The following is a 144,179-nucleotide window of genomic DNA, read 5'->3' on the forward strand; positions in this document are numbered from 1 at the left end:
TAGGTGATTCTTGGTTTCAATCCCAGTTCTTTTGACTTCTGAAATATCCCACTTCAAGCCCTTTGATCCCTTAATGTTGGAGCTGTCAGATCCTGTGTTATCCTGATTGTATTTCCACAGTATTCAAATTGTCTCTTTCTAGCTGCTTGCAGTATTTTCTCCTTGATCTGGGAACTCTGAAATTTGCCTACAATATTCCTAGGAGTTTCTCTGTTTGGGTTTCTTTCAGGAGGTGATTGATGAATTCTTTCAATATCCATTTTACCCTCTGATTCTATAACATCAGGGCAGTTTTCCTTGATAATTTCATGGAAGATAATGTCTGGGCTCTTTTTTTGATCATGGCTTTCAGGTAGTCCAATAATTTTTAAATTATTTCTCCTGGATCTTTTTCCAGGTCAGTTGCTTTTCCAGTGAGTTGTTTCACCTTATCCTCTATTTTTTTCAAATTTTTGGTTTTGTTTACTAACTTCTTGGTTTAACTCATAGTCATTCATTTCCCTGGACTCAATTCTCTCTTTCAAGGAATTATTTTGTTCAGTGAGCTTTTGAACCTTCTCCTCCATTTGGCTAATTCTGCTTCTTAAAACCTCCTTCTCATTGGCTTTTTGCACCTCTTTTTCCAGTTTAGTTAGCCTCTTTTTAAAGCTGTTATTTTCCTCAACATTTTTTTGGTTCTCCTTTAGTAAGCTGCTAACTTGTTTTTTAAGGTCTTCTATTGCCTGAGCCCATTTTAAGTTCCCTTTGGAGGCAGAGGCCTTGAATTCCTCTGACAGTATGCCTTGTTCTTCCTCATCTGAAAGGATAGGGGAGACACCTGTTCCCCAAGAAAGTAACCTTCTATGATCTTATTTCCCCCCCCCCCCCTTTTTCGGCATTTTCCCAGCTTTTTCTTGACTTCTGAGTTTCCTCTCCACAACCACCTGGCCTCCAGTTCCGCCCTGACAGCACTTGGAGGCTGAGATTCAAAAGAGCTTTTCCCAAGCCTCTGGGGCTTTAGGCGGGGGTGGGGCTGCTATTCAGTATAAGATTAAGATCAGCTGCTCAGGTGGGGGCAAGTCTGCCACACAGGGTTCAGTTCCCTCAGGGGGTTTACCAGGAGACCTTCAACAATGGATCCGAGCTCCTGCCTGCTTTGGGAGCCTCTGTCTGCTGCTGCCTCCACTGCTGCCTGTCAAGGTAGCCTGAGTCATGGCAACACCTTACTCCTTTCTTGGCCAGCTGAAAAGACCCTCTCACTGACCTTTGGCACCTGTGGGTTGAGGGACCTGCGCTGCCGCTGGAGATTCCCTCCCTGAAGCCTACTCAGTGCCAAGTGACCAAGGCAGGGCTGAGCTCTGCTCCACTTCTGGTGCACGACTGACCTTTCCTATAGGTTTTTCAGGTCTCTCTGGAACAGAAATCTCCTCCACTCTGTTGTTCTGTGGCTTCTGCTGCTCTAGAATTTGTTGAGAGTTCTTCTTTACAGGTATTTTATGGGCTGTGGGGTAAGAGCTAAGTGTGTGTGTATCTTTCTACTCCACCATCTTGGCTCCTCCCCAATTTCAGTTTTATTAATCTCTCCTTTGATTTTCAGTATTTCTAACTTGGTATTTAATTGGGGATTTTCAATTTGTCCCGTCTCTAGCTATTTCAGTTGCATGTCCAATTCCTTAAACTCCTTTTTCTCTATTTTATTCATGTAAGCATTCGGAGATATAAAACTTCCCCTAAGAACTACTTTCACTTCATCCCATAAGTTTTGGTAGATTATCTTATTATTGTCATTCTCCTCAATGAAATTATTGTTTCTATGATTTGTTGTTTTACCCATTCATTCTTTAGGATTAGATTATTTAGTTTCCAATTAATCTTTGGTGTATCTTTCCATGATCCTTTATTACATGTAATTTTTATTGCATCATGATCTGAAAAGAATGCATTGACTACTTCTGCCTTTCTGCTCTGGATTGTGAGGATTTTATGCCCTAGTACATGGTCAATTTTTGTGTGTGGGTGCCATGTACCACTGAGACAAAGGTATATTCCTTTCTATCCCCATTCAGTTTTCTCCAGAGGTCTATCATAACTACCTTTTCCAGAATTCTATTCACCTCCTTAACTTCTTTCCTGCTTATTTTGAGGTTAAATTTATCAATTTCAGAGAGGAGGAGGTTGAGGCCCTCCACTAGTATAGTTTTGCTGTCTACTTCATCCTATAACTCCCTTAACTTCTCCTCTAAGAATTTAGATGTTGTACCACTTGTTGCATATATGTTAAGTAATCATATTACTTCATTGTCTGTGGTGCCTTTTAGCAAGACATAATTTCCTTCTTTATCTCTTTTGATTAGATCTATTCTTACTTTAGCTGTGTCTGAGATTAGGATTGCTACCCCTGCTTTTTTTCAGCTAAAGTATAATACATTCTACTCCAGCCTTTTACCTTTACCCTGTGTATAAATCCCTGTTTAAAATGCATTTCTTGTAAACAACATATTGTAGGATCATGGTTTTTAATTCATTCTGCTATCTGCCTACATTTTATGGGAGAGTTCATCCCATTCACATTCACAGTTATGATTATTATTTGTATCTTTCTCTCCATTCTATTTCCTCCCTTCCCTCCATTTGTGCTTTTATTTCTCTCTTCTCCCTTCTCCTCCTCAAATGAGTCTTACTTTTGATCTACACCTCCCTCAATCATCCCTCCCTTCTATCAGTCTCTCTCTCTTTTCTTTCCCTTTCCCCTTACTACTTCTTTCCTCCCTTCGAACCACCCTCTCCCTTTTTTGTCCATTCCCTTCTGACTGCCTGTAAGGCAAGTTAGATTTCTATATATAACTGAGTATGTTATTCCCTCCTTGAACCAAATTCAATGAGAACAAATCTCAAACAATGCTCATCTCCCTCTCTTCCTTCCCTCTACTATAATATTTTTGTAACTCTTAATGTGATGCAATTTACTCTTTTCTGCCTCCTGCTTTCCTCTTCTCCCTTCACACCCCTTAATTAGGTGTTTTTATTAGCACATCAATTAATTGATATCCACACCCTCTGTTTATGTATATCCTTTATAAATGTCATAATAAATATATAATTCTCAAGATTAACAAATATTCTCCCACATAAGGATGTAAATAGTTTGCCCATATTAAATAACAAGTTTTTTTTCTTCTTTTTCCTGTTTACCATCTTATGCCTCTCTTGCGTCTTGTATTTGAAAATCTAATTTTCTATTGAGCTCTGGCCTTTTCATCAGAAAGGTCTAGAAATCCCTTATTTCATTGAATGTCCATTGCCTTGCCTGAAAGATTATGCTCAATTTTGCTGGGTAATTGATCCTTGGTTGTAGTCTAAGCTCATTTGTCTTGCAGAATATCTTATTCTAATTGCTCCAGTCTTTTAATGTAGAAGCTACAAGGGTCTGTGTGAGCCTGACTGTAATTCCTCAATATTTGAATTATTTCTTTCTGGCTGCTTGCAGTATTTTCTCCTTAACCTGATAATTCAGGAATTTGGCAAACATGTTCATTGACATTTTCAATTTGGGATCTCTTTCAGGAGGTGATTGGTAGATTCTTTCAATGACTATGTTGCCCCCTGGATGTAAGATCTCAGGGCAGTTTTCCTTGTTGTTTTTTGGAAGATACTGACCAGGGATTTTTTTCATCATACCTTTCTGGTGGACAAATAATTCTTAGATTTTCTCTCCTGGATTTGTTTTCTAGGTCAGTTGTTTTTCCAATGAGATGTTTTATGTTTTCTTCTAATTTTTCATTCTTTAGATTTTGTTTGAATGATTCTTGATGCTTCATAGAGTCATTAGCTTCTACTTGCCCAATTGTTCCTTTTAAGGAGTTGTTTTCTCCACTTAGGTGTTGTACCTTCTCCATTTGATCAATTTTAATTTTTAAGGAGCTATACTCTTCAGTGAATTATTTTTTTTCATTTTGTCAATTGTATTTTTAAAATCATTGTTCAGTTTTTCTTCTGTCTCTCTAATTTGACTTTTAAAATCCTTCTTGAGTTCTTCTAAGTATACTTTTTGGGCTTAAGATCAGTTCATATTCCCTTTTGAAGTTTCAGATGTGGATATAGTGTCAATCTTGTTGTCTTCTGAATTCATATTTTGATCTTCCCTGTTCCCACAATAAGACTCTATAGTCTTTGCTTTTCAGATTTACTTCTTGTTCATGGTGATTGCCTTTTCCTGACTTTTAAAGTGAATCTGTTTCTGGGGCACAGGGGGCCCTGTCCCTTGTTTCTTGTACTGGAAGCTAGAGGCCTGGTAACTGGCTTTGTGTGCTGTGGCCTTTGGTTCTTTCAGCTAGAAGCTATAAAATGCTGCAGCTTACCTGGTGCTGAGCTGGCTGGTGTGTGCCAAAGCCAAGGCCAGGTGAAGAGTATCTGAGTTTCTCCTAGGCTACCCTGAAGCTCACAGCATGAGTTGTGGGAGATAAGTGGTCTTGTTGCTGGAGGTCTCTTTCTCCCTTAGGGCCACACCAGAACATGGGCAGGCTCAGCAACTGGTGCACCCTCATCTGTACTGATGTCTTCCCAATTTCCCTGACTGTGTTAAGGCACACTTGGGCTCCTGGCATTGGAATTAACCAACTCCACTCCCCTGTGGCTCACAATCTCCTGCTGGTCCACTGAGGTGGAGTTTGCTAGGACACCTCTGCTTCTGCATTGGTCCCCTTCAGCCATAGCGAAAGGGACCCTTCCCTTCAATTTCACTAACCTCCCAAGCTAAACGACTGCTGTACACCTTCTGTTGACCCCACTATTCCTGAATTTTTCCTGGGGAAATATTTTCTGGGTTCTTCAAGATCAACAAGGAGAGGATGAGAGTACTTACAGTTTATTCCATGATATTGGCTCCCAGAAGTTCAAGTAGGTGACTTCCAAATATCCAGTCTGTGGGCTGATAACCCCAGGAGCAGCATGTGTTATTGCCACAGACCCACGTTTCTCTCTCACCCAACTCTGCCTGACTCCTGTCCTGTGCTGAGAGGTTTGGGAATCACAGCTGGTGACTCAGAACACCCAGGACTGTTCCCACTTTGCTATAATTTTTACAAAAAAAAATATGTCTGGAGGGTAATTTGGAACTATGTCCAAAGAGCTATAAAACTGTGCATACCCTTTGATCCAGTATTACCATTAACAGGTCTGTATCCCAAAGAGATCACAAAAAAGGAGAAAAGACCCACATGCACAAAAATATTTATAGCAGTTCTTTTTATGCTGGCAAAGAACTGGAACTCAAGTGGATGCCCATCAGCTGGAGAATGGTTGAACAAGTTGCAGTATATAAAGGTATTGTGCTATAAGAAGTGATGAGCTGGTGAATTTCAGAAAAGCCTTAAAAGATTTACATGAACTGATGCTGAGTGAAGTGAGTAGAGCCAGGAGAACATTGTGCACAGTAACAGCCACATTGTGTGATAGACTTAGCTCTTCTCAGCAATACAATGATCCATGACAATTCCAAAAGACTCATGATGGAAAATGCTATCCACATTCAGAGAAAAAACTATGGAGTCTGGATGTAAATCAAAGCATACTATTGTCACTGTTTTTGTTTTTTTCTTTCTCATGATTTTTTCCTTTTGTTCTGATTCTTCTTTCACAACATAATGAATGTGGAAATGTTATTAATATGATTATACATAGGAGGAAAAAGTTTGGAACTCAGAAATCTTATAGAAGTGAATGTTGAAAATTATCTTTACAAGTAACTGGAAAAATAAAATGTTATTAAGTAGGGAAAAAAACTAGCCTTGTGACTCTGGACAAGTTATTTCACTTCTCAGTTTCCTTGTCTTTAAAAAAAGGAGGTTGGGGTTGATGTCCTCCAAGGTCTTGATGGTGTTCCCAATGCTAAGTTTGTGAAAATATAGAAAAACACATTGTGTAACACATAATGATAGAACTTGTTAATTTTCAAGGATTGCTTGAGTCAAATTAGAAGCATCACTTTCTCCTTTCCAGTAAAGAACTATGAAGAAATCACATCTATTATCTCATTCTTACAAAATGTTTAATTTAAAAGCTAGCTGGGTTCATATTAAAAATCCCAAATCGTCTGGTTCAAAAAAAGCCTACTAGCAAAAGAATAAAAAACTTTAAGTGGAGAACTCTTTCATCAGAGCATTGAATGGATGATATTTCTTACAAAAGCTTTACTTAGAAAACATCCCAAGTCTTTAGATAGACACAATAGGAGAAAGGCTTAGTGAATAATGAAACAGCCAGATCCATGTGACTAAAACACTTTTTAAAAATAAAGAAATAATAGAAGTTGGTTGTGTCATGCATGCTAAAGAGAGACTTTTATTTTTTCTTAAGATCTAGTCTCAGATTTGTTTTTCATCTGCTATATATTGTGCCTACAATAGATACATCTAACTTGTATCCTGGTGATAGGGGAGCTTGAGCTTTCTCTTTTGAAAATAATCTTGGTCCTAGCCAATATGTAAAATTACAATTTGAACCATTTGCTGATTGCTCATGCAGCTCCATCTCTGAAGCTACATCCAGATGTAAAAGAAAATGGACTCAAACCTGTATCATTAGACAAATTACCCCCCTCCAACAGGAAATGTAGTTTGTGACCTCTTTCATGATGACTATAGTCATGGTGACCCAGAAGCTGAAAGTTTGTATTTTGGATGCAAAGTTAGAATAATATCATCATGATTTTTTTGGAGTAGGTGTTGATATACTAGTTCTAAGAGTACTTTTAGAGATGCAAAGAAAGAGAATTAAGAATAAGGCAGCTAAATTTATGGGCCAGAACATGCAGAGCTGCCAATCAGAAATTTGAATGCCTATAACAGGGGAGTGGATGCCAAGAGTATCTTCATCATGGAGTCTTTCCACTCTCTGCAAGTAAAAGACTTTGGTGGAAATAATAGGGAAAGTAGACTCTTGTTCTCCATCTTTCCTGCTTTTTAAACTGTAGATGGCAGAGAAGAGAAAGACATGAATATACAGGATTTTTAAACTGAGAACACATTGAATCTGTTTCAAATTCTTATACATTCAGAACCAAATTCCAGTTTCAGTGAAATGGCACTGTCATGTGTCAAGGATTACAACACATTCCCAAGAGTCATGATATAATCATGGAATTTTTATAAGTAAAACTGAAAATATGAGCCTTGGCACACAAATGTCTCCTCTCTTAAGTTGAGGAATCCTAATAGGAAATTTACTGAGGTTTCAAATACTTTATGATCTTTTCAGTGTTGAGGTCAAGAAAATAAGGCTGAGAATCATTGTTCAAAATTTTTTTTTAACAAGGCTATCAACTCTAACCCTAACCCTAAATGCCTTAAGCCTAACCCTGACTCTAACCCAGAGCACATTTAGGGTTAGTCACATTACGTTCATTGATTCACAAAAGACATGTTAAAAAATGACCAGTTCTCCATTGACGAATGCTCCTTTGAGAGATGCAATAAACCTTGAATGTACAGTTAAAAATGAAAATTATTCATTTTATTTATGGATGTACCATGGGAGCACAAATTATTCATGCGTCAATCCATGGTAAGGAACTAACTACCACAAAAATGAAAATATAAGAGCAACTCATCTCTGCTTTTCCATCATTGGAGAAACAAGAACGATATTATTCCCATATGATCAAAGAAAAAAGGACAAGCAAAAATGTCAAAAATCTTCAACAACAAATAAAGTTATGTGGAGGGGGAATCATTTTGCAGGCAAAGAGAAAAAATCTATTCCTCACTTTCAATTGAGCTGGAAATTTGCAGGTTTCTTTGCAATGCTAACTCTTTGAAATAACTTTTCTTTGTTCATTTGTTTCAGTTATGTCTAACTCTGTGACCCCATTTGGGGTTTTCTTGGCAAAGATGCTGGAGTGGTTTGCCATTTCCTTCTCCAGCTCATTTTATAGATAAAGAAACTGAGATAAACAGGGTTAAGTGACTTGCTCAGGGTCACAAAGTACATAAATATCTGACGTTAGATTTGAACTCACAAAGATGAGTCTCCCTGACTCCAGCCAGGCCTTTCTCCCTCAGTGGGGCATTATTTTCTACTGTCAAACAAATTGCAAGCACAAGACTGTATTATTAATCCCTCTGCTGTCAAAATTATGTATATTTTCTAAGATATGGCCTGTAATTTCCTTTTTCAATTCCTGCCCAACTGAGGCAGCTAGGTGAGGCAGTGGGTAGATCTTGAGACTTAGAGTCAGGAAGATCTGGGTTCAAGTTCTTCTCAAACACTAGCTGTTTGACTCTGAATAAGTCACTTAACTTCTCTGTGCCTTAGTTTCCTCATTTCTGTAATGGAGATGAAAATAGTCCCTACCTCAGAGTTGTTGAGAGGATCAAATGTGTGTATATGTGTGTGTGTGTATGTGTGTATGTGTGTGTGTGTGTGTGTAGTGTTTTACAAACCTTAAAGCTTCAAATAAATGCTAGTTATAAAATGTCCATATCTTTTGACTCTGATATTCTAAAACCAGGCATATACTTGAATGAATGAGGATATTAATATACTTTTAAGAAATTATGAATATGAGTAATAGAGAAACATTGGAAGACATATGAAGCTTGGACCCAAAGAAGAGATATGAGAAAGTACTTCTCTCCTTCATTTGCAGATAGAGTATTATGAGCATGAAATATTGCATTTAATGTTATATTAAATACATTGATTAAGACTTTTTCCCCCTTGTTATTCTTTTTTATAAGGGACAACCCTCAGGAAAACATAGGAGGAGGGATACACTGGGAAATGCAAGTGATTTATAAACAAAAGATAGAATAAGAGAGAGGCTCTAGGAATATGGTGACACCTATCATGGTGAGACTTGAATGTTGTTGTTGTAAGTACAAAGGACTGGGTAGGAGAATAAGGAGAGGAAAAAATGGGATAAAAAGAAAAAGGCTATCTTTATGAATATTTAAGTTGTGCACATATACCAAATTCAAGGAATAATTTTAAAAGACTCTTGTAGTTTTAAACTTACAAGGTTATCTTCATTCAGAAAGGCACGGATAAAAAAATATATATGTGAAGATGAAATAAGAAAAGGACAAGGTATAGAGGAATTCTGTGTCACCAAACCAAAGTACCCTTAGACATTCTCTGCGTTAGCAAACATTTGAGCTCATGACATCCATGATAGGCAGTATTTTTTTTTTAAATATTTTATTACAAATCAGAATTTAGTTAAAAGACAACAATGTGAAGTAGCCTGGTTTTATTCACATTCTCATTTTCACACAGGAAAAAAAGCGAGGGTACTAAAAGTTATTGGCACTTGCCTATGCACTCATGGGCTACCAACCCCTCTATTTGAATTAGGAACAAGCTTTTCTCATTTCTGGGTCACATTTTGCAGAAGTGAAAACCTTAGAGACTTAAATTCTAAAAGTCCTTCTTGTAGCAAAGCATAGTAATTTTAAAAAACAAAATTAGGTCTCTTAGCAAGGTTCAAGTCTGTATCAGAAAAAAATCAATTTTGAAATTCAAAAATATTTTCTCTGTAAGCAAAGAATCTATATGTACTATAGTTGGCCAAACTGCTGAGATAAAATATGATATTTTGGCATCCTCTTTTACTGGTAGGCAAAGCTTTTGCTTTAACCATCAACAGTCTTACAAAAGAGCATTCAGACAAATTATTTCTAAAGTCACTCTCTCCATTTAAAAATATACATGATTATGGTTGTCATAAAACTGTCACAGAGATTGATTCACATTTCAAGAAAACTGTAGGCATGCATTACATGCCCATAAAAACAAAAGTTTATAAGAACAATTCCACAGTTAGAAAAATAAAAAACATGTAAGGATAAAAGTTCACAAACACTGAACAAGACTTTGAGCAAATTATATTTATCAAATTGCTATCAGGTTTTGGTTGATGTAAACCGGGTGTCTGTTGAAAGGAAGAGTAAGGCATACCATTTTCAGTGTCAGGGGTATCTTGAGCAGAAAAGTTCATATTAAAAATATATTTGATAGCAGTGGTCTCTGTACTATCACTGTCATTGTTTGAACTATCACCACTACCTATGCCATATTCATCAGATGCTACAGTAGAAACCAGCTGATCTTCTAAGCCAGTAGAGTCCAAGGAAAGAAAATTCTGAAGAGTAAAAGCAAACTGTTGTCTCCAGTTTGTGAGCTTGGATGTATGACCAATCCGTTTTGAATCTAAATAGGCTTCGATACAAATATCTTCTGAAATGCACACCTTGATGTCACAAACATTTTCTACAGTGACTTTTGTTTTACATCTGGAGCCTGCATAGCAGTTGCAATAAAATTTATCTGAGAATTCCTGTAGATCTTGAAGGTTGGGCTTTCCATAAATCACATATCTTCTGTCCTTCTGAGCTTGAATGATGAATCTCTTTGGGTTCAGATGAAGGTAGTCACTAGAATTCCAGTGTTTTCTAATGCAAACTCCTTGCTCCTGGCAAAGGACCTGGCTGCACATTTTGGCTGCAAGAGTGACATTGACAATGTAAGGGTTCAGTGTGGTCGTTATGTAATTGTCTAAGACTGTGCATGTTTTCTGTGAAGAAAAGAAATTAAGATCAAAAAAGTCAAAATGTGATAGGACAATTAATTTCAGGAATACTTTGGTTAGAGATCAAAAATAAACTTCTAAAGCAATATCAGAAAACTTAAAATGTCTTGCTTTATCAGAAATAAAGAGGATTGAAAACACTTGGAATAATTTTAACTATACTGGAACTTCTCAATCACTCCATATCAATGAGAAATATCAATATCCTGCAAGACTAAATCAGCCTTGGTCCTCACATGTCATCAGTCCCCCTTCCCCTCTGATTAAACCCTCTGACTTACAGAGTAGGATGATGCATTCTAAAACCTCCATTTAAGGAGAAGGCCCAGGACAGTCTTCTCCCCATTTCCCATTAACTGCAGTACTTTGGACTTCTTTGGACTTTTCCATCAGGCCTTCATTCTGGATACCTTCTTCTCCGCCCCCGCCCATCTTCCACACCACCTTTTACTTCCTTTTTCATATTGTTTTGTCCCATTAGATTGTAAGCTCCTGGAGGTCAGGTACTGTCTTTTTATATCCCTTTTTGTATCCCTGGCACTTAGCACAGAGGTGGCACATAGTAGGTACTTAAAAAGTATTTACTGACTGGTTGATTCTTACAAGCAAGTTTACTAAATTATTTCTAATACTCAAATGTGCACTTTTTGTGCAATTTCCTGAATCTCTGAACCATTAGCCACATTGAAGCCTAAACCAAATCTCTGCAAATGTCTCAGTGAAATGTTATAAGTAGAGAAATGTTATAAGAACAAGTTCAAGCAACTTTGGAGGGACTAGACAGTGCTCTAGATGGCCAACAAAGTGGGACAATGAGTACAGTTTACATGTGAGAGGTACCTAGTCCTAGATGGTAGAATATGAATGACAATCCAAGTGATTTATCTCAAAATTGGAAACAGATGCTCCCCAAACTTATTGATATAGCTTGAGTGACAGAAGCCTTTTCTCTGCATGATCAATAACTACTGATGAATTATCAAGCCATCCTGTTCTAATAGCAGACATAGAAGAGAGCACAGTGCTGAACTTTGAGTCATAAAACCTGAGTCTGAAGCCCCTTTCTGATACTTATCAACTGTATGACTTCAGACAAGTGACTGAACCTCTCTGGACCTCAGTTTCTCAACTGTTCCTCAACTAAAATCAAGCAGGTAAAGTAGAAAACTTCTCCAATCCCTCTAGCTCTACATCTATTAGTCTATGATCTGGCTATCATGATATAGCAAAAGGGAAAAGACCTCCTAAAATACTCACTTTAAGTCTAGATTTCAACTTCCTTTCTTCTCAAATTTCTCTAGTCAATGGAAATAACTCTCTCCTTGTACTTTGGCTTCCACTGAGAAGTTGGGATGGGCTAGGGTGCTCACAAAAGCAGGAAGAGCAAGGCTCTTGGCAAATTGGCAATCTTCTCTATAACAATACAGTACTTTCCTCCTTAATATCAACTAATTTCTCTTAACTAAATTCTCTAATTTCTCTCTTCTTGCCTGAAGAGAGACTATATAATTCCCAAAAGTATCCTTCCTATTATAAAGGTGTCAGTTAAGCATCATCTAATCATCTTCCTAAAGTTTCTGTTCTAATTGAACTGGTCTTCTTTCTGTCTCTAAAAGACACTCTATGCATTTTCACCTCCAAACATTTTGTTACGCCACTACTCTGTCTGAAACTCTCATATTGTTCTCTTTAGTTATTCATGTCCTACCTAATCTTTTAAGGCACAGTTCAAACCCATACTTTTTCATTAAAACTTGTCTGATTATACTTGCCTACTATGATATCTTAGAAGTTTATTAGTATTACCTGTTCTAAGTTTTCTGACATTGTGTAAGGTATTGAGCTGGGATTTTTTTGCATTGTTATTTAATTTTTCATATTTTTTTCCTCTACTGGATTTCAGTTTCCTAAAGAATGTGGATTATATTCTATTTCTCTCTGGCCATCCCAACACTTAAGCTCAGTGCTGTATATAGTTGGCATTCAATAAAATTTGTTGGTTAATTGCTTCTAATTACAATCAAAAGATTTAAAGAAGAGACTTTATGATTAAGCTACCTTTTTTTAAAAAAATGCACACACTTCCTTTGTTCAAAGAAAGATCAAAAGGAGTCATAGACAAATAGAACATGTTTGTAAGTTTGAAACCTATGTTGAATTTATTTGGTAAATATAAACAAAATAATTCCTTCTATGCACAATCCTAGTTTTCTATTCTACTATGTATATGGAAATGCTCAATTTAATATTTAAGCTGGAAATAGAAATAAATAACATTTTTAAAAGAAGAGACCTTAGAGTTTAGCCACAAAACTACTGAATTTTACAAAAGCACAAAATACTGAAGATTGACAGCACCTCAGAAGTCAAGTCCAACTCATAACTGAGCAAAAATCTATTCCTCAGCATCATTGATAAATGTTCACCTACCTTCTGTTAAAATAATTCCAGGAGGCAGAAAACCACTACTTTCCAAGGCAGCACAATAAAAGTTTAAATAGCTCTAATTGTTAGTATCTCCTTAAAACAACCCTAAAGCCATCTCTCTGCAACTTCTACCCAACCCTAGTTCTGCCTTTGGGAACCAAACATACCCAGTTTGTTCACTCTTCAGTTTGTGGTTCATAGATTGATTGATTGACTGTTTGGGTAGCCAAATGAGACACATGATAAAGGGCATATCTGGTCCATCTAATTCCCTGGAGAGCATCTATATGGTAACAAGTGCTTCTATGTCCCTACTATCCCTTTTGGTCTCATGATCAATGAGTAAAAATCAGTATTTCACCTACCTCTTTTCTAGCTGCCTACATATAACTCCTTTGTGCTTATCACTGGGGCGGTTAAGTCCCTTTATCCCATTAAGAAATCCTGGCCTATCAGTGTAACTTAGATAAGTTCACTCACACATTAACACTTACATGGTGTAATAATATAACTAATACTTTTAAATGACAGAATTATAGAATAAAGACCAGCGAAGAGATGGGGAAAAGAATAAAAGGATGATCTGGCAAAGGATAAAAGTACAGGTACTGTGACAGCATACAAAGACATTTGGGAGAAGCCTTGTGATACTTGGAAATCAGTTAGAAATATATAGAACTTATGCTACTGAGGAAAAGTAGAAAATGTTCTTTCTACAAAAAAATTGCAACTTTAATTCTCAGGATAAAAATTCTCCTCAATCATTATGTAAGTGAGCGAAATAGCTCCTTGAAAAATGTTTTACTTTTCTTATAACCTCTTTGCATTATAGACTCCTTTGTCCACGTGGTGAACACTATTGACTCTTGCTCAGAGTAAGGCTTTTAAATGTACAAAATTAAATACATAGGATTATGAGGAAAACCATTTATATTGAAATAGTTATCAAGAAAAACTTAGATGTAGTAACACCAAGGTTAAGAATCTCTGACATGAAGATAAAGAACTTAGCATATATTCAAAGAGTTCTGTGATGTGCCCTTTGCAATAATGATTAATACCTCTTGAGAATATTTCTCACCAATTCAATTTACCTTGCTTCGTGTTAAATTGAGACTTCCCCACATAATTATTCCAGAGACACCCAAAGCAACAGATTCTCCAATGGTATTTACAAGGTCACCCTAAAAACATTAATACAGGAATAAGTTGAGTATAGACAAAGAGAAAATACTGTACATAGATAGAACAGTGAAACAGACCTAAGTAGATTGACATCATAATTATAAGTACTTTTTCATTATCTGTTATATCCACCAATAGAACGTAAGCTTCTTGAGGACAATAATTGTTTTTCTTTAGACCATAAGATATTAAATTTATATCTGGACATCACCTTTCTGGTCTTTTAATCCAACACCTTAATTTTATACATGAAGAAATTTGGCTCCAAGATATTAGTGACTTAGCCCTGGTCCTACACCTAAAGTAGGCGAGCCAGGATTCAAATTCAGGTCCTATCCATCTCCCTTTCCACTAGTCAACATCACCTTGAACCATGCCTTGAACTTAGTAGGCATTTAATAAACGTTTGTTAAATAAATGTAGTATTTTCTACCACTTCCACCAAAAGACCATAGGATAGTCATGAGCAAATTGTGATTTTGTTATAATCATTATTGATAACAATCTTTTGCGATAGATAATTTCTCATATATCAGTTTTTGCAAAAAATAAGCTTTTACAAATTCATACTTCATCCAATTACTTCTTGGAGGGCTGCCTTGTATATTTATACATGCATATGTATTGGCATCTTTTTCCATAATTGTTTACTTAACAAAGTTACAAAGATCTCTCTGAGGACATTAAACAAAATTTTTAAAACATATTTTTTCCCCTCCATGCCAAATAATGCCACTAAAAAACCTACACACATCCTCAAAGTCTATAAATTCCTAAACTGTTTTTCTAAGGTTCATTTCAAATGCTGAGTTTAGCTGTTTTCTAAAATAGATTTTAAGCACCATCACCGCCAGTTTGGCAGACTTCATCACGGTTTACTCACCTCAGAAAGATATTGAGATGTGGCATCATTAAAAACTGGACGTACGTATACAAAAATTGGAAGAGGTTTCTTGAAACGGACTACTTGAGAAACTCGAATAGCTTCCTTAATACGATTACGCACAAAGAATTTAGTCTTATATGAATGCTTTAGCTTCTTGGATATATAGATAGATGGGAAAAGTGCAGTGCTCTCTTTCCACAACCAATACAGCTCATTGTTTCTTGCTATTTCTACATCAAAGCAACTTCCATTGTAATGGGGACTTTTAAAGTTATAGTTATAGCAATCAGGGAAAAGGTAATAGCCCCATAAGTGATTTGGTCGCAGGGATTTCCCCAATTTTAAAGTCTCTTGCATAAAAATCCTTGCTGCCTTTTCAAAATCTTTTTGGGCAGCCTGCCAGGCCTCAGTGTTATTTAATTTGATATTTTGTTGATGAATCAGTTCAACAGACCGGAGCTGGTAAATGCTTTTTGGTTTCCAGTTCCTTACCCAATTAGGCCGCCAGTTTTCCCAGTCAATAATCGCCAAACCAACTGTATCTTCTTCTGGAATATAGTAGACAATGTCTTCCTTTGCTTTGGCTAAATGCTTTTTTAAAGAAGCCATCTGGGGGATTCCCTCATTCAAAGCTTTACCTGTTTTTTCATTTATATAAGGATAGTAGCCAAGCCTGTCCGTGTAAAACATGGTGATACGCTGATTTGTAGCTTTCTTTAAAGTGCTTCCAACAAAGGAAAAGAGGCTGAGATCCAATGGTAACTTAAACTTCTCAGCACAGATTTCAGTGGGAGCATTCCAACCCATGATAAAAGGAAGGTCTGGGACAATAGGGGGTGCTCGAAAAGTCAGCACCCTATAGAAAGGAAGCAGAAGAATGATAATCACTAGGTAGTATGTTTTGCTGCAGATCATATAACTCCCAATGAAAATGTGGGTCATTTTTGGTATTCCCATTGCAGAATCACCACCAAATTGAATTCACCGTGTTTCTATTCCCTTTGTCTTAGCTGATATCTCGGACAAAATCTAAAAGGGAAGAGAATAGAAAGGTTAATGCCAACCACTAGAAGTGGTGGGTTGGTATGATGTTCATACTATGCTCTGAAATTCAGCTGCTTTCCTCAAGGACATTATTTGCAATTTCTTTCACACATTATCCAAAAGAAAAATGTGATTAGCCATATTTCAGTATCAATGAATAAATGCTTTGCTAACCAGTCCCTCAGATTTAAGAACAAGATCTTTTTAAGATACTAGAAGGCAGAAGAAACAAATTCTTAGCCAGCAGTAGGAATAATTCTTTTTTTTCCAGCTGTATATAGGGATTTTGTCCAATGTTCTAAATAAGAATGTAAAATCCTTGAAAACAGAGCCTCCATCTCCTTCCTTTGTGATTTTCTTATTCCTGAAGTTGCCTGACAAATTGCTGGACACTAAATGAGCCCTGAAGAAAAGGGTTTAGTCAGGGGAACTCCCCTCAACAACTAGACGGGTTTACAAGACCTATTCATTATCTGGGGTAAGAAAAGCACCTCCCCAGTAAACACTGTGAACATACTTATTGGTACCTACTTAAGTCAGTGGCTAGAGCGGCCCATCGGAATTCAAGTGCTTGCTCCCATTGAAAAAAATTAACCTGAACTCAAAAGCATAATTTGAAAACTACAGTGATCATACTCTCTACAATCTCTCTTTTAACCCCTTAAATAATCAATGTCCCAAAAAAACTGAAAGTTAGAGGCATTTGCTGACATCCCTAATTCTAGACAGCTTTCTGAAAACATGAATAAGTTCTTAACAGTTGGTTCCCCTTATTTATCTCTTTGGTTCCTGAGGCGGAGTTCTTCAATGCTCACCAAAAAAGCGTCTATTGGAGTAGGTACCACTTCCAAAAACAAAGTTTAACAAAGGTTTGTTTGAATAAACAAAAGTTTATCTAGCTTTGTGGACTGTTTCTAGTTTACCTTAGCGCTTGCAAGCCTCACTCTAGACTACTAAACACAAAGGGAGAGAAAAAGCTTATAAAAGTCAAACAAATAACTAATAGCCAATTAAAAAGATAAATGGGGAAAAGGAGGAAGCAAGCTTTACTTCCAAAGAAGGAAAGTATTCCTGACAAGCCACCAAGATATAATTTGTGGCCCAAGCTTCTCTGCTCCCCTAGACCTCCAAAAAGGGAAAGTATTACAGACAAACCACGATACAATCTGTGGGGCAGGGCTCTCTGCTCACATGAATCACAATAGCTAGCCTTGGGATAGTACTTTAAGATCTGCAAAGTATTTACATATATAATTCCACTTTATCTTCCCAACAATCCTGTGAGGTAGATATAATTCTTATCTTCACTTTACAAATGAAGAAACTAAGGGTTTGGAGAAGGCAGGACTTGCCCAGGGTCACACAACTAGCAAGTGTGTGAGATAGGATTTGAATTTGGATCTTCCCATCTTAAGGTCGGTCCAATGCATTGTCCACTTTGTTTTACTAAGTATTACATTCCCTTTGGCTACTTGCTCCCATCCTGAGGTGACTCTAGTAAATCTCCAAATATAGCTTCCATAAAAATGGATAACAGGGTTTCTATCTCCCATAAAAGCACTCATGTTAATAAATACATATCAGGTAGATGACAGCCTTTCTTTCTTAGGGTCATAAGTTTAGTGCTAGAAGGGAACTTATAGGCCATTCAGATCTCACCTAATGAGTTAGACTAAGTGGCCTTCAAGCACTAAATCTATAATCCCTCTATTTTCAAAAATAAAAAAATCTAATTTACAGATATGGAAACTGAGGCCCAAAAAAGTTAAATACCCTCTTAAGAGGCAGTAAGTGACAAAGGTAGGATCTGAACCCAGCTCTTCCTAACCCCAGTTCTCTTTCCTTTCCACTACTTGCAGAAGGCAAAGAGGATGTACAGGGTGCCTAAAAACAAATAAAGCCCTCACAATAACCCTTGAATTCTCCCTTGAAAGGGGACTGTATTAACACAAATCACAGAGTGCACTATTAAGTCTCTGAAGGTGTGAGTCGGACACTGAGAAAAAGGGCTTTATATTAGCCTAGGACACACAATTCATCACTGCTGGGTTTTATCAGACCTGAATTTTCCAAATAACTCCTGGTATTAAGAGCAGTTGCACCCAGCCAGCAATGGAGATCTCCATGTCTGAGACTCCTTCACTTTTAGCCTCTCCTTGCTGCTGCACCTGTATAGATCCAGGGTACAAGAGGGTGACTCTACTTCTCTCTTTAATGGTCAGTGCTTCAGCCACATGGTCAGAGCCACTTTGCATCTTCCCTCTACACTCACTGTCCAAGCCAAAAGAGTTAACACAGTGCCTGGCACTTGTAGTTCAGTCACATCTGACTCTCTGTGATCCCATTATGGGATTTTCTTGGCAAAGATACTGAAGTGGTTTGCCATTTCCTTCTCCAGGTCATTTTACAGATGAGAAATCTGAGGCAAACAGGGTTAAGTGACTTGCCCAGGGTCACACAGTTAGTAAGTATCTGAGGGCAGATTCGAACTCATGAAGAGGAGGCTTGCTCAGTCCAGGCCCATGCTCTATCCACTGTACCACCCAGCTGCCCACCCTGCACTTTGTTAGAGTTTAATAAATATTTCTGAAGATGAAAATCAATCAGAAGTTAGTTGTTTTTGTACCTCTGTATTCACCTTCGTCTCTTGCAGTCTCTGGTTTCCTTAAAAACTCAACCCTTCTGTGTGTTTGTGATTTTATCAATAGAGGTAGTAAAAGTACTCAATTCCTGAGAAAATTTACAAAATTTCTACCAAAAAATTAATTACCCCATAGAGCCAGCCTAAGTGGTAAACTTTCCTAACTTAGTGAAATTAGTCTTCAGATAAATTTGACATTTTGGGTTATACTTAGAGAAACAGGAAACAAACCAAAAATAACATTTTCTAGAATTCTCTCACCTTGATTAAGAGGTGAAATAAGTTAGAAGATATAGAAATCCTCTTACAATATCCAAATGTTCTGACAAAAGAAATTTAATGACTTTGGATGACTTCATTCCCTTAAATCTTGTAGCAATGTACTCTCTTATGCTAAACATTAAAAATAGTTTTACAGCTTCAAGGTTCTTGTTAAAGAACCAATGAAGGGGATAATAAATGTTCCACTTTTCTCCTTTTGTTCATAAATTTAAGTAAAATACCCTTCTGATGGTCAAAAAGTCAATGACTTTAAAATATAGTAATGTTAATTGGTCTAGGATTATCTAGACATATTATGATAAATTGAAAGGCCTTGAGTCCAAGAACAAAGAATTAGATATCTATCTTTCACAGTTGATATTTGCAACGGTTTCTTATAAGAAGACTGTTGAAATGGTCTTAGTTTCCAGTGGAAAAATACAAGTATTAGATAAAATTAGGTTGCTAATACATTGATCTAGGATTGTACAATTCCAGTTAGAAGAGTTTTTTCCTCTCAAGATAGGGTAATTTTTCCCTAAGGAAGAGGTGGCCTTCACCCTGTACTATAGCACTGGGGTAGAGAGGCTGGGGCTCAGAATTCAAAGGATGTTGACAACCTTATTTCCCTGTAATTCCCCAAGCTCTCTAGTGGTAACCTTGCACTAGCGTCCCAGGATCTGGCTCTTAGGAGTAGCATAGTACTCATACCTCAACTGAAGGTATGTTTTCTATTGCTTTCCCCAAAAGCAAAAATTCCTAACTTGTCTTCAACCAAGTTCAGTCCTCAGCTGTCCTGGTGTGACAGGAGAAGTCCCAGTCCATTCCCATCATTTTCCCACAGCAAAGATTAATTTTTCCCTAAAGAGCAACACAATACACCCAGAACTTGACTGGTCTACTTGTCTTTTCCAAATTCCCCCTTAATGCCAATCCCTTTCCCTCTAATGATTATCTCTGAGATATATACATACATACATATGTACATATGTGTATATACATATACACATATATACTTGTATATGTACATATTTTTTACATAGTTGTTTTCATGTTCTTTCCCTCAATAGTGTGAACATCTTAAGCACTATCTTTTATCTTTCTTTGTATCCCAGCATTTAGTACAGAATAAGCATTTAATAAATGCTTGTTTTATGACTAGCCAATTATGTATGAGGAGAGCTCTCCACAGAGTAGGGTGTATGAGCCAGAGTGTGAGCAGGTACCTGCTCATACAGAATAATTCAGTGGGTGGAGGAGAAGACTTCCCAGTAGAGTAAAAGAGTTGACAAATCCAACATTCCCTGGTTATTTGACTGCCCGTAGAAGATGGACTCGCAGCATAATATAGATGAAAGTAAACTGGTCCATTCCATTCAGCAGCCAGATAAGCTCTCAGCTTTTGAGAGTTGTGCAAAGGAAGTATAGAGGCAACTAATGGAGCCGGTGGCCACAGATGTGATGAGATCTTTCCTGATGGGGATAGAGAGTGACTGACCACACCCAGGAACGCACCTAAGGATCTCCAGTCCAGAGACTGGATAAGGTTCCTGCTGCCATCAGAGACATGAGATAGGAAAATGAGAACAGAAGTAATGGAGAGACTTGGGAACACCCACCACTGGTTACAAAAATAAAAATCTTAATTGTTCCATTACTGCTCTCAGAAGGAATGTGATTCCCTGCCCTGACAGAACAGGGGGTGGACAGGTCTTCTCCAACTAGGAGATGGGGTATTTGCATGAAAAATTCAAACAGCAACCTAATGAGTCACTGTAGAAATAGCTCCAGGGCATATGATCAAATTGAACCTATGCTGAGCATAGTCTGCAGCTGAGTGCTATAGGCTAGGGAAGCTTTCAGAGGACTTAAAGTTAACTGCCTTTATTAATGCCTCCAGGCAGGGACCACCCCCCAAAGATTTGTATCATCTGACGGGGGCGGGGGGGGGGGGGGGGGGGGGGGGGGGGAGTCAAAATTTCAATAAAGAATACACAACAATTATTTGGATCCAGCTTTTAATCATTAAGGCATTTCAACACAACAAATATTTATTGACAAGGTATCCCAGAGTCTCAGAACAAAATCTTTAATGGAATGTGCTACAGTGAGAGATAGAAGACCTTATTCCATACATTTTTTTAAAAATGATTCTTTTCTAAGCTATTTAGAGTTGTGTCAGTACTATGATTTTATGTATTAAAATGGACATGGTAATGGTGTGGCAGGGGTTTATCTTCATGCTCTGTACTGAATAGTTCCTGCACTTTCTGTATTGTCTCTTGGTGATCTCATCAATTCCTGTGGATACAACTAGCATTCCCACGCAGATGACTCCCATATCTACCTATCCATCCCTCAAAACTTTCTGGAAATTTAGTCTCACATCTCCAACTATCTGCTGGATATTTTTTTCATGGAAGAAATGGATCATGACATATTAGTTGAATACTAAGATGTGAAAAATTAGCCATGATCTCAGTCCTGCTACTACTGTACATTGTATATGCTAAGATTCTTCTCCTCAATTCCCTAACCACAGAGAAGATTAAAGGAAAGGCTACCAGAAATATTGGGTGCATTGCTGGGAAGCAAACCAGATCTAGCAGAAAAAGAAGTAACCCAAGAGTGATGAAACTTCAGCTCTAACCCTGGTTATGTACATTTCTTAGGACCAAGGTTATGCTTCAGTTGTCTCATCTAATGCAAAGAAGCAATAAGATATGGTGGAAAGATCATTGATCTTGAAGTCAAAGGACCTGGATGGAAATTTCAACTCCAATATGGACTAGTTATAGAGCCACCTCCTATCTATATGATACTGGCCAACTCGATACTCTCAGTTTCCTCGCTTGTAATATGGAGATAATAATATATTTACTGTATACCTAAGTGGAGTATTTAGTTCATTTCAAGAAGCACTTATTAAATGATTTGAATTGTTTTGTTTTTATTGATTTTTTAAAAAAAAAAACATTACCAGTTTCCTTCAATATCTCTCTCCTGACCCCTCCCAGAGAGTTATTCTACATAACAAAAGTTTTCTAAAGACAAAAACAGAAAAAGAGGAAAAAATCAGCATAACTGATCAATACATAAAAAAAACTCTTGAAAATATATGCAATGTTGGAGCAGCTAGATAGTACAGTGGATACAGCACTGGCCCTGGAATCAGACAGAGCTGAGTTCAAATCCAGTTTCACACCCTTACTAGTGTGTGACTCTAGGAAGTCACTGAACCTGGATTATCTATGCATGCTCACGCTTGCATACACACACACACACACACACACACACACACACACACACACACACACCATATTGCTTTCCTTCTCAATGAGGGGGGAGGGGAGGGAGGAAGAGAATTTGGAACTCAAAATTAAAAAAAAAAACAAATATTAATTGTTTTTACCTGTAATTGGGGGAAAATAAAATATCAAATAATTTTAAAATAAAAATATATTTAAGGTACAACATTTATACACCTCTTTATTAAGTGTTTTTCTTGTGCAGAGCACTGTGCTAGTCTCTAGAATATATAAAATTCAGGAGGTCTCAGACTTAATGAAGCTGGATGAGTAGATCTACTAACTTCTATTTTCATGAGCAGACAACTAGGCAGCACTTGGAGCCTCAGTGCCTTGGAGCACATCATCAGAAAGCAGAGACTGAGGTCTAGGCCACTCTAGAGCAGTACTGATGAGTCCATCAGGAAAGGACGTCTAACCCTGAGAAATTCCACTTCCCAGAATCTACTCTGTTATTTTTTCAGTCTACCTCCACTTGTTCTTGCCCATCTGAATTCCTTTCCCAGTATGTTCTCCTGGGTGTTATGCAGAAGGGATAATGGATTGCCTCAGATCCTAATGAACTGATTATCACTCAGTGGAGGTCCACAAAAAGAGACTGGATGACTGCATGTCAAGCATGTAATAGAAAGAATTCCTGCTTAGGTCAAAATGGGATTAGATGATTTCAGAGGACTTTTCCAATTCTGTGATCTGTGCCTCTTTTTTCTGAGTTCTAAATCCTAAGGATAATAACATTACATTTATTAAATACTTTAAAGTTTATAAAGTGTCTTACAGTTGTTATCATTTTTGACTTTTGAAACCATTTCAGATTTCTGCCCAGATCAAGAGATTCCCCCTCCCCGGAGTAAATATTGTACGGAGGGAGATAGGGACTCAGTCACCACAAGTAGTGCCAACAAGTCTCTAGTTTCCAAAGAAGGCATTTTTATCCAAAGAAAGAAAACAATAAAATATGTACTCTATAATCACCAGCATGATATTTTTAAAAACAATAAGTTAATAATATCATTACTAGTTAATCAACAAATATTTATTAGATACCAACTATGTGCCAGACAGGAACTGTGCTAGACACTACAGATAGGGATAAGGATAGGGATCATCATAGAGACAGAGACAGAGATAGAGATGGAATAGGGATAAGGACAGAGAGAAATAGAGATGGGGATATAGGACTCCTGAATAACTCCCTCCATCAATGACGGGCTGGCACACTTCTCCACAATGTGTATGTAGTCTTGGAATTTTAGAGAGTTGCCTAGAGCAATGGGAGGGTAAGTGATTTACCTCTGATCATGCAGTCACTATATGTCACAGAATTAGTCTTCCTGGCTTTGAGGCCAGCCTCCTATCCACTATTAACACTGTCCCTTTAGTTACTTGGAGATCAAAGAAAAAAACAAAATAAAGTAGCTCCTGTCCTCAAAGAGCTTCCATTCTATTGGGGCAAACAGCACATGCGTATGAACACATAAAAATATATAAAATGTAAATACAAGGTCACTTGAAAGTCATTAGATGCTGGGGTAATAGGATGACACTTGAACAGAGCTTTGAGGGAAACTAGAGCTATAAAGAGTACAGATCAAGGCAGGAGGGTAACTTTCATAAGAAGAACTCATCCTCCATGTTAGACTTGGGAGATCCAGAGCTCACTCACTTGCCCCACAGAGAGCCACGAGATAATTACTAGACTAGCTCAACACCTCCACCATTATTATATCTGTAGGATTAATGGCTATGTTTCTTGGACATGTTATGCAAATCATCTTCTCTCGGCAACAGGCAAAGTACATTGTCTGATATGGTTGTGTGATGGTAATTGGAATCCTATTACTTACTTTTATGTAAATGAATTCCAGCTACATCAAAAATATGGCAGACTTGGAGGAATTCAGTTTAGAATTAGCACTTGCCAATGGGTCCCATTACCCACATGCAAAGATTTTTCACATTTTAAAAATGTAAATTTTTGTCAATTTGTTTTGACAATTGTTTTAATTTTCTTCAGTATGAATTTTAAACTTTAAAACTGTCTATTTTAATAAATGTGTTTACCCCCCCCAAAAAAGCTAGAAACCAGAGGAACAGCAAAGAGGCCTGTTGGACTGAATTTCAGAGTCTGTATAATGGGTTAATATATATTAGCCCTAGAAAGGTAGGTTCCACAAACTATTAGCATACTGTCAAACAAAGTAGTAGTAGAGGTGTAAATATGGACATAGCAGTTCAACAAAATATCACTGTCTGTATAACCATAATCCCCATCTGTTACTGAATAAAAATATATAAAACCATCTGCTGCATGTAAACAAATTAAAAAGTTAATAAATATTATATTGGGTTCTCTCTATAAATCATAACAATTATCTTCTATTTTTAACAAGAGTTGGATAGAATTTTGCAATTAGGATATCCTCTGAAGCCTTTAAAACAGTATTGCACCTGTCCTACTGAAAAATCCTCCAAACAGGTCCACCTTTCCAGGGATGGCATGAAGATATTGCAGCTGTCAGAAATAATGTTTTTCTCCTAATTGTTTGAGGACAATCCAGGTGCCATAGTAGCGAGATATCGCTTATCTACTTTTTTAAACAGAAAGTTTAAAAGTTCATCAGCTTCAACCTCCTATTAATAAGCCAAGCTGCTCATCTCAAACATGTGAGCAATATGGTTTCAGAAAAAATATAGTTCCCAACGCAAACTTGGAACAAACTCCAAATGCAATCAGAAATAGTACAAGAAGAAGAAAGTCTGGTAAGGTTGGTGGAGGGTTTGATTAAGAATTTTTTTTTCCAAGTGAAAATTTGAACTGGTTTAAAGTTGCTTCACTATATATTATAATAACTGGTCTCTATCCAGAAGACATAACAGAATGCACCTCCTTCCCCTTCTTTTTTAGAGATGGATAGAGCATTATGATTATACAACGCTACTTGTTAGTTATTAAACTGCAAGCCTTCTGATGTCCACTTCCACAAGCAAACTTCATGTCTTTTACAAGATTAAGTGCCTTTTTTTATTGTCTATCTTTTGATACAGTAGAAGCTATGGGTGGAGGTAGGAGGGCTGGTCCCATACACGCCAGTCTTTCCCCCATCCCCACCAAGTTTCATCCTGCGGTTTTGCCCTACCCAGGTGTCCCTCTCACCCTCAGCCGTTGACTTTGCCAACCCACCAGTGGGAACCAGGGTGCAGGCCAGGGTCATAGATTTATTTTAGCATTTGTGTATTCTTTAACCATTTAACATATATAAAATTATGCTACCATTTTTATTAGATTCATCTTTTTTGTGTGTCACTGATGAATTTTTTTAGCATCTGGCCATCGATTCCATTTTTCTCATAAGCCATGTGGTTTTCACTGTGATTTTTTTTGTTTTTTATTTATTTTATTTTTTAATTATTTATTTTATTTTTTTATTTTGCATAGCTAAGTGATTTTGAAGAATGTTGAAGAATGCGTATGACACGTTATAGCAACACTGATGCTCTCTCTAACAAGAATTCTGTAACAATGAAAAGGTCACAATTGCAAATTATTGTGAAATCTCTACACTAACATTTTAACACTGTATCACATCACATCTCATTTCCTAAAGTCCTTAAAAATCCTGTTTCAGGAACTGGACTAGAAAATACAGCATAACTTTTTGTAGGAGCAAAGAACTGGAGACAAAGTGGATGTCCATCAACTGGAAAATGCTAAGGAAGTTGTGGAGCATAAACATATTGGAATATTACAGCACTGTAAAAAATTACAAAGGATGGATACAAAGAAGTTAAGAACCAGAATAAGAATAACAATACATGCAATGGAAAGGCAAAGAACAATCAAAACTGAATTCTCTGAAATTACAAAGACCAAGGTTACCCTAAAAGAAGATACATAACAAGATATCTTCCTTGACTTCTTTATGGGGGTGAGTGATAGTAAGGTATGGAATGCTAGAAATAACATCAAACTCTTTTGAAGCATTGGCTAATTTTACATTACTTTTTTTCCTTTTTGCTAATATCAGAATTTGGGGAAGAAATGGTTGGGAAATTTAGGTAATGCAAAAGATATCAATAAAAATTATTTTAATAAAAAGAAAATGTATCAGAACTCAGTACCTAAAAGTAATCCAGACCCATAATATCCAGGACTATAATTCACCTACTGGCAACTGGGTCAAGCAAGCATCGTGAAAGACAAACTCAACTCTACTTTTTAAGACAAATAAACAGATACCTTAAACCTCACCCAAACAGTGAGAGACAGAGACTCCAAAAGTCTTATAAGGTGAACCAAGCTCTAGGACACCACAAGGCCCCTGCTGAGGAAGGTGCAGGGTCTGCCTGATCAGGTAAGAACTCATTAAAATGTCACCCTCCAGTCACTTCTTGTTTTAACTAGGTGCTAAACTTAGTAGATCCTACCTATAAAGAGTTTAAATGTTACTCTCAATTTGGGTGTCCCAGGCCACAGCCTCCCAAGACTTTGATACTTTCTTCAAAGTTGAGTAGATAGAGAATAGTACAAGGTTTGATGAAAAATAGCAAGAGACAAGACCTATTGGTTATGGTCAAGAAAGAAATCTAATTTTTCAATGTTCCCAATGGACACAGGATCAAGGCACCATATAGCTATATGTCTGTATGTATATGTACATTTGTATTTTATTATATATTGTATATTGTATTGTTTTATTGTATATTTATACACATATGTACATGTATATTACCAATCACTGATAAACATTTAGAAAGTTTTTTCTAATTCTCTAATAATCAGCCACTCTTTACGTATTAGCAGAAAAAATGGGAACACCTTATATTACTAACAGTTGGAGAATAACAATAAATTGTAGTTCATCAGTTTAACAGGATATAATTGGTGCCTTGCATTTAATAGGTGCTTACTAGTATTTTTAACTGAACCCAATTTTCAAAAGGGCAAATGTGAAGGAAACAAAGAACTTCTATTACTTTCTAAGTAATAGAAAGTGAAGATGGCAAATTACAACATGCACACTATTAAAGTGTCAGGTGCAGATCAAAACATACTTTTTTTACTTCATGTTTCTTGGGGAGGGGATTGTCTGTTTTCTTTTGCAACATGGGCCAATATGGAAATGTGCTTTGTAAAACTACACATGTATAATCTGTATCAAAGTGCATGCCTTCTCAAAGAGGAGGATGAGAAGGGTGAAACAGAGGGAATTTGGAAGTCAAAAATTAGAAAAAATGTTAAAAATTGTTTTTACATACAATTAAGAAAAAAATCAAATGAAACCATTCTTAGAATTTTTTTGAATGTTAGAAAAAAGATGAAAATGAATGAGAAAGGACAGATTAAATACTTATTATTTGGTTCAAGTTTATGATGTTATTTTTAAAAAATCAAAATGGGAATACTCCAGATTTGGTGAATGGGGGCTCAATTTCACGTTTACTTCTATTTCTTGAGATCATGGTCAAGTTTATAATTAAAAATAAAATAAAGACACTGGCAAACCATTTTATCTCACTGATGTTTATTAGTATAGGACATCATTTGGAACTATGTGTGACTTTTAAAATGCAGATTAAATTAGTCTCCAGGATTGCGGGGTGAAAGTTTGGGAGTCTAATTAGCATCTCCAGGACCTCTTCCTTTGACTATATCACTTCAGCTTCCTAAACCTCAGTTTCCTCAAGTATAAAATAAGAAGCTGGAACCAGAGGATCTTAAAATTCCTTTCCACTTCAAAGACTATAATTCTGTTATTTCATTTCCCTAAATTAGAAGCATTAGTAGCAAAACTAAAGTCTGCCAGGAAACTTTCCTTGAATAGCTACCATGAGTCTCATTAGTCCTTTAGTTTGTATCCTTCCAAGATCAGTTCCAATCTCTGGATCTGTTTCCTCATCTATAAAATGAGTATGTTGAACTAGATGATCTCTCAAGTTCCTTCAAGCTTACATATTCTATTTGTGTTTAATTTGCGCTTGTTATTTTTGTTTCAAATGTTCTTTATTCTCATTTCTTTTTTTTAATTTTTCATTTAATAGATTTTAAATGATTTTTATTTTTTACATCACTTAGATTTCCCCTGCTAACCTCGCTCCAGGTTCCCAGAGAGTCATCTCAGATTGTAAAACAGGCTTTTTTTAAGAAAAAGAAACCAGTAAATCCAATTTTAAAAAACACCTGACATTATACACAATGTTCCACACCTGTAAAAACTCCTTCACAACAAAATTTTGATTTGCTTGTAAATTCCTAGAGGGCAGCAAAGGCCATTCCTGTATCCCTGCTCTACCCACAATGCCAAATGCTGCTTGACTTAAATCCAATTCCTCCGCAAGTCAATATGTCGCCCATGATGTCACTGGTTCTCTTTGAAAATGAAGAATGAACAATCAAACCAAACCGGTGCCAAATTCAGTGCTTTACCAAAAAAGTCAGTTCCACAATAATGAGCATGGCAGCATGGCAACAGATATTACTGATTATTTATTTCAAGTCCTGGAAAATCCAGGTCAGGACTTCATTTTATTAGACCTGCTCCCTCCCCTCCTTCAATTGTCCCTTTTACTTTTGAAGGTACCACCATCCTCCCAAACCCCTGGGCTCAAAACTTCAATGTCATCTTCAACTACTCATTCTCACCTTTCCCCACGCCACCCATATCCAATCTATTACCAAGGCCAGTTATGTGACCTGCATAATAATATCTCTCCCATAGGCCCCCTTCTCTCCTCTGACATTGCCACCACTATAGTGCAGGTCCTCATCACCTAAAGCCTGAATTATTGCAGGTGGTCTTCCTGTCACAAGTCTCTCCCAAATTTAGTCTATCCTTCACTCAGTTTAGCAAAATGATCTTCCCAAGTACAACATCACCCATCCATTCAATAAATGCCAGTAATTCCGTATCACCTCTAGGGTCCCATATAAAACTTTCTGTTTCATATTCAAAGCCTTTCATAACCTGCCTCTCTCCCCACATCTAGTCTTCTTAAAACTTCTTTCTACATACTCTGTGATTTAGTGACAATGGACTCCTTTTTGTCCTTCAAACAAGACTGGGCATTTTTACTGGCTGTCTCTCATGCCTGGAATGTTCTTCCTCTTCATCTCTACCTCCTGGCTTCCCCTAGGTTCCTTCAAGCCCCAGCTAAAATCGTACATACCTTCCATAAGAAGCTTGTCCTAATCCCCCTATTTCTCATGCTTTGTCTCTATTAATTACATTCAATTTATCCTAAATATACTTTGTACGTAGCTGTTTGCATGCTGTCTGTCCCCAGTAGAATGTGAGTTCTCTGAGAGTACAGAAGGCCTTTTGCCTTTCCTTGTACTGAAAGTGCTTATTAGAAGCACAGTGCCTAGCACCTAATATGTGTTTAATGAATATTTGTTGGCTAACTCTACTGACCCACTAACCTAGTTCTAACTTCTTCCCTCTAGTATTAGAAATTCATTAGCATTACTTAATGGCATAATAAGAAGTTTTCAGAAGATCTTAAAGCCATTCCTAACATGTATTATAACCAACATCAAGGTATCTCCAGAAATTTTATCACTAAATTAAAAATGTATTTTGTCTCAGTTAAAACCCTAGCTCTCCATAGGAAGGAGAATGAATGCTTATCAAGAGTCTGCCGTGAGCAGAGCACAGTGCTAGGTAGTAGGGGCTAAGAGACATTTCTCTGATTGCATAAAACATAAGACACAACTCTTGACCTCATAGAACTTATCGTCTATTAAGAGGAACCTATATACGGAGATTAACTGCAATATCCATATCCATAACCGGAATATCCAATGATAAAAATACAAGTGAGGGAAGCTAGGTGGTACAGTAGATAGAGCACCAGCCCTGGAGTCTGAAGGAGCTGAATTCAAACCTGACCTCAGACACTAGCTGTGTGACCCTGGGTGAGTTCTTTATTAATTAATTTATTTATTTAATTTATTTGTTTTATTTAATATTACTATTATTAACCTCATTGGCTCTGAAAAGTTAAAAATATATATTTAGGTATTAAAGAGGTTCAAAGCAAATGTTTCTATTTACTTTAAAGTCCTTAAAGGAAGGGAAGAAAGCCTTTTGCAAGAAGTAGCAGTAGAGTTGGGTTTTAAAGGAAGGAGAGGAATTTATTATAGGAATTATATTATATAATATACATTATATTATAATAGGAAAACAGGGAGAAGGATATTCTAGGCACAGGAAAAGGATGAATAAAGTACAGGGTGAGTGTAGATCGTGCTCATGGGATAGAAAGTAAGTCTTATTTAATTAAGCCATAAACTATAGTGTACATGGAAAATAATAATAGGTAGTCGCTGATGAAAAACCTCACAATTTTGGTCATATAAAATTGAAAAGCTTTCACATTAACAAAATTAGTGCAGCCAGAACTAGAATTTAATTAGGATAAATTTGCAGCAAATCTATGATAGTCAAGATATATAAGGAATTCATTAAAATATAGAAGAATGTGAGCCATTCCCCAGTGAATAAATGGCCAAAGAATATGAACAGGTCATTTTCAAAAGAAGATATTCATGGTTTCAAAGCAGATTTAAAATGTGCTAAATCATTGATAGGAGAGATACAAATTAAAACAACTCTGAGGTTTTACTTCATTCCCATCAGATTGACAAAGATAACAAAAGATTAAAATGACAAATATTAGAGAGACTGCAGGAATATAGACACACTGATTCATTGTTGGTGTAGGTATGAATTGGTCTAACACAATGAAAAATTGTATCAAACAAGTCACTAAACTGTACATGCCTCTTGACCCACAAGTATGCTAAAGATAAAGGGGAAAATCTCATATTTACAAAAAACAGAGCAGCGTTTTTTGTAGCAGCAAAGAATGGGAAGGACCTTACATGCTTGTCAATTTGGGATGTAATGTCATCCTCCTGAATCTTAAGAAATGATTGATAGACATGAAGAATTCTGAGAAATTTGAGAAGATTTGTAAGAATTAAAGAAAAAGTGAGGTAAGCAGAATGAAGAAAGAACAATTTACAGAACCATAATAATGTAAAGACAACAGTACAGAAATAATTCAGAAGTCTGATAAATGCAGTAATCAATCATGATTTATGAGTACATGATGACTTCCATCTGCTTACAAAGAAGCAAGGGACAACAGGGATAGAGTGAGGCATGTATTTTTGGGGATGGCCAAGGTGCTGATTTGTTTTACTTAATTGTCCTGATTTGGAGGCATTACAAAATGGTAGTGATGTTAAAAACATAAAAAAGAAAAATACATCAACAGAATATTCGTAAGGAGAAATACGAGAAACACTGAAACCTGAGTTCTTATTTTCTTTGTTTTTTACATTTATTATTACTGGGGTTTGAGGGGAGGAGTTGTCTGGGTTTTTATATCTTGAGGTTATGGTTCTTAGATTGAGGGGCTGAGTGGTTGTCATATTTGAAGCACGGAATTAAGATGGCATGGATTTTTTATCTATCTCTTACTTCCTCCAAAACTTTAAAGCCCACCCCCCACTAACTAACTGTGTGACATTAAGCAAATCACTTAATCTCTCTAGGTCTCCATCTCGTCCTCTACACAAATTGGGAGTAAGACCCCACTCTAAGCAGTAAACAGTTGGGTGCTTTCTTTAAAGAGAGTAACATCAACCAGAGAAAGAAATGTCGAGTAACTATGACAGCACCAGGACTGGTATTATTATTCTAGAGAACCCATCTTTAACAAATAAAGCACTTACTAGACCATCTGCCAGGAAATGCTTTGTTATTCAGAACCTTTATTTGCAATGTTATTTGTGTAATGGAAATTTACCTACGGAATCATTTTGCAACCCAAATGGGAAAACAAACCCTAAATTTGGATGGAACCCCCCATTAACTTGGAAAGTGATTTGTGAAGATTTCAACATAGCTTCATGAGCAGTGGTCCTAAGTTAGAAGCAAAAGAAGAAAAGTTGTGAAATTCCAATAGAATAAATAGGCACCTATGAATTGTTGGTACAGGGGACACAAAGGTTAAAAAAAAAGCAACCTCACCTCCAGGAGCTTATCATAAAATAGGAAGAACTTTTATAACAATAATGCATATAACTGGGATACAATGAAGTATGTGATGAATTACAGAGGGAGATCATACATGCTGAGCTGGAAGAAACCCCCAAGGCCATCACTTAATTTTACAGATGAGAAAATAGAGTCCTGGAGAAGTTAAGTGACTTGATGGAGGTGACACACCATCAATGGCGGAGCCCAATTCAAACCTCACAATTGACTCCTACTACACCATATTGCCTATGGAAAATATAGAGTGAGATCACATCTCGTTAGTGGAGTGGGGAAGGAAGGAGATCACAAAAGATCAAGGTACATTAAAATAATTGAAAATAAACTGGCTTCTGATTTCTGAGGAGTTTAAAAATTTTACAAAAATGAACTACAGTCCAACTCACTCCCTTTGCCATTTTGTTTGTATTCCTGGACAGCGCCCTAGAAATGCAAAATATTTTTTAAGTTGATATCGGACAAAGCTGTGAATATTATGAGATACCAAATAGCGCCAGCAGTGTTTGTTTACATGCATGATAAAGAGAGTCTCCTGAACTCAACTTTCCCAAGGAAATACTTCAAAAACTACTCACTGGCAGAGATTTAATTATAAAGCAAATTTTAAAGTGAGCAGTAGACACTCCCCCTCCTCCTCATATTTACTGTGTTTCTTTCTTGCCAGGTCATAGTTTGTAGAATACCTCCTTGGAGGCTAAATGACTGGGACCGAAGGGTTAGGGGAGGGGTTGAGTGAGGAGGAGGCTTGGAGACAGGCTGCGTACCAGAGCCCTCAAGCATGCCTTGCCCTACCTCAGATGTTTCAGGAGTTTCAGCAATGAATCACAAAGCAAAAAGTTTTGAACACATATAAAAGTGGGTGCTTAATATCCTAAAGGATAAAAATTCATATTTCTTTCTTCCACATACCTTTCATAATAACCAAAACTGCTTTTCCAAATCTAGCAATAAAGTTTTTAGGCAAACTTCATGTAAGTCAAGTAAGATTTCTATAGTTAAAATTTTCTTCTTAGACTTTAAAATTCTCTAATTCTCTGTTATCCAAGAAATGGCCTCTGGTCACTTTTCCCACCAAGATCCATCTTTCCTTTTCAATTGTCATTTAATGCCTCTCAGTTTCCTCATCTGTAAAATATCATCTATTTTACAGAATTGTTGTGAAAATCAAATAAGAGAGTATCTATAAAGTGCTTTATAAAACTTCAAAGTGCTGTATTAATCCTAGCTATTACTATATCCTCCCTCTCCCTTCTCTCCTGCCCTCTTACCAAGGTCCCTACCCTCAGTGGTTCCCACAGCCTGTGGTACTCAAGAGTTTAAAACACAAAAACTAAAAAAACTCCAGGTACCAGTACTCAGCAATTAAATGATGGTCAAGTTGTCTTTAACTCATGGAGTTTAAAAGATTCTATTTTAAAATCGCAGCAAGTTATATAGCTTAAAAGAAACCTTTGGTTTTTGTTGATAGTCTGGTATTCCTGGACAACTCACCTAAGAGGTAACTGATTTTTTCCCCCTTTCTAGCTCCTGCAATTGAAAGAAGAAGAAACACAGGCTATCTCCTAAGCTTTTAAATCAGTTAAAATTAATTGTAATTGCTCACCTGTTAAGCTCCAAGAGGTCAGGAATCCGTCCACTCAGTTTAATGCTCTGAGCAAATACTGTTTAACCTGTTTGCTCAGAAAACGCAGCCTTTTCCTAACCAATTAAAAGACGGACTGAATCCTAAAGAGATGTTGTAATGTGATGGAGGAAGGGAGGTGGTGTTTGAATTTTTTGACCTATCAAATACAAGTTACAATAACTTTACTGCGGGAAATTAGGAAGAGTATGCAAATAAACATAGGAATACCTGAAATGACATTTGAAATGAGAGTAGGAACCCAGCTGAAATACAATCCTGAGCCAGGTAATATCTTTAAAGACCTGAACATGATAAGCATCCATATTTTGAAGAGTCAATGCCTATCTAATAAATATAATATGGAAAACAGTGTTTTACTAGAAAACTTAGAATTTTAAACTATTCTTTCTTTCTGGCAATAATGGTTTCAAAAACTGTTAAAGCCACCTGTAAAGTGTAGTAGCTAGAAAAAAATATTTTTTTCTGTATCCTACTCCTTTTAAGAACTAAAAATAAAATTAAACCTGTTTGCTCCTGATTGGTAATGAGATAAATCTAATTTTTCACAGTAACAACAACATGTTTATATAGTGCCTTAAGGTTTCGAAAGGACTTCACAGAAATTATTATATTATTCTCACAAAAATCCTGGAAGTGAGGTGCTATTATTATCCTCATTTGTCAGATGAGGAAACTGAGGCAGATAGTGTTAAATGATTCCCCTAGGGTCACAGAGCTAGTAAGAATAACTAGTAACATAATATTTCCAGCATCCATCTGTTTCTTCTTTTTGTTAAAATGCTGAATTTCATAGGATTTAGAACTCAGATGAACCCTGAAGATAATCTAATCCAACTCCTAGATGTTACAGAAGAAAAAAAGGAGGTCCAAAATGATTTCTCAAGATCACATGGTTAGTAAAAAGCAGACTTAGAAATTCAAACCCAGGTCTTTTGACTCCAGTGCCAAGGTCTTTTCTATCTATCTACCAAAAGAACCTTTCCCTAAGACCAATGCTTGTTTAAATTACCAATTCAGTACTTACATTAAAAGAAACTGTAATAAGGCCTTCTAAGGAAAGCAAAACACTAAGTAGGAAATATGTGCATAGACTTGCATTTGTGATGTGATCAGATTCGGGCTTTCCATTCAATGATGTCAAATGTAAACCATCCACCCTTCTTATCCCATGCATTCCTATACATGTCCTCCCATAAATCCTCCATTAGAAATTCCAGGTTATGAACCTGCTAACCACCAGAGAGTACTAATGCCCAGTTCAGACTACTATATCTCCCCCTCATTACATGAGGTCTGCCTATTTTTCCAAACAGATCTCCTGTATGCTATCTTTTCCACTACTCTTTGATCATAGAACATCTTTATTAATATGCTACAGACTACTTACACATTTGTCCCATGCCCCTCCATTGCTCTTCAAGTGACTCAAAATTTTGAGACTATAGTGTTCTACAATTCCCAGCCATTTGGAATAATATTGGTGTTAAAAAGTTGTGCTTTAATTTAGTTTTTTTAAATATGACTTTGTAAACTAAAAGTACTATAAATTTTCCTAAATAATCCTTAATCCTCTTCCTCCCATTCAGTTATGGAGATTCTGCTAGAACAGAAGTTCTCCACCATTCTCATGTCATGTACCCCATTGGTGATCTGGTGAAGCCTATGGACCCCTTGTCAGAAGAATATTTGTAAAGGCATGAAATAAAATGTTATCAAAATATTTTTTAAAAGCTGACCCTCAAGCTAAAACCTTTGTGCTAAATAATACAAAGTCAAGTATTAATCAATCAATAAACATTTATTAAGAACCTAATATGTGGCAGGCACTGTGCTAAGTAACAGGAATAAAAATACAAAGTATGAAATAACCCCTACTATCAAAGAATTTATTGACATCCAGCCCTACTACTTATTCCAAAATACAGAAGGTTATCATTGCTGCACATTTCCACCTAGATTTCCCATCGACATCCCAAACACAACACAACCAAAACTGAACTCATTCCATTTCCATCTTCCAAACTGCCCTATTTCTGCCAGGGATATTATCCATCCTCCCAATCATTCAAGAACACCCTCAGAACGGTGCAGGGTAACTCCTCTCTTCCTCACCCTTCACGTTTAATATGTTACCAAGTCTTACTGATTTTGCCCTAAACATCTGTGGGATCTGTCCTGTTCTCTCCATACATAGAAGCACAGGCCTATTTGAGGCACCCTCTACCTCTCGCCTGGACTCTTTTTTGATCTCCCTGCTTCCTATCTTCCTGTTTCCCACATAGCTACCAAAATGGGCTCCTAAGACAGAGAAAGTCTGGCAAGGGCACTTTTGTTTTTCTCAGAAACTTTAAATGACTATTCTAGGGATGGGAAAGAACAACTCCTCATCTTGGCATTTAAGGCTATTAGAGTCATTTTCTAGCCTTTTCCCACATTAATACCTTCCATTCACTTCCACAGTCCAGCCAAGTGAGCTTTTCTCCAAACTCAATGTTCCTTCTCTAACATCCATACATTTGGACAAGCAAGTCCAATTTTGGAACGTACTCCAAATCACCCTTATGTCCACCTCTTGGAAGTCTTATCTTCCTCTGAGACCTCAGAGGTTGCCTCTTCCCTGAACATGTCCCTCTGCCTTGTTTATTGCTTTCTTCCATTTCAAATGACTTTATGCTTACTTCTCTGGGCACACTGCACTAACCTCCATTAGAAAGTAAGTTTCTTGGTGGCAGAGACTTTGTGCCTTTAAAAGGCACAGGACCTCAAATACAGTAAGCACATGATAAATGTTGGAGAGGGCTAACTTATAAAGGGCTTTGAATGTCAGAATATTTTCTATTTGATCACGGAGGCAATAGAAAGCCACTGGTGTTTATTGAGTGGAGGGTGAGGAAAGGGATGACATAGTTGAATCTGCACTGCACTTTAGGAAAATCATTTTGGTGATTAAAAGGAGAATGAATTGGAATGGGAAGAGACTTGAGGCAGGCAGCCTCAACAGCAGACTATTGCAATAATTCAGGTATAGTCGAAATATCAGAGGAAAGAGGGGGGCAGTATTCAAGAGATGTTGCAAAGAAGAAATACGCCTTGGCAACACATTGGATATGATGAGGTGGGGAGAGCAAGGAATCAAGCATGACATTTAGGTTGTAAGCCTGAGGGAGTGAAAAGATTTTGTTGTGTCCTATCATAGTAGAAAAGGTAGGAAAAGGGAAGGCTTAGGAGGAAAGATAATGAGTTTTGTTTGGGATATATTGAGTTTAAAATGTCTATTGAATATTCAATTCAAGACAGCAGAAAGGCAGATTGGAGGTGAGCAGAGAGGTTTAGGCAAAATAGGTAGATCTATGGATCATCAGCCTAGAGATCACAATTAAATCCATAAGAGCTAAAAAGGGAGAAAGTACCTAATGCAGGGGAAACAGTCAGGGAGAGAACAGAGGAGTCTAGGGATTGGCAGCTATGGTGCAAATGAAAAGTACTATTTTGTAAGAGAAGACAGAGGTAGAGGTGAAAAGTTAAAAGATTATGGCTGGATAAGGGAATTCCAAAATTCTTAAACACAGAGGTGATACATTTATGGGTTAATGGCAGGATCAGGGATATGTGACTGAATTTGGGTGGAGAAGTAATGGGAAGTAAATAGTTTGAGGAACTGAATGATTACAGTATTTGAGGGAGAAACAATATGTTTGTTGAAGTCCTCTAGTATAAGGGTAGGAGTCGGGGAGGAGAAATAAATTGTGATCCAGGTATCAAACTCATTGAAGAAAGAATAACCCAGGGATTTGTATGCAATAGAAACCAGTGTTTTGATTGGTATTAGACATGAATAACATAGATTTCAAAGGAGAAATTACTGAGTGACAGAGATAGGGAAAGAACCTGAAAGCAAAAGAGAGTAAGGAGTATTCCAACTCCCTTACTTCAACCAGTGAGCTGAGTGGAATGAATAAATGTATAGCCAGTGCTGAAAAGGCTGGCCAGAGAGGTTGTGTCCTCACAGAGGGGCCAGTTTTCAGTAATAGCTAGAAGATGGAATGGGTGAGAGAAGAAAAGATTTAGGTTGAAGGGAAATTTGCTGCCTATAGAGCAAGCATTCCAGAGGGCACGGTGGAAGAGCGTTTGGTTATAACTTTGGGAAGGAAGGATTTAAGGGGGCTGGGAATAAGGAATTAGCTGAGGTGGGAATAGGTTTGTATGCTAGCCTACAGTGTTCAGAATCATTGAAATGTGAAGGATATGAGTAGGTAAGAGAGGGTACAACTACTCTTCAGAAGAAGAAGTAGGAGATCTGGCTGGAGTCAAATGCAAATAGATGGAAGGCATATAGAAGGTCAGATGGATGATCCTGATTCACTCCTCCAACTTTCCTCTGATGGGTAGATATTAAATTGGAAAAGGAGGCAGCAAGAGATGGAAGTTGAACATACATAATAGGAGAAATAAGTTCCATTCACCAACTTTTCTTTTTCTCTTCCTTTTTAGGCACAAATATAGAAGGAGAGAGAAGACCTGAGGTCAAAAAGGAGGTTACTGCAGTTTGTACCAGAGATTCTCCACTCCCCAGTTGAGAGATTGGACTGTCAGTAGGAAATGGTAATTGGTTTGATGGAGGTCATTGCTTGGGGTTGGAAGAAACTTGCCCAACCCAACCCAGCCTAGCTCTTTGCTGCCTTCCCCCATGGGACACCCGTGCTCAGTGGGAGATGGAAGGTACAAAGCCCCCATCTGGAGGAAACTTTGGCTTAAATTCTTGGGATTAGAACTCAGGTCTCTTGATTGCTTGTCAGAAACAAAAAAATCTTTATCAAAGAAGAAATTTAGAGTATGCACTTGATCTTAAGAATGAGTTAGTGTTTAACTTGATAATGCCTTTACCTTTTATGTTCAAAATTGATAAGATTTATGAAAATTGCAAGTGAAATGGAACATAACCATTCTATATGTCATCTAGACCAAACCAGAAATAGTAATAATAGCTAACTAACATTCATGTGGTGCTTTAGGATTTACAAAATTCTTTAACATATTATCACATTTGATCTCATTAAAATAGAAAACATTGCAATGCTCCCCAAGCATTATTTACCAGTTGCTGAGTCTTAGCTGACACATCTACCTATTACCCTGGGGCTGATTCATTCAACAAAGGCTTAAAGGAAAAAAGACTTAAAACAGGATGCCAATTTGAAACCCATCCCTTTGCGAGGGATGCTCATTGAACCTCTGCGAAGGCCTCAACTACACAGTCACCAAGCTTCAGGGATAAACTAGCTAGAGTCTGACTTCAGGGCCATAAACCTGTGACTCATCACTGTCATCACAGCTAGTAACACAAATGGTTTCAGTTTAAGAGGATGGAGCAACCCATTCCTCAACTGATAAATGTTCAGATATGAAGTCAATTTTCTAAGAAAGAAAGTCACTATCAATTGCCATAAAAAAAATTTAAATCACCAGTAATTGAAGAAAAGCTAATTTTTTAAAAAGTGAGGTTCAACCTAATGTATTCTATAGTAGACTTTCAGATCCTTTTTGTGACCAGGTAATTTTATGACCATTTATTAACCCTCTTTGATAAAATAATGAAATATAAAGTTTATTAGTTTAATGCCACTGTTATTACCTATGGCTTTCAAAATATTTATCTTCATGTGTCCTCTTGAAATATTAATTCTTTCTTAATCACATGGTTTTTTTTTTCTACTATATATTTTATAACCTGCTGAAAAATAGTCCATGTTGTTCATTTAGTTATTTGTTTTGATGCATCCTCTTGGAACATTAGTTTCTTCCTTAATCACATGTTCTACTTTTCTATGAGATATTTCATCTCACTAAAAAAAATGCCATGCTGTACTGCTTTTTATTGGAGCATAAGTACTAATTGATTTTTTTTAAATTGGAGTCTTCCCTAGTTATCTTTTCTTTAAAAATAAGTAATCTTAATATTACTTAAATCTAACAGCAGACTCCTACCTTCCCTTATCTCTCCCTGTTGCTTCAAAGCAGCTTGTGATCTGAAGTTTTATTTGTTTTTTCTTTTTAAAAAAAATTAGTCGATTTCACATTTTTTCTTTAAAATTTAAAATTTCAGTTTTTCAATTTCCTGTTTTCTTATTATTGAATCACTTTGATTTCTTCATTTCCATTTTAAATCTCTAAGATATGTTCCCATATTCTGATAGTTCAAATTAAATAACAGTGTAATGAGGATGACATTTGAATTCTTTTGATTCCAGTAATATGTTGCATTTCCTTAACTTAATAGATCCATTACTTGGTTCCTGCAGGGTCTTTCCGGGGAAAACAATGTGGCATAGTGGTAAGACCACTGGACTGGGTATAGAGACACTTCTAGTTCTTGCAAGTCACTTCAGCTCGCTGTGCTTTAGCTTGTGTGTGGGAAGGGGAGAACTTTTATTACTAAAAGTACGTATTTCTTAAAAACCAATACCTCCTTCATTAATATTGCTGTTCTTTTCTTCCACTCCTTGGGAGAAGCCTGGGGATGAGGTTGTAGAAGACAGCTTTGGGAGAACATCTCAATTCAATTTCATTTAATTCAACAAATGTAAAGGCAAATACTATTTTATTTTTGTCTTTGTATCTTGAGAGTGAGGTACAATCTCTATGGCACAAGAGGTACTCAGGAACTGTTTCTTTTTGTTAGTTATTATCTACTCTCAACTGGACCATCACGGCTATATGAAATCCTCAGTATTCTTCCCTGACTGTCTATCAATATTCCCATAGAGTCAGTTCCAAATGTTCCCCAACCTCTACCAAAATCCTGTGGACTCTCATCAGATTACTTACTTTACTACTTTTCTGAGGAAACAACATCCAGCCAATATTTTAAGTTCCCTCATTGCCCTTGGTTTGTATTTCAATCTCCCTTTTCCCCATACTACCCCTCCCAACAATTTTCAGGTATTCTCTCCTCCTTTGCTCTAACTGCAATCAGAGATGATATCTTGAAGAGGTGATAATTTGACAAGAAGGTGCCAAAAAAAAAAAAACCCTCTACTTCTGCCCTCAGTTCTGCTCCCTCATATTGTTCATTGAAAAAATAAATAAATTAAAAAACTATAAACAAGTTTTTACCAACCACAGATTTGAATAGCACTGAGCCTGAACTCAGGAAGGCTTGAATCCACATCCATCCTCAGACACTTATTTGCAGTATGACCATGGGCAAATCACTTAAGCTCTGCTTGCCTCAGTTTCCTTAATTGCAACTTGGGAATAAAATGAGCCCCTACCTTCCAGAGCTGCTCTTCAAATCAAATGAGATAATATTTGTAAAGTGCTTAGCACAGTGCCTAGCACATAGTGTGTGTTTGTCCTTCGTTGCCAAAGAAGACCATGCCATCAGAGGAATAATGACATGACTTGCACTTGACTTTGTTTTGAGTGAGGGAGGGCTGTGCAGGTCACCAGCCTCACTTCTCCTCCAGAGCCATCTGAATCCAGTGACCAGATATTCATCAGGATTACTGGAGATGACCTAGGATGAGGCAGTTGGGTTAAGTGACTTGCCCAAGGTCACACAGCTAGTGAGTGTCAAGGGTCTGAGGTGAGATTTGAACTCAGGTCCTCCTGACTCCTGCACTGGTGCTCTATCCACCGTACCTCCTAGCTGCCCCTCTAGCACACAGTATATAAATGCTAGCTGTTGTTGATGTTGTTGTTATTGTTTTTATTATCATGAAGCAGCCCCTATTCCTGTAAATTTTTCCTTAAACTGATCAGTTTCTCCTAGAGCCTCCACTTTAAGGAGACCCAGGACCGCTATATCTTCAAGACAAAACTCCTGACTCTCTAGACTTTCTCCATCATGCTTCCCCTCTCGCTACTTTTTTATTTTTTAGCTTCCTTTTATTTATTATCTTTCCCAATTACAATGTAAATTCCTTGAGGACAGAGACTATCTCTCTGCTTGGTTTCATATTCCCAGTGCTTGGTCGATTGTCATCCTTCATTCTAGAGGACCAACACGACATCCTTGTGTTGGGGCTAAGGTACACTGTATCTGACTACAGCTGATAAGATCACTACAAACTTGGAAGGCTCTATCTACCACAGGCCAGGCACAAACAGTCCGTATGAATAATTCTTAGCGTAGCCTAGAACATAGTAAACACTTAATAAATGCTTGTTAACTTGTTAACTTGACATAAATCAGCAACAAATGTGGTTTGTTTTGACATACTGACAGGCATGACTCTTCTAGAAAGTAAACAGTAAACTGCTTCAAACCTTAGGCAACTTAAAATGATTGCAGGAACTGGTCTTAAACAGGGAAAACTGGCTTTGGAGTCAGCAAAATAAAGTGTCAATCTAACCTCTGCTATTTACTACTTGTGTGGCCTTGGGGCAAGTCTCTTCTCTTCTGATTCTTGGTTTTCTACTCTACAAAATGGAGCTTTTCCAAATGGGGCTATTCCAGCTCTGGAATAGATGATACCTAAATTCTCTTTCAGGTCTAAATTTCTTATCCTATAAAATATTTTCAGTGTCCTATTGAGGAATTCTTGTTAGAGATCTGAGAGAATTTTAGCTCTAGATATGTTAGTGAGATAGGGAAAAAATGTTCTTCATTTGAAAGATAATGCACATGCCATCTCTCTAATGGGATTTCTCTTTATCGTAAGTGAATATGTACTGGTACTGAGTCAGACTGTGGTACCATCTGTAATGTCCTCAAGTCACTAGTATTTGTTACTAATGTAGACTTTTTGGCTGTGTCTGACCTCAGGAGTCTTCTGGATTTTCAACATAATTAGCCATTAAAAATAGTTTCAGCTGCCCCTTAGGAATCCAGAGAAAAGTGAAGAGAAGAAAAAGGAGCAAATGTTTGTCTTGATGAAGAGAAAGGTATTGCTTTAGAGGACTTTGAGGTCCTCTAAATAAGAATATGAGTTCACATACAGAACACTTTATTTGACACTGTGGCTGATTATAGTGATACTCACTTTCTGTTTATCTGATCTCACTAACCAATTGAGGCAGGAAAGTTAAATTTATTATACCATTTTACAATTAAGGAAACCAAAGTTTTGTGAAATTCAATGACATCCAATATCACACACAGAGGGGCAGAGCAGGGACTTGATCCCAGTTCTCCCAAGACTCTTAAGTCCAATGTTCTTTTCACTACTCAACACTAGCCCTTATAAGACCTATGCCAGGATGGCAAATGAGGACCAAAAAAAATAGATCCTAGGATGTCATACTTCCTAGAGTCATACGTTTAAAAAACCCAATTCATTCCACAGTTGTTTCAATTGAAAGCCACCATGGTTTCTCTTTGTGCCACATCCTCTTTTAAATTAAAATTATTATTGGTGAAAAACATTCACTTTCTTTCCTTCCCAGAAAAAAAACCAATAGTAAATATACATAGTCAAGCAAAACAAACTTCCATATTGTCTATGTTCAAAACATTTACTGTATGTCTCATTCTATGTTCAAAACATTTACTGTATGTCTCATTCTATATTCTGAATCCTTCACCTCTCTGTCAGAAGGTGGGTAGCAACATCACATCATTAATCCTCTGGAATCATGGCTAGATCATTGATCAGAACTCTTAAGTTTTTCAAAATTGTTCATCTTTACAAAATTATTGCTATAGAAACAGGGGCTGCAGGTAAAGACAATGAGAGCACAGTCAATAAAACCAGCAGCCTCCCAGTGTGACCAGAGACAAACCATAGGTATATATGTGGACTGAAGGGCTCTGTAACCATAAGTAACTTCCCAGAAATCCCCAGAGCTGTCAGAAGGTCCCAGGGTTGGGATCTTGGAAGCTCTGGGACGGTAGCAATTAGTGCAACATGGCAGCACTCAGATTAGAGCAGCCCAGGTACCCAGAGGTCCCTCAAGTTTATGTCCTGGACCTTCTTCTCTTTTCCTTTTGTACTACTTTCCTTGGTATTTTATCAAATTTTCAGGATTTTTCAGCTCCCATGAATTTAAGAGATTAAACACTCTACCTTGAGGTGGCACAAAGTAGCTGGAGATCTGGAACTCATCTTCCAAGAAATTATCAAGGAAAACTGCCCTGATATTCTAGAACCAGAGGGTAAAATAGAAATGGAAAGAATTCAACAATCACCTCCTGAAAGCGATTCCAAAAGGTAAACTCCTAGGAATATTGTAGCCAAATTTCAGAGTTCCCAGGTCAAGGAGAAAATATTACAAGCAGCCAGAAAGAAATAATTCCAATATTGTGAAAATGCAATCAGGATAACACAGGATTTAGCAGATTCTACACTAAGGGATCAAAAGGCTTGGAATATGATATTCCAGAGGTCAAAGGAGATAGGATTAAAACCAAGAATCACCTACTCAGAAAAACTGAGTATAATACATCAGGGGAAAAAATGGAATTTCAATGAAATAGAGGACTTCCAAGCACTCTTATTGAAAAGACCAGAGCTGAATAGAAAATTTTGCTTTCAAATACAAGAATCAAGAGAAACATGAAAAGGTGAACAGGAAAAAGAAGCCTTAAGGAACTCAATAAGTTGAACTGTTTACATTCCTATATAGAAAGATTCTATTTGTAACTCATGAGACCTTTTTTAGTACTAGGGTAATTAGGGGGAATATATATATATATATATATATATATATATATATATATATATATATATATATATATATATATATATATATGCATATGCAAGTGTGTATATTATATATGTGTAGGTATGTATATGTGCATGTGTGCATATGTATATATGTGTGTATATATATATGTATGTATATATAGACCAAGGGCACAGGGCGAGCTGAATATGAAGGGAGAATACCTAAAATAAATAAAATTTACTGTTGAATGAAATATACTAGGAGCAAGAGAAAGGAAAAGGTAGAATGTAGCAAATCATCTCATACACAAGAGGGAAGAAAGAGGTTCTACAATGGAGGGGAAGAGGAGGGAGATGAAAGGAAATAATTGAGCCTTAAACTCATGGGATTTGGCTTAACAAGGGAATATAACACACACTCAATTGGATATAGAAATCTATTTTACCCTGCGGGAAGACAAAGGGGAAGGAAACAGGAGAGGGAAGATAATAGAAAGGATTTGAGGAAAAGGATAATCAGAAGTAAACACTATTGTGAGAGGACAGGTCAAGGGAGAGAATGGAATGAAGGGCAAGATAGGACAGAGGGAAATGTGGTTAGTCTTTTACAACATAACTATTTTGGAAGTGGTTTGCATTTACATACACATGTAGGACCTATATTGAATTGCTTGTTTTCTCAATGAGGGTGGGTGGGGAGGGAGGGAGAGATAATGGAATTTAAAACTTTAAGAATGAATGTTAAAAATTGTTTTAGCATGCAACTGGAAATTAAGTATAGGCAATGGAGTATAGAAATTTATTTTGCCTTAGAGGAAAATAGAGGGGAAGGGGGATGGAAGAAGGGTGGGCAATAGAAGGGAAGACAGACTGGAGGAAGAGGTGGATGGGGTGCATGTTATTCTGAGGTGGGTGGTGGGGAGAGATGGGGAGAAAATTTTGAATTCCAAGTCTTGTGGAAATGCATGTTAAGAACTGAAAAATAAATACATTATTTTTTAAGAAAAAGAAAATTATGATTTTTAAAAATCTTGGATATCATATTTTAAGAATTCATCAAAAAAAATTGCCCAGATCTATTAGAACCAAAATGAAGATAAAAAAGAATCCATAAATCACCTCCTGAATGATACCCAAAAATTCCGTGAGAGTTATAGTCAAAATTTGGAGTTCCCAAAGAAAAAATGCTGTACCAATTTGTAAGTAGCCATATGACTATGGATCCAAGAACCAATTAGTTTCACTTCCAAATACCAACATATCTAGCTTTACATTAAAAAGAAAAAAATACTTTGAGCATCCATAAAGAAGCAATTCAAGTACTGAGAAAATCATCGTAAGAGATCTTCAAATACAATAATTGAAAAAACAAAAGATAATAGGCTTACACACCAAGAATAACTTACACTGCAAAGTTGAATATAACCCTACAGAGAATAAAATGAATCTCTTGTGAAATAAAGGACTATCAGGCATTTCTGATTTAAAAAAAAAAAATAGAGCTGAGCAAGAACTCTGAAATAAAAACATATCTTCAACAGATATTGAGGGGATAAAATAAGGCAGTCAGGGTCCCATGGTGGATGGGGTCAGTTCTAAGGGTTTTGAGATGAAAAAGAAAAGAAAAATGAAATTCCCTATCATAGAAAAGGAAAAAGAACAGAGTGGAACTTGCTATTTCTCATAATTGGGGTACATGAGAAAAGTACACAAACATGGAAAAATGGGTCAGGGAAAGAAGCATCAAGTGAACTTCACTCTTATCTGAAACATATAGGAGGGTTGAACACATTCAGTTTTCTCAAGAAATATGTCATACTCAACAAGAAAATAAGTGGGAATGTGGAGGGATGGGAGCAAAACAAACTCCCTAAATCTGAAGAGGGGATCAAAAGTGAAAAAGAACTTGGAATCTAAGAAGGCACTTTGGATAATTGGGAAATGGCTGAACAAATTTTAGTATAAAAATGTAATGGAATATTATTGTGCTATAAAAGATGATAAAACGGAACCCTGGTTCTCTAATGCAAAATGAAGAGAGCAAAACCAGGAAAACAATTTGCACGGGGAAAACACTGGAAAGAAAAGTACAGCTTTAAAAGGCTTATGAAGTATGATTGATGCAAAAACTGAACATGTTTCCAGAGGACCCATGGAAAAGCACATTCCCTGTCTCCTACAGAAAGGTGATAGATTCAAGCTACAGAGAGAGATACATCTTTGGACATGACCACCATATAGATTAGTTTTGTTTGTTAAAATTTGTTACAAGGGTTTCTTCTTCCTCTGTTCTTTCTTTTTCTTGGTCTTTAATTGGTGATTGCAATAATGATTAAAAAAAGGAGGCAACTGAAACTTTTTTTAAAATGTACAGAAGGAAACAGAAGGTTGTTCAGAAGAAAACACAGATAAAATGAATAATGAATGAAAGTAATACAAGGAATTTATTATATACTATTTTTAAAAGCAAGTAGGATTAAATAGAGTCATGGTTATATGTACAATTTTTCTGTTTTGTGCTGTGTTTATGGAACTGGTTCCTTTTTCAGAATTTAAGTTCAAAATTTCTTTTAATTAATAGTAAATAATAGCTAGTACTTTAAATTTTCATTTTTACATTTGGAAACTTATCCATTTACAGGGAAACAGGAGTTATAAAATTTCTTTTTTTCATGAATTTAACATATTCTATTTTGTATCCAACTCATCTGTGTGCCAATGTCAAGCCCCCTACTATATTTGCAAACTTCTTCACTATCTTAAGATAGTGACCCTATCTTACATATCTCCTCTACCCCATTACAATCTCAAAATTCCTGATATACCATACCCTAACCATTCCTGGGAAAGTAATTTATTTCTTTGGTCCTCACTTTGCTCATCTCCAAAATGAAAAAGTTGAATTATATGACCCCTTGAGTTTCTTTCAAGTTCTAATTCTAATCTAGTGAAGATTGCTTAAGAATGGGGAATACCGGAACACATTTATAGGCAAAGAGTCAAACGATAAGGAAAGTTAGAAACTAGAAGAGGGGCAATAATTTATGGGAACGAGTTCCCAGAGGGCATGGGAAGCAACAAGATTGAGGGCAGAAGTAGAGAGTTTGTCTTGGCACCTTCTTGCCAAAAGTATGACTTCTTCAGAAGTTAGAGCAAAATTGAAAACTGGAGGTTGGGAGGAGGGAGTAAAATAGGAAACAGGGGCAATGAGGGAATTTAAAGTGATGGATGGACACAATTTCCAAAGAAAAGCGCTCATGTGATGAGTAACTACAGGATTCTGGTGGAGGATGGAAAAGATTTGGAACAGACTTTATAAGAATGCTGATAGTCAGTGGGGAAGAATGTCAATTCTTTCCCATCGCAGGGATAGCTCTGTTGAGATTAGATAACATCTAACAAGCAGCAATTACTAAGTAGCTTCTAAGCCATAAATTGTGCCTCACTCTCAAGATGCAAAGACAAAAATAAAAGTCTTTGCCCTTATATTTCTTGAATTAAATGAAATTAAACTGAGATTTTCTCCAAAAGCTGTCTTCTACAGACACAATTCAGTCTTCTATCAGAGACTGGAAGGGGAGAAAAGATAGAGAAAAGGGGAATTAGATGAGAAAAACTAATGAAGGAAGAATTGGTTTTAAAGTGTGTAGATTTTCAGAAAGCAATACTTTTAGTAGCAAAAGTGTGTGTGTATATGTGTGTCTGTGTGTGTTTTCATCACAAGTAGAATACTGAAGTCCAACAAGTGCAATGACTTGTCAGAACTAAAATGCAAGTCTCCCTGCACCCTATCCAGTGCTCTTTTCCCTGTCCCCCCACTGCTTCCATAAACAAAAAACTGGAAAAAAAACCTACAGGGACCAAGTAATGTCTCTATTAAGAGGAGGGAATATTGCTGTAATCAAAAGGCTTCAAAGTGATATTCATACTGCATTGTCATTTCAACTACCAGAATATAGGAATAAGTCTGAGAGATCTGGTTTAATAAGAAATATGAAACAGAAACAGAAAAGTTGGTTTAATTTCACTATAAAGCATTCAGCATATTGAAAAAAATAAAATTTTAAATTAAAAAATTTATAGTGACTAATTTATTTTAAAAGATTAAATAAAGTTTGATCGAAACCCATCATATATGACTTCACAGCAACAAGAAAAGGGAAGGCAGGAGTCTGTTTTTAGAATTAAATATTTGAAATTATGCAATTTTGAGCAAAAGACAAATTGGGAAAACTCCAATTTTCAATACCAATAAATATTTGTTGAGGTTCAGGGGCTCCCAAAATGTTGAGGAACAAGGTGTGCATGTGGCAGAGTCCTCTTGAAAGAATTCAATCAGGCAGTATCCAAAAATTAAGTGAAGGCATTTATTCCTCTAACACAACACACCAAGCAAGCTCCATCCCTTAAGGAAGACCTCAGTTTAAGGAGGCTGAAGGAGACAGCTCCCTAAGGGAAACAGCCATTGCTTAATGGAGACAGAAGGTCCTTAAGAAAGACAACCACCACCACCCCCTGCCAAGAGAGGCAGACTCCCAAGGGGAACAGCAGCTTAAGAATGATGGCTCCTTAAGGGAGATAAACCCCACCCCCCCTCACCAGGAGAAGCTAGGAATTTGTTTACAGGAAAATCTGCCATGGGTGGGGAGATGAAGTAACCAAGGACATGTAAGCAAAGGGACAGGGGTAGTTCAGAGTTTCAAGGATACCTGGGCACATTATTATTCCATCATTCACTCCCATTTATCAGGGGTGGAGGAGCCCCAGTTAGTTTTGGTATTTCATGGACGTGCCTACTTGCATCTCTCTATCTCCTCAAGTGACTTGAAGTGATACTTGAGATAATGGGCTTCTCATTGGCCAGTCTATTTGAATCTCATGTCCCCCCTCAAAAAGTAGGTAACTAAATTTATTTGGGAAAAAGGGTGAGAGCCATGCATTCCTCATCATACTCATATTCCAATGAAAAGTAAAACATGATATTTTTAGTGGGTTATGAAACATCTCATAGGAAAGGAAAAAAGGACATGTGATTAAGGTAGAAATTAATGTTCTAAGAGGACATATGAAGATAAATAAAAGCCATAAGTAATAACAGTGGCATTAAACTAAATAACTTTATTTAGTAACAAACTCGTTGTCATAAATTTACCTTGCCACAATGGGGCAGCTAGGTGGTACAGTGGATAGAGCGCCAGTGCAGGAGTCAAGAGGACCTGAGTTCAAATCTCACCTCAGACACTTGACACTCCATAGCTGTGTGACCTTGGGCAAGTCACTTAACCCCAATTGCCTCATCCTGGATCATCTCCAGTCATCCTGATGAATATCTGGTCACTGGATTCAGATGGCTCTGGAAGAGAAGTGAGGCTGCTGACCTGCACAGCCCTCCCTCACTCAAAACAAAGTCACATCATCATTTCTCTGATGGTATGGTCTTCTTCGGCAACAAAAGACAAACACACACTCCTTGCCGCAATAAAGTAAGTCTATTATCGATTAGAAGAGATGGGGAAAATCCAAATATCAAAACAAATGCAGTTTCAAAACTATTATTTAAAAGTTTATCATTACTAGCTTATTCATAAGAATTTTTCATATTTTATTTGTGATTTTGTTTTTTATATTAATAATTTCCTAATATACTGATCTCACCACATGAACCCCTTCCTACTATATCTCAGGCACTGAGGCTACTCTTTCAATACTCCCTCTGGCAAGCTGGGTTAGACTCAGCTCCTAAATCTCCCTCAGGGATATAGTAGGAGTGTCTTTGCTAATTCTGTAGCTCCTGAATCCCTACTAAAATTTTTCCTCCGTTGATAATCAGTTGATATTAAGTAGTCAGTCAGAGATAATTTGCTTCTAGTTAGGGGTATTTATTAATGTGGTATAGTAGGAACAGTTGTACAAAAAAAAGAACACATGCACCCCCAAAGTCTGAATGTGGCACTCTCTCCCACCACAAGTACCTGCCCCTGTATCTTCTGCCTCTGATTGATTGTTTCCTTCCAGAACCTCCATGTTAAGGAAGAAACTCAAGCCAAACATGTCTTCATTCCTCTCTAGGCTGCACTTACTGATTCATCTTCACAGGACTTTCTCTTCCATGCTCCTATACCAGGTAACCTCATCATCCTTAACTCTTACCCCCTTTCAGCTCCCTTTTATGTGTAGTCTTCTGCATTAGAATGTGAGATCCTTGAGGGCAGGAATGCATTTCCTTCTGCTTGTATTTGTGTTCCCAGCATTTAACACAATGCCTGGGCACACAGTAAGTGCTTAATAAATGCTATTTGACTGACTAAAGCTATGATTCTTTCTTTTTTCATCATATCCAGTCTATCTACCAACCTCTGCTACCCTAGAGATATCACTAGAACTGGAACGCCAATGAAAAAGTCCAAATCATCCAGTCATGAGGTCTTTCTCTGACCAAAGGGTAGGGAAGTGGTGGCTGTTGTTTGGAGATAATCAAAGATGAGGCCCTCTCTTCCTTCCGGGAGGATTCTCCCAAAGGAATTCTTTCTCTCCAGGTTGACAGAAAACATCCACCAATAGCCTGCTAAGAATGAGATTCCCAACTAGCTTCCTGGAGTTATGCAAGTCCTACAGAATACCAGTCCAGCCCATCTTCCACTCAGTTGTCAAAATGATATTCCTAAAGTGAAGTGAAAGTCTGGTTATCTGGGGCTCTCTCTCTCTCTCTCTCTCTCTCTCTCTCTCTCTCTCTCTCTCTCTCTCTCTCTCTCTCTCTCTCTCTCTCTCTCTTTCTCTCTCTCACACACACACACACACACCAACACACTCTCCCTACTCAATAAATCCCATTGACTCCTTATCACTTCCAGCATCAAACATACAAATATATATATAAACAAGCTACATATGGGATAAATTTGAAATAATTAACAGAGGGAAAGCGCTAGGATCAAGAGGGATCAAGAAAGGCTTCCTGCAGAAAGTAGGGTTTAATTGGAACTTACTGGGAGCTAGGGAATCCAGGAGGTGGAGATGTGGAGCAGGAGCCACTGCTTCTGTGTAAAATCTTTTAAAGCAAATGTGGCAAACACAGCAACACCCCCTACATGGGCAGAAGCAGATTAAAATATAATTGGGAAATTTAAGAAAATAAACAAAAATATGATGAAAAGTCACATGATGAAATGAGCAAATTATGAGAATATGGAAAATTTTACCTATTAGATCTATAGATAGGGGAAGAATTTATGACCAAAAGAGAGAAAGAGAGCTTTACAAGATATAAAATGGACAATTTTGATACATTAAAAAGATTTGACACAAACAAAACCAATACAGTCAAGATTAGAAGGGAAACAGGAAACTAGGAGGAAAAGTTTTACAGTAAGCTTCTCTGATAAAGATTCTCAAATATTTAGAGAAATGAGTCAGATTTGCAATAACATGAGTCATTCTCTAATTGATAGTCAAAGGATATGAACAGGCAGTTTTTTGAAGAAATCAAAGCTCTCTATAATAATATAAAAATGCTCTAACAAAAAGAAAAATTCTCCAAATCACTACTGATTTAAAAAAATGCAAATTAAAACAGCTCTGAGTGAACACTTCCCACCTATCAGATGGGCTGATGTGATAGGAGAAAAATGATCAATGTTGGAGGGAATGTGGGAAAAGCAGAACACTAATGAAGTATTCGTGGAGCTGTGAACTGATCTAACCATTCCAGAAAACAATTTGAAAGTATGCCCAAAGAGCTATAAAATTGTGCATATCCCTTGACCCTGCAAAGCCACTACTAAGTCTGTACCTCAAAGAGTCAAAAGGAAAGGAAAAGGACCTGTATGTACAAAAATATTTATAACTCTTTTTGTGGTGGCAAATTTGAAGGGATATGCATCAATCAGGGAATAGCTGAACAAATTGTGGTATATGATTGTTATGGAATACTATTGTGTTACAAGAAATGATGATACATTCAATCTCAGTTTTCTCATCTTTAAAATGGGAATAATAGTAGCACTACTTCCTGGGGCCGCTGTGAGGATCAAATGAGATAGATAAAGATCTTTGCAAATTTTAAAGTGTTATATAATTGCTTGCTACCCAAAACTGAACCAACTAAGCAAAGATGGAATTAAGGATTTGAAAGATGTTACCCATCATCAACATTTTATAAAATATTTCTTTTTATCACTGAGAAACATTGACTCTGAAAAACACATTGAACCAGGAAATATAAATTAAATCTTTTAACTATGTTGATTAAAATTTAAATAATCATTTGATGCCCTTAAATCATCTAATTCAACTTTTTCATTTTATAATGTAAAGAAACTGAGTTTTAAACATCAAACTAATCCAAGGTCACATAGCTAAGAAGTAAATGACAAAAAAAGAACTAGTACCTTGATCCACTTTCCATTATGTGCTGCATGGTCCCCATGACACAAGGGAATGTGTGGAAAGAGTCAAGAAAGTTAATTAGGTAACATCTTCTAATAGCAAACTCATGATTAAAATTGAAATTGAAATAACAGTAGTTATAGAAGACCATATTCTCTAAGAAAATTGTATGAAATCCTATAAGGCTCAGGAGAAGATGGCACTGGAGAAATGAGATGTAGTTAAAAAGAATAATATCTTAAACATGCTCTTTATATTGTTTAAATCAAATATTCATTGAATCAATTCATTGCCAGGACCATTGGTGATATGCATGTCGTGTATATCCATCTCTACCTAAGAAATCAAATCATTGACTTGAGCAAATCATTGACCCACTGAGTCTCAGTCAATTAGAGTCAGGGAGGGATAGGGTCAGACCCATGCTTTAGAGATATCACCTTGGCAGATGAGTGGAGTACGGGTAATCACGGTTAGAGATTTGAGGCAGGCAGACTAATTTGAAGGCTCTTGAAGTACTCCAGGTGAGAGATAATAAGAGACAGAACTAGCATTTTATGAGTGATCAGAAGAGAAGTGTTCTGAAGGTAGTTGTGAAATGACAAGATTTGACAGTAAAATGGATATGTTTGATGATCACCATCATGATGGCATTGTGGACTGAGTGAGGGTGAGGAGTTGAGGATAATACCAGGTTTGTCAACCTGTGTGAATGGTGTCTTCACAAGTGATAAGGAAGTTTGGAAGGGGAGTGTTTGAGGACAAGGATAACAAGTTCTGTTTTGGGTCTGTTGAGTCTGAGATGACTATGGGCCATCCAGTTTGAGATGTCAAGAAGCTACTGGAGATGAGTGACTAGCTCAACAGAGAAAGCTGTTTGGACATGTTAAGTTTCATATATCTATGCAAAATCCAGTGGGAAATGTATAGGTGACAAAGTTGAAGATAAAAGACTGTAGTAAAGAGAGGTGAGGGCTGGATATTTAAATTAAAGATCATCTATGTAAGTAATGGCCTAATCCATGGGAGCTAATGAAATCAACTAGATATTATCATAGAAAAGGACCAGAAAAAGGCTCAGAATATCATCCTGAGGTACACTAATGTGATTCTTTCATTTAAGTACAATTCCTTTGTCTTCAAGTTTCATTTATATTAAGAATTTCAAAACCAGTATAATTCAGTTCATACGGTAGTATTTTCAGTCATTAGATGGTCTAAAGCTTGTACCATTCTTAGCTTTGTATTTCCCATCTTCCATCATTTTACCAACACCACAGGCCTAGAGACAGAAAGACTTATCTTCTTAAGTTCAAATCTGGCCCCAGACACTTACTAGCTGTGTGACCCTGGGCAAGTCTCAGTTTCCTGTTGGCCCGTTGGCCTGTTCCTCATCTGTAAAATGAGCTGGAGAAGGAAATGGAAAACCACTCCAGTAACTTTGCCAAAAAAACCTCAAAATGGGGTCAGAAAGATTCAGACATGACTGAAAAATTACTGACCAATTGCCACCATCACAATAAAAATGGAAAGGGGCTCACATGACATTCTTTCTGTTTGTTTGTATCTTGGGTCACCATGGTCAAATAATTTACTGTCGAATAACCAGCCTGTTGTTACCGAGCTCTCCATCCTTAAGTAGGCAGCTATTTACAAAACAGGCATAGTCTGCTGCAGAGACTGTACTCAAAGCTTTTGATGAATTATGGAACCTTCCAGAGCTTGTGTGCGAGCCAATTAGTCAACAAGAATTTGTTAAACATTTATTTTATGCCAGACATTGGGCTAAGGGCTAGAATACAATAGAAAGATGGTCCCTGATAGTAAAGAACTTATACTCTAAGAGGATGAGAGAATACATTTTTTTAAAAAGCTGAAAAGCAGAGGGGGTGCCTTCCAAAGAATCCCTGGAGGAGGGTCAAGGTAGAGAGAAGTCAGGTGTACAGCCTGGATAGGAATAAGACATGGTTGGCCTAGACACTCTCAAATGTAGTTTCTGGGGGGAACAAAGACAGTGAGAGGCAAAGGGGCAGAGGGCATAGTCTTTTCTTCTCGCACTGCCTTCAAAAAACTAGTGGGTCACTCCCCCACCACAACCAAGACAGAGGAGTAAGACATCATATTCAGAATTATACAATGTCAAGTGGCAGATTACATCATGCATTTGGCCAGAAGCCCATATATTAAATGAAGAAAATGCAAAATTTAAGTCAATGCTTAAAGATTCAAAGTTAATGACATTTATGGATTATCTTCTTGACCCTGCTAAACTTTCTCCTCTCTCTGCTATTTCATCATTAATAAGGGCTTTGGAAATTTTAAAACACAATACAAATATGAATTGTTATTATCTCCTTGGTAAAATTTAGCACAATAACTCGGCTCTAAAAAAATTCTGCCTTGCTCATCACTTTGCATGAGTTTGATCTTTTTTAGTATGAAGTGAGACCATTTATTTAGTTACTTGGAGAAGGGAACACATTAAAAGCATTCTCAAATACAGCAGTCTAAGTTCCCATTGATATATGTCCAGACAGCCTCCTTAAAGCCACATTAAACTAGTACTCTGACTTGTAAGTTCTTATGTAGTTTATGGTTCGTAGACCTAATCATCAGGTTTGTCACCTGAAAAGCAGTGTAGCATGGTGGGTAATGCCTTGTCATTGTCATCAAGGCACCTGGGGTCAAATCTTGCGTTGGGTACAGATTGCTCAAGTGACCTTATGCAAGTAACTCCACTTCTCTTGAAAAACCTGAAAAGGAACTTAAAGGCCATCCAATTAAATCTCCTTGGTTTTCAGATGAAGAAAAGAGGAAGAAACTTAATCCAAGGTCATACAAGTATTGAGTTGAAGAGCTAGGATTCCAGTCAACATTCTCTCTTTATATGTAAAATGAGTTAGACTATACAGCTCTTCTGTCTTTTTTCAGTCGAGTCTGACTCCTCATTACCCCATCTGACCCCATCTGAGGTTTTTTCTTGGCAAAGTTACCAGAGTGGTTTGCCATTTCTTTCTCCAGCCCATTTTACAGAGAAGGAAACTGAGGCAAACAAGGTTAATTGACTTGCCCAGGGTCACACAGCCAATAAGCATCTGAGGCCAGATTTGAATTCAGGAAGATGAGTTCATTTGTCTGTAACATGAAATATAGTTATCTAGGATGTATATAAGCTCCTTGAATGCAAGTAATATTTCTATTTTTTGTTTGTATCCTCATTACATAGCACAGTCCCTGAAACATAATTAATGTTTATTAACTGACTGGCACATAGCAAGCATTGAATAAATGTTTGCTATATTCAATGTTTACTTAGTTATACACTTTTTTTACGTTTTGAATAAAAGACGGCGTTATACCAAATAATGTTTGTCATAAGGTCTAAAGTTAGAAGAGACTTCAGTGACCAACTTGACCAAACCCTTCATTTTATAAATGAGGAAACTAGATCCAATGACTTGTCTAAAGTAACACAAAGGGTAAATAGCCAAACTAGCTATCTGGTATTATGACTCAAGAGTAGCATTCTTCCCACTGGAGCATGCTGCATCACAGTCATAATACTAGCTGACATGTATAACTCTTTGTTTGTAAAATGCCTTATATACATGATCCCTTTAATTCTCACAATAAACTACTAAGTAGGTATTAGAGGTATTAGGTTCTCCCTTTCACAGACAAGGAAACTGAGGTTTACAAATGTTTGAGCAATTTGCCCAGGTTCACAAAGCTAATAAGTATCAGATTTCAGCTCTAGTTTCTTGAGATTCTAAGTCAAGCACACTCTTTCCACTGTGCCATGCTGCCTCCCATACCTCCCATTATTTTCAACCAGTCACAGAACTGTCCTGTCTCAATTTCCATTCCATAAATGAGGAAATGTAGATCTAAGTGACTTAGCAAAGACAAACCAGTAGTTTTCAAGATCAAATCACCTTACTATGGCTATTGGTGTGTTAAGAATGTCATATTAAATGTGACCAGCTATATCAAAATTTATGAGACACTTGCAAGAACCATCATTATTATCATTATTCTAAGCCCATTTTAAGTACCCAAAAGCATACAAGATGTCATACAAGACAAAATCCAAGAAAACTCCAATCTCACAACACACTGAGCATATTTACCTTGGAGGATAGAAAGAGCAGGTAGGTTTGTTTGAGTCCCAAGCAAGAGCAAGTCTGAAGAGAAATGATAATGATACGCAACTAGAAACAGGGGAAACAAGAAATTCATTTCCAAATGAAAGGGCAGGGAATTTGTAAAGCTGTTGGTAACTTGGGAGTGTCTGAAGGTTGGGCTAACTGAGAAAATACAAAAAGACTTATGGGAAGGGCTCCTAAAGAAGTGCTGGACCATCCAGGAACAGACTTAAGAAAACAAATTGAATTTTTACCCAAGGATGCTTACAGAGATTCAGAATATAGGAATTTTCAAAGAGATTGAAACCAAGGATCCAAGCTTGATAGGACTACGGTTTTTTTTGGTGTGGGGAGATGCCATAGATAACAATTGAAAAGAAATCACTTCAAAAGGTTAAAAGATCTTTCCAAAGTACATCAAGCCGGTATTCTGGTTGGTATAAGACAATACATCTTCTGAGGCTTCACCTAATTAGCTCTTGATCTATTTAAATGAATCATTACTCCTGATTCCCAAAAAAAAACAACAAAAAAGAAATTGTTAGTTCTGTTGAGTTTGTCATTTATTTTTCATTTGACCCCTATTTCTAGAACTGTTTTAGCACTGGAACAATAAATGTGCGTGTGTTTTAGAGTCTAGGAAAGTCTCTGGATGAAGTCACAAAAAGAAAAAAAAATCCCTAAGAGATGATGAGATGATAAAAGTTTAGCTCAACTGTTGGCACTCACCTGATGAGCAGTTGAGAAGAACTGTCTAGTTCTAGCTCCAGGAATCTATTGTTTTTTGAAAGAAAAATGTGAATCTTTATAGTTCAGAGTCCAACTGAATGGAACTGGTCATCAAGCTTAAGAAGGGAAAACTCACCACATATCTACCTGGTGCAGCTTAGTTACTATGGTTGTCAAGGTAAAATAAATAAGTGTGTGTGTGTGTGTGTGCGCACACGTGCATGTGCGTGCATCTGTCTGTCTGTGTTTATGACATTAATCTGAAGTGTTTATATCTTCGTGACAGCACCTAGAAAACTTTCTATAACTGCATGCAAATAAATGAGGCAGCATGATTAAAGGGCCTTGCTCAGAGTCAGGATTATTGCTGCTTGTCCTTCATTCTCTAAGATATCAGGAAAGAGATGTCATGACTTGCAAGTGCATTGGATTTAAGTGAGGCAGGCCTGTGCAAAGTCACCAGCCTCACTCTCTCCTCCAGATTGAGTTGAGTCCTGATACAGGATATAGATCAGGATGGCTGAACACTGTCCCAGATGCAGTAGGAGACCTTGTCCTTTTTAAGTTAAAGTCTTTTTCCAGGTGTCAGTTTGTCTGAGGCAACACCCATTCAGTGATTAAGGGAAGGTAAGAAATGAGACAAAAAACGGCCTTTTACCTAGTGGAAAAGAATTGCTCTGGGAGGAGAGGATGACCCTCATGGTTTCTGGCCAAAATTTTTAAAAAATTTTATTTACACTCACTCAGAGTAGCCAAAACGCAAACAATGGCCAAATGAGGCTTGCTCTGGAGTCTGTTTTTGGTCACTCTGTGAAAGCCAGAGTGATTTGGGTGTAGGATATGGTCAAGGAGCTCCTTTGAATTATTAAAACCTGGTTTTCCAGTGCTGCATTTCAAATAATCATAAATGAAACTAGTTGGGGCAAAAGAATTAATTGTCCCAGCTTTTTCTTTTTTTAATGATAGAATAAATAAGCAGGGAAGAGAAAAAAGAAATCTAGCCTATAACCGCAAAGAAGATCGCTGCCATCGGGAAGACTTTCATTCAAATTTAGCCTCTTATACAAGTGATCTATGCAAGTCAGTGAGCTTCCTGATGCCCCAGACAGCTTTCTAAAACTATCAGTGATGAATAAGATGCTGAGGGAATTTCTACACAGGGAATTTCCCCACTGATGAAACCATAGGTCAGTACAAAATTTCTTTTAAAGATTTACACTTCATTGTTTGTACTTCAAGAGAATTTAGGGGAGGGGCTGAGTCAAGAGAAAACATTTCTGCCTAGCTCTAAGTAGAAATTGAAAGAATCTCTCAGTCATTTCCTGAAAGAAAACTCGAAAGAAACAATCACTTCATTAAAGATAATGACAATGAGACCTAAATTTGTGGGATATAGTCAAAACAGTACTTATATCTCTAAATACTTACATCAATAAAAGAGAAGATCAATGAATTTAGAAAAGAAATCAACTCAAAACCCCCAGCTAAAAATCAAAATACAAATATGAAAATTGAAGTAGACTATCAAAATTGAAAGTTAAAAAAAGAATTAATAAATAAAACTAGGGATTTTTAAAATAAAAAACAACAAAATAGATAAATCATTGGCAATTTGATATTTAAAAAGAAAAAAGAAAACTAAATTTTTAGTATAAAAACTGAAAAAAGGTGAATTACAACCAATGAAAACAAAATAAAAGCAATTATTAAGATCTTTTTTGCCCAATGGTATGCCAATAAAATTAGCAATAAAATGGATATTTACAAAAATAGAAATAGCCCAGTTTTACAAAACAGGAAATAGAATACTTAAATATCTCTATCTTGTAAGGAGAAATTGAACAAACCATAAATGAACTACCTAAGGAAAAAATTAAAACCGGGCTTGATAAATTTACAAGTGAATTCTACTCAGCATTTAAAGAACACTTTTAATACTATGTAAACTGTTTGAAAATTAGCTAAAGAAGAAATTCTACTAAGTTCCTTCTAATGTGCAATTTATGGTTAAAACATAAAAAGAAAACTACAGTCTAATTTTCCTAATGAATTTTAATACAAAGATTAAGTAAAATTGTAGCAAGGAATATATCAGAAAGATCATATATCATGGTGATGAATCTTAATTTATTAAAAGTCTGTTCTAAGAAAGTGACAAATGAAATTAAGGTTTGTCCAAGGTTTAATTTCTCTCAAGCTGGCTTGACATTCATTGCATGGGAGTTCAATCCAAAACTGGGCCCCCCCTAAAGGAGTCAGTTCAAAACTGGCTCTATTTGGGATTGAGGGGTGCAGAATTATATGCCCTTTGAAGAGAAGGTGTTCCCAAGGGGTGCCAATCAACTCTGATTGGTCAGAACGCTGGGAGGTGGGCTACATTAAAATGAGATCTGGAGTAGTGACTTAGGTTGCTTAATACCTTTTCAACAGGAGCTAATATTGCCTGCCTCAATCATTCTTCCTCCTGGACTGAGGAAATATTTGTTCTATCAGACCTTCCACCATACCAGACCACACCCAGTTTTGAGCTATCTAGGCAGAAGGACCTAACTCCACCCAAATTTGAGCTGGGTAAAACAATTCAGGCCTAGTTCAAGGCTGACCAGGAAATAATGTTCTTCTGGAGAACTTTAGAGAAGAAGGGGGCTGGGAGCTTTGAGTCTCCAAGACAGGATTACCAAGAGAAATCATTTTTCACAATGGCCACTGTAGATTTATACCAGGAATGTAGGGTTAGTTCAATATTTGGGAAAAAGACAAGCCTAACTGACCATATTGACAACAAAAATGACAAAAATCATGTAACTATTTCAATAAATGCAGAAAAAGCTTTTTAACAAAATATAAATCCGTTCCTGTTTAAAAAGGAAACAAAAAACACCAGAAAGCAAAATAATAAATGGAGTTTTCCTTAAGATGTTAAGAAATATCTATCTAAACCCAAGGACAAGCATTTTACGTAATGAGATTAAGCTAGAAGTCTTTCCAAAAAGATCAGAGGTGAAGCAAAAATGTCCAATATCACTACTACTAAATGTTGTACTGGAAATACAAGCCATAGCCATAAGACAAGAAAAAGTTACCAAAAGAGTAAGTATAGGGAATGAGGTAATAAAACTAATGTTCTACAGATGAGATCGTGGTTTACTTAGAGAACGGTAGGAAGATAACTTAAAAAAAAAAGCTAGTCAAAACAATTAACAACTTCAGCAAAGTTGCAGGATATGAAATAAACTGATACAAATCATCAGTATTTCCACGTATTACCAACAAAACCCAGCAGGAGCTAGAAAGAGAAATTCCATTCAGAATAACTACACATACTATAAAATATTTGAGAATCTATTTGCCAAGAAACACAGAGGAACTATATGAACACTATTGTAAAACAGTCTTTGTGTGAATAAAGGTAGATCTCAGGGGTGAGAACCTGCAGTCCTCAAGCACAGCCCTTTGACTGAATCCAAATATGTGCTCTGTGTTTGGATTCAATCAAAGGGCTGCGCTTGAGGACCACATGTGACCTTGAGGCTGTAGGTTCCCACCCCTGATACAATCTGAGAAAAGAAAAGGAAAAAGAACCCATATGTATAAAAATATTTCTCATAGGTTTTTTTGTGTGTACTAGCAAAGAATTAGAAACTGAGAGAGTACCCATCAATTTGAGAATGGCTGAACTTGTTGAAATACTATTGTACGATAAGAAATGAAGGGAATGGTTTTAGAAAAACCAAGCATGACTTGTAGGAACTGATGCAAAGTGAAATGAACAGAACTAGAAAAGCAATTCAAACAATCACAGTAGTGTTATAAAGATAATCAACTTTGAAAGACAATAACTGATCTACACGACCAATCACAACTCCGAAGGACTCCTGATGAAAAGGTTATCCACCTTCAGAAAGAGAACTGAAGGACTCAAGTCCATATTGAAGCATATTTTCTTCTGTTTCTTGCTTTTGGGTGGCAGGGATATGTAGCTAAGCAGAAATTTGCTTTGCATGTCTATCATATTTTTAATAGGTTTTGTTTTTCTTGCCTTTTCAGTGGGTGGGGGAGAGAAAGATAGAAGAAAGAGAATTTGGAACCGAAAATGAAATACAATTTAAAAACAAAAACAAGAACCTAGTCATTAAGCTGAACAGCAAACAGAGCAGCAGAGCCTGAAGTCAGGAAGACCTAAGTTTCAAATCTGACCTCAGACACTTAGTAGCAATGTGACCTTGGTCAAGTCATTTAACTTTTTTTGCCTCAGTTTCCTCATCCTCAAAATGGGGATTATAACAACACCTACTCTCCAAGGTCACAAGGATAAAATGAGATAATATTTGTAAAGCACTTAGCACATAGTAGGTGCTATATAAATGCTAACCATCATTATTTTTATTAATCATGATTTCTTATGTGTCCTAGCTCTACCAACTCAGATGACCATTCCTTTACCTGAAGGATGCTGCAGAGGAAAAGAATAATAGTTTTAGATGCAGAAGACTTTGGTTCAAGTACTACCTCTGATGTATACTGTGTATGTTACCAAATGCCAATCACCCTCACTAGACCTCTCACTTTCCTTATCTTTAAGATGAAGTGATTGAAGTAGGTCAAAGCTCATTAACCTTTTTTGTGTGTCATTGGCAGTCTCCAGAAGTCTATGGACCTGTTCTCAGAATGTTTTTAAATAATTGAAGTAAATGCTAAATTTCAGTTAAGTTGTAGTGTTCCTTAACCTAGTATCAATGAACTAATATATGTGTATGTGTAAAAAGAGAGAAATGTATATATGCCTATATATGTGTGTATATATGTATATGCCTACATATATATGCATATGCTTATAATTGTGTTTTAATATCATTGGTTTCCTTTGTAATCCAAATCATTTTATTTTATGCATTTAAAAACATAATTCTGAAAAGAGATTCATAGGCTTCAGCATCATGTCAAAGGGACCCATGACACAAGTTTAAGAATCTCTGATATGTTAGTGATAAAAATATAATTTATTTCCTATCCAAGTTCATGGGCCCCCCTTAGTCTATAAGGTCAGTCAATAAGCATTTATTAAACACCTTCTATAGGCCAAGTATGGTTGGGGGCTGGGGAGGCCCTCGGATGTCCAAGGACCCCAGGAATGGAGCCTCTCTACTAGATGACTTCTAAAGTCCCTCAGGTTCATAGATTTGGAGCTGGAAGAGATGTAAGGGCACATCTAATCCAACTCCCTTATTTTACAGATAGATGAGAGCACTGAGACTCAGAGAGGGAAGAGGTGAAATCCAAGGTCTCATGGGTATTAATTAACAGATCTGGGATTTGAACTAAAGATCTTTAAGCTCCAAATTCAACAAACTTTTTTTTGCTGTATCACATTTATCCCATTCCATCTCAGAGTCTATAACCCTACTTATCTTCATGAGTTTCTGAAGCCAAAAAAAAATCTTTGCCTGCTAACCATCCTTCTGATGACAAACTTGCTGATGCTTGTGGCTGATGGCTGTCACCTACACCATTTAGAAGTCTTTCCAGTTTGGTAAGGCCTGTCGGAACTTGTCTTCCACAGTCACAGCTTTTGACCACCATTCCATGATGAGACATTGTGTAAACTACCTTAATATAAGAATATTGAGGTGGTAAAAGGAAAGACAATATGACATAGTCATAGTAATAGCTAACACTCACAGAAAGCTTTCAGGTTCTCCAAGTAATTATGTACATGACTTCATTTGAGACTCACAACAATTCTATGAGGGAGGTACTGTGATTATCCCCATTTTATACAGGAGGAAATTGAAGCATTTAGTGTCTTGAGTCATTTAGTGGCTGATAAATATCTGAAGCAAAATTTGAATCCAAGCCTTTCTGACTCCAAATCGACCATGTCACTACATGACATTTATATGATAAGTCCAAAAAAAGAAACAGAACAGACTGGGAAACAGGAAACTAGCTTTTAGTACTGCCTGTGCAATTTCCTACCGTGGTGACATTAAGAATGTTCTTTCACTTCTCTGGGCTTCTTTCCACATCTGTAAAATAAAGGAATTGTATTAGATTATTGCAAAGATCCCTTTCAGCTCGAATACTCTAGAAAAATAGAGACTCCAACCCAAGTATAGAAAACTGAGAATTAAGAAACCATAAACTCTGGATTCAATAGCTAATAATAAAGCTAACAGTTATATAGTGCTTTATCTTTATAAACATTTCACATAATACAATATATTTGTTTTATCATTAGATGAGGTTTCTATACATTATCATCCTTGACAGCTATCCTCATTTAACAGAGGGGGACTCATACTTATCCAAGATCACACAGTTCAATAGAGGCAAGGTCATAATTTTAATCTGGTACTTCTGCCTTCAAATCGTCCAGTACTCTTTTATTCTATCACCTACATTTCCAAGCTATCCCACCTCACCAACCTTCTCAGGGAGGCTTCCCTTATTAAAAGGAGGAGGATGAAGAGGAGGAGAAGAAAAGGAAGGAAAAAAGAGAAATTTAAAAGAGGAAAAGAGGTTTGATTTTAAAAGAGATTTGATTAAAGTTAAAATTTTAATTTTAAACAACAATTAAAAAATCTAACCAACATGTCAAAAAAAGATTGGTATTATAGGTACATCCATAACTCCCCATCTCTGAAAAGAATGGTATATGAAATTGTCTTCCAACACCTCTTTTTTGGCACTAAGCTTAGTTTTTATAATTTCACAGTTCAACTTTTATTACTTTCATTGTTCTTTCCATTTACATTATTGTAGTCATATAAATTATTTTCCTATTTCTACTTACTTCTCTTTGATTGGTTCATATACATCTTCCCATGTTCCTCTGTATTTATCACTTTTATCACTTCTTAAAATGCAGCAATTTTCCATTCTCCCATCAAGGGGTATTTATTTTGTTTCTGGTTTTTTGTTACTATAAAAAAAACATACTGCTAAATATTTTGATGTACATGAGGATCTTCCTTTTTGTCATTGAATTTCTTAGTGTACAGTAATACAAATTGCTTTCAAGAATTTGGTACTCCAGAACTCTTTTTCACTACATAAAGAGGATATTTCATTTTATCATCATAGCAATCCATAGAGGCAGAACAAATATTATTGCCATTTTATGGCCAAAGAAACTAAGATTCAGAGAAGTTTTAGCTTTTTCTGCCTTAGTTTTCCCATCTAGAAAATGAGAATGATGATGTCAATTTCCATTTCAATATAAGGGCATCCAAGAAATTAGATCCAAAGATTCTAGGTCAAGAAGTACCTATAAAATCATTCAATCTAACCCTTTGATTTTACAAATGAAGCTACTGAGTCCCAAAGAGTTTAAGTGACTCACCTAAGATCATAGAGGTAGTAAGTAACCAGTCAGGATTCTTAGAGTCAGGATTTAAACCCAGAGCTTCTGCCTCCAAATCTAATGTTCTTTCTACTAGCCCATTTCTTCTTGGGAGGCTAATATTCTCTGAGTGCCACAAATGAAAGAAAACACATAAATTTAAAATAGATGAGTATGTACATGTCCCCTTTCAATTTAATGATATGCAATGATGACTTACTAACCTTGTCAACAGTGACACATCATAGACGAGTTATGTGAGTTAATCATCAGAACGCAGTGACACATGGGTGGAGCATGACTAACTGATAAGTATCCAGGAATTCTCTAAGGAAGTAACATATAGTTATGAGTCCCATGTAGGATAGGGCAGCAGGTTTGAGATCTCATTTCAGACCCATCTCAATTGGGCTACTGATGTGACTTTGGGCAAGTTATCTTATACCTCTGGACCTCAGTATTCTCATATATCACATGAGAGGGGTGCATTTCTTCAGTTGTTTTTTCAGTTGTGTCCAGCTCTTTGTGACCCCTTTTGGGGTTTTCTTGGTAGAGGTACTGGAGTGGTTTGCCATTTCCTTCTCTAGCTCATTTTGTTTCTATACCTAATCCGTGCGTACCTGAGGTTCCTGCTCCTCCCAGCATGATTTATTTACCTATTTTTTTTCTTTTCCTTGAAAGGGACCATCCCCCTGACTACTTTTTAAAGAAGCCTATTCATTGAGTAATGGGCATTACCTCACTATAAATGAGTACCTGAGAAGGGCTTAGCCTAAAAGGCCAAGGTCTCCCATTGTATCCCGGGCCATATCTGGTCACTGGATCCAGATGGCTCAGGAGAAAATGAGCCTGGTGACCTTGCACAGCCCTCCCACCCCCCTCAAAACAAAGTCAAGTGCAAGTCATGTCGTCATTTTTCTGATGTCATGATCCTCTTCAAAAATGAAAGATGAACACATCCTGTGTGTACCTAGTTATTTACGTATTGGTCCCCCCATTATACTATATGCTCCATAAACATAAGGACTGTTTTTGCCTTTCTTTGTATCCCCCGTACTTCGCAGAGTTCTTGACACATAATGAGTGCTGAACACATGTTCAGGAACTGATTAGGAGACATAATAAATTAAGATAAAATGGGGTCCCTGCCCTAATGAAGCTTTCAGTTCAATGACTTTAGCTAGTAAGTGACAGAGCCAAAGCAAGAATCCAACCCCACATACTTTTCACTTCGAATGCCTCTTCTTGTCAGATAATTGTAAATTTTTCTCATCATGGAACCCCAGCCTAGCTTCTGTTCAAAGGCTCTATCCAGGTTTCTGACCTCTCTTGACTCACTCCCTATTAAACTTTACCTGAGTGTTTGACTGTGTGGCTGCTGAGCAAATCAGATAAACTAACTTAATTACTTAATTGTAAGATGTTAATGGGTGACATTGACATGGCCATAGCTAACGGAAATATTTTCATTTTAATTGAAGCTTCAGAATCTTCTAGGAGAAAACAGCACAATTTCTGCCACCTTAGTGAGGAGGAGAAGGGGAGTTTTTAGACCCATCCAATCATACCATTTATGTATTACTAACTCTGCTTCTGGATAAATTAGGTCTGATAAGTGTCATTGATCACACCTCTCCATGATTCCCATAAAAGGAAGAATCATATATTCTCTGTCTCTTATTAGTGGATTCTACTCCCATGGAATCTTATCCCAGCCTCTGAACACAACTGCTACTCAATATATGCATTCTCTCATTAGACTGTAAGTTCCTTGAATACAGGAGCTTTCCTTTTCCTATTTCCCAGCACTTAGCCCAGGACTTAGCATATAATAGAAGCTTAATATTTATTGGATAGCTATATTGACCAACAGATTATGGACTGAAAGGAAATTTGGTCATTTTTTTATTTGTTTGGGGTTTTGGGGGGGTGAGGGGCTGGGGAGTCAGGGAAGTGTGGCAAAAAGAGGAAATGAAAATAGATTCACTAACTCCTGGTTAGGTTCCAGAAATTTGATGATAGGAGGGTGGAGCAACAGGTGAGAGAAGAAACAAGGAGTGTCAGTTTGGCTCTTGAAACCTACCCAAGGCACACAAATGCTTAGTTAATTGGAGCAAATAATTACAGAAGAAAGGGGGCTTGATTTGGAGTCGGAGGACCCAAGTTTGACTCTTACTTTGCTGTCACTGCCTATGTAACTTTGGGCAAGTTATCCAGAACCTCTGAACCTCAATTTTCTCATCTGTAACATGGGAGAATTGAACTTTTCAGTCATTTCTTCAGTTGTGTCCAACTCTTCATGACCCCATATGGGGTTTTCTTGGTGGAGACACTAGAATGGTTTGCCATTTCCCTTTCCAATTCATTTTACAAATGAGGAAACTGAGGCAAACAGGGTTAAGTGACTTGCTGAGAGTGATATAGCTAGTAAATGTCTGAGGCCAGATTTAAACTCAGGAATTTGAGTCTTCCTGACTCTAGGATTGACATTCTACACACTGCACCACCTACCTACCCCAAGGGTTGAGCTAGATGACTTTTAAAAATCCTTGCAGCTCCTAATCTAGGACACTCTGCTGAGTAAGTAGTAGTCATGAGAAGGGAGAGGAAATTGAGGCAACCAGAATGAAACTGGCCAACCCTAGCTTGGGACGAATGAGGCAAAGGCGGTTCCCTTCAATAGCTTCCCTGTGTGTATTTTCTCTCCCACTTCCATTCCTGCCCGCACCCATGCATTCTATGGATATTATTGGTCAAGCATAGCACTGTCAGAGTTAGCAGGACCGTAGATTCTTTTCAGTAGCTTGGAATTCTGTTAAACATAACTTCCAGTTCTTGAGGGTCTATAGAAAAGAGGGGATAGCAAAGGCCTTTCTAAAGGTAGAGAACTGAAAGAAGGCTTTAGAAAAAATTTTGAGAAGCGGTATTCATTTCCATTCATACCATTTCTGGTAAAGTATATTTTTGCCCAGTTTTCAGAAGTGATTATAAGTTCTGCAATGAAATTGACATTCCTAACTAGTTTTCTTCTTAACGGGACCAGAAACTGTTGTCTAAAATTAATTTACCTAGTCTTTACCTTACAAAATGAAAACAAGTGAAGAAAATAGCTAAATGTACATTGTTTGGTTTTGTTTTTAATTAATTCCTAGAAGTGGTGTATTCTTCATGTCAACACATGGACATGCAAAGGCAGAGGATTTTCAAGATTACCTATGAGGTTTACGGTGGCAGAGAACTGGAGTTTATGCCAAGGCTGCCCTCAGTGGTATTGTGATAGTATAATTCAGGGCCTGATCAGCAGGACATTCAAGGACAATCTGCATCTGTTGATCTAATCAGATGCTTGGAGTGTTTTTATTGTTAATATTAAAGTTATGTTCACTGTTTTCCAAATGTTGAATCATCCTTGCAACTATAGAAATCCAATTTGTTCACAAAAATAAAATTTTGGACATATTGCTGTAATCATTATGATAAGATTTTATTAAAATTTTAAAATGTAGATGCATTGTTCAGAAAGGCAGCAGGTCATAGTAATTGGAGGGGATCAATTTTGAATTAGAAGAATTGGTCTCTAGTTCTGCTTTTGACAGGACTTTGTGACCCTCAGATCTGACGTTTATTAAGCACCTAACTAACAGTGCCAGGCACTGGAATACAAAAAGAGTCAAAAGGTAGTCCCTGCCCTTAAGGGGTTCACAGTCTAGTGGGGAGAGAATAAACAAACACATATGAACAAGTATATATAGGTTGAATAAGAAGTAAGAGAGAGAGGGCATGAGAATTAAGAGGGGTTAGTAAAAGTTTCCTGTGGAAAATGAGATTTTGCTTGGAATTTAAAGGAAAGGAAGCCCAGGGGCAAAGATGAGGAGCGAAAGCATTTCAGGCATGGAGACAACCAAAGAAAATGCCTAGATCCAAGAAGTGGAGCGTCTTGTTCATGAAACAACTAGGAAGTCAGTGTCACTAGATCAAAGATTTGGGAAGAGTAAGGTGTAAGCAGACTAAAAAGAAAGGAAAGGGTTAGGTTATGAAGGGCTCTGAATGCCAAAAAAAAGCATTTTGGTTTTGCTCCTAGGGGCAGTAGGAAGACAATGGAGTTTATTGAGTAGTGGGGTGACATGATCAGATCTGTATTTTAGGAAAATCACTTTGGTGGCTGAATGGAAGATGGGTTAGAGTGGGGAGAGACTTGAGGCATGCAGACTCATCATCAGTCTATCACTAAAGTCCAGCTATGGGGTAAGAGAGCCTGCACCAGTGGTGGCAGAGTCAGAGGAGAGAAGAAGGCATAATTGGGAGATATTGCAAAGGTGAAATCAACAGGTCTTGACAATAGATTAGATATGGGGGAGAGAGTGCAGAGTTGAGGATGAGACCTAAGTTGAGAGCTTGAGGGAGTGGGAGGATGGGAGGATACTTTAGAAAAATAGAAGATTGGGAGGATTTAGCGGGAAAAAATAAGTTCAGTTTTAGAAATGTTGACGTCCAGTTTAAAATATCTAAAAGGCATTTGAAGATGCTAAATTGGAGGTCAGCAGAGAGGTTAGTGCAGAGAATTGTCAACATAGAGGTGGTAATCAAGTCCATGGGAGCTGATTAGACCTTCAATTAGATCTTCCAAGTGAAGGGCAGGTGTGCCTCAGAGATAATGTGGGTTCAGTTCCAGACCACCACAATAAAGTCAATGTTGCAATAAAGTGAGTCACATGAATTTTTTTGTTTCCGAGTGCATAAAAAAGTTAAGTTTGTACTATTACTGAACTCTATTAAGTGTGCAATAGTTTGCTATTACTGTTTTTAAAACATACACACCTTAATTTTAAAATTTGTCATTTAGTCATGTCCAACTCTTTGTGATCCCATCTGGGGTTTTCTTGGCAAAGATACTGGAAGGGTTTGCCATTTCCTCCTCCAGCTCATTTTACAGATGAGGAAATGAGGCAAACAGACTTAAGTGATTTAGAGTCACACAGAATAAGTATCTGAGACCACGTTTGAATTCATGCAGATGAGCTTTCCTGACTCCAGGCCCAGTGCTCTAGCCTCTGTGCTACTTAGCTGCCCTATATATCTAAGTCTATAAATACATTGCTTATATCTCTAATATTATGGATCCACTGAAATATAATGGATTATAATTACGCAATTTAAAAATTTCCCCATACATATAATGCTTGTTTTCTCAAATAGACAGTCTCTCACTAAACATAAGGCACTTGTTTTGGAGATATTTGATTAACTGTTTCAGTCTGATATCCATCATACTTTTCTTTTTCAAGAACAAGCTGCCAGTTTTTACTCTCAATCTCAATCCTGTCTATTCTTGAGCAAATTACAGCTTCCCGGAAGATTCAACCCAGCAGTCTCTGGCAAACAGTTCTCATGCCATTCTTACACCTTCCTCAAATTACTTTATACCATATGCATTTTTGTACATGATAGATGTCCCTCAGTGGAAAGCAAACTCCTTGAGAAGATAGGAGGAAAGATTTCATTTGTTTATTCATACCACCAGCACCTAGCACAGCATAAAATAGGTATATAAGTAGTTGATGAGTTAATTGTTATTAGGGATGAGGGATCTGATTTTGTCGTTTTGTATTTTTTAACTTTCTGCAGGATGAATTTTTTAAACATGGGTATCTTTGAAGTTTAAACCTTCCAATATATTGTTGGTTATGATCTGAAACAGCGGAAGAAGTTACCACACCTATTAAATCACAGATCCTTGAAGTACTAAATATAAAGTTATTGTTTAGCAAAATTTGTAACATGTCAAAGTTATTGAGTTTTAAAGGCAAGAGATTTTTCTTTTGTTTATTTTATATGATTTATAGTAACTTCAACAACTTTGGAAGAACAGGGGAAAGAGACTGGACCTAAATCCAGAATACCCTGAGTAAAATTCTGGTTCAACATTTGATAGACATAAGTTCCTAAATCTCCCATATCTTCAATTCCTTCATCTATAAAATGGATTATAATAAAACTTGTCTGGTTTACCCCATAGTGTGTCATGAAGATCAAAAGGGCTAAGCTTTTGTAAGTGCTTGGAAAACTAAATATATGGATGTATGGAGAAAGAAATGGCAAGCCACACCAGTATCTTTGCCAAGAAAACCCCATCCAGGATCACATAGAGTTGAATATGACTAAACAAATGAACAACAACATATGCATGTAACTATATATGTAAATGTATACATGTATGTGTGAATGCAGTTTTTGATACTCTCTCCCCTAGATAAGGTTGTCTCCCTTCTATTTTTTTATTTTGCTGATTCATTTTCCTTATTAACTCTCAACATGTATTCTAAAGCAATCTAAAAAATGTTATATTTCCTCAAAAATCAAAAGATATTCAAATTTCACTTACCAATTTATCAATTAGCTCTGTGCCCCCACCTCAGTTTATTAAATAAAATTTTCCCGTAAACTTAGTTTCTTCTGTCTTTCTCAAATTCCCTAGTCTCCTAGGAATAAATAGACATCAATTTATTTACTATAAAATTTATTAAAACAATACAGACATATTTAAATGCTTTGGCAATATATTGCAATAAGATCACAACCAGAGTCATCTATAACCACTTACTATACTTGCTGACTTCTCCATAAACCAAAGTCCAATTATTCCATTTTCTTGAAGTGTTGGTTAAAATCTCTTCTCAAGGATTCTCTTCATAATTTTTTTTTAACAAGATACTCTTTAAATTCTGTTCTCTCAGGAAATGATTCTTCAGAATTCTCTCACTAAGAAATTTTTAGTCCTTTCCTTAAGTACCATACATGGTTTCTCTAGTCATGATGCATCTCTAGAAAACTCACTTTTAAATCTAGACAATTAGCAAAATGATATGTAGAGCCTTGCATGCTCACAATGAAATTTTAACAATTACCTATCTCTGAGCTTGAGCCAGTTCAGACTGGCTGTAGCACTCCCCTACTAGAATGTAAGCTGTTTGAGAACAAAGACTGTCTTCTTATTTATATACTCAGTATTTGGTATATTGCCTGGCTCCTAAGTAGACCCTTTATAAATGCTTGATGACTTGACTTCTAGTAGTGGGAAAGTGCACACCAACTAGCAAATTCTTAAAATGGTATAAGGATACTCCATTACCATTGACTAGGTGCATGCACCATCCACTACACTTATGAATCAATCACCATTTTCAAAGCTGAAAAAACTGAATTGACATTTCCATAGAAATGATAGAGACTATTTAGGATTCTGAATAAAAACTGAAGGAAATAAATACCAGGAACAAAATGATTTTTTAAGAGGCTGCTTCACCTCTTAATGTGTTACAATAATTAGCTCATTTGAAGTCTATGAGGAAATAGTGAACTCACCTCTTCAGCTTTAAGGAATTTATTTTAAACAAGGAGTTTTGAATCCACTTAGAATTTACTCACAATTGTACCACGTCCCAGTTAGGAAAATTTTTTACCATTTAGGCAGAGGTTGGACTCTCTGCTTAACTTTACAATTAACAACTAAGTAGGATTTGGATTTTATTTTTGATACCAAAAAAAGGTAGATGACAAACTTTGATTTATATAGAATATGACATCAGAATAATACAAAATAATCCAAGTCATCAAATTGATATCTATCAAATTATGACAAAACAATTGCTGTTAAAAATAGAAAGAGATTTTCATTAGGAAAGAAGTTTCCTTCATCCCCTTTTTCTTATTACTTTGCTTGCACTCTCTCTATAATGGCAAGTGCCAGTCTCCCACAAAATAACAGTAGAAAAATAATTAAACTAGAAGTTTTCAAGATTCCTCTTGGAGAGACAGTAAACTTCTCCTATCACTCTTGTAGAGGCTATACGAGTTGGTGATGCAACAGATTTAGCCCAGTCACCTGAATTGACATCTATAGATTAAATTAATTGATTAATATATAGCATGTAATTATAACATATTACATAAAAATATATTATTTATATAGACATAAATGATATTATTTTATATTGTATATAAATGTAACATAAATTTAAAACTGCTGCTTGTAATAGTAATGAACTACAGCTCCTTTGAATCATGGGAAGTAAGAGGTGAATTTCGAAGAGTTCATCCATTTTAACACTCTCATCTTAAAGATTGAAGAAACCTAGTCCCAGAGAAAGTATTCTTCTCTTCTCACATAATGGCAGAACTGAGATTTTAATTCAATCAATGGAACAGACTCAGACATCATGTAGTCCAGACCCTCCATACAAGGGAAGAAACTGAGGCCCTGAGAGATAAAGGAATTTGTCCAAGGTCACACAGGTAGTGATGAGATTCAAATAGACTGGACAATTAGAAGTCCATTATCTCAAGTACCACTTCAAGCCATTTTAGGAGACAATGAGATTCTAGTAGGCCAATGCCTTCTCTAGAAAATAGCTTAACTGCTCTTGTGTGTGGTTGGTGTAGTGGTACTCTTTTCTGAAACTCTTTATAATATAAACATTGCTGAGACTCAGGAGGGAGCCTTCTTCTAGCTTTCCTCCTCTACCAAATGACCAAATAAATTTTTTTCTAAAACTATTTCCAAATTGAGGGCTTGTTCTCATGTCCTACAATTAGATGAGTCTTTCTAGAGATGATAGCAATAGTGATAACTAACTTTTATAGAGTGTTTTAAGGTTTGCAAAGCATTACCTAGTCATAGGTAACATAGATGGAAGAGAAGTGAAGGACTAAATGGTGCTCAAATGGTCAAAACTAAGGATTAGGATTGGACTCCTGGGTACAGCACTTAAGAGTAGTAGATCAGATAATCTCTTTAGTAGGGCCAAAATTTTTGACCCATATCACTCTAGCTGGCAGATGCTGGGCCCAACTTATCTCTTGAACTGGTCAGAGTATAGTGAAAACTCATCAGACTGGCATCTACTTTTCTTGATTTGGGATATAGGATGGTCATATCACAATCTGTTGAAATCAGGGCATGAAGGTGGCAAAGATGACAAACCTCAAAGGGTGACTTGATCTACTATGGAAAAATTCTTGTTTATTCATTCTGACATTTTAGAGGTCCCTTCTAACTCAGATTCTTTCATTCATTATTCTGCTACCTGACATGACTCAATAAAATGTTGTGATCAGTTTAAAGTCACATGGCATATGGTGCGATACAAACACCAATAGGTTTATTGTCCATCTCTAAAATAAGGAAAATGCAGGCCAGGAACTCTTAAGATTTTTCCAGTGAGAAATCTTAAATTGACAAAAGTGACAGCTAGTCACTGTGTTCTGACTTTTTTTTAAGTTATTTGTAAGAGTTGTATACCTAGCAAATCATACTAAATTTTCCTTAAATGTCTGGGCAAAAAGACTTGACCCAAAAGATTCCCAAATTTTCAACTGCTTTTTACATTCATTTGTAAAATGAGATAATGATGGAGATGAAAGGTACAAAGACATCCTTTGGTTTAATCATTCTGTTTCAAAGACAAAGAAACTGAGGCCTAGAGAATTGAAATGATTTCTTCAAGTTAACATAGCTAATATTAGGATTTCAACACAATGTGTCTACTCCACTACATCTAATCCAAATGGGGTGTCCAGGGAGAACTAGCACCCCCCCACCTGAGGGCTTACTGAGCCCTTTTCAGATGCTCACCCAACTTTGGTGTCCACCTATCACCCAATTCTCCCCTGTGGCTCCAAGAAACTGTAGCCTGTGCAGTGGCCACACTCTGGTAAAGTCTTCTGGGCAGACAGGAAAACCAGGTTGAGGATAATCAGCAGGCCTCAAACCCACTGGAGTTAGGGGAATTTCTACCCTAAATATGAAGACTTCTCCCATTGGAATAGACATATGAGAACAATTTATTCCAACAGTCATATAGGCAGCTGAAGCAGGAGCTGTGCGGTGCTTAGAGCTTTGTCAGACATCAAAGAGTCCAGGGTCATCCACTGTTTCCCCAGCCACCTCCAGTCATCTTGACTTTTGCCTTGTCATTGGCCTTCAATGACTCTGGAAAAGAAAATGAAACTGACTTTGTGTAACTCTGCCTCACTTAAATCTAATTCACCCACCAAACAAGACAGTACCATGTGATATCACTGATCCTCTTCGAAAATGAAGGACAAAGAAATCCCATTTAAAGTTCTGGTAGACACTATAAAATATTTGGGAGTCTACCTGCCAAAACAAACCCAAGGACTAGCCACAATTACAAAATACTTTTCTCACAAATAAAGTCAGATCTATATAATTGGAAAAATATCAGTTGCTCGTGGCTAGGTCGAGCTATAATAATAAAAATGACAATTCTACCCAAATTAATTTACTTATTCAGTGCCATACCAATCAAACTACCAGAAAAATATTTTGTAGAGTTAGAAAAAACAATATCAAAACTCCTCTCTAGAAAAAAAAAGGTCCATAATATCAAGGGAATTAATGAAAAGAAACGCTAGGGAAGGTGACCTAGCCATACTTGTCTTAAGTTGTATTATAAAGCAAAAAAGGGAAGGCCAACAGCTATATACCAGGAACCATACTGAGCACTGGGGATATCTTCAACATAGAACATCTCTGCCCCCAAGGAGCTTTGTTGGGATTGGAAGCTCAATTCCGTGTGGACAGTCTCGGGCGGGTAAAGGTGGGAACTTCTAAATCTTAGAGCTCTCACGAGACCCCCCCAGGAAACGGCTGGGAATCGAGGTGAACCGAGCTATCTCGAGTAATTCTGCCTCTTCCCGTGAGAAACGTGATGGGAGAGAGATCTCCCCGCCCTCGAGATTGTCCCGGATCTGGGCACACTACTGTTATCTAACAGCACGGTATTCAGATGCAAACTATGTGGCTGAAGGTTAAGTAGGATTGAGGAAGCCTGAAAGCTCTCTTAGCACGTGAGGAGCCAAGAGGACAGTAGGCTCCGCTTCTCTTCTTTCCTCTCTCCCCTCCCCCTCTCTCCCCGCTTGTACTTCTACTTCCAATCCCTTAAGATCCTAGACTCCTTAGGAAATCTCCCCCTCTTCCTCCTAAGGAAGACCCCCCTGCACTTGTAACCGAGACCCTGAAATAAAGCTCAACCCTTGTTCGACTCTGGAACGTCCTTTCTCTCATATGAGCATCCGGTTTTGGCCAACCAAAGACCTCGGAGGTGAGGTAAGAAGACTCGGGTAGCCCACACAGGCCTCTAGGCCTGGCAGTTGGCGTCTCCGAACAGGGACAGGAGCGCAGATATCCTGGGTGTTTTTGGGGAACACCCGGAAGGGGCTGTGAAAGAAGCGAGTCCTGAATCCTAGATTCGGAAGGAGAGAAAGAGTGAGAGAAGCTTCCCACACCCATGGGAAAAGGGCAGAGATGGGGAATCTATTGCCAGTAATAAAGCCAGAGGAACAGGAGGTCTGGGCTGAGAAACTTCACAGGGAATGCAGGAAGGCGGGGGTCACAATAGAGTTAGATGACCTCCGAGAATTTTGTAAAAGGATTTGGAAAGTTTCTCCTTGGCTCAAGCAGGCAGGAATATCAAGAGAAAAATGGGGAGCGGTCAGAGAGCAAATGACTGCTTACGAGCAACAATACCCTGGGGAGCTGGAGGATTTAGATTTCCTGATATTCGGTGTAATTAAGAGCCTGCTGGAAGGGCCGGAGAGGCCAGGGTGGGATTGGAATGAGAGTGGAAGCGGAGAGAGGGGAGGGGAGAACACGGGAGGGACGGAGAGTCCAGGCAAGCAGAAAGTTAAGCGGAAAGTTAAGGAGCGTAAAGAAAAAATAGACTCGGAGCTCCATCTAGCAGATGGAAAAGGCGAGGCAGGGGAGAATACTCTGTGCCTTCCCTCCGCGCCTCCTTATAATCTGCTCCATTGGTCAGACAGTTCAGGGCCACAGTCCAGTTTGGAAAAAGGAATAAGAAAGGCTATAGAGAATGGAGAAGATGTAGGGACATTTCCTGTGCTAGAAATAGCGGACCCCAGTGTCCCCGGTGGGGTTCGAAGGAGCCACGTCCCCTTAGAGTGGAAGAGAGTGGCGACTCTTAAAGAGGCTTGTACCAAGCACGGCCCTAATTCACCCTTTGTCATAGCCATGCTTGAGACGCTCAGTGGTCAGTTCGTTCTGACTCCTAATGACTGGAAGAGCTTAGCTAGAGCCTGCCTTACCCCTGGGCAGAATGTGATTTGGGTATCAGAATTTTCTCAGAGGGTAAAGAGCACTACCGGTGGGCTAGGGGCTCAGGCTCCCCAGGAGTATCAACGATTTACAGGAACAGGGCAGTTTGAAGCTACAGGAAACCAATTACAGTACTCAGCCGCTGATTATGTTTTGATTGCCGGAATGGCTATTGCTGCCTGGAAGGTTATAGCCTCTAAGAAAGAGAGAGAGTTTCCCATGACTAGGATTATGCAAGGAAACAATGAGCCATTTACTAATTTTGTGGCCAGGCTGCAGGAGGCAGTAGGTCGAGATATGGGAGAGGAGAATCAAGGGAGACCAGTGTGGGGAATAGGAGGGTGCCAAAATACCTTAGAGACAATGCACCCAGTAAAGTGGGAGGCAGAGGATCGCCAAGGGACCGTATGGCCTTTGGTGATTCCAAGACTTAGTTTTAACATCTGGGGCAGAGACATTATGAGCCGCCTCGGGATGAAGCTATCAAATTTTTAGTAAGGGCCATTGCTGTTGTACTGGAGTCCCCACCCTTGAATTGGAAGTCAGACACCGCGATTTGGGTGGAGCAATGGCCTCTGACTTCAGAAAAACTCCAGGCATTACAAATACTGGTTAAGGAGCAATCAGCACCCTGGAATGCTCCTGTGTTTGTTATAAAGAAAAAATCCGTAAAGTTCAAGTTCCTTACAGATGTTAATCAAGCATTTGTAAGTACCTGGCAGCAGCTATACCAAAATAAACAGCCGCTATGCATTCTTATCAATTTGACCTTAAAGGCGATCCTCGCTAAACAAAGAAGGGGAGATAGAGATCCCCTAATACAATCAGAGCTTGATACAGCTGTCTCAAGAAACTCACATACTACTCCAGCTATGAGACATTTTGTGACTTTTCCAAGACAACCCCGCAAGGAAAGTAATACCCAGGCTGGAAATAAGGACACATGGGCCATGGTAAAGGATATGGCCTCAGGGAAATGGAAAGGTCCGTATAAGATACTAATATGGGGTCCAGGGTATGTTTGTGTCTCCACAGGAAAAGGTGATGCGTGGATTCCCATTAGAAGGGTCTGTAGGTGGGAACCGATGTCGGAGACGGCGGAGACGCAGGAGGCGGAGACCCCGGAGACCCTGGAGAAGGATCATACACCACCTGAGCCTGCTGCTGACAGCTTTAACCTTGCTGCCCAGAGAGGAGGCAGCACTCATCGCAACCGCAGACACTGCTGCTGACAGCTTCCCATCTAGGCATCTCTTTCCACCGGCTGAAGGAGGACTTTGATATCACAAACCCAGGACATGGGGGGGGAAGGGGTGACCAACTTTTCGCCTGAATACCACAGGCTTGGCCATTCAGACTTGGCCGTTGAGATCCATTTGCATGACTGAGGGGGTGGTGATGTGTAAGGCGCCAGCACTAGCTGCTTCTCTTAGAAAATGCTTTGGGATTAGTGATTGCCCTTTCTCTTGTTGTAACTCAGCCATTTAGTTTCATCTTTGTTTTATTTGATGCCTCCCTTTGTCAGTTGTGCTAGCTGCAGATTTCTGTGTGAATGAAGTCTTGTTGTAGGGTACTCATATGCTAAAGGCCTTCCTAATCCACTCAGCCTCCAGCCACTGTTTGCTCTAGAGACAGGTGCGCTCCGCGCATAACAAAGAAGGGGAGAGCTTAAATTCTAATGAGGAAAGAGAACGCAAAAGAAGTCAGGAGACTGAGGGGTGGAGAGGCCTAAAAGTCTAATTTCTTCCCTCTACGAAAAAAGATATTAAGAAGAGGTCAGTAGTCCACCTTTCAGCCTTCCAATCAGAGGGGAAAGGAGGTTGAGGGAAGTAATATCAGTTAAAGTCTGAGTTAGTAAAATGAGCTGAGACTAAAAATGATGAACTTAACCTGAGAAGGGATCTTGTTGTGTGTAGTTGAAACCAGGCAAAGCAGCAGATGTGGAATGGAGTCCAGTTTCTATCCTCTAACAAGAAAAACACTGGGAGGACTTTGGTACATGCAGAGAATATGGATATATCCATAGATACCCATTACCTCTACCGGAAAATTAGTCAAAAGCATATGTCCTAGTGGCAGTCGGTGCAAAACATTTTCCTAGACCAAAGATGGATAGCTGGTATATTCCTGTCTCCTCTTTAAGATCAAACATCTCTAAATATTTTCTCAAAAGGTTTCTAGCATTTGAAAGAAAATAAGGAAGGAACTTCACTGACTCTGCTGCCCTCTGGTGGCATACCTCCATTCACAAAAATAAGTAATTACTTTTGCCTTGAGTGTAGGTGGGAATGGAATAAATACATCAGACCATCTCACAAGGTCCTCTTTTAATCATAAGTCCAACCTCATTCTCTTATGTGTAAATTCAATACAACTCATACCTCATAGGATCCTTACAATTGCATTTTCAACATTGATCCAACATTGATCCAAAAAGGACAATCGATGTCATTTAGTCCAGCTTATTTTACAAATAAGGAACCTGAAGTCCTTAGCAGTTAAGTGACAGTGTTCAATTTTGTTTAATTCTGAGCCCAACTCAACGTCCACATTCAGTCTGAGTATGTGTACTTCTAGACCAGCTCAATGAGCTATCTGTCTAACTGCCTGTCACACCTTGAACAGTAGTCATTATTTACCCACTTAGTTTTTCTTTTGTGGATAGTTAGACCAAATTCTTTTCCATGGCTGTGAATTTGATTGAGGAAGCTATACGATGTTTTGGGGTGTAATTAATACTAATGTGTCCACAAACAAGATAATTTGAAGAACTTCACTATCTATGGGCAATCTCTGTTCCATTTAGACTTTACATTAGACCTCCTATTCCAATGGCAAACATATCGAACATATATCTGCCTATTTTATGCCTTGATCAATATTAACAAAGAATCATGAAACAGTTATCTACATTTTTTGGTCCCCAGGAATCTTGCATGAGCTTAACATGTGCAAGGAGGAAAGCCTTGAAGACTGAGTTTTACTCTACTGAATCAGATGCTTTTTTATAGTTAATAAACAATAAACATGGGGAGAACTTGCATTCTCTGTACCTATCAGCCAATTGTGTGGCTAGAAAGAGATGGTCTACCACAGAACATTGTGCAAAATATTTATCTAACATACCCTAAATATATGTGTCACTCATTCTCCTAAACATGTTTTAATAATGACAGCAGAAACATATGTCAGAAATTAATGAGGTCCTCTCCTTTGCCTTTTCCTGTAGCCTTTCCTCTCGAAAATCAGACCCTCAGTGCCTTCAAAATTATGTTGCCTCCAGAACAAACCTCACTGTATGTTTATATAAATACGTTGTGTGTGTATACATATGTATATGTATATACATATGTATATGTATATATGTATGTATATATACATATACGTGTGTGTGTGTGTCTGTCCAACTGTGCTTATTCATTGTCTCTGCTGTGATTGATCTACTTCTTCATGGAATGCAACCCAGCCTGAGATATTGATATCTAAAAGTGGTGTATTTGCTGTCATTGATTAAAATAAAAAATAAAAAACGTCTACCAGAAATGTTGAAAGATGTCTTCCATTGCTCACCTTTTTATTCCTGTTTCATCTTTAATAATCTCAATATCATCTGGATTAATTGGGCCTCATCTCAAGCAAATCCTTTCTTTGTTTCTTCAAGAAAAAACTGCTGAAGGATGTCCTTCCAGTTATGGGCAATGTCAGTTACTACATCACTTATTTCAGGTTTAATTTGTCACAATGAGAGAAATAACATTTTTGGTTGAGAAGGGTAAGGAGAGAAATGATCATTTCTCTCTCATATTAATAACCAATTGTTAAAATTGGGGAGACTCCAGCTTTTTTTCCCTGTCCTATTTCCTATCCAAGGACAGGGCTGATGAAAGATTGGATTAACATTCTCCTCATTCTAGGTATTGCTACTTCACCCAACTAGCTCAGGCTTGGGTGGGATTGCGTATACAGTTATCCCTTCCACATTGGGGGGAGGAGAGAGTTAGGGGTGAGACATATCCCCCCCAAAGATCTGGAAAATTCTCATAAAATTTTTTGGCCCTCCTTTTATATCAGAAAAGAAATATGAATTATTAAGGAATTAAAAGATAAAATATATTGACATTATATTATACTAAGCATATATTTTATGCATTTCTGAGTTTCTAAATTTTTCTGAGTTGTCTGCTGGCCTTTTGTGTGTCATCTGCAACCTACACAAAACTCTCCAAAAAATTCCCATTTAATTTCTTATACTAATCTGCAATATATTGAAATCACAATGGGGAAGGGCATGATGCGAAAAGAATAATTGCAGACTGTTTGACTAGACTGGGAGTGATCTGGTTATAGGAATAGATAGAATGATATCCTCTCAGCCCCTCTTGGAATGAGCTTACTTCTCTTTGTAAAGTCCACCTCTCATTAATTGCTAACCAATCAGTGTTGATTCCCACCTTCTTCCAAGGGTGTATAAACCATGAACCCACCTCCATTATCATTGCCCTTGGCATTCAAGAGTGCCACTGACCCTTTTATTTAAAATACTGACATTATCAATAAAAATGATTAAGTTACACGGAGATTATGTCTCTTAAACTTTTTAAACATCACAGTTGCAAATGACAAAAAAAAATTGATAGTACTTATTGTTTCATTTTATTTATTGATACTTATTTTTGTCATTTATTCTATACTTGTTGATGTATTGTTTCCTATTGTTTCTAATTTCTGTTGTTTCTATTTCCTCTTCCCAAATAAATTGCAATTTCTTTGAGAGTAGGGGAAAGGTATTTTATATCATCTGTATCTCATAATGTCTAGTTTGGAGTTCTACACAAAGTGAATGACCAAGAAATGATTGCTAGTCAATTAACCTACCCTCAGATTTCATTATGAAGCAAGCTATTGAAAAACTATGACAAATCCACATGGCCCTTGGGGAGATGAGAAGACTATTTAGGCAGAGAGTTCTTCAATCTGTGAGGTCAGAGATCAGGAAATGACTTATCTAATGATGATTCATTAGGGGAATGAATTAGTGTGGTTTGATAGAAAGAACTCTAGTTCTGGAATCAGAGAACTTGGATCAATCAATCAACGAAAAAGCATTTATTGTTCAACTATTATATTATAGGCACTGTACTTTGTATTCAAGATACAAAGAAAAAGTGAAATGGTACCTACTCTTAAGGAGCTCACGTGCTAACAGCAGAGATAGTATGTATGTGTGTATTTGTACAAATATATAGATATGTAGCATATGTGTATATATGTGTATGCATATATACACACATACACGTATACATATACAAACCTACATGTGTGTGTATACACACATGAAATATATACAAAAGTCATTTGGCAATTGAGGGGATCAAGAAAAGTTCCTCTTAGAAAGTGGTACTTGAGCTGATTCTTTTTATGCTATAAATTAATTTATTTGTTTTTAGTTTTCAACATTCACTTCCATATGTTTCACATTTTCTCTGTCTCCCTCTCCTCTCCCTTCCCCAAGATGGCATGCCATCCAATATGGGCTCTACATATACATTCTTCTTAAACTTGAGATGATTCTTTAAGGAAACCACAGATTACAATAAGTGAAGATGAGGAGTGAATATATCTCAGGCATAGCCATCACAAATACACAGGGATGGGAGATGGAGCTTGTTGCCTGAATTAATAATTACAATGAAAATAGGAACTGATGCGGTCTGACTATACTTTCTCACAGAGAGTAGGAGACAGGTAGACAGAAATAGCTGGAAAGAATCCATAAGCTGTAGCCTCTCCTGTTATAACAAAGGACCTCTACCAATTTCTTTATATAATTCAATTAGTTTATTCATGATTTCATCTATTAAAAAGGTGTAGGAGGAGGGAAGTATTCATTGGTTTCTTTGAAAAAAGTTCCAACTCCAGTTCCAACTCAGTATTAAACAGTGCTATAGCTAACTACTACTGCCACCCAGGAGAATCAGTCTGTAAGTCTAGACAGGGAGAGTTTTTCTGGAGCGAACACATGCACTGCATGACCACTCATGTACCAAAACAGACAGGTGAGAAATTGAATGACTAACAGAGCTAAGCTGGTATATGTATCCTTGTATGGTGCGTGTGTGTGTGTGTGCGTGTGTGTGCGTGTGCGTGTGTGTGCGTGTGTGTGTGTGTGTGTGTGCGTGTGTGTGTGTGCGTGTGTGTGTGTGCGTGTGTGTGTGTGTGTGTGTGTGTGTGTGTGTGTATACTACCAAGGGCTTATATATTATCAATAAATCCTATAGCAGTAGATTTAGTTAGAACTCACATTTATGTAATGCTTTAAGATTTGCAGAACATTTCATACAAATTTCCTCATTTGATCCTCACAACAACACTGTGAGATTAGTTCTATTGTTATCCCCACATTTTAAACATGAGACAACTAAGGCTAAGAGACTTGTCCAGGGTCACACAACTGGTACATGTATGAGTAGGATTTGAACTCTGGTCTTTCTGACCCCCAAGTTCAACATTCTATCCACTGTGCCACTTATACTACTTAGATTTAAGAATTGTTTCTTTTTTTTTCTTTTTATTAATTTATTTTTAGTTTTCAACATTCACTTCCATAAGATTATGAGTTCCAAATTTTCTCCCTCTCTCCCCTCTGCCTACCCCAAGATGGTGTGCATTCTGATTACCCCTTCCCCCAATCTGCTCTCCCTTCTATCAAACAATCCCCCTCCTTTTATCCCCTTCTTTCTCTTTTCCTGTAGGGCAAGATAGATTTCTGTACCCCATTGCCTGTATATTTTATTTCTCAGTTGCATGTAAAAAACAATTTTTAACACTCCTTTTAAAAACTTTGAGTTCCATATTCTCTCCTTTCCTCTCTCCTCACCTACACTCATTGACAAGGCAAACAATTTGATATGTTATGCATGTGTAGTCATGCAAAACACTTCCATAATAGTCATGTTGTGAAAGACTAATTATATTTCCCTCCATCCTATCCCATCCCCCATTTATTCTATCCTCACCTTGGACCCTGTCCCTCCTCAAAAGTGTTTGCTTCTGATTACCCCCTCCTTCCATTTGCCCTCCCTTCTATCATCCCTCATTATCCCCTTCTTCCTACTTTCCTGTAGGGTAAGATAGATTTTTATACCCAGTTGAGTGTGAATGTTATTCCCTCCTTAAGGCAAATCCTATGAGAGTAAGGTTCATTCATTCCTTCTCACCTCTCCCTGTATCCCCCATTGTAAAAGCTTTTTCTTGCCTCCTTTATGTGAGATTATTTATCCCATTCTACCTTTCCCTTTCTCCTTCTCCCGGTATATTCTTCTCACCTCTTAATTTATTTTTTAGTTATCATCCCTTCATATTCAACTCACCATGTGCCTTCTGTCCATACACACATACATACATAAATATGTCTGTACATATGTATGTGTGTATATATGTGTTCCCTAATACTAAGAAAGGTCTCATGGTTCACAAATATCATCTTCCCATGTAGAAATGTAAACAGTCCAACTTTAATAAGTCCCTTATGATTTCTCTTTTCTGTTTTCCTTTTCATGCTTCTCTTGATTCTTCTATTTGAAAGTCAAATTTTCTCTTGATCTCTGATCTTTTCATCAAGGATGCCTAAAAGTACTCTTATCTCATTGACTGTCCAATTTTTTTCCCCTGAAGTATTACACTCAGCTTTTCTGGATAGGTGCTTCTTGGTTTTAACCCTAACTCCTTTGGCCTCCAGAATAACATATTCCAAAACCTCTAATCCCTTGATGCAGAAACTGCTAAATATTGTGTTATCCTGATTATGTTTCCACAATACTTGAATTATTTCTTTCTGGCTGCTTGCAATATTCTCTCCTTGACCTGAGAGGGACAGCTAGATGGTGCAGTGGATAGAGCACCAGTGCAGGAGTCAGGAGGACCTGAGTTCAAATCTCACCTCAAACATTTGACACTCACTAGCTGTCTGACCTTGGGCAAGTCATTTAACCCCAACTACCTCATCCTGGGTCATCTCCAGTCATCTTGATGAATGAATATCTGGTCACTGCATTCAGATGGCTCTGGAGGAAAAGTGAGGCTGGTGACCTGCACAGACCTCCCTCACTCAAAAAAAAAAAAAAAAAACCAAAGTCAAGTGCAAATCATGTCATTATTTCTCTGATGGCATGGTCTTCTTTAGTAATGAGGGACAAACACAACTTGACCTGAGAATTCCAGAATTTGGCTACAATATTTTTAGGAGTTTTCCTTTGGGAATCTCTTTCAGGAGGTGATGGATGAATTCTTTCAGTTTCTATTTTCCCCTCTGGTTCTAAAATATCAGGGCAGTTTTCCTTGATAATTACTTGAAAGATTATACCTCAGCTTTTTTTTTATCATGGCTTTCATATAGTCCAATAACTTTAAAATTATCTTTCCTGCATCTAATTTCCAGGTCAGTTGTTTTTCCAATGAGATATTTCCAATTGTCTTCTATTTTTTCATTATTTTGGTTTTGTTTTATAATTTCTTGATTTCTCATAAAGTCATTACCTTCCATTTGCTCCATTCTAATTTTTAAGGAATTATTTTCTTCAGTGACCTTTTGGATCTCCTTTTTCATTTGACCAATTCTGCTTTTTAAGACATTCTTCTACTCATTGTCTTTTTGGGCCACACTTTTGCCATTTGGGTTAGTCTGGTTTTTAAGGTGTTATTTTCTTAAGCATTGTTTTTCATTATTTTCTTGTATCACTCTCATTCCTCTTTCCAATTTTTCTTCTACTTCTCTTCCTTGATTTTCAAAATCCTTTTTGAGCTCTTTCATGGCCTGAGACCAATTCATATTTTTTTTGGAGGCTTTGGATGTAGGAGCTTTGATTTTGTTTTCTTCTTTTGATTGTATATTTTGTTCTTCCTTGTCACCAAAGTAAGATTTTATAGCCTGATTTTTTTTCCCACCTTTTGCTCATTTTCCCAGCCAATCACTTGACTTTTTAGCTGTTTGTTAAGGCAGGACTCTGCTTCCAGTTTGGAGGGCATACTATCCCAAATTCCAGGGGTTTTGTGCAGCTCTTTTCAGAGATACTTCTAGTGACCTGTAAATTTTCAGTTCTTCCAAGGTGGTGTGATTAAGGGAGAAGTGTTTACTCCTCTTCTGGTCTGTGGTCTGATCTGTGAGTGACCACAAACACTCTTTTCTGCCTTGGAGTGGTGAGGATTCCCTTTCCAACACCACCACAAGGTCCACCATGCCAGTGCTCCTCTTCACCCCAGGATCATCACTCAGGACTGAGACCCAGATCCTAACACAGTCAAAGCAAGCAAATTCTGCCTCAGCACCAGCAATGAGATCCCTGTAATCCTCTTCTGATCAACTGCTTGATCCCTCCACCATCTGGGGCTGAGAGCTCTGGAAGCAGCCACTGCCACTGCTGCCCTGTCGCCACCCTGGGGCTGGGGCCAAACTGCTCTCCTCTTTCACCTATGTCTGACAGACCTTTCCTACTGACCTTCTAAGTTGTCTTTTGTGGGTTGCTGCCACAGCTGCCAGTGATGCAGACCTGAAGCCTGCTTCTGCCTCATCTGTGCACCTTGCTTACCTCTCAGACTGATGCAACAGACCTTTCCTGTATACCTTCCAGGTTGTCTTGGGCTGGAAATGTGTTTCACTCTGTCACTTTGTGGGTTCTACTGCTCTAGAATTTGTTTAGAGTCATTTTTACCAGGTATTTGGAAGGGTTTGGGGGAGGACTTGCTCAAGCAAGCCCCTGCTTTTACACAACCGTCTTGGCTCCATACCTTTAAAAATTATTTCTATTCCTACAGGTCTAGAATTGAACTAATTTAGAGACAAATATATTTTGATTATTTAGTTCAAATACATCCATTTCCTGAGAGCACTCTTACATTTACAGATGGAAAAGGATAATACAAGCACTATTCTTGACTCTGTAGTTAGCTGGTTGTGTTAACACATGGTGTCACCAGACAACTCTTTGCACTTGAGATGCCTCGCTGTAAAATGGGGATAATAAAAACACCCTACCTAATTCACCAGATACGTGTGAGAGTAGTGAGATGACAGATATAAAAATGTTTCAAAAGTACATACACTGAAAAATTGTTAATGCAAAAATTATGGAGAGTGGGAAGGGGCCAAACAGGAAGGCCATCCCTGACCTATAATCTAAAAAGAAATCTCTACAATGTTGCTGAACAAGTACTAACCCAGTATTGGTATGAGGGCCTCCAGAGAAGGGAAATCATCCTTTCCTGAGATTGCTCATTCCATTGTGAAGAGCTTGAACTGTTAGGAAGGCTTTTTCTTACATTGGACCTATATCTCCCCCTTTGCACCCCCTTCTCATGGTTCAAAGTTTTGCCCTTGGAAATCAAGCCAAACAAGGCAAATCTCATGAGCTATCAAGTTCCTTCTGACTATTCCTTTCTCCAAGTTAACACCTCCAATTCCTTGATAAAATCCTTATTGCATGAACTCAGTCAAGTACCTTGGTCACTCTTCTCTAAATGCTGTCCAGTTTACCCATGTCCTTGCCAAAATATAGTCCCCCCAAACCGAACAAAATATTGCAGATAGGATCTGACTAGAGATTGACCTTCCTATTTCTAAACAATATCCCCTTAAGGCAATTTTAAATTGCATTATTTTTTTTGCCATACTAATGTCTGCTGAATGTTTTTTTGAGGGAGAACATAACTAATTCCATTTTCTCCTGTATTTGTTATTTTTCTTTTTCTCTCTGAATGATAGGTCTTTGACAGAACTGAATGCCTTCTTCAATACCTCCCATCCCCTCCTTGGACTATGAAGGATCGTATGAATATGCTAGCAAGAATATGTTCTTCTCTTCAGAACATCTTTTTGTTTTATTAAGTATCTTTTCCTGCCCGTTTGCTTTCATTGTTTTTAGCAAAATTGCTTTGTAGGAAGCTGTTACTCTCTCTAGTGGAAGAAGCTCTGAAAGAGAGAATACACACACAGATATCATCTACATTTTCAGCAGAATTGTGAGGAAAGCCTTGAAGGCCACATTTTACTCTACTAATTCAAATACTTTTTAATAATCAGCAAAAAATAAACACAGCGAAAGCTTGTATTTTCTGTATTTATCATCCCAAAGAGTAACTATAAAGATGCATTCTGTTATAGAATATTGTTTGTGAAAAATATTCATCCAGGATACCCTTAATACACTTAATGCACATGTGTCATCTTTGAAATTGTGACATGCTCACACTTCTCCATTACCTACTGAAGATATGTATCACACCCTTGACCTGTCTATAATTGTGTTGGTTTATGTGGACAGTGGCTAGTAATGACCCTGAAAATTCTCTCAACAGCCTGATTAAACAGACAAGTCCTAGACTTAGTTCTCTAAGGCTAAATAATTTTGACTGCTGAATGATAAAGGAAAAGTCTTTAACCAAATCTAACTTGGCAAGAGTCACTCAGAGGTCAAGTCTAGAGCCTGAGAGTTGAATCAACCCAATACATCATTGTTTTTATGACAACATGAAAGGAGAAAAATCTTTAAAATAAGCAGGAAGCAGATCACCTGTGACTATAAATACAAATCAGTGACCCAAGAAGAGAGGACAAAATGTGAACCACAGTACATGAAGTTCAAATTTAATGTCAACCCATTTGAAATTCAAAGAAAGATATTCCAGGAAGAAGACAACGAGAATCTTTGAAGTATGTGCTTGTATCAAATGAGTTATTTTTGAAATGTAGGTTCAAGTTCCTTAAATGAACAGCAGTGGAGGAAGGAGTGAAAGCAGAATGGGATATAAACTGAGAACTTGATAAAAGAGATTTCTTGTGAAGAATGGAAAATGGAAAAGCATCTTTTCCTTTGCTATTTACAATGGAAAAACAGGAATGAGGGTCTTTGAGACTTTCCCTAGGCTAAAAGTAAGCATTCTATTGAACTCTTTCCTAGGATTTTGAATGAAGAAGCCCCAATGAAGATTGATGACTAATTAGAATGCATTGTACTCTGAAAGGTACCCCTGTGAGGGGATCATTAGATACAGTGAATTCTCTTTGAGGCAGTGACTGGGATTCCCTCACATGGACATATCTGCTGGTGAGACAGTGAGACACATATGAAGAAGTTAGGATATTGAGTTGGGGGTGGGCAGTGGTCAGGTAAGGGGAAGTGACTATATTGAGTCTGGGGGCAGTGGCTAGCTAGGGGCAGTGGGCCTGTTCTTCAACAATGCCTATGATTTAGTCTGGGAGTCTATGGTATGGTTAAAGCCAGAATATGTGGTTAAATCAGGGCATGTCTGCTATTCAATGAGGCCCATAAGGAAGTAAGAATATTGGGGCTGGGGGCAGCTTTATTAGGATTTCACTAGAGATGCCGTAGATATAAATAGGGGGAAAATATTTTTGCCCAACACTTTAGGGACCTATTCACCTGAAGTAGAACATTCCTTAAAGTTAGCATTAGCCTGAGGTGACTAGGGTTGACAGTCAAGAAGAAAAGGACTCAAGGTAATGAAAACAGGAAACCTGAAAGAGGACATTGAAGTTGTGGGGTACTAAACTGAGTTCTTCCATGGGCACTTGACAGGGTTGGTAAGAGGGAAGATCTGAGGGCATGTTGATAATGACTAGATAGAGCTAGACAGAGTGAATTAAATGGAGAACATAGAAAATCTGTTCCATAATCTTTGATTTAGATCTTTTTTCTTCTTCATGTTCTTTTTTAAAAAATTAAAATAGAACATGCTGATATCTTTCATTTTTCCATCACCCATATCAGTATATTTTTAGAATCTGGTGTTATTTGCTATGCTCCATGCCAGTAGAGCTTCACTTCTTTTTTTTCCCCCACATTTTTTAAATTAATTAATTTGCTTTCAGTTTTCAACAATCACTTACATAAGTTTTAATTTTCTCTCCCTCTCTCTCCAGGATGGCATTCAATCTTATATGAGTTCTACACATACATTCTTATTAAACACATCTTCACATTAATCATGTTACACAGAAGAATTAAAACAAATGGGAGAAACCATGAGAAAAAACAAACCAGAGCCAAACAGCACAAGAGAAAATAGTCTACTTCATTCTAAGTTTTGATTCCATAGTTCTTTCTCTGGATGTGGGTGGCATTTTGCCTCAAGAATCATTTGGGAATATTTTAGGTCCTTGCATTGCTATGAAGGGTTAAGTCTGTCAGAAACAGTCCTCACACACTGTGGCTGTTACTGTGTGTAATGTTCTCTTTGTTCTGCTCATTTTACTCATCATCCATTCATATAGTCTTTCCAGTTTTTCTGAAGTCCTCCCTTTTGTCATTTCTTACAGCACAATTAGTATTCCATTATATTCATATACCATAACTTATGTAGCCATTTCCCAGTTGATGGGTATTCCCTCAATTTCTAGTTCTTGGCTACTACAAAAAGAGCTGCTACAAATATTACATGTGGGACCTCTTCCCGTTTTTATGATCTCTTTGAGATATAGCCCTAGAAGTGATATTGCTGGGTCAAAGGATATGCACATTTTTATAGCCCTTTGAGCATAGTTCCAAATTGCTCTCCAGAATGGTTGGATCATCTCATAGATCCATCAACAATGAATTAGTGTTCCCAACTCTCCCACATCTTCTCCAACATTTATCATCTTCCTGTTGTGTCATATTAGCCAATCTGATAGGTGTGATGTGGTCCCTCAGAGTTGTTTTCATTTGCATCTTTCTAATCAATAGTGATTTAGAGCATTTTTCTCATATGACTATAGACAGCTTTAATTTCTTTCTCTGAAAACTGCCTGTTCATATCCTTTGATCATTTACCAATTAGGGAATGACTTGTATTCTTGTAAATTTGACTCTGTTCTCTACATATTTTAGAAATGAGATCTTTCTCATAGACACTAGTTGTCAAAATTCTTTCCCAGTTTTCTGCTTCCCTCCTAATCTTGGCTGCATTGGTTTTGTTTGTGCAAAAACTTTTCAAGTTCATGTAATCAAAATTATCCATTTTGTATTTCATAATTTCTCTATCTCTTGTTTGGTCATACATTTCTCCATTCTCCATAAATCTGACAAATATACTATCCCTTGCTCCCCTAATTTGTTTGTAGTATCAGCCTTTATACCTAGATTGTGTACCCATTTGGACTTTATTCTTGTGTACATTGTCAGGCATTGATCTATGCCCAGTTTCTGTCACACTATTACTCGGTTTTCCAGCAGTTTTTGTCAAACAGTGAGTTCTTATCCCAGAAGCTGGGGTCCTTGAGTTTATCAAATAGTAGACTGCTATAGTCATTGACTACTGTGTCTTGAGTACCTAACCTATTCCACTGATCTACCCCTCTATTTCTTAGCCAGTACCAAGTTGTTTTGATGATTGCTGCTTTATAATACAACTTCAGGTCTGGTTTGGCTAGACCACCTTCCCTAGCATTTCTTTCCATTAATTCTCTTGATATTCTGGACCTCTTTGTCTTCTAGATGAATTTTGATATTACTTTTTCTAGCTCTAGAAAATAATTTTCTGGCTTTGCTGGAAGCCAACGTGGTATCCAAGCATTCTGTGGGCTGCAGTGGCTGGTGTGGCTGCATTTGAGAAAGGTAGTCTGAGGAGGCCAAGGCAGTGGTGGGGTGGACACCGGAGTCACCATGGCATGGCACAGGAACATTCAAGGCTACAACTACGATGAAGATTTTGAAGATGATGATCTCTATGGCCAGTCTATAGAGGATGATTATTGTATTTCACCATCAATAGCTGCTCAGTTTATTTACTCAAGACGTGATAAACCACCATCATTTGTTGAGCCAGTAGAAGAATATGACTATGAAGATACAAAAGAACCTACTAACTCTATTTCTAATCACCAGCTTAGTGGAATTGATCAAGCTCATCTTTATTCTTGCTTAGGTCACATGAGAGAGGTGCTTGAAGATGATGTTCCAGATCAAAAAATGATTGAAGCTGTGCTACAAAACAAATTTGGCATGGAGAAGGCTTTAGCTATGGTGCTTGAGCAAGAGTAAGGAAGCTATCTCCATAGGAAAGGCAATGAAGGAAAAATCAGTAGATCCTCAGTCATCTCGAAGTGAATCTGAAACTGTGCCAAAAGTTTCCAAAATGACTGTCTGGAAAGAAGCAGACTATGGGATCTGAAGTTCCTAGAGTGACTGTTGGAGAAAATGGCGATAGTGTTCACACACCTCATAAAGGATTTCCTAGTGAAGATGCCAATATTTTTTCTTCTGGTGTTCTTGAGCCAGTTGCTAAATAAACTCTTCCATCCAACACCATTCAGGCATTAAAAGATCAGAGCACAACACCAACGTCAGTGAAAAAGTCTAACAAGCTGAAGCAACAAATAGATGTGAAGGCTGAACTGGAGAAGAAGCAAGGGGGAAAGGAGCTACTCAATTTGGTGGTAATTGGTCATGTGGATGCTGGGGAAAGTACTCTGATGGGTCATCTGCTTTACCTCTCGGGTAATGTAAATAAAAGAACTATGCACAAATACGAACGAAAATCTAAAAAGGCTGGTAAAGCCTCCTTTGCTAGTGCTTGCTTCTAGGATGAGACTGGAGAAGAAAGGGAAGGGGGAGTTACGATGGATGTAGGTATGACAAAGTTTGAGACCAAGACCAAAGTTATTACATTAATGGATGCTCCAGGCCATAATGACTTCATTCCAAATATGATTAATTACAGGAGTTGCCCAGACTTATGTTGCTGTTTTAGTTGTGGACACCAGCAGGGGGCAATTTGAAGCTGGGTTTCAGAGTGGAGGACAGACAAGAGAACATGGATTCTTGGCTCACTGGCTGTTGCAGTTAATAAAATGGATCAGGTTAATTGGCAACAGGAAAGATTTCAAGAGACTATTGGCAAACTTGGATACTTCCTTAAGCAGGCTGGTTTTAAGGAGAGTAATAAGGCCTTCATCCCAACAAGTGGTCTTAGTGGAGAAAATCTAATTAGAAAATCTCAATCAAGTGAACCAACAAAATGGTATCAAGGAAAATGCGTTTTAGAACAAATTGATTCTTTCAAGCATCCACAAAGATCTATTGAAAAACCTCTTAGATTATGTGTATCTGATGTTTTTAAAGATCAAAGATCTGGATTCTGTGTGACTGGTAAAATTGAAGCTGCTTGTATATAGATTGGTGACCAGATACTAACTATGCCTCCTAATGAAGCTTGTACTACAAAAGGAATCATGCTACATGATGAATCTCTTGATTGGGCGGGAGTGGAAGATCACATTAGTCTCACCTTGGTTGGTATGGATATCATCAAAATCAATGTTGATTGTATTTTCTGCAGTCCCAAAGAACCCATTAAAGCCTGTACTCATTTCAAAGCTCAAATTCTCAACTTTAATATTGAAATTCCCATTACTAAAGGATTCCCTTTGCTGTTGCTGTATCAAACTGTAAGTGAACCTGCTACCATCAGAAGATTGATTAGTGTCCTACACAAAAGCACTGGTGAAGTCACAAAGAAGAAACCCAAATTGTTGACTAAAGGCCAGAATGTTTTAGTAGAACTGCAGACACAAAGACCTATTGCTCTTGAATTATACAAAGACTTTAAAGAACTGGGGAGATTCATGCTGCGTTACATCAGTTCTACTATAAATACAGGTGTTGTCACTAGATAAAAGAATGGTAATGGAATCAAGGTCTTATCCTCTAACCAAAGGCCATAACTCAACTAGACCTCTGTTTTTAAAGAATCCTGTTGCTCCAGTTAAAGAAACAGCATACATTTGAGCATTTAAAACGAGAGAGAAAAATTTAAACTGCTAGGAAGTATTAACATTTTATCCTGCAAAACAAAATGCCAACTGACAAGGGAATGCTGCCATGGCACCTTCATTTCAAAAATATTTTTCCTATGAAATTTTAGTTAGATGGATGTGACTCGCCAAGAGTTGTGGAAATCATCAGAAAGATGTATTAGAAGATATTAAATCATCATGAAGTAGAGTCTTTCCAGCCAGAATATTTACAGTTTTGTCTTTGATTTGTGAATTTACTGCATATTCTTTTAGGAAGATCAACTAAATTAAAATTAGGTTGTTAGTGTAGTTAAAAGTTAACTTGGATCTTTTTTCCCAAGTTGACTGAAGAAGAATTTCCAGAATTTTCAGAGAAAGGTACATTGTGTTGAGCACAAGAATGTATCTCCCCCTAAAGTAAATTTGAAAATGTTTAATTTGAAATTAGTGGAAGCTGCTCCTATAGTGACCATATTATTTAAGAAACGTAAAACAGGTAAATAATAAAGTAAATTGGTTTGAGCAAAAAAAACAAAGATAATAATTTTCTGGTAGTTTGATTGGTATGGCACTGAAAAAGTAAATTAATTTAGGTAGAATTGTCATTTTTATTATATTAGCTTGGCCTACCCATGAGCAACTGATGTTTTTCCAATTACTTAGATCTGACTTTGTTTGTGCAAAAAGTATTTTGGTGTGGAGCCAAGATGGTGGAGTAGAAAGATGCACATACACATAGCTCCGAACCCACAACCCATAGATTATCTGTAAAAAAGAACCCCCGGTGAATTCTGGAGCAGCAGAAGCCACAGAATGGTAGAACGGAGATTTCTGTTCCAGAGAGCACTGCAAACCTCTCACAAAAGGTCCTTCACGCTGCGGACGCGGAGTTGAGCCCAACCCTGCCGTGGCCGCCCGGCGCTGAGAGGAGCAGATCCGAGCAGGCTTCAGGGACAGAATCTTCAGCGGACCCGCGGGTCCCTCCACCCACAGGTGACATGGGTTGGTGAGAGGGTCTCTTTGGTGGGTCAAGAGGGGAGTGGGGTGCCCCCATAACTCAGGCCCCCTCAGGAGACAGCAGCGGAGGTGGGAGCAGACCAGGGCTTCCCAAGCAGGCAGGAGCCCTGATCCATTGTTGAAGGTCTCTGCATAAACACCCTGAGGGAACTGAGCCTGAGAGGCGACCTTGCCCCTACCTGAGCACCTGAACTTAATCTCACACTGAATAGCAGCCCTGCCCCCACCCAAAGCCCTGAGGCTGGGAAGCAGCACTTGAATCTCAGACCCCAAGCACTGGCTGGGCTGACCTGGAGGCAAAGTGGGTGTGAAGAGAATATTCAGAAGTCAAGTCACTGGCTGGGAAAATGCCCAGAAAAGGGAAAAAAATAAGACTATAGAAGGTTACTTTCTTGGTGAACAGGCATTTCCTCCCTTCCTTTCTGGTGAGGAAGAACAATGCTTACCATCAGGGAAAGACACAGAAGTCAAGGCTTCTGTATCCCAGCCCACTCAATGGGCTCAGAACACGGAAGAGCTCAAAAAGGATTTTGAAAATCAAGTTAGAGAGGTGGAAGAAAAGCTGGGAAGAGCAATGAGAGACATGCAAGCGAAGCATGAACAGCAGGTCAGCACCCTGCTAAAGGAGACCCCAAAAAATGCTGAAGAAAATAACACCTTGAAAAATAGGCTAACTCAATTGGCAAAAGAGGTTCAAAAAGCCAAGGAGGAGAAGAATGCTTTCAAAAGCAGAATTAGCCAAATGGAAAAGGAGATTCGAAAGCTCACTGAAGAAAATAGTTCTTTCAAAATTAGAATGGAACAGATGGAGGCTAATGACTATGAGAAACCAAGAAATCACAAAACAAAACCAAAAGAATGAAAAAATGGAAGATAATGTGAAATATCTCATGGGAAAAACAACTGACCTGGAAAATAGATCCAGGAGAGACAATTTAAAAATTATGGGCCTACCTGAAAGCCATGATCCAAAAAAGAGCATAGACATCATCTTTCATGAAATTATCAAGGAAAACTGCCCTGAGATTCTAGAACCAGAGGGCAAAATAAATATTCAAGGAATCCACAGAACACTGCCTGAAAGAGATCCAAAAAGAGAAAAAGCAAAGAGAAGTCACAAGGGACTTACTAAAGTTGAACTGTTTACATTCCTACATGGAAAGACAATATTTGTAACTCTTGAAACTTTTCAGTATCTGGGTATTGGGTGGGATTACACATACACACATGCACACGCACATACAAATAGAGACAGAGTGCACAGAATGATTTGAAGAGGATGGGATCATATCTTAAAAAAATGAAATCAAGCAGTGAGAGAGAAATATATTAGAAAGAGAAAGGGAGAAATGGAATGGGGCAAATTATCTCTCATAAAAGAGGCAAGCAAAAGACTTATTAGTGGAGGGATAAAGAGGGGAGGTGAGAGAAAAACATGAAGTTTACTCTCATCACATTCCACTAAAGGAAGGAATAAAATGCACACTCATTTTGGTATGAAAACCTATCTTACAATACAGGAAAGTGGGGGAGAAGGGGATAAGCAGGGTGGGGGGGATGATGGAAGGGAGGGCATGGGGAGGAGGGAGCAATCTGAGGTCGACGCTCATGGGGAGGGACAGGATCAAAGAGAGAATAGAAGTAACGGGGGATAGGATAGGATGAAGGGAAATATAGTTAGTCTTATACAACACAACTATTATGGAAGTCATTTGCAAAACTACACAGATTTGGCCTATACTGAATTGCTTGCCTTCCAAGGGGAAGGGGTGGGGAGGGAGGGAGGTAAAGAAGTTGGAATTCAAAGTGTTAGGATCAACTGTCGAGTAATGTTCTGGCCACTAGGAAATAAGAAATACAGGTAAAGGGGTATAGAAAGTTATCTGGCCCTACAGGACAAAAGAGAAGATGGAGACAAGGGCAGAGAGGGATGATAGAAGAGAGAGCAGATTGGTGATAGGGGCAATTAGAATGCTCGGTGTTTTGGGGTGGGGGGAGGGGACAAAAGGGGAGAAAATTTGGAACCCAAAATTTTGTTAAAATGAATATTAAAAGTTAAATTAAAAAAAAAAAGTATTTTGTAATTGTGTTCATATAGTCCCTGGGTTTGTTTTGGCAAGTAATCTCCCAAATACTTTACAGGGTCTACTGTAACTTTAAATGGGATTTCTCTTTCTGTCTCTTAATTTGGGGCTTTATTAGTAATATATAGAAATGTAGATGATTTTTGTGGCTTTTTTTGTATCCTGCAACTTTGCCAGTTATTTATTATTTCATAGAGATTTATCTCTACAAAAAAATGGGAAGAAATCTTATCTTTTGTCTCTTCTTTAAGGCCAAGCTTGTTCATTATAATTCCTCTGTACTGAGTTTTATTATTTCACAGCTGTCCTTTTCATTTACGTTGTTGCAGTGGTTATGTATATTATTTTCCTTTCCCTTCTTACTTCACTTTTCTTCAGTTCATTTAAATGTTTCCAAGGTTCTCAGTAATTGTCACATTCATTGTTTCTTATAGCACAGTAATATTCTATTACATTTATGTACCATAGTTCATTTTAGCATTCCATAACTGTTCTCAGTCCTTTGCTACTATAAACAGTGCTGCTATAAATATTTGGGGGCATCTAGAGTTTTTCTTATTGTTTAAAAAAAAAAGCACTGTCACAAGGTATAGACATTTTTAGTCATTTTATTTGCATAATTTCAAATTGCTTTCCAATGGATAGATTAATTCACAGTTCTATCAGCAGTGTATTAGTGTGCCTGTCTTTGCACAACCTCTTTAACACTGATTATTCCCAGCTTTTATTATCTTTTAAATTTCTCCTAATATTAATAGTTATAAGAATTTTTCACATGGCTGTTAATAGTTTAAAATTCTTTTGTGAATTGTTTCTTGGTATCCATTGACTACTCTTCTATGGGAATGGTGTTTGGCCTTATCTATTTCTGATAGGGATCTATATATCTTGCATATCAAAACCTTATCAGAGATATTTAATACAAAGTTTGTTGTTTCACCCTCCCAACCATTTCCTTTCTTGTCTTAGATGGGTTCATTTTGTTTGCAATCAGAATTAGCTATTTTATATTGTAGTTGTCTCTACTTGTTTGGTTAAGAATCCATCTCCTGCCCAGCACTCTGAAAGATGTATCATATGCTTCTATTCTAATTTTTTTTTTTGCCATGATCTTTTATATTCAGGTCACAAATCCATTTTGAATTTGTTGTGGAATATGGTATAAGAAATTGGTCTATGCCTAATTTCTTCCAGAATGCTTCTAATCAAATAAGGAGTTCTTTCCTTATGTTAATTACTTTGCTAATTTGTGATTGGGGATTTGTCAAATATTGGATTACTGACTCCAATTATTTCTTTCTTCTATAGTCTATCTATTGATCTATTTCTCTACATTTTAGAATATATTTTCTATTATTTCTATATTTTAGCTATTTTGTGATATAGTTGGAGGTCTGGAATTGCTATCTCCTCTTCATTCCTACATTTTTCATTACTTCCTTGATATCCCAAATTTTGTTATTATTTTTTCTGGCTCCATAAAGTGGTCATTTAGTACTTTAGTATTGCACTAAATCACTCTTATTGATCATTTGTTTTTCCATTACCCTAATTTACAAATTTCTCATTTCTCTCTATGGAAAACACCATTCATTATTCTAAAACAAAGACAAAAAAGTTCAATAAAACCAACCAACACATTTATGGTATTTGACCAATATGTGCAATATTCCATAGCAATAATTCTCCACCTTTGCAAAGGGAAAAGAAAGGTGCATTTTCTCAACTCTCCTCCAAGACCCATCCTTAGTCATAATACTTACACAGCATTTTGTTTCATATTTTTCTTTCTATGTATTTTGTTGTTGTGGTGATTGTATATGTTGCTCTCCTGGTTCTACTTACTTTATTCTTCCTCAGTTCATATAAGTCATCCCATGATTCTCTGAATTTATCATATATATATATGGTTTTAAAGTAATATGCCATTTTATTCATTTATCTTACTTTATTTAGACATTACCCAACATCTACTTTTTTCTAGTTCTTTGTTACCACATACACTATGAATATTTTTATGCACATATATGAGATCTTTTCTGTATGTCTTTAATCTCTTTGAGTTATAGTCAATAATAATAATCTCTTTGAGTTACATGACTAGCAATAGAATCTCTGGGTCAAATAGTATAGATATTTTAATGTAATTCCAAATTACTTTCCAGAATATTTGAACCAATTAATAGGTCCAGTAATATTAGTGTGCTTCTATTTTTATAGTTTCTCCAACATTATTTTCATCTTTTGTTATCTTTGTCAATTTCATGGATGTGAGGTAAAACTTCACAATTCTTTTGATTTATATTTCTTTTAGTATTAGTCACTTGGAGTGGTGTTCTTTATAGTTATTAATAGCTTGCAAGCCTTTTTTTGAAAATTATTTATTCATATCCTTTGACCACTTATCCAATGGGAAATGACTCTTGGGGTGCAACTTTTATATTTAGTTAACATCCAAATGGATGTTGTTTGAAATATTGTTGTAAACCTATTTTCTGCCAAACTACTTTTCAGTTTTGTTTTTTTTTTTCAAATAGGTAACTATTCCCTTGGTAGCTTGTAAAACATTGGATTGCTGTGCTGGATTATTTGTCATGTGTTCCTAGTTTGTTCTATGGTTCTACTGTCTCTTTTTCATCATGTACAAAAATAGTTCTGATGATTGCTATTTATGTCACTTCTATTTTAAAAATAGTAGGAAATTACCATCCTCCTATTATCTCAGGAAATTCAGTTTAAAGAAGCTGTTCCCCCTTGTTACACCTTGAAGAATTCAATAAAGTTATGAACATCTGAGGTAGTCTGATAATACTAGGCCCTCTATCACAAAAGGAGCAAGGGGGACATGTAGAAAAATAGCCAGAGTGACTGATGAACTCTTAGGTACAGCTGTCAAAGATTTGCATCCCTTGATATGTACATCATTAACTTGCTCCAGCTTCTGTTTTTCAGAAATGTCTGCAATCAGGCTTACCCTACTTTTTGCACTTGTACAGAGAATTTATTTAAATATAAAATTGTCCCAGTGTTGCAGAGACATTCGATTTCTGTAGACCTGGTAGACCTGGTCTTTTACATGTGTTTTACCCAAGTGGTTATGTCAAATTTTGGCATGTGTCCTTGTTATATCCTTTGTTAAGATATTAATAAATTACAACTAGGAGAACTCCCAGTGAATATCAATTGCATGCTTTAAATCTTGAAATTGATTGAAGCAACCTTCTAGAAAGATTCTGAGGCTTTTTAGTTAATGAGTTTCTGCCCAAAATGGCAATCATGTCATTTCTCTGGGCTTCAGTATTTTCAACTGTAAATTATAAGAGTTGAAGCCCTCCCTCATTCAAAACAAAGTCAAGTGCAAGTCATATCATTATTTCTCTGATGGGAACAAAGGACAAACACACAAGAGTTGAACAAAGTGCCCTCTCTTCCAGCTCTAAATCTTTAATGTGAAAAAAAAGATTATTAAAGAGGAATACGGTGGTGCTTTTATACCTGTTTTGGTATCTAGAGCTAATGAAACCCAAATGAAGCTGTCTGTTTCTATTTGCATTTCGTATTCTACATAACATGTGAAAAAGCATTGACCTTGGAGTCAGTAGAGAACCAAATTTCAATTATTCCTCCTAACACTTATTAATATCATAACTTAAATGCTGTGAGCCTCAGTTTCCTCATCTATAAAATGTGATGAACAATACTGGTGAGAGATTAAGTGCCTAGCCCAAGGTCACACAAATCAGCATGTATCTTGGGAGCCTAGTTCTCCATGACTAAGGTAGTGACCTTGGGCAAGTCACTTGATCCTTCCTTCCCCCTCCCTGGCCAACCCTTTAAGACTCTAAGTCATTTATAAGATGGCAGTCTGCATTGATCAAGGGACCGACTCACTGGAAGTTCCCTATACCAGTGAAATCACAGGTTTGTCCCAGTGCCTTTAGGACTTACCTGTTATGATTATTGTAAGAATGAAATGATGTCATTTATATGAAGTGCTTAAGAGAAAAAAATGTTAATGCTATAAAATGTCAGCTATTATTACACCTGCTATCATCTCAACCAATTTTAATAGAGGGGAAAATTGTCATAATTTTAATCTCTTTTTTAAGTGATTGCTCTAGAGACTGTATTTGAGCCCCTTTCAAACTCACTTATGTTAGTCCTGAAAGTTCAGATAACAGACTAACACTAGTAGACACTGTACTGTTATTGATCCAGAGGAAAGAGAATTCCCAGAGCAGCTGTCAGATGTCTTAATTTCTCGGCAATCACTTCCCCTATATCCCTGATAACAGTGACAAGAAAATTTCTCTGACATCCCTTTCAAGTCTGAATCAGATGGTTGTCCTTTCACAACAAATTCTCCATCATCAGAGGCCTCGATCTGGCAGCTTTCAGGGTTCAGGTGGAGGTAATCTGCTGCTTTCCAGATTTTTCTTACACATCTCCCATTATTCCTACAGAGGTATCTGCTGCATACTTCAGCTGCTTTGGTCACATTGACAATGTAGATCCCTAGATCAGATGTAACAAACTGTTTCACCTTTGTACAGTTGCCCTAGAAGTAGACAACACAGAAGGGTTCCATTATTTCTACACATAAGAGCATGGTTACCACTTCTAGCCCAATACTGAAAATCTTTAGATTGGATTGAAATCAGTACTCTTGATTTCAATTAGTGTACCCTTGCACTCCACAAACATGATCACTCCTATTACCTGCATGTGATCTATGATGCAAAGGTCTCAAGGTTGAATGGGAGAGCCACAGAATAGGAAGACATCTAGGGTCATGGCTATAGCACCTCTCTCTGGAGGAATTCTGTCAGCCCTTGTGTTTAGCCTTATCTGACCTATTTAAAGCACCTTCAGTTCCCTTCATTTAACTTAGTATAAAAATGCACACCCCTTAGAATCTGTGGGCTGTCTCTTGGTTCAGCTGTTATCATCTGGATGACAATGAAAACTGACATCTTTCCCAGCAACTAGCATAGAGCCTGGCATCTCGTAGATGCTTAATAAAAGCTGGTTGATTAATTAATTGATACAGCACTTTAAAGTTTACATATATAATCTTTGGTTTTCTGGGAGCAGTTATGAGGTACAGCCTGATTTCTTCAAGTCTAACAAAGATGGGGAACCTGGGATGGTAGTAAGACACAAAGACACATGCCTTGTCACCTTCTTGTATGAGTGAGCATACACACAGGGTTTTTATGCTAATAAACCCTATTAATAAGTTAGACTAACTTAGTGGGAAGCTTTATCTGTGTTCTTTGAAATTGTCATGCCTGATTAATATAGTACATGAGAATGGAATTGTTTCTAGAGGTGACATCAGGCATCTGTCATTTAAACCCCAACCCAAAAAAAGATACTGCTTACTACTTCCCCTAAGAGAATATCTTTGACTAATATTTTCCAAAGTTTCTCTGATGGAGCTTCTTTCCCCTACCCTGGACAATACCTAACCTTTCCCTGTCCCCAAATTATTGAGTCTCTCCATCTTTCTTTGCCTGCCCCCAATCATATGAGAAGAAAGTCTGCATAATTTGAAATTATGTCACGGTTGAACTCATCTCCCCACCCAAGACTGCCTTCAGTGCCCCTTATATTTAGCCATTCTTGCTAGACTTATTGCAACACACAATCAGGAGCATTTCCAAGGTTCTAGGTTAAGTGCCCAAACTGAAGCCTCCCTAGCTTATACTCTGCTAGACTTATGCCCAAACACATACCACAGAGATGACCACAAAACATCTAGAGTAGCCAGGCTCCTTTTTCACATGAAGTTACAAAGAGACCACAATCTCTAGCTACCTGTCTTGCTAATCATGATCTTCAGCTGACCCAAATGAGCTGAAATCACACATGGTCATAGATTTCCTCCACTTGTCATGACCCAAAAATCATCTTACCTGAGCAATTTTGGTGCCATACCTGAATCTATCTTTTCCATATCTTTTCCTGTCTTACTTTAGGCCCTGGTAGGAGGTGAGGATTGGTGGATGGTCCTAGCTTTGGAAGAGGACTATGTAAAAATGGGGAAAGGGGGCACGTCCTGCCTAAGTGTGATGATCCTCCCTCTGTAGCACCCCCTTGGGTATCTCCAGCCAAGCTATATGGCCATCTCTTACAGGCACCAAAGAAAAGAGCTTCTTGCTTTTAACAATGACCAGTTCATCTAATTCTGAGAATACCCTGCAAGGGCTGACCTCCAAAATTTAAAAAAAAAAACTAAAACCTCCAGCAGAATACACGATTGATCTCAGGGAGAAGCATGCTATGATATGATCCTCCTTCTGTCTGTTTTATATGGACAGAGGGAGGTTTTAGCTGCATGCTAGCAGGAATAGTTTCATGAAACAGTCTAATTGGAAGTCCAGGAAAAAAGCCAGGTTTGTTTTTTTTTCCAGCAAAAGCCATGGTAACATCATTTGAGCGCAACTTCTTGGAGGTTTGGAGGAAATGCAGAAGCCATTTTTAAAATTGCTATTTTTAAACTGATTTTTTTCCAGAGATAATGTATGCTAAATGCAGAAGAAAGTGACAGCTTCTCCTCTGAATCTTCAAAAGCCAATACCACTCCTTCAATCTATACTACTGTACTATGGAGACCATAGGAACTTGGAAGAAAATGGGCCACTTAGAAAAGGGACAGCAAATACATTTCCTTTTATAAAATAAGGCACTGACTTACCTCAGATGAAGTTAAATTCATGTCTCCCCAAATAACAAAGCCTGCAGCTCCCAAGGCAGCACTTTCTCCTATGGTACTAATTAGGTCTTGCTATAATGAAAAGATATAATTGTCAATCTAACTACAAAACATCTCATCAAAGTTTTTAAAAGATAAAATAAAAAGAGAAAATTTTTTTCACACTAGGGATAAGTCCAAATTCACATAATGTTTTTAAACAATATATTTCCTGCCTTTCTAGATCAGAATATATTTTGAATGGGTAAATAAACTTTATGGAATGTTTGAAAAGTTATAGCATCATGTGAATAGAGAAACCAGATTTTTTTTAGGGTTTGAATTAAGAATTTTAACACTATCAACTAGTAAACTAGGAAGCAAATACAAATAGATTGTTTCATTGAACTCAATAGAGTGGTTTGCATCATGGGATTGCCCCAAATACCCTGCTGCCCCCCCCAAAAAAACCTAGTTGAGCATATGGTTCATGAAACAGAATACAGATGTTCTCTGTCTTTTTCCAAATGCCATAGTGACTCCTTTAACTCCCATTTTCCCATTTCATTTTTCAATATTCCATTTGGTAATTCACTTACTTTCTGCAATGATTTTGACTGATATGAGTCGTCCATGATTCAAGCTCAAGTCACTCTATTAAAAAAAATAGCCAGACTCAAATTTGCTCAAGATTCCAGAGCTCCTTTGCAGAGCCCTAGAAATTATTTGCGTTCAATTTCAAAGAAAATACTTTGAAGCACTTCATTCTTAACTCACCACCTCCATGCTAAGTAGCTCTTCGTATCCACAGAAGTGAATATAAAAGATAAATGAAAGAAATGTCAAAGAAGGAAATTTGTGCTTCAAAAATGTTGAAAAGAAAGATGGCAGGACAGAAGCAGCAGCCTAGTTCATCTCTCTTAACATTTTCCTCCAAACAACTGTAAATTAATGCCACAAATCCAACTTTGGAGCAGCAGAGCCAACAAATGGTGAAGGTGAGACATTTTTCCAGCCTGAGAAAACTTAGGAAGTTAATAGGAGAGCTTGTGACACCAGAGTAGAGTCTTGTCCGGAGCACATGCAAGTGGTGACAGGAACAGCAGCAGCAGCAGCTCTGAAAGCTCTAAGCCCAAAGAGAGTAAGAAAGTGAGAAAACTGGTCAGAAAAAGATTACATAGAGCATTTTTCTGACACTTGGTACACCTGGCCCTGATTGACAACTCTATTACCCATATGCAGTTCTGGGTCAGTTCCAAGACAGAGAGGAGTACTCATGGTCAGTTACAAGGGAGCAGGGACCCTGGTCACAGTTCCAAGGCAGAGAGGAACACTAGTACTTACAGCTGCAGCATAACAGAGGTCCTTCCTAGGTAAAAACCAGAGTGCAGACTGGGAGAACAATGTCCACACTACTCCCCTGATCACACCAACTTGGAAGCACCAAAAACTTGTTGACCCTCAGAACAAGCCTTGAAACAAGGAGTATGGGAAAAGCCTAAAGCTTGGGACAGTGCCTCCCCACTCCCAGGTGAACAGAGCCCAATTTTAACATAAAGTTCAAAGTCAAGAAATAGGCTTTAAAATTTAGCAAACAACATAAAAAGAACTTGAGCGTAAAAAGCTACTATGGTGACAGGGAAGAGCAAAACACAAACACAAAAGAAGACAATAATGTGAAAACAGCTACAAACAAACCCTCAAAGAAAAATACTAATTGGATACAAGACCAACAAGAATTTCTGGAAGAGTTAAAGAAAGAGATAAGAATGATAGAGGAAGAATTTAAAAAGAAATGAGAGTGATAAAAGAAAGTTCTGAAAAGAGACTAATAGTTTAGTAAAACAGACACAAAAAATGCTGAAGAAAAGAATTCCTTAAAAAGCAGAATTGGCCAAATGGAAAAAAAGGAAAAAAAGTTCATTGAATAAAATTATTCCCTAAAAAATAGAATTGGGATGGGCAGAGCTAACATGGTGGGATAGAAACAGGGACCTGCTGCTCTCCCCCCAAAGCCTTCAAAGTACCTGTAAAAATGACTCTAAACAAATTTTAGAGCAGCAGAAGCCACAAAATGACAGACAGAAGCAAATTTCCAGCCCAAGACAATCTGGGAGGTCAAAGGGAAGGGTCTATTACACCAGGCTAGGAGCAGAGCACAGTTAGACGTGGGCCATGCCAGCATGGACTGAGTGGAAACAAACCTTAGGGGACTGAATAACCGGTGACTGCATCACCGGTGACTGGTGTGGATTCTAGACTTCTCAATCCACAAATGCTAAAGGCAACTTCAAAGATCAGTAGGAAGGGTCTCTCACCTAGTTGAGAGGGAAGCATAGTCCAGCCTCAGCCTGAGCACCAGCCCCGACCAGTGCACCAACCCCAATCAGTGCCCCAGCCCCAGGGAAGCTGCAGCCACTGCTGAAGTGGAGGCTTCTTCTGGAGACCTCTACTTAACAAAGCTCAAAAGTCAAGTAATTGGCTGGGGAAATGAGCAAACAGAGGAAAAAGAAACAGACTATAGATTCTTACTTTCTCAGTGAAGAGATATTTTCTTACATCATTGGTGATGAGGAGAATCAAAACATACAGTCAGAAGAAAACAACAAAGGCAAAGTTCCTGCTTCCAAAGCCTCTAAGAAAAGTATGAATTGGCCTCAGGCCATGGAAGAACTCAAAAAGGATTTTGAACATCATGTAAGAGAAATAGAGGAAAAATTGAGAAGGAAAATGAGAGTGATGCAAGAAAATCATGAAAAATAAGTCAACACTTGCTAAAGGAAACCCAAAAAAATGCTGAAGAAAATAACACCTTTAAATTAGACTAACCCAAATGGCAAAAGACGAATGCCTTAAAAAGCAGAATGAACCAAATTGAAAAAGAGGTCCAAAAGCTCACTGCAGAAAATAATTCCTTAAAAATTAGAATGGCGTAAAAGGAAGCTGATGACTTTATGAGAAATCAAGAAGTTGTAAAACAAAACCAAAAGAATGAAAAAATAGAAGACAATGTGAAGTATTTCATTGGAAAAATAACTGACCTGGAAAATGGATCCAGGATCAGGTATCCAAATTATTGAACACCTGAAAGCCATGATCAAAAAAAAATTTTAGAAATCATCTTTCAAGAAATTATCAAGGAAAACTGTCCTGATGTTCTAGAACCAGAGGGTAAAATAGAAATGGAAAGAATCTGCCAATCACTTCCTGAAAGAGATCTCAAAAGGAAAACTCCTAGGAATATTGTGGCCAAATTCCAAAGTTCCCAGGTCAAGGAGAAAATATTCCAAGCAGCCAGAAAGAAACAATTCAAGTATTGTGGAAATACAATCAAGATAACACAGTACTTAGCAACTTTTACACTGAGATCAAAGGCTTAGAATAGGATATTCCAGAGGTTGGAGGAGATAGGATTAAAATCAAAAATCACCTACTCAGAAAAACTGAGTATAATATTTCATGGGGAAAAATGGAACTTCAGTGAAACAGAGGATTTCCAAGCATTCTTGCTGAAAAGATCAGAGCTGAATAGAAAATGTGACTTTTATATACAAGAATCAAGAGAAGTATGAAAAGGTAAACAGGAAAGAGAAACCATAAGGGACTTATTAAAGTTGAATTGTTTACATTCCTACATGGAAAGATGCTATTTGTAACTCATGAGACCTTTTTTTGGTATTAGGATAATTGGAGGGAAGACAGACAGACAGAGAGAGAGAGAGAGAGAGAGAGAGAGAGAGAGAGAGATAGACAGGTAGACAGATACAGATATAGATATAGATATATGTAGAGAGAGGGCATAGGGTAAACTGAATATGAAGGGATGATATATAAAAAAGAAAAATAAGAGAAAAATAAGAAAAAATAAAAGAAAAAAGAATGTACTAGGAGAAAGAGAAAGAGAGAGGTAGAATATAGTAAATCATGTCACATAAAAGAGGCAAAAAAAAAAAACTTTTACAATGGAGGGAAAGAAGTGGAAGGTGAGAGGGAATAAGTGAACCTTCATTTCATCAGATTTAGCTTCAGGAGTGAATAACACACACACCCAATTAGGTATGGAAGTTTATCTTACCCTAAAGGAAACCAGAGGGGAAGGGATAAGAAGGAGGGGCAGTGGATAATAGAAGGGATGGCAGATTGGGAGAAGAGGTAATAAGAAGCAAACACTTTGGTAGAGGGACAGGTCAAAGGAGAGAAGTGAATAAATGTAGGGTGAGACAAGATAGAGGGAAATAGAGTTAGTCTTTCACAACATCACTGTTATGGAGGTGTTTTGCATGACCACACATGTATAACCTTTATCAAATTGCTTGCCTTCTCAATGAGGGTAGGTGAGGAGGAAGGAAGAAGGGAGAGAATGTGGAACTCAAAGCTTTAAAAATAAATGTTGGAGGTTGCTTTTACATGCAACTAGGAAATAAGATATATAAGCAATGGGGCATAGAAATCTACAGGAAAATAGAAGGGAAAGGGGTGGGGAGGGAGTGATAGAAGGGAGGGCAGATTGGAGGAAAGGGCAATCAGAATACATGTTGTCTTGGGCAGGCGGGGAGGGAGGAGAGGAGAAGAAAATTTGAAATGCAGAATTTTGTGGAAGTAAATGTTGAAAACTGAAAATAAATAAATTTATATGAAAAACATTAGAATTGAGCAAGTGGAAGCTAATGAATCCATGAGACATCTAGAAACAATAATATAAAATCAAAAGAATGAAAAAAATAGAAGAAAATTCAAAACATCTAATTGGAAAAGCAACTGACCTAGAAAATAGATTATGGAGAGCCAGTTTAAGAATTATTGGACTACCCAAAAGCTATGATCCAAAAAAGAGCCTAGACATAATGTTTGAAGAAATTAGAAAGGAGGTGGAGCCAGAATGGTAGAGAAAAGGCAGAGACTTGCCTAAATTCTTCCCCAAACCCTTCTAAACAACTTTAAATATTGCCACAAAACAAATTCTTCAGTGGCAGAATCCACAAAAGGATTGCGTGAAATAATTTTCCAGCCCAAGACATCTCAGAAGATCAATAAGAGAGGTTTATTGTATCTGGGTGAGAATAGAGTGCAGGCCATGCCCCTGCAAACCAGCAGCAGGCCTTGGGGACAACTGAATCATTGGCAGCAGTTTTCAGATCTCTCAGCCCACAGATGGTAAGGAGGTCAGACAATCTATCAGAAGGAGATTACAGGGGCTCCTTTGCTGTCACCAGAGGCAGGACTCTGTTTCATTGCCCGTGAGTGGCAGTCCTGGGTCTCAGTTCCAAGGCAAGGAGGATCATTAGGAGCTTGTGGTCACAAGGAAACTCCAACCGTGGTCGGAGTTCCAGAGTAGAAAACAGTGATTGTGATCACTCAAAGACTAGAGCACAAGCCAGGATACTAGCAAACACACCTCTCCCTAGATTGCACCACTTTAGAAAAGCTGAAAACTTACAAGTCCCCAGAATTATTTCAGAAAACAGTTGCCCACACACACAAAAAATGAAGCTTGGGACAGTGCCCCCTCCACTCTGAAAGCAGAGTTCCACTATAATATAGAGTTAAATCTCAAGAAATAGGCTGAAGAAATGAGCAAAAAGCAGAAAAAGATCCTGCCTGTGGAAAGTTACTATGGTGACAGCAAAGATCAAAACACAAAATCAGAAGACAACAAAGTTAAAACTGCTATAACCAAAGTCTCAAAGAAAAATATGAATTGATCACAGGCCATGAAAGAGCTCAAACAGGATTTCAAAAATCAAGCAAGAGAGATAGAGGAATATTTTGGAGGAAAAATCGTAGTGATACAAGAAAATTACGAAAATAGAGTCAATGGCTTAGTAAAGGACACCAACTTTCTAAGACTATAAATTGCAGAGAAGGCTCCTACTTTCATTTCTAGAAGGAATTTCCTTACCCAAGAAATCACAGGTCCTGTCCCTATCCCTACATAGGCATCATTTTTGTTGGCTTCATCTATATGCTATTAAGTTGATATTTTACTTAAGGGTCCATGTGTATGGTAGCATGTTCATCACTGATTTCATTTTCACTATTAATCCATGTACGTGGCAATTCCCATCAAATATCTCTCAGACTGTGCAACTATTTCTCAGATTTCAGGTACTTCATGATCAGGGCCTAAAAATCCCAAATCTGAGACTCCCAACAAATTTGGGAGTATAAATGATTCAATAGCTAATAGAAGTTAGAATTCCTCCTCTCCTAACAGGCTAGTTAACCATGCCCTATGACCAAAAAAGTCTACCTTTGAACAACAGCATTCCTTGAGTTCAAGGTGTTGATGATCTTATTAAAATGATACTTGGCTAATGGTAATCAAGAAGTCAATTCATCAATAAGCATTTATAAAGGGCTTGCACTGTGCTTTGGAAAGACCAAAAAAATGAGTCCCGGCCCTCAGAGTTAACTTTGTATTCTATAGAAATCCCTGCCTATAAAACAACATATACATATATGACATATTGCATATATAATAAATATGATGTAACTATATTTAGGATGAAGTACTAGTAGCCTTATGGGGTGGAGAATCAAAAATATAAATTACAGTCCACTTTCATCTTAATAAGAATGTTTTTTTATGTACTTTCCTTGTCTGGTTTTTGATAGAGGATGGTGAAAGGGAGGAGAAAGATAGTTCCAGAACAGTAAGACTTGGGGAGGAAGGTACCCAAGACATACTTTCTGTCTGTCAACTTGGCTATCATAACCTCTTTCCTAAGCAATGATTTGAAGACTTTCAGTTTTTGGACCAAGTAAAAAGAAAAATTAATTGTATAACACGTTCTAGAAATCTTGGGTTACTCCACTGAAATGAACACTTTGTACCATTACAGTTTATCACTAACTCCCAGGGAGATAATTTTATTATCACTTGGACAAAGACTCTTCTTAAGCTACAAATTGAATGGGAAATCTAACTTTGTAGTTAGTGATGTAAGCCATGAATGTTTTGAAACACTCAGATAACACTTTTTTGAGCTTGTAAGGAACACAGAGTTGACATATCCCAAGGATTTCAAATACTGTTTACAACTTTATTTCACTGGTTTCAACTGTATCCTCTGTCAATCTGCAATGAATTCCTTAATTTGTGTGCTAATTTATAGGTATAGATAGAGACATTCAAAAGAGGCATTCTTTCATTAGTCATATAACCAATATTGTCAAACACCAAATATTTACCTTCCCTTTCAGAAACAAAGGTGGTAAATCCATACATGAGTCAATCTTAGGTCATAGATTGAGAACTGAAAGGGATCCTCAAGGTAATCTAGTCCAACTCTCTCACGTTACAAATGAGAAAATTAAGGTCTTCTTTTGAACATCAACATTAAAACCAATAAATTCTCAGGAAAACCAAGGAATTCATTGCAGACTGACAGAGGATTCTCTTGAAACCAGTGAAAGAAACATGTAAATGATTTTTCCAAGGTCGCAAGGTAGTAAGTGAAAGAGTTAGGATTTGAACCCAATCTCTATGACTCCAAATCCAGGGTTCTTGACACAGTATACCCCTCAAGAGAGGCTGCTTATGTGATTTGCAAATGGCAAGTTCAAAATTGTGTACTTGGCATGGTAGACACTGAGCCTCAGACTCAAGATAATATACTCTGGGAACAGTCTTTGTTCTTTTTACTTTAATATATTACAGATAGCTAAGCTCCATAGCAACAAGGAATGAGGAAAAGTTCAATTTAATATGCCTGATGTCCCTTGGTGCCTACTAAACTCTTCAATGGCCACCACATCATAATGGTGAAGGACTAGAGAAACTTGGCAGCCTATGTTCAAAGAATATTAACCTATTGTTACTCAGAACTAAGGCTTCCATATCATATGCTTTCTCCAGATGTTTCAGTTGTGGGGGGGAGGGAGGATAGGTGAAGAGGGGGAACCTGGTTAAAAGATTGTCTAGACCAACTAAAAGCTTTTTTGGATGTTTTCTTTGAGGAATTGTGTGTGTTGAGCAGAGAGAGAGAGAGAAAGATACAGAGAAAGATTAATTGGTGAGTGAACTTTAGGCTTACAAAACTCTCTAAAAGACTTTTCCATACCGAATTCCAGAGATGGCATTTCCATTGCTCCAGTGAACGTATCCAATTAACTATTAGTTATAGTCATAGGTACAAAGAAAACAAGGACGATTGAACCAAAATTTCATTTTTGTAAAGAGTTACAATGTCCTCCCTCACCTTTTACCAAAAGTTGAACACTGACCAGTTCAAGTTCATCATCTACTATACCCACCACAATATTTGAAATGATAAAGATATTCTGAGAAATCCCAGTGAGAGAGAGGGGTGATTTTGATCCCATATTTAGAAATAGGAGCAAATCATTCCAGATCTTTCTTTACTACTTTCTAGTCTAGCCTTCATTTATTTTTTTAAAATGGTAATCAATCTATATGCATTTGTTGAGTATGTTCTATGTACCAAACCCTGTGGTAGCCACTGGAGATACTAGAGAAAAAACAAAAACAAAACATCTTAGTCCTTGCCCTCAACTAGCTAAATGGCATAGTAGGATGCTATTCATGGAGTCATGAAAGCTTTATTTCAAATCCTGCCTTAAATGCTATTAGCTGTATAACCCTGAAGAAGTCATTTAACCTCTTTCAGTTGTGGTTTCTTCATCCGTAAGGGGCAGCTAGGTGGTGCAGTGGATAGAGCACTAGTGCAGGAGTCAGGAGGACCTGAGTTCAAATCTCACCTCAGACACTTGACACTCACCAGCTGTGTGACCTTGGGCAAGTCACTTAACCCCAGTTGCCTCATCCTGGGTCATCCCCAGTCATCCTGATGAATATCTGGTCACTGGATTCAGATGGCTCTGGAGGAGAAGTGAGGCTGGTGACCTGCACAGCCCTCCCTCACTCAAAAACAAAGTCAAGTGCAAGTCATGTCATTATTTCTCTGATGGCATGGTCTTCTTTGACAACAAAGGATGAACACACACTTACTTCATCCATAAAATGAGTGTAATGAGAGCATCTACCTCAAAGGACTGTTGTCAAGATCAAATGAGATAATTGAAAAGTCCTTGGCAAACCTCAAAGCACTACATAAATGCAATCTTTTGGACAACACCCACGGAGCTTATATTCTCTTTATATGCTATTTTCTCTAACAATCCTTAAATGGACAAGATGGATAAAGGAGCCTCCCCTCTCCCTTCTATTCTCTGAGTGGCTGCCACAATAATGTTCCCAAAGAGCAAATCTGACCTTGTCCCTTCATCAAGAAGTTTGAGTGGCTTCCTATTGCTTCTAAAGTAAAATTCAAACTCCTTTATCATGTAAAGCCTTCACAATCTATTTCTAGCCTACTTTTCCAGGGTAATTTCAAATCATTCTCCATCACGTACTCTGATTTCCAGTCAAACTAGCTCACTTGCTTCCTATTCCCAATATAGTACGTTCCATGTTCTCCTCTATGTCTTTCCATAACCATCTCCAATGCCTGGAATTCTCTCCCTCCTCACTTCTGCTTCTTGGAAAACCCAGCTTCATTCAGACACCAGCTTATATGTCACCTTCTAGAGGAGGTCATCCCTTATTTTCTCATTTGTCAATGCTCTCTTCCACCCAAAATTATTTTATGTACACTTCCTATGTACTTTGAATTTACCTATCTCTGTACGTATTTATAAACCCCACCCCAGGGCAATGTAAACTCTTTAATTGTTTCACTTTAGTATTTTTGCATCCTTAACACCTACCATGTATTCATGTATTTAATAAATAAATAATATAAAAATGATATTGGACCAAATTGAGAATCAGTATTTTGTTGACAAATAATCCCAGTGCCTTTTTGGACCATTTCATACCTTTCCACTATTTACTTCTGGTGGCATAGGTTATGATCAATGCGATAGCCCAAAAATGAGGTCACAGAAAACAAGGGGTTCAAAATCTTCAGATGATCCTCAAACTAAAAATCAACCAAGAATTAACTCCATCTCCCCATTTTACCTAGAGTGACTCAGGGATTTTCAAAGGGAACACTTACCAACTAAAAGTTTGATGGGAAGAGGAGAGAAATCTTCCCCTTAAACCAGGAAATCAATCCAAATCATAGAATTTAGAAACCATCTAGACTCAAAGACTTCATTTGATAAATTCTTACCTTAGAAAGAAAATATAATGGCTCATCTCTGTATCCTAACCTTGTATAGACAAATACAGGCAGAGCATAATTGTGAGATGTCATAGTGGAAATCCTCATTGATTCATTTACCCTAAATTGAGAGAAGCGTAAGATGTTTTCACTGTTCCCAAGTGATTTTTTGACTCCAATGGAAGGATATAAAGCCGCACTACTGTTCCAAAGCCAGGAAAGCTCATTGTTCCTCAAAACTTCATCCTCTGGGCAGGAGCCAGTGTAATTTTGGTCATAAATGTTGTAATTGTGACAATCAGGATATAAATAGTAACCCCAAAGGCCCCTGGGGCGGTTCCTGAGTCCCAGTTGGATGGTTTCCTTCATGAAAGCCTTTGCACTTTCTTCAAAAGAGATTTTGGCTAAATTTTCAATATCATCGGCTGACATATTTGCTTTTACTTCAGAAATTAGCTTTCTTGACTTCTGCCTATATACATCTTTTGTGTTCCAGTTCCGTGCCCATTGAGGCCTCCAGTATTCCCAGTCTATAACAGCAAGTCCACTGAAATCCTCAGCTGGAATATAATAATCTATGTCTTGCCCAGCTTTTTCCAGATGAGTTTGCAAACTAATGTTCTGGGGAAGTCCCCCATTAATAGGAACTCCATGTGATGTATACCAGGGATAATATCCCAGTCTGTTGACATAAAATATAGTAACATTTTGCCCTCTTGCCTTGGCCAATGGGCTGCCAATGACATGAAACATTTTTAAATTCAGTATTACATTATACTTTGTTGAACACTGATCTGTTGGGGCATTCCAAGCAGCTATAAAAGGTTTCCTTTGATAAATTGGAAGTCGAGCTGGTTTTAAAGAGGCAATAGGTTTCAAAATAAATGACACAAGTAGCCATGAGGTGAGATGTGATGGTTGCACAACATGTAGTGTTAATCTTCTCTCAAATAATGTTTTCATGATAAGAGAAAGTGTGATATCTTCTAGTTTAATGAAGCCTGAAAGACATAAATTGACATGTGACTTCATCAAGGTGAAACCTTTAAGAAGACATGTTAAAAGAGTAAGTGGTTGCATTATAACAGTGTCTATTTGTGAAGTACCTTTTATTCAAAGTCTACAAAGAGCCTTCAAGTAGAAATATAGTGTATTCTATGATGATCTAGTGATCTAGGCTCTAGTATTTTAGCAAACATCCAAGACAACCTAGATGGTGAAGTACCTTGATATCCCAACGTAAAAGAATCAGTAGGAGGAAGAGATATTTAACAAGAAAAGATGTTTAGGACAAGGAACATTATAGCTATTTTCTATGTATTTGAAGGGCTGCTGTGTAGAAGAAGTATCGTATTTATTCTGCTTTTCTCTAGAGGAAATCTCCATTAACTTAACTAATTAATGCTCATTAACTACTAGATCTATGTCAAAGTGAAATACTCTGTCTTGGGAAATAGTGGACTTCCTATAATCAGAGATCGTAAGGCTGAATGTTGGAGATGACTAGAAAAGGTACAGGTTAAATTAGATGACTTAGGAATCTCTTCCATTTCAAATATTATGTGTTATTAGTAAACAGCTGTCATTAACTGTCCTTTATCCTCTTGCTTGTTATCTTATTTAATTATGTTCTTTTTTCTTTTATTTAATTTATTGGTTAATGATTGCTGTTGAGTTGGTTCTGTCATGTCCAGCTCTTTGTGACCCCATTTGGGTTTTCTTGGCAAAGATACTAGAATGGTTTGCCATTTCTTTCTCCAGCTCATTTTACAGATGAGGAACTAAGCAAATAAGGTTAGGTGACTTCCTGACTCCAGACCCAGTGTTCTATCCATTGTGCCACCTAGCTATCCATGATTATCCTGGTCAAAGGGCAACATTTATCAAATTTTTTCTTCTGAGTTTTTCATGGTGAAATGCCTAAGGATGTGTCTCTCCTCACCCCTTAACATTAAACAGAAAGGGCAATCTAGATAATTAACTGCTGCATGAGCTGATTCATCAAGGCTGGTATCTTTTCATTGCCTGACATTTGAGAAATATAGCGTGCGAATGGTCACAGTACTTCAAGGAAACTTGCGAAGTATGTGTTTTGAGTTCTTTGAGGTAGTATGTAATGATGACTCATTACCACTAGGTGTCATCAACACAACCTCAAAGCAGTTCCTAGAGACTTCTACAAATAGTATAGGACTTTAGAATTAAAGAGACAAGGCAGCGGGATCATAGGTTTATAGATGGAAGGGACGTTTGGCATCATCTAGCCAAACACTTTACAAATGAGGCAACTGAAGCCCAAAGAGAACTCCCTAAGGTCACACAGGTAGCATGTGACAGGGTCAAGAACTTAACCTTCTATGACTCTATATATAGGGCAACCAGGTGGTTCGTTGGACGGAATTTCAGGCCTGGAATCAGGAAGATCCAAGTTCAAATCCCCAATCGGATCACTTACCAGCAATGTTACCCTAGGCAAGCCACTTAACCCTGTTTGCCTCAATTTCCTCCTCCAAGAAAGCCCCAAATGAGGTCATGTAGAGTTGATTACCACTGAAATCACTCAACAACATCTCTAACTCTTTAGAACACTTTAGGTGATGGGGTTCAGACTCTGGGAGCCTCCTTGAGCTCCCCTTGAATCTTCCCACTTAATCTGGCCTTGCTTACTCAAATCTAATCTTCCCATTTGTTCCAGCAGTTTCAGCAAGCCCATGGGCTTTTCATTATCATTCTACTCTGGTCTCTGTTGCACCCCCCCCCACCCCCACCCTTGATCCCATCAAAACCCCATTCCCCAGGCTGCGTACCACTCCCATCAAGATCAGTATCCATTCCCATACTGCCCGTATCAAGGTCTCTGGATTGCCCCACCTGCTTCCCACCCAAACCCTCCATTGTCTGATATCTCCTGATAGCCTCCAGCTGTTTCCAGCCTTTGACCCTCGTTGGATTCCCTCCTTGGACTTCTCCTCAATACACTTCCTAAACCCCTCCTCCCATCGCACTACCAGACCATCACCCAGATCCCTCCTATATTCTTTTCTGTATTTAAGTTCCATCTTGTCTCCATGAAGGCGCTCAGATTCAATCCAGCTCAGACTCTGTCTAGCTGGGATTCTATCTGGCCTGCTTGTGAATACAAGCATTACAAATGCTTAGGTTCCTTAAGAGGCAACTCAGTTTGGCGAATCTTTAATAAACTTTGTTTTCTTTGGCTTTAAGAAGGCTTGAGTCAAATTCATGCAAGCACGGCCCAGACTGTCAGTATTTTGGGGTCCCCCGTCACCCCTCAACCTCGGCATAGGGATCATCTCTTCCTAAATAAATATTCTATAAATTTTAGGGGCATTTACAGATACACTATGGAGCTAAGTAATTTGTCCATTCATTTTACACTTTTGAGAATCTACTATGTGTAAGGCATGATGATAGACTTTAGGAGAACTTTTTAAAGTCACTGTCATTCTTATACATATGAAAAATTCAAGTTGCATCAAAAATATAAATTACAGTTTAAAGCGAACAATGTTTTCCACAAACTCTGTCCTTCTGAGCCCTGAAGGATAAAAGTGTTTTTAGAACTGCTACTTGTCTTTGATTATCAGTTACAGTCCACTTCATGGTAAGAGAGTTATAATTAAATATAAGCTGCCTTAAACTCTCAAAGAATCTTTTTATTACATCTCCAATTTTGCCTGTGTTAAAGAATTTCATATACCACAATTTAGTATATACATATATATTTTATATGTGTATGTATATATAGACATATATTAAAGTATAGAACATAAAGAAAAGGGTTTTTTTAAATATCAATTAACAATCATTTGTTAAGCATTACTATGTGCAAATCACTGTTCCAAGCACTGAGAGAAATAGAAAGCTTAGATAATATGTGATAGTCCTCCTAAAAGAATTTACAGTCTAATGGGAGTGGGGGTAACAAATCACAGATAATTTTAAGATACAATATTACATAAGGATCTTAATTCAAGAGACAGGTCGAATATCAGTTGATCAATCAAAGAGTATTCATTAAGGGCCTCCTTAATACCAGGCTATGTGCTAGGTACTGCGGATGTAAGTACAGAGAATGAAACAACCTTTACTCCCAAGTTGCTTACATTCTATGGGAGGAGACAAACAGACATACAAATACATCAAGATTAAATATAAAGAGAATAAAAGCAAAGTAGTTAAGAGCTGCATAGTTTGGCAATGGCATTTGGGGGACTCAGGAAAGGCTTTCAGGAGATTTGAATAGGCTGGAGTTACTCCTTGAAAGAAGAAATGGAGCAGAGATAAGGAGGAAATGAGTTCCATGAATAAGGGATGGTCAGAGCAAAGGAAGGGAGGGAAGGTCCAGGAGGAAGCTGGAGGACCATGTGTGAGGAACAGAAGAAAAAAACCAGTTTGACTGTATAACCTGGATTATCTCTGTGTGAAAGGTATAATGTGTAAATCTAGAAAGATAAATAGCATCAGATTGTGAAGGGATTTAAAAGCTAAAAAGAAATTTCTTTTATCCTAGAGGCAAGAAGCCACTGGAATTGATTGATTGGGGTAATGACATAGATATTGGGTAAGGGATAATTACTTTGGCTTCATTGTGAGGGATGGACCAAAGAGGGAAGAGACTTGAGACAGGGAAAACATTTAATTAGAAGACTGCTTCAATCATCTCAGTAGGAGGTGATGAGAGCCTACATTTGGATAATAGCTGTGTGATTAGTGAGAAGGGATTGGATGCTAGAGGTGCTGGGGAGGGTGAAACAGCAAGATGTGGCAACTGATTAAAAAATAAGTCATGAAAGAAAGTGAGAAGTCAAGAATGATGCCAAGGTTATGACTGGGAGACTGGAAGGATCATAAAGCTTTCAACAAAGATAAGAAAGTTTGGGAGAAAGAAGAGACTGTACACAAAGAGATAATGAGTTCAGTTTTGGAAATGTTGACTGTGAGATGTTTCTCCAACATTCAGTTTGAAATATTTAATAGGCAATTGGTGATTGGATTTGAAACTCAGGGGAGACACTGGCTGGATATGAGATCTGAGAGTCATCTACAGAGATAGAAATGACAATTAAACTCATGAAACTAAATGTAGAGAAAAAAGAGAAAATGAGGAATGGAACGAGATGGGTCAGTAAAGGAAATAATGAAGAAGCAATCAGGTACCCAGAAAGGAGAAACTATACAGTAGGAAATGAGAGAAATTAAATATAGAAGATAGATTGAGGACGATGAAAAATTACCATCTGAATCAGCAATTGGTTATAATAACAGTTTAAAGAGTTCAGATAAAGACAGAAGAATAATATACATGATAAATGCAACAATGTAAATAAAGTCAAGCTCAAGAGGCAAGAAAACCTGTCAAATATGACAGTCATTGTTGGTACCAAACTCTCAAAGTCAAAAGAACACCTGGCAACAATCACTGTATTGGAGAATGTCCATCAAAGAGAAAGCTGTTTGGGTGTTTGTTGGGAAGTGAATATTAGCAATCATTGTTTTAAAATGCATTTTAAAAGAAGAGAGCACTTTTCTTGGAATGACTTGATTTTGAATAGCGGGGGTGGGGCAGGCAAGGGACAAGAGAGATCGTTGGTAACTTTAGAGAGAGTAGCTGAATCAAACGATCATTTTAAAAGGATGAGGAGTTACGAGAAAAAAAGGAAGTAGAGGCAGTGAGTGTGGAAAACTTTCTAGAAGTTTGACTAAGAAATGGAGGAAATCTTTGGGATAACAGCTTGAAAGGATGAGAGGGTCTAATAAAAGGTTTTTAAGAACTCAGAAGATAGGGAAAAGTTAAAGATTAGTGAAAGGGGATATTGGACATTGTGAACTGTTAGAGAAAAAGGGAAAGGAGAGATTCAAGCAAACATATTGAGGGTTTTAAGGTAAAGAGCAGGGATACCTCTTTGTCAGAGACTAGGAGAAAGGAGATGAAACTGGGAAATAATGTCAAAGGGTTTTGAGGTGAAGAAAATGGGAGGAGAGGGAGCTCACTTCTAATGGACTCAATGGGCAATTAGGTGTCATAGGACCAGACCTGAAGTCAGGAAGACTCATCTTCCTGAGTTCAAATCTGGCCTCAGATACTTACTAACTGTGTCACCCTGGGCAAGTCACTAAATTCTATTTGCCTCAGTTCCCTCATCCATGAAAATGACCTTGAGAAGGAAATGACAAACCATTCCAGTATCTTTTCCAAGAAAACCCCAAAGGGAATCATGAAGAGTTGGACAAGATAGGAAAACAACTAAACATTTATTAATTTTCTCAGCAAAGTAACAGGCAAGATCATCATGAGAGAGAGAGAGAGAGAGAGAGAGAGAGAGAGAGAGAGAGAGAGAGAGAGAGAAAGAGAGAGAGAGAGAGAGGAAAGGAAAGCAAAGGAAGACTGAAGAGGGAAGAGAAGGCTTGAAACAATTTCTATGAAGAGTAACCTAGGGAATCAATTAGAGAGGAAGAAAAGGGCTGTTTTGTTGCAGTGAGAACCCAGGTGAAGTTGGATAACATAAATTTACTATGTACCCAGTCAAGATGGTGTGACTTCTTCTAGCTCCATTAAGCAGTTCATAACTAGGAATAGAAGAGACAGATGGTACGAGTAATACCAGGAGAAAGCTTAGCAAGAAAAGAGAAGCCAAGGACAAGGGAATAAGGGATTTGAGAGTAAAAGACAAGGTAGATTTGAAATGACTAACTAGAGGGTTGACATTAGAAAGTGAAGTCAGAGCAGGGCTAAAGGACTGAGAAAGTATTGAGGGATTTGGAGTTCTCACTGAGGAAGAATGGGGTTAGCAAGGATTAGACAAAGGGAGAAATGAAAGGAAGTTATGATCAGATATAGGAATATCAGAGTTTCTAGTTAGGAATATGGATGATTTAAAAAATAAAATGGTTAATTTGTGAGTAATGACCAGATCCAGTGTATGGCTGTGGCAGGTCATGAGATTTAAGGCAGCTGAGGAATTGGGAGATTATACAAAGTTTGATGGAGCATCAATGTGAAGGTTGAAATGTCCTCGTATAAGGGAAGGATTCAACTAGGAGAGGAAGAGAGTCGCGTGCTGGACTTCTTGAGAAAGGAAGGAGAATGAGCTAAGGCACAACATGTATGAGCCACCATAATGAGGATTGAGTGGAAATTTTCTATTTCATAGACTTCAGAAGAATAGTAATAGTGGTATAGGGAGAATTTGGAAGTGGCAGAAGGGAGGAAAGGGTATTACAACCCTTCTTCCAGGAATTTTGTGTCAGGAGGTATGAGAAAAGGTGCAATCCATGCTGGAGAGTATGGCCAGAAATGCAGTGTCATCAACGGGAAACTAGGTTTCAGTAAAAGCTAGGAGATGGAAGGAGTGAAAGAAAGAAAACCTAAGATGAAGGACAGTCTGTTCATTATAGAATGGAAATTCCAGGGGGAATGTTGGAAAGAATATGATGGATTGGAATGAGAACATGGATAGGATAGTGTTGAGGAGGATGGGAATGAGAGAAGAGGAAGTAGGGGACAGTTTATCCCTAAATGGTTGATTATTAATTAATAAAGGAGGGAGATGCTATTATTACCCCCCCTATTTTCCAGATAAGGAAACTGAGGCTGAAATCTCATCTGGAAAATGCACCTACCTTACAGGGTTGTTGTGAGGCTCAGATAACATATGTTAAGCATTTTGTAAACCTGAAAGGACTACAAAAATGTTGGCTATTATTATTTCAAACCCAAATATTCAGGCTTAGCTCTTACAAAGAACAGGAAAGGATAGTTTCTTTTTCCTCATCCCCAACCCAATCTCCTTTCCTTCTGCTAGTTAAGTACTATGCTATCGTACTTTTTGTCATTTCTGATTTTCAATCAAAGGGAGACAGTTCTCAGAGCCACTATCAGTGAAGTAGTAAATGTAAATACAGGTATGTACAAATATAAGCGTAAACATATAAATGTATATGTATGTGCTCAACAAAAATAGTTGAAATTCATCTTACTATCCTACTCAAGTCTTTATACTTTGTCACTCTGGAACTTGTAGATGCAAAATTAGAGGAACCAATATTTAAATATTGGTTTTGGCAGACACTCCTTTTATAATATAAAGGGAAGATACTCATTTTCACAATTTAGAGTTCTTTTCATTCTTCATTGACATGGGAGTTGTGTTTCCTCATTTTTTTTTATCAGATCTTTAATTCTTTGGTATAACCAACACCCAATGAGGGCTCTACCAGTATAGATCAGCACCTGCTCTCCAATTTATAATCTTAAAGAGTTTTCTGGGGGGGCGGAGCCAAGATGGCGGAGTAGAAAGACACACATACACTAGCTCCGAACCCACAGCCCATAGAATATCTGTAAAAAAGAACTCCCAACCAATTCTGGAGCAGCAGAGGCCACAGAACAGTGGAGCAGAGAAGATTTCTGTTCCAGAGAGCCTGAAAACCTCTCACAAAAGGTCCTTCACGCTACAGACCCAGAGCGGAGCCCAGCCCTGCCTTGGCCACGCAGTGCCGAGAGGAGTGGATTGAAGTGGGCTTCAGGGATGGGATCTTCAGCGGCCCTGCGGGTCCCTCCACCCACAGGTGACATGGGTTGGTGAGAGGGTCTCTTTGGTGGGTCAAGAGGGGAGTGGGGTGCCCCCATAACTCAGGCCCCCTCAGGAGACAGCAGCGGAGGTGGGAGCAGACCAGGGCTTCCCAAGCAGGCAGGAGCCCTGATCCATTGTTGAAGGTCTCTGCATAAACACCCTGAGGGAACTGAGCCTGAGAGGTGGCCCTGCCCCCACCTGAGCACCTGAACTTAATCTCACACTGAATAGCAGCCCTGCCCCAGCCCAAAGCCCTGAGGCTGGGAAGCAGCATTTGAATCTCAGACCCCAAGCACTGGCTGGGCTGACCTGGAGGCAAAGTGGGTGTGAAGAGAATACTCAGAAGTCAAGTCACTGGCTGGGAAAATGCCAAGAAAAGGGAAAAAAAATAAGACTACAGAAGGTTACTTTCTTGGTGAACAGGTATTTCCTCCCTTCCTTTCTGATGAGGAAGAACAATGCTTACCATCAGGCAAAGACACAGAAGTCAAGGCTTCTGTATCCCAGCCCACTCAATGGGCTCAGAACACGGAAGAGCTCAAAAAGGATTTTGAAAATCAAGTTAGAGAGGTGAAGGAAAAACTGGGAAGAGCAATGGGAGACATGCAAGCAAAGCATGAAAAACAAGTAAACACCCTGCTAAAGGAGACCCAAAAAAATGCTGAAGAAAGCCAATGAGGAGAAGAATGCTTTCAAAAGCAGAATTAACCAAATGGAAAAGGAGGTTCAAAAGGTCACTGAAGAAAATAGTTCTTTCAAAATTAGAATGGAACAGATGGAGATTAATGACTTTATGAGAAACCAAGAAATCACAAAACAAAACCAAAAGAATGAAAAAATGGAAGATAATGTGAAATATCTCATGGGAAAAACAACTGACCTGGAAAATAGATCCAGGAGAGAAAATTTAAAAATTATGGGCCTAACTAAAAGCCATGATCCAAAGAAGAGCCTAGACATCATCTTTCATGAAATTATCAAGGAAAACTGCCCTGAGATTCTAGAACCAGAGGGCAAAATAAGTATTCAAGGAATCCACTGATCACCACCTGAAAGAGATCCAAAAAGAGAAACTCCTAGGAACATTGTGGCCAAATTCCAGACTTCCCAGGTCAAGGAGAAAATATTGCAAGCAGCTAGAAAGAAACAATTCAAGTATTGTGGAAATACAATCAGGATAACACAAGATCTAGCAGCTTCTACATTAAGGGATCGAAGGGCATGGAATAGGATATTCCAGAAGTCAAAGGAACTAGAAGTAAAACCAAGAATCACCTACCCAGCAAAACTGAGTATAATATCTCAGGGGAAAAATTGGTCTTTCAATGAAATAGAGGACTTTCAAACATTCTTGATGAAAAGACCAGAGCTGAAAAGAAAATTTGACTTTCAAACACAAGAATGAAGAGAAGCATGAAAAGGTGAACAGCAAAGAGAAGTCATAAGGGACTTACTAAAGTTGAACTGTTTACATTCCTACATGGAAAGACAATATTTGTAACTCTTGAAACTATTCAGTATCTGGGTACTGGGTGGGATTACACACACACACATGCACCCACACACGTACACACACACATAGAGACAAAGTGCACAGAGTGAATTGAAGAGGATGGGATCATATCTTAAAAAAAATGAAATCAAGCAATGAGAGAGAAATATATTGGGAAGAGAAAGGGAGAAACTTAATGGGGCAAATTATCTCTCATAAAAGAGGCAAGCAAAAGACTTATTAGTAGAGGGATAAAGAGGGGAGGTGAGAGAAAAACATGAAGTTTACTCTCATCACATTCCACTAAAAGAAGGAATAAAATACACACTCATTTTGGTATGAAAACCTATCTTACAATACAGGAAAGTGGGGGAGAAGGGGATAAGCAGGGTGGGGGGGATGATGGAGGGGAGGGCATGGGGAGGAGGGAGCAATTTGAGGTCGACACTCATGGGGAGGGACAGGATCAAAAGAGAGAATAGAAGTAATGGGGGGCAGAATAGGATGGAGGGAAATATAGTTAGTCTTATACAACACAACTATTATGGAAGTCATTTGCAAAACTACACAGATTTGGCCTATATTGAATTGCTTGCCTTCCAAAGGGAAGGGGTGGGGAGGGAGGGAGGAAAAGAAGTTGGAACTCAAAGTTTTAGGAACAACTGTTGAGTACTGTTCTTGCCACTAGGAAATAAGAAATACAGGTAAAGGGGTATAGAAAGTTATTTGGCCCTACAGGACAAAAGAGAAGATGGAGACAAGGGCAGAGAGGGATAATAGAAGAGAGAGCAGATTGGTGATAGGGGCAATTAGAATGCTCGGTGTTTTGGGGTGGGGGGAGGGGACAAAAGGGGAGAAAATTTGGAACCCAAAATTTTGTTAAAATGAATGTTAAAAGTTAAATTTTAAAAAAAGATAGAGTACACTAAGGGGAGAAGCAGAAAATAAGATTTAGAGTCAGATTTTGTCAAGTTAAGGAGTTTCTAGTTTGTCCCATAGGAAATTTATTGTTGTTAGTCATTTTTCAGCTGTGTGCAACTTTTTGTGACCCCATTTGGGATTTTCTTGGCAAAGATAGAGGAGTGGTTTGCCATTTCCTTCTCCAACCCATTTTACAGAGGAAGAAACTGAGGCAAACAGGTGTAAGTGACTTGTCCAGAGTCACACAGCTAGTGAGTATCTGAGGTCAGATTTGAACTCAGGAAGATGAGTCTTCCTCACTCCAGGCCTAGTAGTCTATCCACTTGGCCACCCACTTGCCCCCTATAGGAAACAGGTAACTGCTTAAAGCTTTTGAGCAACAACTAGAATGATGGGAGAGATGGTGACCTCCTCAGGAAGTCTGTTTTTGAAGATGTGTGGAGGATGGAGCAAAGAAAGATAGAGTGGAGCCCTGGGACTAGTAAGGAGGCTATTAGCATGAGGGTGGCCCAAGACCTGAATAAGAGTGATGTTAGGGTGGGGAAGGTATACTATAGGTATACTGATTGCACATGGTGGGGAAGGAATCAAAGATCACCTCAAGGTCTTGAGCTTGGGGTGACTAACTTCCTTCAAGTCTCAGCTAACGTCCTACCTTCTATAGGAAGCCTTTCCTAGTCCATCATCTTAGTGCCTTCCCTTTGAGATTATTTCTGGGACTGTTTGCACATTGTCAACCCCACTAGACTGAGAGATAACTGAGTTCTTTTCTTTTTATCTCCAGTACTTAACACATAGTGCTAAGGCTGGCACATAGTGAGTGCTTAATAAATGCTTTTTGACTGACAAAAGGGGCACTAAGCCTTTAAGAGACTTAGCCAAAGTCATAAAACCAATACGTATCAGAACCAGATCTTGAAACCCAGGTCTTTCTGACCCCTATGGCAATTCTCTAGGTCATTATGCCACACTGCCTATTAAACTCTCGATCTTTAAATGAGGCAAATTGCAAAGATGAGAATAACATGCCCACTAAACACAGATCCCACAAATGTTTTATGAACAATGTCTCATGACCAATAATCTAAGGTGACATTCAGCAGAGGTGAAACTACATTTTTAAAAATGCCATTGGAAGAAAAAAACTCTCCCTCCTTCCTAAATCAACAAGTTCAATATCCTCAAGACAATAGTGAATCGTCTTTTTGCTGTTAGGCAAATGACAAATTCGTGCCTCAACATTCATCAGAATCAGAGCAAAATGGAACCAAGAAATTCAACATTAGCCAATTTATTCCACAGCACTATTTCATTCTGAATGACTTTACATCATCCTCATCAGGCAATTTCCAGACTGTCCTCTCAAAAAGTGTATACCTAACGCATACAGGGAATCCATTGTTTTTCTCTGATGGATGCTGCTTTCATAGCTTATTCTTTATTCGGTGCTGCTCCGGTGGGGAAAAGCTGATTCTTTCCCAGGTATACTATGCTTTCTTCCTATTTCATTCCCAACACAAAATTGTTTTACTCAAGAAAAGAACCACTGTAAGATGAAACTTCCTGGCCTCTATACTTTTGCTCACTTAACTTCCATCTTCAATGCCACCTTTTCCCTAAGGTTATTCCCCAGTGATGGTCACTCATCTATGTCCTTCAAGATCCAGATGCTTCTGTCACTGAGTATTCCCAGATCCCAAGCATCGCTTATAATCCTGCTTCTTAAAACTTTCATAGAATTTGTTTTGTGCCTTATTTATTTTATAGTTTAGTTATTTGACTGTCTTGCCTCCTTTTGCTTTTGTGGGTGCCAGCAGGGATGGAAGCCTATTTTATTTCTCTTCCTATCTTGTTTATCCCATCACAGTGTTGTCCATGCAATACATATGTAGTACATATAGATTACTAATATATTTTATTAATAAATCTTTATTAACATATTAAATAAACCATATCACAGTGGTTCTTTTACTAAGTAAAACAATTCTGAGTTTGGGAAGAAATATGAAGGAAGCATTGGATACCTGAAAAAGAACCAGGTTTTCCCTACCAGAGTAACACTGAGCAAAGATTGTGCTATGAATGCAACATGCACCGAAGGAAAGCAATGGATACTCTTTATTTGCTAGTTACATGCTTTTCTTGGAGGGCAGTTTGGAAATTACCTGATGAGGATGAAATAAACAGGAACTGATAGATGAATTGGGACCTGATCCAATGACACCCAACCTACCTGATGATATTGAGGACATAAGGGACAAGTCACCAAGGTAAGGTGGTATTAAGGAAATCTCTCAGTCCTGAAGTTGTTTCATCTGCTCCTATAACAAGCAGCTCCTTTTAGATTTTGAGGGGTTCAGTTGGCACCTTGTAGGATTTGGAGTGAAGTCCCACAGGTAAGAGCTGTGAAACCTTGTGGTCTCACACCCTAACCTCCTATTGTCAGAACATACATAAGTTGTACAAAGTTGAGAGTGGCCAAATCGCTGTTTGTAAAAGGAAGTTGCAGTGAGCTTTGACCAGGACCTGTTGTGATGCTACTGAGACCTGACTGCTGTACATAAATAAATACCCTGAGGGTGTGGGTCTAATAAGAATTTAGCTAGGTAGGAACGTGAAAAACAGGGTCATACAATAGAAAGGAATGGAAAGGAGAGACTGAAAAACAAGGGTATAAAATACAAAATACTCATCATACCCCAAGTCATGTAGACCAGTTTGGCAATAGCCTAAGCATCCCAGGAGAGCATCTAGAATTTAAAAATGAAAGCAATGGAAGAGAGGACTGCTCCCTCGGTGCGCCTCAACTCAGACTGTCTGTTGTGATTGAGACCTACAGTGACCCTCAGTATAGGAGAACAAGAAAAGGCACCAGAAGGCCATCCACTGAAGATATCTGTCAATGCCTTTGATTTGGCTTCATTCATCCTCTCCTTTACATGTTAAACACTTTGCAAACCTTAAAGAGCTGTGTAAATACTAGCCGTTATTAACTTCTACATGTATGTTTATACATGTATGTGTATATATATACAAAGATATATATACACATGAGTGTATATGTTGAATTGAGTCATTTTCATCATCTTGATGTCTGAGACTAGGAGAGAAGTAGCTTCTTACTAGGAAATTGTTTTATAAAAATAAATTTACATTTAGTTGTTCATTTAGGAGGCATTTGATGACATCATAGGGTGGCTAGCTGTTTTCTGTTTCAAGGATCAGCCACATTCCAAAGGCTTTTAAAACAAAAGTTAGCATTTTCCAACAGAAAAAAATTTCAAAAGATTTAAACAGTATTTTCTTTTTCAAAGGAAGAAATTCAAGTAATCAATGGCTATATAGAAAAAATGTACCAAATCTCTAATAACTAAAGAAATACAAATTAAAACAACTTTGGGGTTCTACCTTGTATTGATGACAAAAAAGGAAAATTGTAATTATTGGAGTGACTAGCAAAGTGAATCACACTGATGAATTGTTGGTGGAATTGTAAATTGGTCCAGTCATCTGGAAAGCAATTTGGAACTATTCTCCAAAAGTCAATAATAAACTATGCTTATACTTTGACCCTTTGATACCACTGCAAGGTCTATATCACAAATAGATTCAAAAAAGAGGAAAAAGGCTCAAAGATACAAAACTATAGTCTCTCTCTAGTAGCAAAAAACTGGAAACAAAGGAGATGCCCATCGGTTGGATAATGGCTGAACAAATTATATAATATATATGCAACATAATAGCATATATGTGTATGTATGTTAAATATACACATATATAATATATGTCTATAATTATGTCATAAGAGCCTATTTCAGATAAACCTGGGAAGACTTGTATAAACGAATGCAAAGTGAGGTGAGCAGAAGCAGTAATTTATACAACAATAATAATATTGTAAAGAAAAACAACTTTGAAAGACTTAAGGACTCTGATCGATGCAACGACCAACCATGAGGAATCATGAAACATGCTCCCCACAGAAGGGAGATGGACTCCAAGTGCGCAATGAAACTGTTATTTTTCATACGTGTGTGGATTTGCTTTTGTTAACTATGTTTCTTTGCTATAAGAATTGTGTTTTTGGTTTTTGAGGGGTAAGGGAACTTTTGTGGAAGACTGTGGATCTAGAGATAAGTGTATTTTTTTTTCAAAAGAGGGTTGCTGAAGCGTTTTTAAAATTCACACATGAGAACAGAAGGAAATTCAAAAGGAAACATAGATAAGTAGGACAACTCTGAAAATAACAGACTGAATTTATTACACACTTTTTTTAAAGGAAGCTATCTATAATAGTGTAACATCTCTCTACGGATTCACTGGCAAAAGTCACACAGCACTTGGCAAGTTGGGTCCCCAGAGGAGAAGGAGGAGAAGCCATTATCTCAACTAGGGTTCTAGGTGTAACTGTATGGTAAATATCCTCCTAGATGCTAGTTCACAAGCCCCCACTGGTGTGATTCCCCTTGAACATATAGTAGACTCAGTTCGTTTAGCTCAAATGGTATATCAGGGCCACATTCTGCCACAAACACACCCGAAATCCAAGAGGGAGTAAGGAATGGGCAGGAACTTAAAATGCAATCGTGAGAGCAAGGCAATCCACCACTCTGGTGTTGCAAGGCCTCAATGTCGTTTCTCTCTAGAAACAGCCCTCATGAAGTTCCCCACACTTTGCTCTGTTGTTCAGCTGGTTCTTTACAGAGTATGGTTTCTCTGACAGTGCAGCAGCCTAGCTGGGCTTTTTCATTCTAGTGTGTAGTGTCTCAGCTATAGACAGGCCAATCTGCTGCTGAGCTGGGTCAAGCAGGTCAGTGGCTTTGCTGGCTCCTCACCAAACTCCACTGCTGCTGAACTAAACTGAACTGACTGCTCACTCACTGTGCTCCTCGGAGGACACCGCATCTCTGTTGGACAGGTCAATCCCATAGTCTCTTGGGTTTGCTCTTCTGTGGGGAGCTATTGTCTTTTTCCTACCTTCAGCCACTGGCTGGGCTGGAGGGTTCTGAGCTCTCATCAGCTATCGAGTTAATGAGATCTTGTTGCTACAACAACAACCCTTACCTTTGTGAATGAATTCTTTTCAGTGAAAAAGTCCCAGCCCTCAATAAGCTATTTCAGTTGCCTTGGGGTATATAGTTTCAGTTCAGTCATTTTTACCTCTTCCCCAGTCTTTGGTAATCTTAGGTGGCTGAGTTGCTAGGTGTGAATAGTCTATGTCCTAAAGGCACATTCATTTTCTTGTCCTATTTGATAAGCAATTAAGAAACACCTTCCTCCTCACATTCTTTAACCTACTTTTTCCTCACCTTACAGCTCCACCTAGTTGTAGCCACAAAGGGCCCCTTAGGCAGCTGTTGTGAGACACTTCTTTAATCCTCTCCACATTCAGGAACTCCAGCCTAGATTCTTATCTAGTCCAGGGTGAGGGATTTTCTTTTACTTCCTCCTCATCGCTAGGACTGGCACCATGCCTCACCACACTGTCCTCACTTCACCTCTGTGGTTTTCTGAGGGTGGGGATAAATACAGACTTGCCTCTTTGTTGGGTCTTCACTTCCACTTTCTAGGATAAGGAATGTCTTTTTTGAGTCTGAAGGTTTTCCCTTTTACCTTTCAATGTCCTTTTTATCCTTTTCAGACTTTCATTTGTACTGGTCTCATTGGGCCAAAAGGGCCAAAAGTGTCAGACTCACAGCTTATAACTACCAGTGCTGTCTGAATTAGGTTAAAATGTAGCTGGGAAATGTTTAACAGAATAAATACAAGTACAATGTAACATTTCTCACCTCCTCAATACTCTCGTCGCTCTGGTTTTTCTCTTACCTGTCTAACTTTTCCCTCTCTGTCTCCTTTACTATATAGCTCCCTCAGATCATGACCTCGAACTGTGCTCAGAGTTCTATCCTGGACCCAAGTCTCTATCCCCTCTATATTACTTCACTTGATAATCTCATCAGCTCTCAGTGATTTAATTATCATCTCAATCCTGATTGGGGGATGGGGGGGGAGCCATCTCCAGTCTTCCTGATCTGTACCTTGCCACTGATCTCAGATGGCTCCAGAACAGAAAGTGAGGCTGGTGACCTTGCACAGCCCTCTCTCATTTAAATCCAATTCACTTGCAGGTCATGGCATCATCTTCCTGATGTTATGGTCCTCTTCAAGAAGAAAGGATAAAACAACAGTGTGGATGACTCTCACATCTATTTTTCCAGCCTCATTCTCACTGCTAATGTCCAGTAGACATCTGAAACTCAATATGTTCAAAACAGAACTCAATATCTCTTCCCCTGAACAGCTTGCGTAACCAATGGCCCATGGGCCACTGGCTGTTAGTGGTCAGCCAAAGGATTTTGGCCTGCTCACAAAAAATGTAAAGGAAAACATCCTCTATGTTTTTTGAGGGCCATCAAAATTCTTTGGCAGGCTACAGGTTGTGTAGCCCTGCCCTAAACCCTCCCTGGTCCTCCTGCTTTCCCTACTATCATAGAGGAAAGTATGTAGGAGGTGTTTAAGGAGGACTGGCATCTCTGCTGTGAGGGCTTGTTGAGACATTTTCAGAACTGCTCATCCATTTTTGGTGTCTACTAGTCAACAAACTCTCACCTGTGACTCCAAAAAACCATAGCATGTGCAGCAACTACACTCCAGTAAAACTGTCTTGGCAGATGGCCCAAACCAGGTTGAGGGTAACTGACAGGCCTCAGATCTGTCAGTGAGTTAGGGGGATGTCTACCCCAAGCACGTGAAGACTTTCCCCAGCAGAACAGGCAGATGAGAACAATTTGTTCCAATGCCATGAAGGTCACAGAAAAAGGCATTGTGGAGTACTTAGAGTTTGGTCAGACAACAAAGATGCCAAAGTCATCCACTGCATCCTGGCCTATAGCCATAGTCATTTTGATTTTTGTCTTGCCAGTGGTCTTGGATAACTCTGGAAGAGAGAGTAAGGCTGACATATTATACAACTCTGCCTCACATAAATTCAAACCATGAGCAAGTCAAGGCATCACTCTTGATGTCATTGGACCACTTTGAAAAAGGACAACAACAGATCCTCCTAATCCTTCAGGCTAGAAACCTAGGCGTCGTCCTGGATTTCTCACTGTCTCATCCTCCATATCCTAGCTGTTGCTTTATCTCTTCTATACACCCCGTTCTCTCCTCTGTCACTGCCACCACTCTGATATAGGCTCTTATTACCTCACACCTGGACTCTTGCAAGAGCCTACTAGTAGGTCAGCCTGCCTCAAGGCTCCAACTATTCCAATCCATTCTCCATTCAGCCACTAAAATGATTTTTCACTTCTCCCCCCACTACCATCCACTCAATAAGCACCAGTGACTCCCTATTGCAATTCTCCCCTACCCCCACGCTCAATAAAGTCCCGTAGCTTCCTATTACTTCCAAAAGCAAATATAAAATGCTCTGTTTGGCATCCAAAGCCTTTCATAACCTATCCCCTCCTACCTTTCCCATCTTCTTACATCTTACTCTCCAACACATAATCTTCAATCCAGTGGAAATGGCTTCAGGACTATTGTAGGAACAAGATGGTCCATCTCTCAGTTCTTGGCATTCTTTCTGGCTGCCCCATTACTTGGAAAGCTCTCTCCTTCATTCTGACTACTGACCATCTAGCTTCCCTTAAGTGACAACTCAAAGCCCACCTTCTACAGGAAGTCTTTCCCCAACCCCTTTTCATTCCAGTGCCTTCTCTCTGTTAATCATTTCCTATTAATCCCATACATAGTTTGTTTTGTATATATTTATTTGCATGTTGTTGCCCCTATTAAGTTGTAAGCTCCTTGAGGTTAAGGATTGACTTTTGCCTACTTTTGTATCTCCAGCACTACGTACAGTGCCTAGTAGAAAGCAGGCATTTAATAAATGTTTATTGATTGATTGGTTGGTTTTTCAAGTCAGCATGGACTGCATTTCTTTTTGAATTTGACATCACTACACTGGAACACTACCTCTCTTTACTGTAAAAATTCATGATTTCACAAATAATCCTCTCTTCTGTTAAAAATATTTTTAAAAAATGATATTTAAAAATATTATTTAATAGCAAGTGGATTGGCTTTGCATAAACACTGGACTCTAAGGGAATCATCTCTAGGAATCAGTTTTGTGAGTCACACCCACCAGTTGAAAAGAGAGCTAGCCATGGAGGAAGAGTCCAGCTTTTGAGAGAAAGTTACTCTGCCTTTTCCCTTGCACCTTTTCCAGAATAACAAGGAAGGAGGGGATTTCTTCTGTTCTCCAGCATTCATTTATAATGCTGTCTTCCTTCAAACTCAGTTATCCACAAAGAAACACTAAGCACAACAGAAAGGAGTCCATCCAAACAACTGAGAAGAGCTTTGAAGAGGAGCAGACTCAAGGACAATTGCCCAGCAAATATATTGCATCCAGGGGAATGGTATAAAGACACAATATAGACAACGGAGATCTACAGAACCAGTGGTATCCATTGCCTTGACCATTTTTCCTCTCTTATTAGTCAACGATCATCTAGCATGTAAGGGCTTACTACAAGTGTACTCTATGTTTATGCTCACTCTTCCCACTGATGATTTGTGAAGTTGTGGAAGTATGTACCCCTAGTTTAAGAAGGTATACTTTCTGAGCAATTGAATCTCTTCAATGTTGGAAAATAGAGAACATTTTATAGGTACTAATTTTACTCCCCATTTCCATAAATGCCTTTTTTGTCATTGTTGAGTCAAGTTCGAATGCTCTTGTGATCCCGTTTGAGATTTTCTTGGCAAAGATACTATAGTGGTTTGCCATTTCCTTCTCCAGTTCATTTATAGATGAAGAAATTGAGGCAAACAGGTTCAGTGACTTGCTCAGGGTCACATAGCTAGCAAGTCTCTGAAGCCAGATTTTAAGTCAGGGATGCATCTTCCTAACTCTGGGCCTGTCACTCTATCCACTTCACCACCTAGCTACCCCACAAATGCCTTTGCTTTGACCTAATTGTATCAGCTGGTTGATTGTAAAAAGTAAAGGCATGGATGTAATCTTATCAGCAAAGAACCTTGAACCTGAAGTAGTTATCCCCCCAAAGCACTCAACCTGTGAACATGCATAGGGAAGGAGAAGCAGCCTAAAGGAGAGGGCTACATGAGTAAAAGTTGGGGAAGGAAATAAAAGTCCCTAGGAAATACTTTAGAGATCACTTAGTCCAACTCCCTAAACTTTTCATGTGAGAAGGATAACAATGTTTTGTTTTGTTTTGTTTTTGTGTCAAGGGAAGCAAGTTCCCTCTCCACTTTAGCACTCCCAAATATTCTGGTATCTCAGTTGAAGCATATAAAAGTTTTAAGAGTGTTTGCATGACACTACACAATGGGAATTTGAAGGCTCAAGAAGCAAGCATGTGCTTATCCCCCAGCTCCAGTAAACCACGAAGGTGAGATTAGGATAAGGTGAAATAAGGAAGAAATAAAAGAAAATTCCTCCCTCTAACTCTCATAAGAGTCAGGGTTTAATGTTCTATAAGAAGAAGACTAAAGAAATATCTCTCTCACAGCAGCTGCCTAAGGTGCCATTTTTTTCAACAATTAGAGTTCTAAGGCAAGTGAAAAAGCAGTCTAAGAAATCAATTGAATTACACCCAGTAATGTAGGCCTAAAATTTCATGGAACCAATAGCTTTTTGAGAAAAGAACATAATATTTCATAAAGCACTTTGTCCTTGTCATCTGTTGTTCACATACCATGATTCTTAATTTTTCCTTTACCAAGGATATATGATTTTGTTGTAGGTGCCAGTTACCAATTGCAACCCTAGTGCCTCTCAGAGGAGAGAAGAGAGGGAATAATATCTTAAAGTTCCAACTATGTGCCAGGTATTGTGCTAAGCACTTTGTGAATATTATTTCACTTGTCTCTTTAGGCAGTTAGATGTCACAGGGGATAAAGTGCTCTGGAGTCAGAAAGACTCATCTTCCTAAGTTCAAATCTGGCCTCAAACACATACTAGCTGTGTGACTCTGGGCAAGTCACGTATTTCTATTTGCCTTAGTTTCCTCCGCTGAAAAATGAGTCGGAGAAGGAAATGGCAAACCACTCCAATATCTTTGCCAAGAAAACTCCAAAAAAGGTCACAAAGGGCCAGACACAACTGAAAAACGACTAAGCATTCAAACAGATGATCTTCATGAATTTCTTTTGCCAAAACACTGATTACAAAATCTTAACAAACTGTTGATAAGTCTCAACAAACTAAGTTTGATTGGTCCTGAGATCATACAGAATTAATACACTGAGATGCTGAGATCATACAGAAAACTTTCCCAGAAAGTTTGAACCTGCCAAAATCTGTAACTGAAATAGCCATTGACAGTATAAGTCACCTCCATATAACAATGAAGTGTCTGTATAAGACAGTAGTTTCCTAACTAAAATCTTAAGTGATAAAGTCATCCTAAGGGTCCCTAAGAAGTTATCTAAGTCAATCTACCTTTTTTTTTTAGCCAGGGAAAAAACTATAACTCCGATTTTCCCCAGGAAAAGTCACAATCCCAGATCATTCAAATAGAAGAACCTTGAGATCAAAGCTTGTTTGTATCTGTGTCCCCCGTGCCTAGCACAGTGACCAGCACATAGTAGGTACTATTAAAATTCCTGTTGATCCGTTGCATCTATTCTATTTTCAAAAATAGAGAACAAAATGTTTTCAGTCTCCTCTTCCATCATTTAACAATTTCTAATCTTATTCAAGGGTACCTTTACGATAATGGAAGGTCTGGTAGCACTTACATACTAACTACCCTAATTTTTACAGACATTTTCATTTAGAAACCTTAAGAGTAAAAAACTACACAGAAACACAATGAAGGAATTGACTAAATGTTCTCTTCCTACTGAAGACATTAACCAAAGTTTTGTTTTTAGCTATAATCTATGTACCTGACAAATCGCTCATATACCTACATCACCGTAAAAGAACTGTTAAGATTTTTTTAAAAAGAATTCTTTCTAAAAAGGTTGGAAATATCTAGAAATTATAACCTATAAATTGCTTGCATCTTTAAATCTTTTCCCATTATATTACCTTTAAGACACTGAACTTATTTGGGGAATATAGGTATGTGGAGATTATCAAAGCACTGGGCCTGGAGTCAGGAAGACCTGAGTTCAAATCTGATCCCAGACATCTACTAGTCTTCTGCTATCCACATTGGTCAGTCACATATGACTCCTTGTAACCCCATTTGGGGTTTTCTTGGCAGAAATACTGGAATGGTTTACCATTTCCTTCTCCAGTTCATTTTATAAATGCTGGCTAAGATAAACAGGGTTAACTGACTTGCACAGGGTCACACAGCTGGTAGGTGTCTGAGGCCAGATGTGAACTCAGGTCTTGACTCCAAGCCCAATGCTCTATCCACTATGCCACCTAGCTGCCCATTGTCATCCATATTAGGTGCCATTCAAGATGCACTACATCAGAAATGCACCTATCATCTCAAGTATTAATCTGTGACCATGAATTAATTATACTATTTTGTCACATCTGGATTGATGACATTTTGAACATGCTTGTTACTAAGGGCCCAGGAAAGAATTTTTAAAACTGAACATTTATTAAGCTTGCCAATAATCATAATTTTAAGATGAAATATTTTTGTTAATTCATTAACAAGGCTGCTCTTAATACTCAATGCTGAACCTGTGTCTAAAAAAACTATATATTTTTCAATTCTAAATTCATATGTGGCATTTCAGAGAAAGAGTAAGAAGGAAAAGGAATTTCATTCCCACACAAGGGTGGTACAGTGGAATCAGGTGATGATACTACTTCAGAGGGGACTCTGATTAGATGAAAGTATTTGTGGCACCCTGGTAAGAGGCTGGATGTACTCTTCTGGGAGAGGGGAATGTAAACATATTCTATCAGAAGAAGAAAAGGGCAGCTGTGTCTTGAGCTCAAGGAGCCTACCTGGATCTAAATGATGACTGGATGACACTTTCCTCTCCAAGCTACATTCTTGATTTCTGCCATACCCCAGAAAACTCTTCTTCCCCAAGCTTACTCCAGCCCTGGAATTCACACACTGGAAGTGCCCTCCATCCCTTTGGCCTCGGCCTTTCACTAGATAACTATTTTAGGAGGGTGGTCAGGCCAGCCAAGTCTCATTCTTCTCCAGGCTGTCTCTGGGCTTCCCACTTTCTTTCCTTTCCTTGTCCCACTCTCCTTTTCAGCTTCCTTGTATATGCTGTTTTCTCCCCATTAGGTATAAACTCCTTGAAGATAAGAACAGCATTTCTGCTTGGATTTGCATTCCCAGTGCCTGGTGCATAGGCAGAACTTAGGGGACTTCCCCAAGATTTCATCCATTTGCCACAAGTCAGCATTCTCCCAAAATCTATGTTGCGTTGTGCAAACTTGGCCAGAGGTAATCAAGGAGAAAAGCTTCTCACCATGCTGATTTGTAACACCTGGTCTCTGCTGTATGGTAGAAATGGGTGATGGAATGCCTAATGCTTGATTTAGTTCCTTGTTATTTATTTTTTATCCTGTTTTAAGTAAATGTCCTTTTACATTACTGGGATGTCATATGATTGATCACAGCTGGTCTGGAAGTAGGAAAGGATTCAGAGAAGAAAAATATGGACTCATGAGCAGTGGTTGAAAAGATGGCAAATACAAAAAGTTTCAAATAACCTCTATGTAACACTGAAAGGAGCATCTAACTCTTATAATAATAGAAATGTAAAGAATATAAATTTAATAAATTAAAAGATAATTGATTTTAGACACAAAAATTGTAAAAGACTTCAGATGTCATCAGGTACAAACCCATTGTTTTTATAGTTAAGGAAGTTTCAGGCCATAAAAATTGTAACTTCCCAAGTTCACATAGTTGAGAAGTGGCAGAAACAGGACTAGAAGCCCAATCTTTGGATTCCTAATTCAGTAACTTTCCAGCATTCCTTGCTGATGTAGAATAGTAATTCAGTTTACTATACATACTTACTCCCATTGAGATATTCTACGGAAGGCAAGTCAAGTCAACAAGTATTTATTAAGCTCCTACAGTGTGTTAGGCACTATGCTAAGTGCTGGGATACAAAGAGAGGCAAAAAATAGTCCCTTGATCTCAAGAAGCTCACAGTTTAATGAGATTCACTAGAAAAGTGAATGTAGTAAAGTAATTGTGGTTTGTTTGTTTTCACATAAAACTGTATGATATTGGGCCCTAACACTTTGGGGGCTGATATATTTACAATCTAGTCAAGGTTGTTGGTGAGAAAGGTGGAGGAATGGGAGGAGTCCTAGAGACTTTTCATCCATTGTTTTTCTTAAACAAAACACTAATGTTACATTTTAGTATTCTTTTTAGTATTCTTTTAGTATTCTAAAAAAATGATGTTACTTCCCACTAGATATAACATTTTGAGTTGCTTTTCCAGTAAGCAATGAATGAATAAGTTTCTACCAGTGAGCCTCAAGCATGTTAAGAAAAATTGTCACATCAGTCCCAGTGGCTTGGTAGAATTTTTCAGAGATCTGGAGTACCATAGCAACCATAAATTTCCTCAGAGATCAGAAGGAATAGTAGATGGCAGAGTAGAAATGGGAACTCACCTGAACTCTCCCAAATTCCCTCCCAAATAACTTTAAAACAACACCTCGATTGTATTCTGAAGGAGCAGAGCCAACAAAAGGTCAAGGTAGAATAATTCTCCAGTCCAAGACTACTTAGGAAATCAGAACTGGGGCATTGGAGGCAGCTGTATCAGCTGCAACAACAGCTGGGGGCTCTCAGCCCACAGATGGTAATAGGGTTGGACAACTGGAGAGAAAGAGATTACAAAGGACCCTTTACTAGCACTGAGCTCACGAACCCTGTTTCACTGAGCATACACATTTTGGGGTAATAGTTCCAGGGTAAAAAAGAGTCTCAATGCTTGAAACCACAGGGGAGCAAGTGCCCTGGTCCCAGTGCCAGGGCAGAGAAGATTCTTATGGACACTAAGAAATGAGCAAGGGCTCTTGTCTTGGTTTCAAGGTGAAAAGGGGCAAACAGGGAGCAGGAGAGAAGGAGCCAAAGTCACAGTTGCAGGGCCAAGAAAAGGACTCACAGATACAGAATAACAAAGTCCCTTCCTGGGTAAAGACCAGAGCACAGGCCAGGAGAGCAGTGACCACATCTCTCCTTAGATTATACAATCTTGAAAGAACCAAAAACTTCTAGACCCTCAGTACTAGCTCTTAAAATTGTAGCAAAAAACAAAACAAAACAAAACAAAACCCTGAAGCTTGGGACCCTGGGAGCAGAACCCAACTTTAACATAAAGTTAAAAGTCAAGAAATAGGCTAGGAAAATAAATAAACAACAAAAAAAGGGAATCTGAACCTAGAAAATTACTATGATGACCAGGAAGATCAACACAAACTAAGAAGAAGGCAACAATGTCAAAACAACTACAAACAAAGCCTCAAAGAAAAAAGGCAAATTGGATACAAGCCCAACAAAAATTCCTAGAAGAGCTCAAAAAGGACTTTCAAAATCAAATAAGAGAAACAGAGGAAAAATTGGGAAAAGAAATGAGAATGATATAAGAAATTTAATAAAAGAGAGTCAACAGTTTGGTAAAAGAGGCAAAAAAAAATATTGAAGAAAATAACACCTTAAAAAACAGAATTGACCAAATGATAAAAGAGGCACAAAAATCTGCTGAAGAAAAGAACTCCTCAAAAACTAGAATTAGGCAAGTAGGGAACTAGTGGTTCCATGAGACATCAAGGAACAACAGAACAAAGTCAAAATGGAAGAAAGTGTGAAATATCTTTCACATCTAACCTGGAAAATCAATCAAAGAGACTGATTAAAGAAATGCAAATTAAAACAACTCTGAGGTATCACTGCATACCCATCAGATTGGCTAATATAACAGAAAAGGAAAATGAGGGAGTGTGAAAAAATTGGGACATTAATGCACTGTTAAGGCATGTAGGGGACACAGTGGATAGAGTGCCAGGAGTGGAGTCAGGAAGACATCTCCCTGAGCTCAAATTGGACCTCAGACACTAGCTGTGCAACCGTGGGCAAGTCACTTAACCCTGTTTGCCTCAGTTCCTCATCTGTAAAATGATCTAGAGAAGGAAATGTAGACCATTCCAGTATCTTTGCCAAGAAAATCCTAAAAAGTGGAGTAATAAAGAGTCAGACATGACTGAAATAATTCAACAACAATAATGTTCTGTTGGCCAAATTGTGAACTGATCCAACCATTCTGTAGAGCAATTTGGAACTATGCCCAAAAGGCTGGAAAATTTGCATACCCCTTGACCCAGCAATACCATTACCCCAAAAAGATCAAAGGAAAAGGAAAAAGAAAAGGATCTATATATACAAAAATATTTATAGCAGTTCTTTTTGTGCTAGCAAAGAACTGAAAATTGAAATGTCTGTCAATTGAGGAAATAGCTAAATAAGTTGTGGTATATGAATGTTAAAGAAATACTGTTGTGCTGTATAAGAAATAATAACAGCATTTGTTTGAGAAAAACCTGGAAAGATTTATAAGAAAGTGAAATAAGCAGAATAAAAACATTGTAGAAAGTAACGGCAATACTGTAGGACAATTAACTGTGAATGACTTGGCTATTCTCAGCAATACAAGGATCCAAGACAACTCCCAAGGACTTATGATGGAAAATGCTACCCAGCTGAACTGATGAAGTCTGAATTCAGATCAAAGCATACCATTTTTTATATTTCTTGGTTTGGGACATGAGGTGATCTGTGTTCTCTTTTGCAACATGGCTAATATGGAAATATGTTTTGCATAACTTTACTGATATAATCTATAACAAATCGTTTGCCTTCTTAAGGAAGGTGAAGGGAAGAGAAGGAAGGAGGGAAAGAATTTGGAACTCAAAATTTAAAAAAAAAATGTCTTAAAAGATTTTATATATATAATTGGGGAAAATTTTAAATTAATTAATAGATAAATAAAAGAAATCAGAAGGAATAAGATATATTGATATTAGAATAAAACTGATTATCTATATATACATATATGTATGTATGTATGCGTATACATACATACATACATATATATGTGTGTGTATATATATATATATATATATACATACATATATTATATATATATATATTTGCTGTTTGTCCTTCATTCTTGAAGAGGACCACGACATCAAGATGATGACATGACTTGCAGTTGACTTTGATTTGAGTGAGAGAGGTCCGTGCAAGGTCACCAACTTCACTCTCTTCTCCTGAGTCATCTGGGTCCAGTGGCCTGATATTCATCAGGATGACTGGAGATGGCCCAGGATACAATGTGAGACCTGACCCTTTCAGGCTAAGGTCTTATAGCACTCTCATTTTGAGTGAGACATACCCATTCAGTGAATAGGCTTCTTTAAGTAGTTGTTCAAGGGATGGCCCCTTTATTCAAAAAAAAAAAAAAAAAATCAAATTGGGAGGAAAATACCCTCAAGGTTCCTGGGCAAAAGAGAAAAAATTACTATTTAGTATTTAAATCCACTCTGTGCTAGGTGGGTGGGAACTTGTTGTCTAGTCCATGAGCTCTAGAGTGAATTGCCTTGGTCAAGAAAATAATTAGGCAGGCAATGAGCCCTCATGCCCAGCAACTCAACAAGGCTTATTCTCATGTTTACATGTATATATGTATATGAATATATGTGTGTATATGTGTATTTTATGTATATGTGTGTGTATGTATGTGTGTGCATGTATGTGCATGTGTGTGTGTGCGTGTGTAAAACTCTTGTTTTCTTTGTATATAAACTATGCCAGTAGAAGAGCATAAAATTTATTTTTTTGTTCAGTGGTTTGGATTTCATTTCTCATTCTCTAACCCCTAGATGTAATGTATTTCATATCTCACTCTCTAACCCCTAGCCTTCTATATATTTAGATGGAGATAGGAGAATTTGGTTCCCCCTCCCTCTTGCAAAGAGCTTACATGGAGAGTTTTCTCTCCCACATAATTTTAGGGAGTAGTGTTACTGTGTCCTGAAGTTCTGGAATGAAATTATCAAGCTATTAAAAATAATTACATACCAGCTCCTAATTTATTAAATGCTTAATGTGATGAAAACCAGTTGTCCATGGCCTAAAATTCAAGCTTAGACTGTTATATCTGGGCCATGTACTTTATGAATATAAACTGGTATCCAGTGGGGTGACTCAGCTGACTCTCAGTGAACATCTTTATTAATAATAACCTGAAAGAAAGCATAAACATCAAATTAATTGAGTTTACAGATAATGACAGCTGGTGAGATGCCAGAAAGATCAGAGAAACTACAGGCAGGTCAAGCTAAATTAAAAATGTATTTAAAAAGTCATTTAGGAGAGTGGTTCCACTTGAAGGCATAATCTCAAATCATAGAGGCAACTTTATCCTATAGAAAACTAATTGGTGGATAATACTTAGAAATCAAGAATGCTAGGTGAAGGAATGATAAGAGTAAGAAGAAATACACTTAATAAATACTTAGTAATCTTATAAGGAGTCATAGTAAGCAAATGAAATAAAGGGCAAGATGTCTCAGGAAAGAACAAAAGGATTTGTTTCACAATTAAAATGTCTATATTACAACATCAAGATTCCTCAATTTTGGGTTGTAAATAAGTCAGTTCATAGGATAGAATTCAACAAGAACAATGAAGTTGGTGATGGGGGCTACTTAGATTAACATTGGGGCAGAGATGTAAGTAACTCACTCTCCAAGACTTCTCTTCCTCTTCATAGCCAGTTACCTTGATACCTGGAGAAATTTCCACATCAATTAAAATGTAATGTCCTTGAGAACAAGGACCATTTTGTTTCTTGTATTTATATTCCCATCACTTAGCATAGTGCTTGGCATATAGTGAGTCCTTCACATACTCTATCAATTCATCTATCTTTCTATCTAACTACCCATTTATCTATCTAAAAATTCTTATGCCTGAAACAAATTCAGCTGAGTGGGGTGAGAGGGTGAGAATTGGGGTTGATCTGCTTCCCAGTCTATTACTCTTCTCAAGGCTACTTTGTAGCCATGCTATTACTCTCCCTGGAAATATATTCTTCATTCTGGAATAGCTGAACCCCTGTCTCCCAGAAAATTAAAGACCCTGAAATGTCATCCTTTCTCCCCTGGAAGCAAAGGGTTTAGGCAATTGCTTCCTAGTTCTGGGCTTATCCCCAAAAACTATGCTGTTTCCACTCCTATGCATAGGGAAGCATTATCTTCACCTGGATAATGCTGCCTCTGTCTCTGGAGGGCATGGGTTGCTAAAGTGCCCATACTTTTGGAAAGTTTGTTATTGTCCTTTTCCACAGGAATCCCAAGTAAAAGGAAATACAGATAGATGAGAGAAAAAGAGAGACAGAGAGAGAGAGAGAGATGCAGAGACAGACAGAGAGGCAGAGACAGAGACAGAGAGACAGACAGAGACAGAGAGAGATAGAGAAAATGAGAATATTTTCTGTGTAAAAAAAAAAAAATCTTTCCTCAGGTAAAAATTGGTCTGTGATACCGTACACCCACCTGAGCTGCATAGGAGCTGTGAGAATGGAGCAATGAACTCCTCCCAAGACCTCCAGTTATAAATATTCTCAGACTTTTCTAACTAAATCTATTTACCATCAGTTTCTCTGCTTGGCCCTTATGACACCTCTTCCCCCCTTTCTCCTTCTTTTCATGTATTGTCTTCCCGGAAACAATTACTATTTAGTAATTGTGCTAGGTGGGTAGGAACTTGTGGTCCAGTCTATGAGCTCCAGAGTGATTGTGTGATTGTGTACAATCTCTTTTACCCAGGAACCCTGAGAGTCTTCCCCTCCAAGTTTGATTTTTTTTTTTTATTAAAGGGGCCATCCCTTAAGTAACTACTTAAAGAAGACTATTCATTGAATGGGTGTATGTCACTCAAAGTGAGAATATGATAAGACTTTATTTAGCCTGAAAGGATCAGGGTCTCACATTGTATCCTGGGCCATCTCTAGTTGTCCTGATGAATATCAGGCCACTGGGCCCACATGGCTCAGGAGAAGAAAGTGAGGCTGGTGACTTTGCACAGC

The 144,179-nt window shown here is 37.8% G+C and overlaps 2 protein-coding genes and 1 pseudogene across 4 annotated transcripts; 1 reads left to right on the top strand and 2 right to left on the bottom strand.

The window, feature by feature from the left end:
• Nucleotides 1–9,211: 9,211 nt before the first annotated feature.
• Nucleotides 9,212–65,365, bottom strand: LOC140533291 (hyaluronidase PH-20-like). 3 transcript variants are annotated; one of them, XM_072652848.1, is made up of 6 exons: nucleotides 65,237–65,365; nucleotides 64,688–64,816; nucleotides 63,871–63,920; nucleotides 15,060–16,091; nucleotides 14,086–14,175; nucleotides 9,212–10,549 (listed from the first exon to the last, which is right to left on the bottom strand). In XM_072652848.1, the coding sequence occupies exons 4-6, from the start codon at nucleotides 16,017–16,019 to the stop codon at nucleotides 9,776–9,778; spliced, it is 1,824 nt and encodes a 607-aa protein (XP_072508949.1). In that variant the 5' UTR covers nucleotides 16,020–16,091; nucleotides 63,871–63,920; nucleotides 64,688–64,816; nucleotides 65,237–65,365; the 3' UTR covers nucleotides 9,212–9,775. The 3 variants fall into 3 exon arrangements, with proteins under 3 accessions (XP_072508949.1, XP_072508950.1, XP_072508948.1); XM_072652849.1 differs by lacking the exon at nucleotides 64,688–64,816; XM_072652847.1 differs by lacking the exons at nucleotides 63,871–63,920; nucleotides 64,688–64,816; nucleotides 65,237–65,365 and adding an exon at nucleotides 33,987–34,123.
• Nucleotides 65,366–92,023: 26,658 nt separating this feature from the next.
• LOC140531258 (HBS1-like protein pseudogene) lies at nucleotides 92,024–94,213 on the top strand (annotated as a pseudogene).
• Nucleotides 94,214–101,412: 7,199 nt separating this feature from the next.
• Nucleotides 101,413–115,046, bottom strand: LOC140531895 (hyaluronidase-4-like). The gene is made up of 3 exons (XM_072650547.1): nucleotides 114,093–115,046; nucleotides 103,957–104,046; nucleotides 101,413–101,814 (listed from the first exon to the last, which is right to left on the bottom strand). The coding sequence occupies exons 1-3, from the start codon at nucleotides 115,044–115,046 to the stop codon at nucleotides 101,413–101,415; spliced, it is 1,446 nt and encodes a 481-aa protein (XP_072506648.1).
• Between the last annotated feature and the right edge of the window lie 29,133 nt (nucleotides 115,047–144,179).

Source organism: Notamacropus eugenii, chromosome 3 (genome assembly GCF_028372415.1).
Source record: "Notamacropus eugenii isolate mMacEug1 chromosome 3, mMacEug1.pri_v2, whole genome shotgun sequence".
Classification (NCBI taxonomy): Eukaryota; Metazoa; Chordata; class Mammalia; order Diprotodontia; family Macropodidae; genus Notamacropus; species Notamacropus eugenii.

Coding starts and splice junctions, on each gene's coding strand:
- LOC140531895 (XM_072650547.1), bottom strand. CDS start 115,046: ATGAAAACATTATTTGAGAGAAGATTAACACTACATGTTGTGCAACCA. Junction 104,047..114,092: donor CATTATATTTTCTTTCTAAG/GTAAGAATTTAT, acceptor TTTTCATTATAG/CAAGACCTAATTAGTACCAT. Junction 101,815..103,956: donor TGAATTTAACTTCATCTGAG/GTAAGTCAGTGC, acceptor GTCTACTTCTAG/GGCAACTGTACAAAGGTGAA.
- LOC140533291 (XM_072652849.1), bottom strand. CDS start 16,019: ATGGGAATACCAAAAATGACCCACATTTTCATTGGGAGTTATATGATC. Junction 14,176..15,059: donor CATCTCAATATCTTTCTGAG/GTGAGTAAACCG, acceptor TAATGTTTTTAG/GGTGACCTTGTAAATACCAT. Junction 10,550..14,085: donor TCAATTTAACACGAAGCAAG/GTAAATTGAATT, acceptor TTTTCTTCACAG/AAAACATGCACAGTCTTAGA.